Source organism: Oncorhynchus kisutch, linkage group LG17 (assembly GCF_002021735.2).
Source record: "Oncorhynchus kisutch isolate 150728-3 linkage group LG17, Okis_V2, whole genome shotgun sequence".
Lineage (NCBI taxonomy): Eukaryota > Metazoa > Chordata > Actinopteri > Salmoniformes > Salmonidae > Oncorhynchus > Oncorhynchus kisutch.
This window is the reverse complement of record NC_034190.2, coordinates 42323080-42467258: the sequence shown is the minus strand read 5'-3', so window position 1 is coordinate 42467258 and position 144179 is coordinate 42323080. Positions and strand designations below refer to the sequence as shown.

Sequence of the window (144179 nt, the reverse complement as noted above, 5' to 3'; positions counted from 1 at the left end):
AGTTCACACAGTGTTTCTACGGCTACTATCCCATTAGCAATGAACTAGATGACATAGCAGCATCAGGAGCATTGCTAGAGAGAGCCCTGTATGGTTAAGTGTCCAGAGACTCTAAAGACCAGTGAGGTATCTCAATGTATATTTCAACATCCAGCCCTGATAAATGCAGGAGAGAGAGAGAGTATTACATGGGTGAATTTCAGGTCGAGGAAAAGAGAAAAAGTGGGAAAAGTGGGAGAAGAGGGAGGAAGAGAGGGGCGACAGATGGAGAGAGGTGATGAGGGAGGGAGGGACAGAGAGAAAGAGGACTTGTGTTTAATTAGTGGCCCTGGAGAGCTCCTTGGTAGAGCCAGGGAAGAAACTGGGATGTTCTTTAATTGGCCCCGCTCTGAGGAGAGAGGGGGAGGGGAGAGGAGAGGGGGCCGGACAGGTCTGTGTGTGTGCTTGTGTTTGTCCGTGAGCAAGAGAGAATGTGTTTGTTGGGGGTGTGCGTGTGCGTACCTGTACATTGTGTGTGTGCTTGGTGAGTGCACACACGTGTGAGTGTGTGTTTGGCGAGTAAGTGCGCGCGTGTGTACGTGTATTGGCTTCAGAAATAGAGAGAAGGGGAGAGAGTTGGTTGTCATGACACAGTTCGGAGTGGAGAGAAAACTCTAAGGATATGAATGGGCAAATGGGAGAGATGGATGAGGGAGAAGGTAGAGGGAGGCGAGAGACCGAGATGGATGGAGTCAAAACTGTGGATATAGAGAGACAGAACTGTGGGGAGAAAGAGAATTCACAGACCTGAGAGAGGCTTTGGAAAAATGTTAAGTCAAGAATGGGGAAGAAAGGAGGGATAATGAGAAAAGAAAGGAAAGTGTGTGTGTACGTGTGTGTGTGTGTACGTGTGTGTGTGCATGCGGGTGTGTGTATGTGTTTGTGTAAGGTCCAGGGAAATCAAAACAGCTCAAAACAGCTCAGCAACTTTGGCCCTCTCCTCTTCTACAGTTTGAAGAACAACAGCATTATTCTAACCATCGTCCCGGTCGATACATGTGACAGAATATTGGTGATCAATCAAAGTGCCAGGACAGGATTGATCATGCTCAGTCAAATGTGACATAAACAAGGCAGTCCGATCAATGCGATGTTAGTGCATTCAGTCCAAGACAAACGCACTGTACCTCAATTAACTCCTCATTGTGCTGCTGTACACTTTGATAAAGATACTCATTTATGCACATCAAAGTGATGCAAAGACTGGATGATGTCCCTATAGCAACAAAGACACATCCAACCTGTTACTGTGACCCAATAGAATGGAATGGTGCACGGTGCAGGGCTAGCCATTTTACATTAATCGGCACAACCATGCAGATGTGTTGTATTGTGTTGTCATGCATCAGAAAGACATTTCAACTTGAACACATTTGAAAATCTTGTGTTGCAAAAATAGTTGCCGTATGTGTTGTTTACAAAAACCTCTCACTCGCTCTGTGTCCAACCTCACCAAAACCACAGTGGTTGTTGGCAAATATACTCTGGTGCAACAGTATGTGCACAGCTTACTGAGAGGCAGAAACGAGGTAAGGACTCGAAGAGAGACAGAGAGGTAGGGTGATTACTCAAGGTCGCCTTTTGAAACGCGAATCGTACACACATTAGCAAAACAATCCGGCAGCGCCACCATGGATACAATTAGAAGTCACTTAATTATAGGTAGATGCTAATTGCACTAGATTAGAGTTATTCTGATTGAGCATACAGAGATGTCACCATATAATGAGGTACAGTAAGGGTCAAGCAACATGCCCACAACTATACACTTACATCACAATGGAGGGACCCAGCGGAAGACAGCGGAATGATATTAAAATCGCAATTAGGCCAGAATGATTAGAATGTAAATGGGGTGCAGGGATCAATAACATTATGTATGGCTTTACTAATGGTGTGGACAGTAACGATGATACAGAGTTAAAGCTGCACGTAACTCCACATCAGGGATATCACCTTGCTCACCTTTAGTACCTGCTACACCTGCAATGTAATGATAATGCTGAGAAGAGGAGGGAGAGGAGGTCCGTGACTCCACAACAGAGCCGCTTCTATCACATCTGAGTGACACTTCTCCTGACCTCAGGTGCTGATCGGTATGGAGCCTGTGGGAGCATTGGAGCCGTAATGCACTATTATGATATTGAGCGCCTAGCTCCCAAAACCGCTGGATTCTGAGCCGCTGACAACTGCAAGGGCCTCTTACGTTTTTCCAGCAGTGAAAACTCTGAGGAAAAGGCGAATTGCTAAATTGACTACATTACCGAGACAAATTGTTCCAATACGCAGAAATGGCTCATTAAGATGAGAGAGAAGATAATGAAGCATGTTGGAAACGGGTGGTGTCCCAAATGGCACCTTATTCCTTATTTAGTGCAGTATGGGCTCTGGTAACAGCAGTGCACTATATAGGGAATAGGATGACATTTTGGAATGCAGGATTGGTGAATGACAGTTGAGGCCTTCTCCAGTGTGTTTTAGTTAAGGATAAGCTGGTTGTTATATAATAATACAAATATTTGAATAGGTACTTATTGTCTGTAAGTTACTTATCATTGTTAATGGCGTGTTCATTAACTTCTTATGGCTGCAGGGGCAGTATTGAGTAGCTTGGATGAAAGGTGCCCAGAGGTGCCCAGAGTAAACAAACTGCTCCCCAGTCCCAGTTGCTAATATATGCCTATTATTATTAGTATTGGATAGAAAACACTCTGAAGTTTCTAAAACTGTTTGAATGATGTATGTGAGTATAACAGAACTCATATGTCAGGAACAAACCTGAGAAGAAATCCAAACAGGAAGTGGGAAATTTGAGGTTGGTCGATTTTAAACCCAGCCCCTACTGAATACGCAGTGGGATATTGGTTATGGTGCACTTCCTAAGGCTTCCACTAGAAGTCAACCGTCTTTAGAAACTTGAATGAGGCTTCTACTGTGATGTGGGGCCAGATGAGAGCTCTTTGAGTCAGTGGTCTGGCATAGATCCAGGTCCTGGTCACGCGCATTTCACATGATATAGCGACCTGCGTTCCATGGCTTTTCTACAGGCAATGGAATTCTCCGGTTGGAATGTTATTGAAGATTTAGGATAAAAAACATCCTAAAGATAGATTCTACACTTAGTTTGAAATGTTTCTACGACCTGTACTACAACTGAAGTTTTCGTCCAACGTTTGGCTGGACCTGCATGAGCGTTTGGACTTGGGTACTAAACGCCCTAACAAAAGTAGTTACTTGGACATAAATAATGGACATTATCGAACAAATCAAACATTTATTGTGGAACTAGGATTCCTGGGAGTGCATTCTGATGAAGATCATCAGTAAGGAAATATTTATAATGTTATTTCTGATTTCTGATGAGTCCAACATGGCGGACAATTTTATTTTATTTCTGGCGCCGGTCTCAGATTATTGCATGGTTTGCTTTTTCCGTAAAGTAAAAAAAAATCTAACACAGCGGTTGCATTAAGGAGAGGTATATCTATATTTCCAGTATTTCTGTAAAATTATGTGGCTCTCTGCAATATCACCGGATGTTTTTGGAACTAGTGAACGTAACGCGCCAATGTATACTGAGATTTTGTTATATAAATATGTACTTTATCGAACAAAACATACATGTATTGTGTAACATGAAGTCCTATGAGTGTCATCTGATGAAGATCATCAAAGGTTAGTGAGTCATTCTATCTCTATTTGTGCTTTTTGTGACTCCTCTCTTTGGCTGGAAAAATGGCTGTGTTTTTCTGTGAGTTGGTGGTGACCTAACATAATCGTTTGTGGTGCTTTCGCGTGGTGGGTGGTATTAACAACAAGATTACCTTTAAAATGGTATAAGATACATGTTTGTTTGATGAATTTTAAGTATGAGATTTCTGTTGTTTTGAATTTGGCGCCCTGCACTTTCACTGGCTGTTGTCATATCGATCCCGTTAACAGGATTCCAGCCCTAAGAAGTTTTAATGTACAGAACGATTTCTGTCTTACTGTAGTAGACAAAGATAGTATGGATGGATGGATTGGTTTCGAGAAAGAGTGATGGACAGGGAGAAGAAGTTGCCATCCAGTAAAGTAGAAGGCAGGTGGCAGAGGGGAAGTAGGAGTACGTAAATATCTCCATCCCTCCTTCTACCGAGGGCCTCCATCGCTTCATTGCCCTCTCACTCCACAGGCCATCTCTCCATCACAGAGTGAGAGAGGGGAACGGACAGCATCGCCTCGAGCCAACGGAGCGATAGAGCAAGGGAGCGAGAGAGACAGGGTAGGAGGTATGAGGAGGCAGATAAAATGACAGAGAGTTGAGAAATAGAGACATGAATGCTATGCCAGGGTAGAGCAACACCCCCCCCCCCATCTGCCATCCCTCATCCAACCCTGTCACTCACCCCTCAGCCCACATGCATCTCACACGGGAAGGTAGTACAGCGTCTCACGCAAACACACACAGATGTAAGTGTAACAAAGTGCAGACTTTGTGACTGGAAGTGACAGTTGAATATCTGACCTTTGATCCCCAGACCCAGACGATACACACTAACATACCAACCTCTAAGTGAGAGATAACAGCTGGTGCCTTGTCAAAGCAGAGTGTAATGTACATAATCTATGGAATGACATATAAAACACTGTGTATACCCATTAATAACCGTGTCTGTAATTGGACGTGCATCAATGCAGACATGCATAAGTTCATACAGTATCAAACACACACACCACGTGATCAGTAGTATGCACATACTCATACTAATTGCAAACATAAAATGGTGTAGTATCAAATCAAACTTTTTATTTGCCACATGTGCGGAATACAACAAGTGTAGACTTTACCGTTAAATGTTTACTTACAAGCCCTAAACCAACAATGCAGTTAAAAAAAAGAAAATATTTACCAAGTAGGCTAAAATAAAAAGTAACAATTAAAAGTAACACAAGAATAACAATAACGAGGCTATATACAGGGGGCACCGGTACCGAGTCAGTGTGCAGGGGTATAGGCTAGTTGAGGTAATCATTACATGTAGGTGGGGGCGAAGTGACATAACAAAAAAACAGCGAGTAGCAGCAGTTTACAAGGGGGGGGGGGGGGGGGGGGGGGGGTCAATGTAAATTGTCTGGTGGTGATTTTTATGAATTGTTCAGCAGTCTAATGGCTTGGGGGTAGAAGCTGTTGAGGGGCCTTTTGGTCCTAGACTTGGTGCTCTGGTACCGCTTGCCATGTGGTAGCAGAGAAAAGAGTCTATAACTTCGTCTCTGACAATTTTATGGGCTTTCCTCTGACACCGCCTATTATTTAGGTCCTGGATAGCTGGAAGCTTGGCCCCATTGATGTACTGGGCCGTTCGCACTACCCTCTGTAGCGCCTTACGGTCAGATGCCGAGCAGTTGCCATACCAGGCTGTGATGCAACCGGTCAGGATGCTCTCGGTGGTGCAGCTATAGAACCTTTTGAGGATCTGGGGGCCCATGTCAAATATTGTCTCCTGAGGGGGAAAAGGTTTTGTCATGCCCTCTTCACGATTGTCTTGGTATGTTTGGACTATGATAGTTCGTTGGTGATACCAAGTAACTTAAAACTCTCGACCCGCGCCACTACAGCCCCGTCGATGTTAATGTGGGGCCTGTTTGGCTTGCCTTTTCCTGTAGTCCATGATCAGCTCCTTTGTCTTGCTCACATTGAGGGAGAGGTTGTTGTTTTGGCACCACACTGCCAGTTCTCTGACCTCCCCCCTGTAGTATGTTGAGCACATAGAGATACAGTACAAAGGACCTCTATCTTAATTGCCCAATCTCACACCTTTTTGTCTCTCCCTAACAACATTATTAGTCAAGATTTGCTGTAAGTGTGATTTTAACAGACACTCTTATCCAGAGAAATTTAGGATTAATTGCCTTGCTCAAGGGCACTTAGACCAATTATTCACCTAGTCAGCTCAGGGATTCAAACCAGCAAGCTTTAGGTTAGAGGCCCAACGCTCTTAACGGCTAGGCTACCTGCCGCCCATAGAAAGCTGGCTATCCTGTAGTCTGCACTGTCTGAAGACCAGCATAATAAAGCTATGTTTCGTCAGGTGCCTCTGCACTTTAGTATTCTGCACAATAGTAGGTAAAGCCATACAAATTAAACAAAATCTTTAAATGAAAACATATCGAATCTTTTTCCTTAGTTCAACACCTATCCTCAATCTGGGTAGTCAGACTCCGGATTGTGATAAAGCTGTCTCTCTTGTGGTTTGTGAGGTGTCTTTGTTAGCAGGCTTAGTCCATTTACAGTATGGAAACATGGCCGACCTAGGCTCTATGCAGTTCTCAGGGCACAGGGCTAAAGTACAGTATAATGCATGAATCACTTGTTCTGTTGCGCTCTCTTTCTCCCTTTCTCTCCAATCTCCCTCCAAGTGGCCTTCTCTTTCTTACTCTCTCTATGTGGCTCTCCCTTTCTCCTTCCTTCTGAGTGGCCTCTCTCCCAAGCTTTCTCCCCTCCCCGCAAGAATGACCTGCTCTATCTGCCTCCCTCCCTTTCTCGCTCCCTCCCTCTTTGGCTTTCACTCTCTCCCTCCTACTGAGTGGCCTTTCTCCCTAACTTTCTCCCCTCCCCGTAAGGATGACATGCTCTCTCTTTTTCTCTCTCACTCTTTGCTCTCTTTCTGCCTCTGAGTGGCCCACTCTCTCTCGCCCTCCCTCCGGCTCCTACTCTCTTGCAGTGTTTATTTAAGCACTTTCACGGTCACTGCACTCTGCTCTTATAAGGCAAAACTGTACTCTCTCTCGCTGTCTCCCTCCCTCTTTCCTTCACCCACCCCTTCTCCTAAACACACCATCTCTCACTCCATTTCTTTATCATTTCTTCTTATTACACACTCACTCCTTCCCTTTTCTCCTTCTTCCCACACTCCTTTAAAAGTTCTAACATTCACAGTTGCTTGACAGACTTCTCAGGCCTCCTCTCCCTCTCGTCGGAGCCTTTTTAGATCTGAGGAGAAAAGACGAAGAAACCTGGCCAAATATAACTCACTCTAAAGCCTGCGTCCCAAATGGCCCACTATTCCCTACACAGTTCCCTACACACTACTTAGGCAATAGGGTGCCATTTGGAATGCTACTAAAGAATATGTCACTTAAAGTCTCAGAGGCAGATAATTGTTAAATGAAAGGAGGGCCTTCCTAGGCAGCATGCAATTATCAAAAAGATGATGCCTTGAAAGCTAAATATGACTAATTTGAAAAGTGAAAGTGGACAGTAATCTGATTCATCCTAAGCATTATAGTCACTATGTCAATGATATGGGTTCTGGGACTTGTTTTACTATACATATTGAACCAATAATTTATAATGAAAATAGGATCTATGCATTTATTTTCTCACCTCTGCATAATCTGTTTATTAAACAATACAAATGGATTAATCTATTAAAATAGAATGTACATTGCTCAGTCAGTTTGAAAACATGTGAAAAGTACATGAAAAACATGGTATGAGTGATATCGCCTGAAGGCTACAGGATGTTAGGTATTGTAATGAATTGTTGTTGTAATACATTAATTCACTGTTCATTCACTGTTGAATGCAGTACATCCAACTTTTGCCCCTGTGTTAGCCTTGACATGATCTGAGTGGTTCCTGTATGTCTAAGATACTGTACATAAGCCTGGTTTGTATACAGTATATTGTTGATGTTCCAGTATATCTCAAAATCAGTCTTACACTACTACTCCCATTATCAGTCTTACTACAATACCATTGTCAGGTACAGCACTTTGTAAAATATGCCTCGTTATTTAGCTACTTACTAATTTGCTATGTTCTTTTAGCACAAGTCTCCAACCTTTGAGTTTCAGAATATGTGTCCTGGAATTACAGTAATGTCTTCTATCCCTCCCAATGGTCTTGATGGCTTCCCTCATCTCTCTTTTACCTCAGGGACCAGCTTGTTGTTGTGGGAGTTGAGATTGTGTCCCAAATGGCACCCTCTTCCCTATATGGTGTTTTGATTTTTTTTTTAACCAGGGCCCTGGTCAAAAAAAGTGCACTATATAGGGAATAGGGTGTGCCATTTGGGACACAGACAAGGTCTGTTGACTGCCCCCTCCCATTCCTTTATAATGTGTTTTCTCCCCTGTTGGTCCCATCTCCTTCACTTTATTATGGGAGTAATGTCTTTTCTCCTAAACGCAATGAACAGTATCGGAGAGAGGTATGTAAAGAATAGAGTCTCATTGAATAAATGTCTGCAACGGTGGGAGTCTGGGAGAGACATAAAACGAGTCATGGTGGTATTTTTCTCTCCCTATGTTTTCTCCAAACCTCTCTGCGTGCCCTCTTGCTGTCTGCTGTGCCCCTGTGTTTGTACTCCAAATTGAATTATCACATTGACAAAAAGGTAAGACACACACACACACACACACACACACACACACACACACACACACACACACACACACACACACACACACACACACACACACACACACACACACACACACACACACACACACACACACACACAGAGAGAGAGAAAGAGAGAGAGAGAGAGAGAGAGAGAGGGAGACTAATTATTAACTAACTTTTAAAACTCCACTGGCTCCAAAAACAGTTGGTCTGAGACTGCTTGAGGCTTTCGGTATCCAGGGGATGTGTCAGTTATTGTCACGCCCTGGCCTTAGTATTTTGTGTTTTCTTTATTATTTTGGTCAGGCCAGGGTGTGACATGGGTATTTATGTTGTGTGTTTTGTCTAGGGGTTTTTTGTAGGTTATGGGATTGTGGTTAGTGGGGTTGTCTAGGAAAGTCTATGGTTGCCTAGAGTGGTTCTCAATCAGAGACAACGATAAACACCTGCCTCTGATTGAGGACCACTCTAGGCAACCATAGACTTTCCTAGACAACTCCACTAACCACAATCCCATTACCATATTTAGGCAGCTATATTCTTTGAGTATTTTGTGGATGATTGTTCCTGTCTCTGTGTTTGTTTGCACCAGATAGGGCTGTTTCGGTTTTTCACTTTACGTTTATTGTTTTTGTAATTGTTCATTATCATCTTTATTAAAGATGTATAAAGATAACCACGCTGCATTTTGGTCCTCCTCTCTTTCGATGGAAGAAAACCGTAACAGTTATATGGCAAACTAGGTAATTCTTCCACAACGAACACCGTCCATGGCTAAACTAATGAGTGCAGAATGAAGAGATGAAAAAGAGAAATCTTTCTCATCCCTTTATGAAAAAAAGAAAGATCTCTTTCTGATCCCTTCATTGGGGCGGCAGGGTAGCCACTAGTGGTTAGAGCGTTGGACTAGTAACCGGAAGGTTGCAAGTTCAAACCCCCGAGCGGACAAGGTACAGATCTGTCGTTCTGCCCCTGAACAGGCAGTTAACCCACTGTTTCTAGGCCGTCATTGAAAATAAGAATTTGTTCTTAACTGACTTGCCTAGTAAAAAAATTCTGTCTCTCCTCTTGGACATTCCCCTCTTACCTGCACAGATTGTTTCAGAGGCTCCTCAGAGTCTTAATTATGCCTGCAATTACTGTGGGAAAATGTGCAATTAAAGTGGATAGCTATTCTGTTGCCGTACGACTCAATATTTATTAGGGTTGCACCTGATTTCTGGGACCCAGGTGCCTCTTTCTGCCATACCATCTTTTCTTTCTGTCCCGGGTATCTGTCACGGAGCTCCGAGGGAAGTTAACTCACATTACTAAGTCCCATAATGTCTGCTATATTGCAATCACTACTAATGTGTGTAGCATTAATGTGAGTATATAGCGTATATAATTACTATTGAGTAACACAGTGTGGATACCAAACACAGAACTCCTTCGAAAGTCTACATATTTTGTTTTTAATTTAGCTATATCTGTTGACTAGATGTAGGCCTAGCTCATGTTCAGCTTAAGAAGCTTGTTTAGAATAGAGCGAGTCCTACCGAGCTCTTCCCTATAGGAATAACATACACAGAACTCTTCGGAAACATCAACATATTTATTTTTTACTTGTTTCTGATGCTCCCGTAGATGTAGATGTCAGGCTTAAGAAGCTTGTTTGGTTTTGGAGTACAACAAGTCTTACCGAGAGCTTCCTTATTGGAATCCGATTCTTAAACACAGTATTATGGCACAACCAAACACTTACATGCTGCGTTAATCCGTCCCAGCACTGTCCGATCACAACCTCCGGGCCGAGACACTCACCATGCTTTTCATTATGAGGGCCTAATCCTGATAAAGACACTCCTCACACGGGACACCATGAAGCTGGGCGAAGGAGCAGGAGACGTGCTTTGCTTACCCACAGAAAGCCCTGAGCAAACACAGCATCTGGAGAGGGTGACACTGACAGGGGCCGTAGGGGTGCAGTCTGAGAGACGGGAAGGACTAGAGGAAAGGAGAGGAGAGGAGAAAGAAGAGGCATAGAGAGAGGAGGAGAGGAGAAAGAAGAGGGAGAGAGAGAGGAGGAAAGGAGAAAGAAGAAGCTGGAGACAAAAAAATAAGAGGGAGGAAAGTGTGAATATGGACATGAAGGAGAATAAAGGAGGGGAGAAAGAGGGAGAGAAGGGCCCGTGGCAATTCACTGAGCACCGGCAGCCAAGGGGACATGAAACTCTGAGAGGGCCTATTCACAGAGGCAGCTGGCAGCACATTATACTGTACACCCCTCTGCCTCACAGGGCCATGACTTTATGCAGTGTGAAACTGTACCCAAAAAATGGGTGGCTTGTGAAACTGGGAGTACCTCATCATCTAAAAGGTGTGAAGTTTTTGGGAAAAATATGAAAGCATAATTCATGAATGGCACGAGCCAATTTGAACTTTTTTATTTTATTCACCATATGGACACGTAAAGGCTTCTAATATGAGACACATACATAACTAACTATGGTGTCAATTGAAAGGGAACACTTAGGGGATTATGGTGGAATACACATAATGACATTTTCAGCAATTGTCAGTGTTCTGTTCTTTGTTTTTGTACCCATATATGGGCACCGTGTGGAACTGGGAATATTGATTTACATACTGTATATTGTAGCCAATATCGAATCTCTGTTCTTTTTATGAATATTCTTAAGAGATGACTTTACTGTCATCATTGCAGTTGAATACTTGCTGGGAAGAGCTAGATAGGGAATGATCAAATCCAACCCCTTTTAAGTAGTTTCCTTGATGTTTTGACAGCGAGGTACAAAGGAAAATGAAGTGCCGTTAGATCATTTGGAGTGGACAGAAAATGAGAAGCAATGGTAGCACTTATCAGGCACGTGATGTAATGTTTACAGGATTTTTTAAATTAATCATGAAAATGAGTCTAAAGCAGGAGGCAAACTGAGAAGGGAAATGAGATCTTGATGCTTATCGCAGCCTCACAGCATTCACAGTGTGTTCCTTGATTGACATCTATACACACACACGCGCACGCACACACACACATACACAGACACACACACACACACACACGCTAATATACACACACTGATATACAAATAGGCCTACGCATGCACTTTTACACAAAAACACACAATTCTATTTGAATAAATAGGCTAAATATACAGTACAATGTAGAAGGTTAACCACATTTTTATTTGCCCAATGATTTGAATGATGGTAAACATTTCCTCTTAAATCCTGTTGTCAAAATGGGCTGAAAATGCTAAGCCTGATCACATTTGTAAACACTGATCTGCCAGAACGCTGGGCAACAAAATATGGTGAATATCTGTCTTACAAACCCAGCCAATTATGACATTTTGAGTCATTTTGAGTATTTCAGTGGAGTTGGTTTATTTACAAAATGTGTGGAGGCAGAGTTTTGGCAATAGCATAACATACAATATGCTCTGTATTCTTTCAGTCTTTAAGGACTGTCCGTACTCTTTAAATGGAGGAAAAACAGACATTGTCTTAAGGAACAGCAGTTTTTCAAAGAAGAAGCTTTAAGCTTCTGTAACCCTAATTCAACTGGTATTGTTTCTTGTTGATTGTATGGAATTCCATCAGCCAAGAAGGCTGTCCCTAAGATTTCCAGTAAAATTCCACTCTGTTTAGACTTGATTACTCATCACACCAAAGCTCTATGGGAGTGAAATGGGCATAGAGCAGAATCCAATATACCACCTTGGAAAACAACCTGCGTCGTTCCCTTCCTCCCTTCCTATCTGCTCCATGAGGATTAGAGAGGAGGATATTTTCGGTGGAGACCGGCGGAGAGAGAGGCGAATACTGCCAAGCTCCTCTTTTCCCTTCGGACCCACGTGTCGAGAATAACCGGCAGAAGTGGGAAGAGCCCCTGTAGCCGTGGACAAGATGGGCAGCTTTTTACTGCAGCCTCGGATCAAATGAGGGTAGCCAAGAGCCTCGAGGCATCCACTGGGAGGGCTGGGATTAGCGGGATTAGCCCAATCGCACCAGTGATAGGACTCTGTCCTTCTAGACAGATAGGCAAACACTGGCAGCCCTGGCTCTGTAAGGGCCACTGTAAGGAGGCCAAATGAACAGGACTCAACATTGTCTCTGTAATGCAGCATTTAGGGCCAGGGGTAAGTCCCAAATGGCATCCTGTTTCCTATTTAGTGCACTACTTTTGACCAGGGTCCATAGGGTCAAAGTAGTGCAGTATGTAGGGAATAGGGTGCCATTTTGGACTCACCCTGCAGCTCAGAGAGGGGACTGGGACTGCAGTACCTTCTAGCTGCATGGATTCTTCCTGCTTTTGTTTATCACATGCAAAATGGATGGTCTTTGCTTTATATCCTCCATGTTTTGAGCCCAACATGTTCTCCTCCCAGGGTGATTTTCTTTCTCTGCACATTAAGATTTGGAGTCTCACTGATAAAGTATCCTGAATTTGCATATCGTAATCTGATTCTCAAACAGTGCCCCAGATATTGGAGAGAAGACGTAATTGTTTATCACTGAATTGTTAGATAATAAAATGTAAATAATACGGGCCCTAGTTTTGTCGCACTTGGACTACTGTTCAGTCGTGTGGTCAGCTGCCACAAAGAGGGACTTTTTGTGAAAAAATTACAATTGGCTCGGGACAGGGCAGTACGGCTGGACCTTAAATGTACACGGAGAGCTAACATTGATGATATGCATGTCAATCTCTCATGGTTCAAAGTGGAGGAGAGATTGACTTCATCACTACTTGTTTTTGTAAGCTAAATGCACCGAGCTGTCTGTTTAAACTATTAGTACACAGCACAGACACCCACGCATACCCCACAAGACATGCTACCAATGGTCTCTTAACAATCCCTAAGTCCAGAACAGACTATGGGAGGCGCACAGTACTACACAGAGCCATGACTACATGGAACTCTATTCCACATCAGGTAACTGATGCAAGTGTGACAGGTTAAAGGAAATACAGTGGGGCAAAAAAGCATTTAGTCAGTATTTAGTGCAAGTTCTCCCACTTAAAAATATGAGAGAGGCCTGTAATTTTTCATCATAGGTACACTTCAACTATGACAGACAAAATGAGGGGGAAAAATCCAGAAAATCCCATTGTAGGATTTTTTATGAATTTATTTGCAAATTACGGTGTAAAATATGTATTTGGTCAATAACAAAAGTTTATCTCAATACTTTGTTATATACCCTTTGTTGGCAATGACAGAGGTCAAACATTTTCTGTAAGTCTTCACAAGCTTTTCACACACTGTTGCTGGTAATTTAAATGTAATAACTCGCTAACATGTCAAGAGTGTTTAAGGTGTGTCTTAGTAACATCTTGAGGAAGTTAGAGTTAAGTTTGCAGAGAGTAATATGAGCCCTGCTCGGTTGCAGGGAATAATTGCTTCGTACTCAGAGTAGCTGCCATTTTATGTCGATTGTGAATGAACATGTGCGTTGTTAATAAGATATTTTGCGGTGTTATTTGTATGATGGTTTTTCAAACACTTTATTGCCTGTTGATAAATTGAGTTATGGTTTACTGAGTTAAAGCTTTGTGCTTGACAGTTATATTGAAATTAGCATCTGTATCAGTGAATTACAGTGTATACTGTTGTGACTTGAATAAGCCTTGTACCCTAAAAACTATCTATTTCCTGTAGATCTGTTGTTCTGTAAAATGTGTTACTTTTGTAAAATGATTACACTAAAAGTTCTCATTGAGGAAACAATACCGTATCACTCTCATGATTATTTCTCCCCTTTTTCAGGGGCGTAACACAAGCAGTAGAATCAGATTTTAAAAAACAGATTAAAATGCACCTTATGGATGGAACAGCGGGGACTGTAAAGAGACACACACACACACACAGGTACAGACACACACATACACACACCGGCGCACACGGGCACTCTACACACATGTACATTGTAATATTGTCGTATGGTGGTATCGTACATTTTGTGTTGTGTGGTAGTAATGGTATAACAATGCTATATGATGTACTGCTTAAGCAGCAGGTAATGGGCATCCCTAATAAATACAAATACAATTACATCAGGTATTAAATACAGATACCATTCATATATATTTGTTAATGGATCACATTAGTTTAAGGTGCCAAGGAATTAACTAAATGCACTGGCATATGGATATTTAATCTATATTTCTCTTCTTGTACATACTTATCTTATGCGTGTTGGCATTTGTGTGTTTCTGTGACTTGTGCCACTGTGTTAATACTTCCTGTTTGTATCGGTATGTAATGTACACACATAAACTATGTTTGTGTGTGTGTGTGTGTGTGTGCGTGCGTGCGTGCGTGTGTGCATGTGTGTGTGTGTGTGTGTGTGTGTGTGCATGCAGCAATGCACTATAGTGCACTATATAGGGAATAGGGTGCCATGTGGGAAGTACCCTGAGACTAATGCTACTGTAGTCACCACTGCATACAGCAGAGGCTGTGGCAGCGGGACCCAGCTACATAGTGTTTTGTGATTCATTCTCAAGTCTTGTGTTGTGTCTTAGAAGTCAACTGTGCACTGTTATTTTTCACTGCCTTTGTTAGTCTCTGTGAGGGATTCCTTGGTCTCTGGTGACACTGTAAGCTGGTGAGTCTGGGCCTCTCCTTGTTTACTGGTGTCTTATCATGGATTCTTATCGACGGAGAGAGGAGAAGAGAGTAGGGTAGAGATTAACAGGATACTCCCGCTCCAGCTTTCAGAGGGAGATGAGTTAAACACTTGCCTATTTAGACATTTTTTATTTTTTATAGTTATTTGATTAAATATGCTTGGAATGTTTTTCCGAACGTTCACAAAAATGTTGTGCACAACATCTGTAACAACCACCACAGAACATTCCCCAAACGTTCTCATTAGGTTTCCAGGTAATGCAATACAATGCTTTTAGAACATACTGCCACAACAAAATGTGAGTGCAATATAAATGGTTCTGAGAAAACCTTATGGGAATGTTCTGCTGACGTTGATGGAGATGTTATTAAAAACATCCATAGCAATAAGCAGGGAATATTCCCACAATGCTCTCATAAAATTATACTGTGTCTTTATGACGTGATTGTTCCAATAACGTTCCCTAAACATTCTTCAGCAATCATGCATTCAATTAACCCTTTACACTCATGGAAATTGACCTACTGTATATGGAAAGGGCCAAATGTACAGTAAATACTTCTAACAGTAGAAATATAAAAAGAATATGCATGACCATGGTAGCAATTGAAAGAGAACACTTCAGATATTATGGGGAAATTATCAGACCAAACAGTTCACCTGACACAAGACTGAATCTGAAAATACTCTGGATACATTCAGTAACATAATAAGAATATTCATGGTAATTTTGCGGTAGGTGCAACATAAGACAAAACTGTGAGAGTGAGAGAGGAGAGGTCTAACTGGTGTCTTCAAGTGGCCGCAAACCTCTCTAAACTGGGCACAGTTCCTTCAATGCACTTTTATGACTCTATAAGGTGTTTTATTCTTCTTCAGACAAACAGATTGTAATCTTGCCTGCATATAGCTGATATAGGGTGTGATCATTAGTCCAACAGTTGCAAACAAGAGTTCCTATTGGACAAATTCAGCTATGTTTATCCCCGTTTTGTTCCATTTCAGAATTTTTTTCAACAGAATCGGTTTAATGAATACACCCCTGATCACGCATAAACACAGTTCACTTTCATAGCAGACATAAAGTATTCCTTCTCACATCGATGCTCTCTCCTCCTCTCACCTCTTCCCTTTGCTTGTGGACTTCAATGCACAACATATCAGCTGTATGTGACCAGGCGAAATAACCTTTCCAAACCAAACCGCTACACACAGCCTACATCGTTGTCAACACATTAGCTAAAGTAACGTCATAGTCAACATAGCTAATAGAACTAACGCGTTAGTAAACCTGCTACATTCATGCAGTAATGTTAGTGTACAATCAGTAAGCAGTTACACCTGCAGGCTGCGGTGGCAATAAATGAGTAATACCAAAAGCTTACCATGACTTGGAAGAGTTCCAGTGTTGTGTTGGAAAGTCATAGCCAGCTAGCTAACATAGCATCCCTTTGTTTGAGCACGGTGTTTCAGTAGGCTAAACTAGCTAAGTAAGTGAAACTGAAAGTGAAAAAATGAGGAAATCTCTCTCTCTCTCTTTCTCTCTTGCTTCTCCTTAATTTTTGAATAAATTGATTTGTTGAGGAGCCTCCACTGAGTATCTTTTTGTTGCGCTTGGTGCATATGTTTTTATATATTGTAACAAATTAATTAAAACTGAAAGCTGTATTCATCCCTTTGTTACGGCAAGCCTAAATAAGTTAATGAGTAAAAATGTGCTTAACAAGTCACATAAATAGGTTGCATGGATTCACTCTGTGTGCAATACTAGTGTTTAACATGATTTTTTTATGACTACCTCATCTCGGTATGGTCCTTCTGTCAAGCAGTGGATGTCAAACAGATATTCAACCACAAAAACCAGGGAGGTTTTCCAATGCCTCGCAAAGAAGGGCACCTATTGATTGAAAAAAAATATCAAATATCCTTTTGAGCATGGTAAAGTTATTTAATTACACTTTGGATAGCTTGTCAGTACACCTTGTCACTAAAAGATACAGGTGTCCTTCAGTTGCTGGAGAGGAAAGAAACTGCTCAGGGATTTTACCATGGTGACTTTAAAACTGTTATAGAGTTTAATGGCTGTGAAAGGAGAAAACATTTCACAATACTAGCCTACTTGACCGAGTGAAAAGAAGGAGGCATGTACAGAATAAAAATGTTCCAAAACAAGCATCCTGTTTGCAAACAAGGCGTTGAAGTTATACTGCAAAACTTATGGCAAGGCAATTATTTTTGTCCTGAATACAAAGTTTTATGTTTGGGTCAAATCCAATACAACACGTTACTGAGTATCACACTACATATTTTCAAACATAGTGGTGGCTGCATTATGTTATGGGTACGCTTGTAATCGTACAGGACTGGGAGTTTTTCCAGGATAAAAAATAAATGGAATTGAGCTCAGCACAGGCAAACCTGGTTCGGTCTGCTTTCCACCAGACACTGGGAGATAAATTCACATTTCAGCAGGACAATAACCTAAAACACAAGGACAAGTTAATTCCCAAGAAGACAGTGAATTTCCCTGAGGGGCCGAGTTACAGTTTTTACTTAAATCTACTTGAAATTCTATGGCAAGACTTGAAAACGGTTGTCTAGCAATGATCAACAAACAATTTGACAGAGCTTGAAGAATTTTGAAAAGAATAATGGGCAAATGTTGTACAATCTAGCTGTGCAAAGCTCTTAGAGACTTAACCAGAAAGACTCACAGCTGTAGTTGCTGACAAAGATGATTATAGCATGTATTGACTCAGTGTGAATACTTATGTAAATTGTATATTTCTGTATTTCGTTCTCAATAAATTTGCTAAACAATGTAAAAATATGTTTTTAATTTGTTGTTTTGGGGTATTGTGTGTAGATGGGTGAGAAACAATTATAATATTTAATCAATTTTGAATTCAAGCTGTAACCCAACAAAATGTGGAATACGTCAAGGGGTATTATATACTTTCTGAAGGTACTGTATACACTACATGACTGATGGGGGGCGCTGTGTTGAAGCCACTGTGGCACTCCCTCACCATTGTAAAACCTATTTTTATAGAAATGCATTTATTAATGTCTACATTCTGTTTTGCCATGTTATTCTATTAAAGATACCTTGATGCATACTTTTAAATTATATTGTGTGAGCTAAACATAAAATGTAACCGGAGACAAAAAGGAGGGAAAGTTTGCGGGACTCCACCAGGAGGGGCAGATCCCAGATGATAGGCGGGGAGGTCTGGTGGCGGTCTAGTGGCGGTCCGCCTGTTGCAGATACCTGGAGGTGGTCTTGAGGAGGGTGGACCGGGCTCTCTGTGGTATACAACAGTGGTATACGAACATCTGGGCCGAGGCTGTGCTGACCTCTTCTTCTTGCTCTGGGGCGACAGGTAGCCTAGCGGTTAGAGCGTTGGGCCAGTAACCGAAGGGTTGCTAGATCGAATCCCTGAGCTAAAAACAGTGAAATGAAGGTTCAAATAAACAAGAGCGTAGGCTGATAATCCATGGAACACTCAAACGGCGAGAGACCAGTGGTTGAGCAGGGAAGGGTGTTGTGGATGTATTCCACCCACACGAGTTGCTGGCTCCAGGTGGTGGTATTGGTGGAGACGAGGCAACGAAGAGTTGTCTCCAGGTCCGGATTGGCTTCGACTGGCCGTTTATTTATTTTAATTTGGTTTACTTAACTAGGCAAGTCAGTACGGAGAATTAAGTACCTTTACTTAACTAGGCAAGTCAGTTAAGAACAAATTCTTATGTACAATGACAAATTGCGGGTGAAAACCGGAGAAGAGGCTGGCTGATGCCCCAATGAGGGTGCAGAACGCCATCCAGAACCGGGACGAGAACTGAGGACTGCAGTAGGAGGCCATGTCCACCCATGGATCCAGAAAACGTGCTGCACTATGAACTGGGCCATTTCCTTGGCTGGGTAACTTGGGAAGGGGAATGAAATGGGCGGTTTTGGAAAACCTATCCACCACCATGAGGACAGTGGTGTTGCCATCTGATGGAGGGAGACCCGAGACGAAGTCAAGGGATGTATGGTACCAGGGGCAGTGAGGAATGGGAAGAGGTTGTAGGAGGCCAGCCAGAGCTTGCCACAGAGTCTGGGCACACACTGGGCACACACTGTGAAGGCGACGATGAACGCAGAGATATCAGTAACCAAGGTGGGCCACCAAAAACATTGTTGTACAAAGGCCAGGGTCCGATGGAAGCCAGGATGGCAGGCCAGTCGGGAGGAATGAGCCCATTCCAGAACTGGGGAACGGGCAGAGTCCGGGACAAACATACACCCCTCCAGGTTCTTGTGATCTGTCCATACTATGAATGGGGACGCAGCTTTTGTTCTTGGGCCGAACGCTGGGACAGGACAGACCCCGCTCCAATGTCTGAGGTATTGACCTCCACCACAAACTGTCGGGACGGATCCGGATGGATTAGGATGGGGGCAGTAGTGAATTGGTGCTTGAGGTCCAAGAATGCCCGGTCTGCAGCTAGAGACCACGTGAATGGGACCTTGGAATTGGTGAATCCCAGGAAGCATTACAGCTGCACTCTGGACGTGGTTGAGGCCAATCCACCACCACACTCACCTTTCCAGGATCCATCTGTATGTTGCCTGCAGCTACGATGTATCCAAGGAAGGAGATGATGGAGCGATGGAATTCACATTTCTCCGCTGGCTCGTCTTTCACCTCCTCCGATAACCTGTGAAGGTTTCTGGGTTCCAGGCACTCTCGGCAGCCAACATGTGGCAATCGACCACATAGTCTGCCACACTACGGGAATCTTGGCGTAGCCGGAGTAGCTTCTGAGCAGCCTCTGTCTCTGACAACGGAGAATTAAACACAAGAGCCCTCACGGACATCAGTGTTATAAGGTACACTACCTTTGAGAGGTACGGGGGAAAAGAAGAAGGCTGTAGCTCGAAGATGAGGGAGCGCTGTGAGAGAAACCCCCAACAGGTCCCTGAATCACCAGCGACGCGTTCCGGATGAGGTAATCCAGGTTCTCGGGAAGCTGGGGTGGGCTGGGGGGATGCAATGCTGACAGCGGGGTTACTGAGAGGCTGGGGGTTATGGTAGTGGCCGGCTGTCTAATAGCCAATCCAGGGACTTGCTCCAGCATGGTATGGAAAGCACGGTTGTGGCGTTCTGCCAAGGTCTGGAATCTTTCCACAAGGTTGTGAAGTAACTCGTTGTGTCTTTCAATGGTGGCTCAGTGGGAGGAGATGGCGTCGTGGAGCTGGTCCGAGTCTGCTGGGTCAGTCATGGCCAGTTCGTACTATCAGGATGAACTGGCCATAACTGAGGACATGGATACCATTTTACGGGCTCCTAACCAATTATGCTATTGTGTGGTTTTTTTCACATTATTTGTAACTTATTTTGTACATAATGTTTCTGCCACCATCTTAAGACTGAAAAGAGCTTCTGGATATCAAGACAGCAATTACTCACCTCGTACTGAACAAAGATTTTTACTTTAACGTGTCGGATGCGAAGGATTTACATCACACACCCGACAAGGCCCAAATCTTTGTCAAATCATTCACATTAAGAAGAGACAGCGATATTGGGGATGTAGGTCGGGGTGCCTTGTAAGGATCTAACAGCAAGTGAATAATCCGCCTTTACCATCAGTCCTATTAGCCAAAGTGTAATTATTGGATAATAAAATGGATGAGCTCCGACCAAGACTATTCTACCAACAGGACATTTAAAACTGTAATATCTTATGTTTCACCAAGTCGTGGCTGAACAACAACATGGATAACATACAGCTAGCTGTGTTTTCGGTCCATCGGCAAGATACAGCAGCTGCATCAGGGAGTCAAGGGGTGGCGGTCTGTGTCTATTTGTAAATAACAGCTGGTGCACGAATTGTAATATTAAGGAAGTCTCGAGGTTTTGCTCGCCTGAGGCAGAGTATCTCATGATAAGCTATACTAGACCAAACTAAGCTAGAGTTTGACTAAGCTAGACCAGACTAAGCTAGACCACACTATTTTAAAAAGAGAGTTTATCTATATTTTTCGTAGCTGTCTATTTACCACCACAAACCGATGCATATATGATGGCACTCAACAAGCTGTATAAGGCCATAAGCAAACAAGAAAATGCTCATCCAGAGGCAGAGCTCCTAGTGGCCGGGGACTTTATTGCAGGGAAACTTAAATCCACTTGACCTCATTTCTACCAGCATATTAAATGTGCAACCAGAGGGAAACATTTTTTTAGACCACCATTACTCCACACACAAAAACATGTACAAAGCTCCTCACTCGCCCTCCATTTGGCAAATCTGACCATAACTCTATCCTCTTGATTCCTGCTTAAAAGCAAAAACTAAAGCAGGAAGTGCCAGTGACTCTCTCAATAATGAAGTGGTCAAATGACGCAGATGCTAAGCTACAGGACTGTTTTGCTAGCACTGTGGCAGGGCTTTCAAACTATCACAGACTACAAAGGGAAGCACAGCCGCGAGCTGTCCAGTGACACAAGCCTACCAGACGGGCTTATTAACTTCTATGCTAGCTTCGAGCAAGCAACACTGTAACATGCATGAGAGCATCAGCTGTTCCGGACGACTGTGTGATCATGATCTCCGTAGCCAATGTGAGTAAGACCTTTAAACAGGTCAACAGTCACAAGGACGCAGGGCCAGACGCATTACCAGGATGTGTACTCCAAGCATGCACTGACCAGTAAAGCGTCTTCACTGACATTTTCAATCTGTCCAATCTGAGTCTGTAATACCAATATGTTTCAAGCAGACCAACACAGTCCCTGTGTCCAAGAACATCAAGGTAACCTGCCTAAATGACTACTGACCGTAGTGCTCATGTCTGTAACCATGAAGTACTTTGAATAGCTGGTCATGACTCACATCAACACCATTATCCAGGAATCCGTAGACCCACTCCAATTTGCATACCGCCCCAACAGATCCACAGATGATGCAATCTCTATTGCACTCTACACTGCCCTTTCCCACATAGACAAAAGGAACACCTACGTGAGAATGCTATTCATTGACTACAGCTCAGCGTTCAACAGCATATGCCCTCAAAACTCATCACTAAGCTAAGGACCTAAACACCTCCCTCTGCAACTAGATCCTGACTTCCTGACGGGCTGCCCCCAGGTGGTCCTCAACATGGGGGCCCCTCAGTGGTGCGTACTCAGTCCCCTCCTGTACTCCCTGTTCACCCATGACTGCATGGCCAAGCATGACTCCAACACTATCATTAAGTTTGCCGACAACACAACAGTGGTAGGCCTGATCACCGACAACGATGAGATAGCCTATAGGGAGGAGGTCAGCAACATGGCAGTGTGGTGTCAGGATAACAACCTCTCCCTCAATGTGATTAAGACAAAGGACATGATTGAGGACTACAGGAAAAGTAGGACCGAGCACGCCCCCATTCTCATCGACAGGGCTGTAGTGGCGCAAGTTGAGAGCTTCGAGTTCCTTGGTGTCCACATCACCAACGAACTATCATGCTCCAAACACACCAAGACAGTCGTGAAGAGTGCACGACAATGCCTATTCCACCTCAAGAGACTGAAAAGATTTGGCATGGGTCTTCAGATCCTCAAAAAGTTCTACAGCTGCACCATCGAGAGCGTGGTTGCATCACTGCCTGGTATGTCAACTGCTCTGCCTCTGTCTGCAAGGCCCCAGAGGGTAGTGCGAATGGCCCAGTCCATCGCTCTGGCCACGCTTCCTGCCATCCAGGACCTCTATACCTCACCTTCCCTCATAGGGAAGGCCCTAAAAATAGTCAAAGATCCAGCCACTCTAGTCATAGACTGTTCTTTCTGCTACTGCAAGGGAAGCGGTATCGGAGCACCAAGTCTAGGTCCAAAAGACTTAACCTCCTCCGAGATGCCGTGCAGGAACATGTCGAACAGTATTTTGTGGTTCCACGTGGTTTCACTCCCCAACATGCAAAAAATCCACTGCATAGTCAGCCACTCTGCGGGCGTCCTGCCGGAGCTGGATTAGCTTCCAGGCTGCTTCTCTCCCAGAGAACAGGGCATAAAAAACTATTTATTTGGGAGGAGATGGCGTTGCACAGCTAGCCCGGGTCTACTGGGTCAGTCATGGCCAGATCGTACTATCAGGTGTGAAGGTAAGACCCAGATGCAGACAACGCGGGCACAGAGTCAGGCGGGCTCAGAGTCAGGACAGGCAAGGGTCAAAACCAGGAGGGCGGGAAAAAGAGAGACTGCGAAAAGAAGGAGCTGAGACACAAAAATGCTGGTTGACTTGACAAACAAGACAAACTGGCAACAGACAAGCAGGGAACTGTAACGGTTTTCATGTGGTGAAGGAGAGTCGGACCAAAATGCAGCGTGTAGATTGCGATCCATGTGTAATGAACAAACGTAACACGAATCTAAATACAAACACTACAAAACCCCCCCCCTAAGGTGCGGACTCCCCAACGCACCTCAAAACAACAGGGAGGGTCCGGGTGGGCGTCTGTCCATGGTGGCGGCTACGGCGCGGGACGTGGACCCCACTCAGTCAATGTCTTTGTCCCCTCTCCTTGCGTCCCTGGATAGTCCACCCTCGCCGCCGACCATGACCCAGTAGTCCTCACCCAGAACCCCACTGGACTGAGGAGCAGATCGGGACTTTTTTTATTTTTTATTTTTATTTCACCTTTATTTAACCAGGTAGGCTAGTTGAGAACAAGTTCTCATTTGCAACTGCGACCTGGCCAAGATAAAGCATAGCAGTGTGAGCAGACAACAAAGAGTTACACATGGAGTAAACAATTAACAAGTCAATAACACAGTAGAAAACAAAAGGGGAGTCTATATACAATGTGTGCAAAAGGCATGAGGAGGTAGGCAAATAATTACAATTTTGCAGATTAACACTGGAGTGATGAATGATCAGATGGTCATGTACAGGTAGAGATATTGGTGTGCAAAAGAGCAGAAAAGTAAATAAATAAAAACAGTATGGGGATGAGGTAGGTGAAAAAGGGTGGGCTATTTACCAATAGAAGGGCAGCTCGGGACTGAGGCAGCTCGGCAGCTCGGGACTGAGGGGAAGCTCGGGAGTGAGAGAAAGCTCGGAAGTGAGAGAAAGCTCAGGAGTGAGAGGAAGCTCAGGAGTGAGAGGAAGCTCTGGAGTGAGAAGAAGCTCAGGAGTGAGAGGAAGCTCCGGAGTGAGAAGAAGCTCAGGAGTGAGAGGAAGCCCAGGCAGGTAGATAGATCTACCAGATCCTGGCTGGCTGGTGGTTTCAGCAGATCCTGGCTGACTGGCAGATTCTGGCTGACTGGCAGATCCTGGCTGACTGGCGGATCTGGCGGATCCTGGCTGACTGGCGGATCCTGGCCGACTGGCAGATCCTGGCCGACTGGCAGATCCTGGCCGACTGGCTGTTCTGGCAGAACAGGCTGGCGGATCTGGAAGAGTCTGGTTGACTGGCAGATCTGGAAGAGTCTGGTTGACTGACAGATCTGGAAGAGTCTGGTTGACTGGCAGATCTGGAAGAGTCTGGTTGACTGGCAGATCTGGAAGAGTCTGGTTGACTGGCAGATCTGGAAGAGTCTGGTTGACTGGCGGATCTGGAAGAGTCTTGTTGACTGGCGGGTCTGGAAGAGTCTGGTTGACTGGCAGATCCGGAAGAGTCTGGTTGACTGGCAGATCCGGAAGAGTCTGGCTGACTGGCGGATCTAGAAGAGTCTGGTTGACTGGCAGATCTGGAAGAGTCTGGCGGATCTGGAAGAGTCTGGTTGACTGGCAGATCTGGAAGAGTCTGGCTGACTGGCGGATCTGGAAGAGTCTGGCTGACTGGCAGATCTGGAAGAGTCTGGCTGACTGGCGGATCCTGGCAGACTGAGAGATCTGGCTGCTCCATGCTGACTGGTGGCTCTGGCTGCTCCATGCTGACTGGTGGTTCTGGCTGCTTCACGCTGACTGGCGGCTCTGGCTGCTCCATGTAGGCTGACAGCTCTGGCGGCTTCTTACAGACTGGCAGCTCTGGCGGCTCCGTGCAGACTGGCAGCTCCTTGCAGACTGGCAGCTCCTTACAGACTGGCAGCTACTTGCAGACTGACAGCTCCTTGCAGACTGGCAGCTCCTTGCAGACTGGCAGCTCCTTGCAGACTGGCAGCTCCTTGCAGACTGGCATCTCTGGCTGCTTCATGCAGACTGACAGCTCTGGCAGCTCCATGCAGACTGACAGCTCTGGCTGCTCCATGCAGACTGACATCTCTGGCTGCTCCATGCAGACTGACGGCTCTGGCTGCTCCATGCAGACTGACAGCTCTGGCAGCTCCATGCAGACTGACAGCTCTGGCAGCTCCATGCAGACTGACAGCTCTGGCTGCTCCATGCAGACTGACAGCTCTGGCTGCTCCATGCAGACTGACGGCTCTGGCTGCTCCATGCAGACCGACAGCTCTGGCTGCTCCATGCAGACCGACAGCTCTGACAGCTCCATGCAGGCTGGCAGCTCTGGCTGCTTCATGCAGACTGACAGCTCTGGCTGCTCCATGCAGGCTGACAACTCTGGCTGGTCCATGCAGGCTGACAACTCTGGCTGCGCTGAACAGGCGGGAGACTCCAGCAGCGCTGTAGAGGAGGAAGGCTCTGGCTGCGCTGAACAGGCGGGAGACTCCGGCAGCGCAGGAGAGGAGAAAGGCTCCGGCAGCGCTGGAGAGGCGAGGCGCACTGTAGGCCTGATGCGTGGTGCTGGCACTGGTGGTACTGAACCGAGGACACGCACAGGAAGCCTGGTGCGGGGAGCTGCTACCGGAGGGCTGGGGTGTGGAGGTGGTACTGGATAGACCGGACCGTGCAGGCGCACTGGAGCTCTTGAGCACCGAGCCTGCCCAACCTTACCTGGTTGAATGCTCTCGATCGCCCTGCCAGTGCGGCGAGGTGGAATAGCCCGCACTGGGCTATGCAGGCGAGCGCAAGGCTGGTGCCATGTAAGCCGGCCCAAGGAGACGCACTGGGGACCAGATGCGTAGAGCCGGCTTCATGGCATTTGGCTCGATGCTCATATACCGGGCTATGCACCCGCACTGGGGACACCGTGCGCACCACTGCATAACACGGTGCCTGCCCGGTCTCTCTAGCCCCCCGGTAAGCACAGGGAGTTTGCGCAGGTCTCCTACCTGGCATAGCCATACTCCCTGTGAGCCCCCCCCCAATAAATTTTTGGGGCTGACTCTGGCTTCTGTCCGCGCCGCCGAGCTTGCTTCGCCAACTCCATTCTCCGATAACCTTCCGCGCACTGCTCCATCGAATCCCAGGCGGGCTCCGGCACTCTCCCTGGGTCGACCGCCCACCTGTCTATCTCCTCCCAAGAAGTATAGTCCATACTGTCCTCCTCTTTGGGCTGCTCCTGTTGCCTCTTCTCCTGCTGCACCTTTGGGCGGCTACACTCCCCTGGTTTGGCCCAGGGTCCTCTCCCGTCGAGGATTTCCTCCCATGTCTAGAAATCCTTATTGCGCATCTCCTCTTTGGGCTGCTCCTGCCTGTTGACACGCTGCTTGGTCCGTTTGTGGTGGGTGATTCTGTAACGGTTTTCATGTGGTGAAGGAGCAGCGTGTAGATTGCGATCCATGTTTAATGAACAAACGTAACACGAATCTAAATACAAACACTACAAAACAATAAACGTAACGAAAACCGAAACAACCTATACTAGTGTAAACTAACACAGAGACAGGAACAAGGACACTAAGGACAATCACTCACAAAACACTCAAAGAATATGGCTGCCTAAATATGGTTCCCAATCAGAGACAACGATAAACACCTGCCTCTGATTGAGAACCACTCCAGACAGCCATAGACTTTGCTAGATCACCCCACTAGCTAGAATCCCAATACATACCAAAACCCCAAGACAAAACACACCACAATACAAAAACCCCATGCCACACCCTGGCCTGACCCAATACATGAAGATAAACACAAAATACTTCGACCAGGGCGTGACAGGAACACAGGTATAAATACACAGGGGATAATGGGGAAGATTGGCGACACCTGGAGGGTGGTGTAGACAATCACAAAAACAGGAGAAGCAGACAGTACTAATACTTGGCATGGTGATCCAGAATTGTTCTAAAAACATACATCAACTACAATGGAAATAGTTCTGAAACATTGCTGCAATGTTCTGCTTTGTTCTGCTAGACCAAAATGAAGAACACCATCGTGTTCGTGAGAGTCTCAGCTTTCTCAGTTTGTTGGTCAAACCATTCGGACGCTATAGATGTTTTCTTGAGAAGACCGATTTTCGGGATGTCTCATGGTCTGAAAAAAAACACTGTAGCTCTGCGACCTTTCTCCACAGATTCGGAAGGGTGATATCGGCGGATGTGGTGGATTGAGATGCAGCCCATGCAAAAAAAGCATATCGCTAGCTTAAACAGACAGATTTAGATGGGGAATATTTGATTGTGTTAATTATTTTGTAGGCCAAGGGTTAGATCTTCTTGGATGCCTAAATGAAGGGGCAGAGACAAGTTAAAGAAGGATTTTTAAGCCTTGAGACAATTGAGACATGTCTTGTGTATGCGTGCCATTCAGAGAATGAATTGTCAAGACAAAATATTTAAGTGCCTTTGAACGGGGTATGGTAGTAGGTGCCAGGAGTACCGGTTTGTGTGTCGCCCTGCAACACTGGTGGGTTTTTCAAGTTCAACACTTTCCCTTGTGTATCAAGAATGGTCCACCACCCAAAGGGGCAGCTAACTACTGGGCACACACTGGTTGAATCAGACTTTGATACAACGCCATTTCAATGAAATTACATTGAACCAAGGTGGAATAGACGTTGAATTGACATCTGTGCCCAGTGGGTATTGACTGCCTGGTGCACAGGTGACATGTATATTGTGTCGTCCTCACAAAGGTCTGAGAGCTGACAGTCCACCACAGTGTCTGAGAGAAAGAGAGAGAGAGAGAAAGAGTAAAAAAGAAAAAGCTTGCCTGAGAGGCAGCAGCATCACGTGGTGGTTCTAACTTCCTCCGGATAATTGATTTAGTTATCTTCTCTTTTTCAAAGACAAAGATCACAACCTGGAATTCAGAGTAAAGGTGTAAACAGCTTTATATTTGTGTTAGTCCCATCTCAGTGGTGAAATTGATTAGTTCCAGGGATCATTTTGTACAGTATATGTCTAATAACTTGTCATGTGATTCCAAATATTTGCCATATGTGTTTTTACATGGATTGTTGTACAAATAACTTCCTCGACACTAAGATAACAGTAAAACATGAAAGAAACCTCTATTGACTGTTCAAAATCACATTTTATCATTCTGGGAACATGTGAACATTGAGGGAAGGTTTGTGCACCCTGACACATTGTAAGAATGTCAACACAACTGATTTTGTGTTTTGGGAATATATCTCTTGTCATATCCTCACAATGTTCCCACAACCTAAATAAATGTTTAAGGAACTTTTAAAGAACCCAACAAACTTGTTCTGGGAACATTCTTGCAACATCAGGTTAATGTGTTTTCAACCTAATAGAAACATTATAAACATCAGCACCACTGGACAATTTTTGTGTTTTGGATATCTCTTGCCATGTCCCCACAATGTTACCACAACCTACAGAAAAGTGTTAGGAACTTTTAAATAAGTTGAAACAAGTGGTTCTTGAAACTTAAGGTAAATGTTTTAGGCACCTTAAAAAAACATTGTATAATCATCCGCACAACTGGACAGCTTTTGTCTTAGGATAACTTTTGCCGATAACTCTCTTTCTTAGCATAAATGGTGACGGTAGTGTCTTTGGTAATGGAAACCATTGTAATAAATTAAGTTATTTTTTTCTTTTAACATCTAAGAGATTCAGAGATTCTTAGTTGACCATTTTTTGTTCATGTCAATGCTTCTCTACCCTGCTGAGATATTGAGATATACTGTATAGATTTGACTGTATATGACCAGATTAAAAGGCATTACCAGGCAGCTAGTGCTGAGTGCATAGAGCCCAATACTGCCATCCCCTCCATTTTTCTGTGCTCTTTGTCTCCTAGTGTGTGAGTGTGTGAGTGTGTGTATGTGTGTCTCTGAGTGTGTGTTTCTTAGCGTGCGTGAAGGAGAAGCGAGAAGTGTGTGCTTCTCATGCAGCATGTCACATCAAAAAAAGCATTGCACCCCCCTGAGAGAAAGAAGCTCAGCTGTGACAACAGCCATAGCAACAGGAACAACACACACACACACACACACACACACACACACACACACACACACACACACACACACACACACACACACACACACACACACACACACACACACACACACACACACACACACACACACACACACACACCACGTGACCAATACATGTACGGACATACTCAAAGGGTAATTGCACACACAAAAGGGAAAATTGTGTAGTATGTTGAGCACATAGAGATACAGTACAAATGCCCAATCTCACCTCTTTTTGTCTCTCCCTAACAACATTATTGCCTCCTTGTAAAGATTGGCTGTAAGTGCTTGTGATTTTACACAGCCAGGGTAAAGCCCTCTGAGAACGTTGCAGTAAAGAGAGTGTGCGTCCCAAATAGCACCCTATTCCCTACATAGTGCACTACTTCTTACTAGGGCCCGCATAGCGCTATGGTCAAAAGTAGTGCCATTTCGGATGCAGCCAGTGATATGGAATCACACCCACAGCAGGGCCAAACTACAGCACTATCACCAGAATTATGGAACCCAAGGGAAGGAGTTCCGGGAAAGGAGGACGATCATCCCTTGTTTTTCTGCAAATCTGCATTTTTTTTATCCCCTCTATATCTTTTTCATTCACCCCTGCTTCTGCTTTTTTGTCTGTATCTTGCTGTCTCACTATCAATCTTTTCTTTATTTTTCTTTCCCCCTCTACCCCCTCCTTCTCCCTCTCTCTCTCTCTCTCTCTCTCTTGTCCCTCTCTTACTATAATAACCGGTCTGATTCTGGTGGCGGTGGTAAATGCTGCTCCTGTATGCCTCCATCCCTCCATCTCCCCCTCTTTCTCTCCCACCTCTTTCTCTCCCGACAGCCAAATTACCAGCTGGTTACTATAGAGACGTGTTTATAAATGCACTTTCCTGTTTTTATGATTCCCAATCTGCCCTTTTTCTCACTGCTTCTCCTCCCTTTGTTTTCTCTGCCTAGCCTTACTAATGGACTAGACTTTTCTCCCTTTCTGTTGTTCATTCTCTTTCTCTCATATCTTCTCAGTCTCTTTCTTTAGCTATTTCATTGTCCCTCTAATTTCTTTGCCTCCAATGCATTTCTTGAACTGCATTGTTGGGTAAGGGCTTGTAAGTAAGCATTTCACTGTAAGGGCTACATCTATTGTATTCAGCGTATGTGACAAATACAATTTGATTTGATTTGATCAACCCAGTGAATTGTCATGCAAGTCTCATTCCAGATAATGAATGCCTAATTTTCACCCAATACTCAAATGAGCTAGTTCAGTAAAGCTGTTTCCCAATATACGTAGGTGTTTACAATACCACAGGGCTTCCTGCTTTGTCTGGCTTGGGGCTGAAAAATGCTTTTATCTTATGATCTAACCATTGTGTTGCTGTTTATGATAATGCATCTGTGTGGGTATGTGCCATACATCATTGTTTGCCAAACACTTCCCTATACCTTGTGACCGGGGAGCTAATGTAAAGGAGATAAAAGCAGTGAGTTGTCTTTCTGGACCCTCATGAAAGTCTAATGAAATTCATGTTTGTATGCTCCCAAGTAGACAATGAAAATATTAGGCATTATTTATAACACTCAAAGTAAAGTACTGCGGGCCTACATGTTACACATACAGGACTCAGGCATAGAGGGAGCTAATGCAGGACAAAGGGTTATCGGAACAATTAAGCAATGAATTAGACCTGACACCAACTCCAAAGCTACACTTAGAGGTAATTCTCAAATTCCCTGCTTAACAAAATATGAATATGAATCTCTGTTTTCAGTGAGCAAAATCAAATAAAATAAAATTGTATTTGTCACATGCGCCGAATACAACAGGTGTAGCCTTTACAGTGAAATGCTTACTTACAAGCCCTTAACCAAAAATGCAGTTTTAAGAAAAATACCTAAAGGGAAATAAGAAATAAAACGAACAAATAATTCAAGAGAAGCAGTAAAATAACAATAGCAAGGCTATATACAGGGTGTTCAGGTACAGAGTCAATGTGCCGGTTAGTTGAGATAATTGAGGTAATATATACATGTAGGTAGAGTTATTAAAGTGAATTATGCATATATAATAACAGAGAGTAGCAGCAGCGTAAAATAGGGGGGGGGGGAGCAATGCAAATAGTCTGGGTAGCCATTTGATTAGATGTTCAGGAGTCTTATGGCTTGGGGGTAAAATATGTTTAGAAGCCTTTTGGACCTAAACTTGGTGCTCCGGTATCGCTTTCCGTGCGGAAGCAGAGAGAACAGTCTATGACAAGGGTGGCTGGAGTCTCTGACAATCTCAGGGCCTTCCTCTGACACTGCCTGGTATAGAGGTCCTGGATGGCAGGAAGCTTGGCCCCGGTGATCTACTGGGCCGTACACACTACCCTCTGTAGTGACTTGCGGTTGGAGGCCGAGCAGTTGCCATATCAGGCAGTGATGCAACCATGCAACGATGGTGCAGCTGTAGAACCTTTTGAGGATCTGAGGACCCATGCTAAATCTTTTCAGTCTCCTGAGGGGGAATAGGTTTGTCGTGCCCTCTTCACAACTGTCTTGGTGTGCTTGGACCATGATAGTTTGTTGGTGATGTGGACACCAAGGAACTCGAAGCTCTCAACCTGTGTAGTGGACATTTCCCGTATTTACCAAATCATGAGAGCAAACCACACACAAGTCAGAGTTATCATAAAGTCCATCTTTAATTATATGAGCTCCATCACAACCCTGTGACTCTCAGATCAATTCAGTGTCTATAAATGAATTCTCTGAGAGTCCTTACAAAACAGTTCTTAGTATCATTTATAGCCAAGACACACCCATCTCAACTCACATGACGAATAACAGATCTTAGGAACATTACAAAGGAAGACTTTACTTTAGAGAGGAGTATTCCATAGCCAGACAGCATTAGCTATAAATTATCGTTCAGTTTGATCTCCTAAAACGAGGTTCTACTTATCGTTCTTGGTACAACATAGTACCAAGAAATTAGGATGTATATCAATTGTCATTTTAGACACTCCCATTCTGGACAAGCTCACGGAGACACAGTGACTGGCACACAGACATTGTGGAGCCAAGAGATAATTGGTTCCCCCTCAATCATCCATTCACATGGTTTAAAAGACAAGCTTGACCTCTCCCCTCTCTGCGGCCCAAGTAACTGAACCCTGACAGAGAACAGATAACTGCAACCGGCCAACAGTATTACCCAAAAATATACATTCTAATGACATATCTCACATAAGCATGCAATAAAAATAAAACATCTTATCTATGTTACCCAACTATTCTGATTACTCCACAACACCTGCTCCACTACTGCCCAGTCCATGAGAATTCTGACATGCGCGACCCTCCTTTTCCTGTAATCCACAATCATCTCCTCCTCTTGATTACCTTGAGGGAGAGTTTGTTGTCCTGGCACCACACGGTCAGGTCTCTGACCTCCTCCCTATATGCTGTCTCGTCATTGTTGGTGATCAGGACTACCACTGTTGTGTCATCTGCAAACTTAATGACAGTGTTGGAGTCATGCCTGGCCGTGCAGTCATGAGTGAACAGGTAATACAGGAGGGGACTGAGCATGCACCCCTGAGGGGCCCCCATGTTGAGGATCAGCATGGAGGATGTGTTGTTACCTACCCTTATGACCTGGGGGCGGCCCGTCAGGAAGTCCAGGATCCAGTTGCAGAGGGAGGAGTTTAGTCCCAGTGTCCTTAGGATAGTGATGAGCTTTGAGGACATTATGGTGTTGAACGCTGAGCTGTAGTCAATGAATAGTATTCTCACATATGTGTTCCTTTTGTCCAGGTGTGAAAGTGCAGTGTTGAGTGCAATAGAGCTTGTGTCATCGATGGATCTGTTGGGGCGGTATGCAAATTGGAGTGAGTCTAGGGTTTGTCAGTGAAGACACTTGCCAGTTGGTCAGCGCATGCGCGGAGTACACGTCCTGGTAATCTGTCTTGCCATAAATGTTGACCTGTTTAAAGTTCTTACTCACATCGGCTGTGGAGAGAATTATCACACAGTCATCCGGAACAGCTGATGCTCTCATACATGTTTCAGTGTTACTTGCCTCGAAGCAAGCATTGAAGTAAGTTTGCTCGTCTGGTAGGCTTGTGTCACTGGGCAGCTATTGGCTGTTTCCCTTTGTAGTCTGTAATAGCTTGCAAGCCCTGCCACATCCGACGAGCATCGGAGCCAGTATAGTACATTTCGATCCTGTATTGATGCTTTGCCTGTTTGATGGTTCGTCGGAGGGCATAGCGGGATTTCTTATAAGCTTCCGGGTTAGAGTCCCACTACTTGAAAGCGGCAGTTCAACCCTTTAGCTCAGTGTGGATTGCCTGTAATTTTAGCTCAGTGTGGATTGCCTGTAATCCATGGCTTCTGGTTGGGGAATGTACAGTATTTACAGTCACTGTGGGGACAACGTCGTTGATGCACTTATTGATGAAGCCAGTGACTGATTTGGTGTACTCCTCAATGTCACCGGAAGAATCCCGGTTACATATTCCAGTCTGTGCTAGAAAAACCGTCCTGTAGTTTAGCATTTGCATCATCTGACCAGTTTTTCATTGAACAAGTCACTGTTGCTTCCTGCCTAAATTTTAGCTTGATACCAGGAATCAGAAGGATAGAATTATGGTCAGATTGGAGGGCGAGGGAGGGCTTTGTACACATCTCTGTGTGTGGAGTAAAGGTTGTCGAGAGTTTTTTCCCTCTGGTTGCACATTTAACATGCTGGTAGAAATGAGGTAAAATTGATATAAGTTGCCCCGGCCACTAGGAGCGCCACCTCTGGATGAACATTTTCCTGTTTGGTTATGGAGGTATACAGCTCATTGAGTACGGTCTTAGCGCCAGCATCGGTCTGTGGTGGTATGTAGACAGCTATGAAAAATACAGATGAAAACTCTCTAGCTAGATAGTGATGTCTTCACCTTATCATGAGATGATCTACCTCAGGCGAGCAAAACCTCAAGACTTCCTACGATATTGTGCACCAGCTGTTGTTTACAAATATAAACTCAGCAAAACAAGAAATGTCCTCTCACTGTCAACTGCATTTATTTTCAGCAAACTTGTCACGGTCTTCCTCCTCTTCATCTGAAGAGGAGAGGCGAGAAGGATCAGAGGACCAATTTGCGGCGTGATATGTGTTCATAGTGAATTTTAATTAAAGAAAGAACTGAACACTATACAAAAGAGTAACAAAAAACAATAAACCAAATACGACCGTGAAGCTACAAATGAGACCTGTGCTGACACAAGCCACTAACATAGACAATCACCCACAAACAAACAGTGCAACCCAGGCTACCTAAGTATGATTCTCAATCAGAGACAACTAATGACACCTGCCTCTGATTGAGAACCATACTAGGCCGAAACATAGAAATCCCAAATCATAGAAAATCAAACATAGACTGCCCACCCAACTCACGCCCTGACCATACTAACTAAATACAAAACAAAGGAAATAAAGGTCAGAACGTGACAAAACTTAACATGTGTAAATATTTGTATGAACATAACAATATTCAACAACTGAGACATAATCTGAACAAGTTCCACAGATATGTGACTAACAGAAATGGAATAATGTATCCCTGAACAAAAGGGGGGGTCAAAATCAAAAGTAACAGTCAGTATCTGGTGTGGCCACCAGCTGCACTAACCTTTCGGGTGCAGGCGTTCCCCTAGCGACCCACCTCGACAACATCCAGTGAAATTGCAGAGCGCAAAATTAAAATGACAGAAATAGAAATATTTAACATTCATGAAAATACAAGTGTCATACATCAGAATAAAGCTTAACTTCTTGTTAATCCAGCCGCTGTGTCAGATTTCAAAAGGTTTTACGGCGAAAGCACACCATGCGATTAGCGATATAATAAATGCCTTACCTTTGAAGATCTTCTTCTGTTGGCACTCCAAAGGTCCCAGCTACATCCCAAAAAGTCTTTATTCTTTTCCCCAAAAACTCAGTTTCACTGGCGCGCTTCATTCAATAATCCACCGGTTTCCCTCCTTCAAAATGCATACAAAATGAATCCCAAACGTTACCAATAAACTTCTCCAAACAAGTCAAACAACATTTATAATCAAACCTCAGGTACCCTAATACGTAAATAAATGATAATTTATTGTATGTTAGCCAATAGAACTGGGGGATCCTCACAAGGCAACCCGATCTCCTTCCGCTATACCTTTCACGTCTGCGAATGATGGGGATGAGGGCCTGTCTGGGTGTCTGGAGTAAATCCCTCTTGTCGGACTCATTCATCCAATTCTAGGTGAGTAATTGCTATTCTGATGTCCAGAAGCTCTTTTTGGTCATAAGAGACAGTAGCAGCAACATTATGTACAAAATAAGTTACAAACAATGCGAAATAAAAGAGCAAAATAGCAAGGTTGGTTAAGGGCCCATAAAACGGCAGCCATCCCTTCTGACGCCATCTCAACATCTTTCCCGCTCATAGGGTTGCGATATTGCCATAGGAGGGGAGTCAGACCACAATTAAACAGAATTCTAAGTTTCATGGCTGTATCTCATGCTATAGACACATTTGCTTTTGCAATAGAGATAGAGAGGCTCTCTTTTGACTTCAAACCTCAAGTAAAATGTCACTGTGATTTGCTACCTAGTGGCCAGTACAGCAGGACAGATTTTGGGCAACATACTAAACACTCCTTCTGTTGCTTAGTCTCTCTCTCTCTCGCTCTCTTTCTGTCGGTCTCTCACTCCAAGCCATATTGGCATGGCAGAAAAGGCTCGGCTGAAGCCAAAGCTAGTTAGATGATACAGAACAAGACAGTGGGATGCGTTGCCGTGACATCGATGACACGATGTGTGTCATTCCTCTGCTGTCTTACTGCCATTTAGCGGCATGTCTCTCGCTCGCTGTGTGGGGCCTAGCTCCGTTCCTTCTGGGGACTTAACTTCACGGAGACGCAGCAATATATAAGAATTCACTTGGTGGCAACCCTAATATGATTTGTGTGCCGACTCATAAAACCATGCCAAGCGTAACTTTTAAGAATGAAATGGAAATCTATGGTGTTGATACCCTTGTCGCATTGCAGGGCTTGATAATGTATTCAGCATGGTTATGATGACAGTGACTACAATTTTGATATGGATGGATATGTGGCAATGGTACAATTTCTTCATAGTATTGGTTGCTGTGGTAGTGAGTATATATATTTTTTGCAATGCTAAATTCTAATCTGGTTCATTTCTCCAGTCGGAGTCTGTGTGCCATGTCATTAGAGACCAGCATGGAGTTTCATTATCCCTAATTCCCCTCCCTATATCTACAAATAATAAATAATAAACACATTTAATTAAAACGAAAATGCTCCACATTTCTGTGTTAATCCTAATTTTTGCGCCTTAATTGTGCCTCTATTTGCTTTGCCAAAGGCTGGCTGGCAGAAGTGTTAATAAATAAACCATTGTGTAGACGCCATGAACCATTTAACTGAACCTAACTGAACCTAACGTACTACTTCACCTGCCTCATCAAACTCTACAATGTCATGCAATAACTTCTGCCTGCTCTTCACACACGTCCACACAGAGACACTCTCCACACACACTGTATCACTGCATAATTAGATCCTTTTCATAACAAAGCACTCACTATTACATTCTTCGTAAACAGTATAATGTAATCATATGAAACTGTGCTAGTGTACAGCATAATGTGTTTTGATAATATTTCTTAACTACTCATTTATCTTTTTTAAACACCAAACAGGCTGTTGGTCCATCTATTTTTCTCGGTGTTCCTCCGTTCTCTAGCTTTGCTCATTAGTGTCATTTGATAAAAGGATATCTCTCTGATGATTCGCTTTCTTCCCCCCTCTCCCTCCCCTTCATTCTCTTATGCTAAATGAGAAAAATATATATTTCTCTAATGGGCTCTTTGAATAATCTGGCTGTATGTTAGGGAATTTAATTGCACATTAACATTTTCCCACTGTTTTCCATCCTCAACCATTCCCCTGCAAACAACTGTGGATCCATAAATGTTACATTTGAGTCATTTAGCAGACGTTCTTATGGAGAGCAACTTACAGGAGAAATTAAGTTGAGTATCTTGCTCAAGGGCACATTGACAGATTTTTCACCAAGTCAGCGACTCAAACTAGCGACCTTGCATTTACTGGCCTAACGCTGTTATCTGATAGGTTACCTGCCTCTCAGAACTGAGATCTAATGTTAACCCTATTTGGTATTTTCTCTCTCTCCCCATTACTCTGTCAGTTTCTGTTTTTCCCTCTCCCCTGCAATGATACCTTTTATATTTTCTGTATGTATACAGTACTGCAGATATGGCTGAGCATACATTATAGTGTGCCTCTGTGTGCACTTTACTTTCTTTTGCTGTCTCTCTCTCTCCCCCTGTCTTGCTCCCTCCCTCCAAAGTCCTGTTGGGAAATGAGGAATCCGTTTGGGAGAGTGGGGGATTCAGAGAGCGTGAAAGGGAGGTGGAACAAGGGCAACACTCCCCCCCCCCCCCCCCCCCCCCCCAAGTATAGTGCACAAACATATGAAAACCTAATGGAGTATCTGGTTGCTGTCGAAGTCTTGATGGCCGAAATGTGTCCATTGTGACTACTGATGAAACATCTAATTGTGAGTGCACTGCTGGACGTTTTTTTTCTTCTTTCATGCAAGTACCATGTCTTTCTGGTGGTGTAGTCAATATATAGTGGTGTATAATGTCTCTGGCGTCATGGGCCTTCTCCATTTGGCCTGAGGCGAAGCATCTGTACACATCTGCAATGGTGGAGTATCCCCCATCGCCTCATTATCTGAGCTGGAGCAGCTTAGTGATTTATTTACCTGCTCGTCGTTTGACGCTCAGGCAAAAGGACAAAGAGACGGAGAAAACTGAGGGAGAGAGCGACAGAGAGGGGGGGGGGGACTGGGAGAGCGAGGTCAGTAGAGGGCGATGGAGGGAGAGAGAAAGGGACTTTGAGAGTGAGGTGAGAAGAGGGTTATGAGAGAGAAGAGAGGTGTCCAAGCGACGATAACGTGCTGATAATGAGTGTAATAGATGGAAACATTATGTTCAGATTTACAGATCGAAACAGAAGCAAAGAGGGAGGGGAAATGAATGTCAACCAAGAGTGAATGTGCTCATTCACATTTGTGTGTTGAGCCTAGTTAGAACCGAGACAAGATTTAATCATACAGTGTAAGGAAAATCACTCTCGAGACAAAAGAATTACAGTCCACATTATTCTGACTCACTCCATCCATACACAACAAAGCTTACAGCAAAACACTTCTTAGCAACCAGATATGAGAAAATGTGACTATTCCATATCTATAACATCTTTAAAACAAGTTGACAGGGTGACAGCCAGCAGGAGTTTGTCAAGGTCAACCCAGGGGTACTTAGAGATATCAGAGCCTCGGAGCCATCGCTTTTATCCTCAGCCAGTGCAATGCGGGTCCCAGGGGCGGTCCCTCATTCCCAAAACCACCCCGTATGTCCCCTCTGGATCTCTAGGCTTAGCTAACTCATCCGTGTAAGCACATCTCTCCCGACTGTTGGAACCTGCCTCCGTGGGGTCCCCGAGTTGGCTTTGCCACACAGCGCACAACGAGCGAGGAGGCATGCACCACCGATTTCACTGGAAGGGAGACAAGCGCTTAGAGAGACATCCCCCCCAGCATCACAACCACTACTACCCTCCATGCGCCTCTCTCTCTACCCTCGCAGTTCGGTGCCAGTCAGCTGGGTCACAGCCAAGTCCTGCTGCAGTCTGGAGGCATATGATGGTTGCATCCCAAATGGCACCTTCTAGTTGCTTCCCATATGGCACCCTATTCCCTACATAGTGCACGACTTTTGTTTGACCAGATCCCTATGGGCCCTGGTGAGCCCTGTTGGCCCTGGTCAAAAGTTGTGCACTATATAGGGAATAGGGGGACATTTGGGACGCAGATTCTCTCTCTAACACATTTCCACTGTTGGCTGTGTATGAATCCATGAGGTTTCAGTGTAAAGGCCCTTGTTCAGAGCGATCAGTGTTTTCCAGTTGAAGTGCTAAATGACCCTTTTAATGTCACCAGCGAGAAGAACGAGCCATCTCTCAATTTGGCGGGAGCCCTTCCGTGGCAGCCGGGCAGAGTTTGATAGAGTCTGGAGGTTCTAACCAGCAGGAAACCTGGTGACCTTTCCCTTTTTTTGACGCGCTGACTCGCTTGCCCTTTCGAAAATGCTAATATCGAATAGTTTGCCATAAAACGGGCCCTCCTAGAGGCCCTCGGCAACTAAAAAAAAGGGCTCTAGAGTATCATTTTCCAGAAGTCAAGTTTGGGGTCATGGCTCTAACTGATACTGAACAAAGTGTGTTCAATGTCCTAAACAGTGTTGCATATAGCATCCTATTCCCTATATAGTATACTACTTTTGACCAGGGCCCATATGGCACCATAGGGTGATACTCAGATTAGTTTCTGAGTTTAAAATATGTAACCTTTATTTAGCTACGCAAGTCAGTTAAGAACAAATTCTTATTTACAATGACGTCCTACCCCGGCCAAACACAGATTACGCTAGAGCAATTGTGTGCCGCCCTATGGGACTCCCAATCACAGCCGAATGTGATGCAGCCTGGATTCAAACCAGGGACTGCAGTGATGCCTCTTGCTCTGAGATGCAATGCCTTAGACCGCTGTGCCACTCAGGAGCCCTAATTTTTGGGGGCAAGTTACAAAATCTATCTATTACAATCTAGTAAACCCTGAGCTAGGCACATAGTTGCTTAACTTCATGAGCTGTCTCAGCAACAACAACAAAAACAACCTAATTATCTGTAATTTTATTCATTCAAACGACCACAAAGGTGTGCAGAATGTGATAGAGAGTGTAATTGTCTTAATGAAAGACTGCGATGTGGCCTAGTTAACACAAGCACCTCTTCACAGCCAAATCAATAGAAGACAGCTGATCTGCCCAGGGCTCAGAAGTAGATCACCTTCAACTCAACTATCATCAAGGGCTGATGATGGTAATAAGCTGCTTCAGTGCGATTTACAACACCTTGAATAATGAGAAACCTTCAATCAGAGAAAAAGACAAACGACAACCTTTATCTTTCAGAAACGTTTGACGCTAAACAAGTATATCTCCTAGAATATCTTTCCATCCTACATCTTACCCTCTTTATTAATCTATCTCTTTTCCCATCCTCCTCCCTCTTTCACCTTCCCCTCTTTCAAAACCTTAATTAGCATTAGCAAACTCATCACATTATTCGCGACTCAATTTGGCACAACGATAAAGTGAAAAAGAACAATGAATTCTGAAGGGCTTTACGGTAATGAAGTGGTGCTCTTGCAGATATTAGTTATTTAGAGGAGGAGAAGCCATGCTCACCCAAGATGTCTGTCATTGTTTTAAGTCTCCGCGTCCCAAATGGCACCCTAATTCCCTTTATAATGCTCTGGTCAAAAGTAGTGCACTACATAGCAAAAAGGGTGCCATTTGGGATGTATCCTATTTTTCTATCTATCCCTGCAGATGTTTACATACTACTGAAGTCATTGGCAATGGTGTGCCTGATAGGGCATACCAGCTGTGTCACTGGTGAACACATAACCCCTCTGTTAGCCTCATTGCAATACACCACTGGGCTACTTACTGCCTAATAATGCTCCTCCGAGGCATTGGACTTGGCCCTTTTACAAGTGCTTACAATTGAGAGGTCCCTGTCCCCTGCCTAAAATAGCTCTCCGGGCATCGGCTCGGCTATCCTCCCTGCCGTTCACCCTGACCGGCACAATAGAACAGGATGGGGAAGTGGTTCTGGAAGTGGTAGATGAAAGGAGTTTAAATAGAGGCAGATATTGCACTGTGGCTTTCAGCCGTCTGGCCCACAGACAGTCAATAGGGTCAATATCCCTGTCGGAGAGGAGAGGATAGGAGAGGCTGAGAGGCCATCTATCCATCAGACAGGGACCATACAGACCAGGCAGCACAAAAAGCACGAGACATCATTACAGTGGACCAGTGTCCGTCCGCCTTCGCCGCTCATCGACCAGTCGGCTGAGCAATGAGCAAAACTGATAGGGGAGGGCTGCAAACTCCTCATATCAGTCAGGCCATCGACCACCCATCCTTGGCTGACACACCACCCGCACCCCGCCCCCACCCCGTTCGACCGACCTCACGCCAGCCTGTCTGCAATTATTCAGACAGTTAATTAGGTCAGTCAGCTCCTCCAGCAACACAGGAGGAATGATGTGCAAGATGTCCGAGACTGACCTACTGACTCTCTGGTGGAGTGTCTGAACATCGCAGGCTATGATCGGTCCAACTCTAAGGGATGGTAAGACCTAACTGTCAGTAGAACCCATGATTAAACTGCTGAGCCTCCACTGTACTGTAGACCTGCCAGCCCCCGCCAGCCCACCCTGTGATGTTCCCAGGAATATGATGTGGTATGATCATGGGTCATGTGAAGGATTGGATTGTGTTTCATTTTTCTCAGATAGCATGCAGACATCTGATTGAGGGGAATGGATTGATCTAGATAAGGGTTTTAAAGGCCATGGATTCCACAGGCTTTTGTGATAGATATTCACAGCAACCTTACCTAACCACCAATATGTAGATAGTAACTTACTATAAGCTACATATTTTACATACTGAGTATAACTGTATTATACCTTGCATATCAAACCTGATTAGCAGCTCTGACAAGGTTAATGCATTAAGCCGTGATGGAGATGAAAGTGAACTGCTGCCCTACAAGACATGTCTCTTCAAATCATGATTTAGTGGTTGGATCTAAAAACCTGCTGTGTCATGTTCTTGTATAATCAGGCCCTCTTTCTCTCTTACTGAAGCCCAATGAGCTGTTACTTTTCCTAATGTGAGGACATAATTCCGGCAGCATTCTCCTTCCAAAAGCACACAGGGAAAGGTTGATGTCCATGCCAAGCCCCCAGTCTGATAGTGATTGTGACATTTCCTCTCCTCCCTGAGGGCCTCACTTTGCCTCACCCCCTCCGACATCCAAAATGCTCCAATTCCTAAGGAGCAATATCTCTTCCTCACAGAGAAAAAGGTCACATGCTCCATTATGTCAAACTGAACTTTTGACCTAACATTTACAGAGAGGAGGCGAAAAATAGCCCTCGATGTGACACTGGAGTTCGGTCAGCATGTTGTTGTTAGAATGGATGCTACAGGAATATCATTATTTGATATTAGGGGTAGAAACGGGTAGAAACTGTTTAAGTTCCATGTAGAACACAGAGGGTTCTACATGAAACCCAAAAGAGTTCTACCTGGAACAAAAGTTGTTTTTACCTGGAACCAAAAAGGGTTCTCCTATGGGGACAGCCATAGAACCCTTTTGGATCCCTTTTCTCTAAGAGTGCAGGTTGCGAATGGATGACAAAAATATCTCAAATTATTACCAGACAGTAATCTACATTTAGGAAACGACTTCTATTCTGTTTCTATTCTTGTTTGATGCTGATGTCCTATCTTTATACATCAGCGTGCAAGGGAGTAGACAAGGTTGCAGTCGGGCCCTAAGGCTGTGATGCCGAAGACTAACATTGCCTTTGACTCTGATTCACTCTGCGAGTGAGTTCACTCTGCCAGCTTAGTTTTCTGCTCATAGATTCTCATTAGTGTTGGGTGGTAAAACAATGTGAGAGGACGTAGAGTGCAACTCAGCCAATGCAAAATGTACTGTATCAACCATCAACCCCTCAGGACAATGAGAAGCACACCAAATTCAGTGACGATTCTCACTATCAGGCTATTAGAGTACATTTATACACAACAGTTATCGATTGACGTAAAGCGAGAATTTAAAAGAGAAAGAGTGAGAGAAAGAGAGAGAGAAATGGGGAAGATACAGCAATAGGAAGAAAGAGTGAGATAGGAGGTGAAAAAGAAAGAGAAATATCTATGGATTCATTGAGAACCTTACTTAATTGCTTCCGCAATCGATTGTCGTCCCGTGGCATGGGCTGAATCCCAAATGGCACTCTTACACTTTATAGTGCACTACTTTTGAACAGGGCCCTTAGGGCTCAGTAGTGCACTATGAAGGGAATAGGGTGCCATTTGCTACGCAGACTTGGTCATTTGAGACTGCTGATTTGGGAGGAGCTGGATATCGACCCTGTTGTTGATTGTGCATTTTGCTTTGTCTTACAAAACCAATCCTTGGAGGCTTAATAAAAGAAATACATGCTCGGCTCCACCAAATACTTGATGTAAGGTGCCGTCAACTATCATCTCTTAAGTTGTTTTGATTACCCTACAGTTTTGCCAAGTAAAAATGATGGCTTCCAGGCTACAGCCTGTCATCATGCTTGTCAACATTTGTTCCTGTACCTGTCCAGTGTTGTTATACATACCTTATGTAAGCATCGTCACATTTTGAAGGTAGTGCTCCATTACGTTTCCATGTAAGCATCGTCACATTTTGAAGGTAGTGCTCCATTACGTTTCCATGTTGCAATGAGATGTTATATTACTTTGATTGATTTATAGTCAATGGGGAGACAGCCCAAAGACTTTCCCCAACACCCTCAAACATCCCCCTCTTATCTCCCTCCTTTCTCTTCCCTCCTTTCTCCTTTAATACTCAATGCGTCACTCATGCTAATAACCACACTCCTCATTTTGTCTTCTCATCAGACACATGCTGCTCTCCCATCTCTTGTTTTCTCTTCTCCTCTCTTCAATATTTCATGCCAATGAAAGTGCATCTATTCTCAGCGTTTCCCCATGTCCTACCACCTCCTGACTGTCAAAACATAATTTTCTATCATTCGACATCCCTCTCCCTGACTCTTTCTACCCCCTTGCTTCTCAATCATCTCCGTTGGGACCATCATGTATTGGTGATGATGACCCTCGGTGCAGTGATTGCATTCCTTTATTTAATTTCTCCTCATGTTTGTATGCCATTGTTCCATTATTGTCGCTACCCCAATATTGCAAACACACTACACCCATTTTGCACACACACACACACACACACACACACACACACACACACACACACACACACACACACACACACACACACACACACACACACACACACACACACACACACACACACACACACACAAAAGTCAATCACCTATTGTCAGGGTTGGGTAGGTTACTTTCTAAAAGTAATCCATTACAGAAACAAATTACATATCCAAAATTGTTATCAATAACTTAACTTTTAGATTACCTAAACTCAGTAACATAATCTGATTACCTTCAGTTACTTTTAGATTACTTTCCCCTTAAGAGGCATTAGAAAAATTGAACGACATCTATTGCAGGATAAATCAATGTTAAGGTTTACATAGCTGGCCGTATATGGCTGTTAAATTTAACTTTGTGGGTTGGTTATGTAGTCTTCATCTAGCCCATCACTTTCTACTACATATAATAATACGATTAAAATATATCTTTACATTAAAAACCAAAGTCTATCAGAATTCCAGTCATTCCAATAAATGTTATACACCTTGATCTTCAAGAATAGGACTTGGAAATATGGAAGTATAGATTAGCCAAATTGTTTTACCTGAGCATAACCCCAAAACTAAGGACTTATTAGCCAGTCCTACTCTGTTGTTTATGATTTTGTTGTCATGGAGGACAGATTTGTCTCATTGATTCGAGTTGAAAAATAAATGCTGCCCTCATGGAATGGCATGCTTTGAGAGATACTGAGAAGTGCTATTTACATGTGAAAACTTAATTTCATATCCTTTGTTTGCTATAGGCCTATTGTTTACCTTTTTGTTGGTGACACTTTGATATCTTGATAATATGCAGCTGTATAAAGAGTAAATCCACATTTGAAACAATAACAAAACAAAAAAAAGCTGAGGGATGGGAGTATTGTAACTACTCTCAGATGAATAGACAGAGCTATGGATACAAGGACTGACCAGTCATGATATCAAAAGTAATGTTTTAACCATGTTATGAGGCTATACGGTGTTTGTTTACATATACAATGTTTACAAACATTTGAAAATGTTGGGTTCTCATGGAGTGAGACAGTTGAACTACGCTCATGAGGCATTTATAAGTTATATTCTTCAAAAATCAATGGGTATACACTACTGGTCATTTTTTTTTGAAAACCTACTCATTCAACCAAACAAAGTGTTAAACAAATCAAAACATATTTTATATTTAAGATTCTTCAAATAGCCATCCTTTGCCTTGATGACAGCTTTGCACACTCTTGGAATTCTCTCAACCAGCTTCATGAGGTAGTCACCTGGAATTAATTTCAATTAACAGGTGTGCCTTCTTAAAAGTTTATTTGTGGAATTTCTTTCCATCTTAATGCGTTTGAGCCAATCAGTTGTGTTGTGTTGTGACAAGATAGGAGGGTATACAGAAGAAAGCCCTATTTAGTAAAAGACCAAGTCCATATTATGGCAAGAACACATCAAATAATCGAAGAGAAATGACAGTCCATCATTACTTTACGACATGAAGGTCAGTTAATATGGAACGTTTCAAGAACTTTCTTCAAGTTCAGTCGCAAAAATCATCAAGTGCTATGATGAAACTGGCTTTCATGAGGACCGCCACAGAGGCTAAATTCATTAGAGTTTCCAGCCTCAGAAATTTCAGACCAAATAAATGCTTCACAGAGTTCAAGTAACAGACAAAACTCAACAATAAATGTTCAGCAGAGACTACGTGAATCAGGCCTTTATGGTCGAATTGCTGCAAAGAAACCACTACTAAAGGACACCAATAATAAGAAGACACTTGCGTGGGCCAACAAACATGAGAAATGGACATTAGACCAGTGTAAATTTGTCCTTTGGTCTGGAGTGCAAATTCAAGATTTTTGGTTCCAACCGCCGTGTCTTTGTGTTACATGGTGTGGGTGGACGGATGATATCTGCATCTGTATATCCCACCGTAAAGCATAGAGGAAGAAGTGTGATGGAGTGGGGGTGCTTTGCTGGTGACACTGTCAGTGATTTATTTAGAATTCAAAGCACACTTAACCAGCATGGCTACCACAGCATTCTGCAGCGATACGCCATCCCATCTGGTTTGGGCTTAGTGGGACTATAATTTGTTTTTCAACAGGACAATGACCCAACACACCTCCAGGCTGTGTAAGACCTGGCCTCTGCAATCCCCCAACCTCATCCAAATTGAGATGGTTTGGGATGAGTCAGACTGCAGAGTGAAGGAAAAGCAGCAAACAAGTGCTCAGCATATGTGGGAACTCCTCCAAGACTGTTAGAACAACATTCCAGGTGAAGCTGGTTGAGAGAATGCCAAGACTGTGCAAAGCTGTCATCAAGGCAAAGGGCGGCTATTTGAAGAATCTCCAGTATAAAGTATATTTTGATTTGTTTAACACTTTTTTGGTTACTACATGATTCCTTATGTGTTATTTTATAGTTTCAATGTCTTCACTATTGTTCCCAGATGTAGAAAATAGTAAAAATAAAGAAGAACCCTTGAATGAGTAGGTGTTCTCAAACTTTTGACTGTTACTGTATATATATATATTTACAAATCCAAAAACGATGTAGCAACTACAGATTGCTCCTTTAGGTTTATCAAAAGTGTACGAGTTTGATCATGTCTCCATTATGCCTATGGATTTTTTTTTATCAGCATGAATTAGATTGAGCAGTAAAAGTCTCACTTTTATTCCATAGGCTGGAATCCATGCTATGCAGCTGTTGCAAGAGTACATTTTTCACTGGCTGTCCACTGGTTTAAAAAACAATGATTGATAGGCACCTTAAACTTCTTGAATTGAACCTTTATTGGTTTTAAATACATATTTATATTTGTGAACAGCCATCCACAACAACCACAATCCATAAGGTGAAAATAGCAAAATGAGAGAGCAGCAGTGTGATTCACATCAATGACCTATGTACTGTAGATATCAATAATAAGTGATATCCGTATTGCCGTAGACCACACCACTGCTGTCATCCTCCAAGCGTTTGTTCAAGTTGGATAATCTTTGGAATGCCGACAGCAGTCACACCATTGGAAGACATACAGTGAGCACCATAATTCATTGGACAGTGACCATTTTTTGTTATTTTGGTTCTGTACAATAGCACTTTGAGTTTGAAAGGATACAATGACAATGAGGGTGAAGTGCAGACTGTCAGCTTTAATTTGAGTGTATTTTCATACATATCTGATGAACTGTTTAGAAATGACAGCACCTTTTGTACATGGGTCCCCCCATTTTAAGGTACTAGAAGTATTGGTTGAATTGGCTTCACAGATGTGTGTCGTTAGGCAGGTGTATTCATTTGTATTTTTAGTGAATGCAGGAGAGCTGTTGATGAATAAAATTGATTCTAGACTTTGCTATTGCCTCTTTGGAGGTTGTTGTTTGGGTGTGACAACATGAGGAAGACAGCAGTGTCAGTGCAAATGAAGCTGGCCTTCATAAGGCTCAGAAATGAAAATCAATCAATCAGGAACATTGCAAAAACCCTGGGCATGCCCAAGTCAACAGTTTGGTTCATCATTAACAAGAAAAAAACCTGACAACAGCCCAACAGATCGAAAACACTCTCCTGGATGCAGATGTAGATGTGTCAAAGTCTACCATTCGTAGAAGACTACACCGGCAGGACTAAAGAGGAAACACTACAAGATGCAAACCACTGATAAGCCTGAGAAACAGAAAGGCCAGATTACAGTTTGCTAAAAAGCACCTAAAAGAGCCCCAAGAGTTCTGGGAAAAAAGTATTGTGGACAAACGAGACAAAGATGAACATGTACCAGAGTGATGGAAATAGGAAAGTGTGGAGAGAAAAAAAGACATGCCCATGATCCAAAGCATACCACCTCATCCGTGAAACATGGTGGAGGGGGTGTTATGGCTTGGGCCTGTATGGCTGCCAGTGGAACAGGCTCACTTGTCTTCATCGATGATGTGACTGCAGACAGAAGTAGAACAATTAAATATTTTATCTGCTCAGATAAAACCAAATGCCTCCAAACTCATTGGACGGCACTTCATCATGCAACAAGACAATGATCCTCAACATACTGCTAGAGCAACGAATGGGTTTTTGATGGCCAAAAAGTGTAAAATCCTTGACTGGCCGAGTCAATCACCGGATCTGAATCCAATTGAACATGCATTTTACATGCTGAAGAGGAGACTGAAGGCAATAAATCCCTGAAACAAGCAGGAACTGAAGATGGCTGCAGTACAGGCCTGGCAGAGCATCACCAGGGAAGATATCCAGTGTCTGGTGATGTCCATGCATCGCAGACTTCAAGCAGTCATTGCATGCAAAGGATATGCGACCAAATATTAACAATGATTACTTTATTCTACATTATGTTAAACTGTCCAATGTTTTTTGATGCCCAAAAATGGAGAGGACTATGTACAAAAGCTTCTATAATTTCTAAACGGTTTATCCGATATGTATGAAAATACCTTCAAATTAAAGCTGACAGCCTGCAATTCACCCTTATTGTCATTGTATCCTTTCAAACTCAAAGTGCTTAGAGAACAGGACCAAAAATAACAAAAAATGGTCACTGTCCAATGAATTATGGTGCTCACTATAGCTTGGACTGTAGCCTACAAAAGCCTATTCCTGCTATTTTCCCGCGATCCATCAAACACATTTGGTGTGTCTTCATAGTGGTCTCTGACTTATGGTCAGACTCACCCACGTTGAACAAATTTAAACTTGTGCCTGTTTTCAATGCTGATTGGAATGTCATTGAGAAAACAGAGAAGTGTTACATGCAATCTGTTACACCCCAACCCTGCCTACTGTACATGTGTCTCACACCTGTTATGATGTCTGTCATCACTCTTCATACATATAGCACGCCCCCATCTCCCTTCTCCCCTCTTTTTCATTCGCCACGATCATTTACCAGTACCCAGCTCATTCCCCGAAGTTTCACCTCATATCCACTCGTTAACTTTCTCTCTCTCACTTTTCATCATGTCCTGACATTGCAGAACATTGTTCTTGATTGCTTGGCAGATGCCATTATCCCGGGCCTATATCTTCCCAATCTCATTAGCCATTTGTACAGCTGGGTACTTGCTGGAGCGAATCAGGTTAAGTACCACGCTCAAGGGTACACACATCAGTAAGGCCCACCTGGAGTTCATACCTGCCATCCTCCTGATCGCCAATAACCATAACAGACACGCTATGGTGTCCTTCGTCTTTTTCTCTCCCCCTCCCTAAACTTTCTCTCTTTTCAATTTCCCTCTCTCTCTTTCTTTCTCACCATAGTCTCCTAGGCTCTCACTTGGTCTCTCTCGCCATCTCACTTGTTTTTGGCACAGTGGGGTTAGGTAAACAGAGGAATTGAAAATTCATGTCGGGCAGTAGGGGTGAGAAAGGGAGAGGACAGGGAAGACTTGGGAGGTGGGTGTGATGGTCATGCCATTGTGGTTTACTAACACAACGCTGAACATGGGGAGAGGGACGGGGACATAGATGGCAAGATTTGAAACTGTACACATCATTGTTAGGTGTTTCTTCGTGACCAAATATTGTTGTTTTTCTTATAAATAATGGTTGGTTACACTCACTAAATGTTTTTATTTGGGATCATTCTCATACCCAGAATTCTCTGAACACTTCATTCAAAGTAGGTCTTTGGTGTTTGAATTTAAAATCTGATTATTTTTAAGTGAGAAAAGAAGAGTGATAAAAAGAAACAGGAGAAAATGTATGATGCAGAAGAGAAACAGAGCAGAACATTTATCAAAAATATTTCTCTGTTAATGAATTCTGTTAGTAAATCATTATCAGGAAAACAAGGATATATGAAGACAAGGAGGTAGATTGATGATAATATATGATCTAAATAATCAATATGTCCATACCGGTAACAATCATGGATGAATCACTGTGCATGTAGAGTAAACAAGGTAACTTCTCTATAGTGTAAGGCTACACATGTTTACCATGCAGTGCCCAGCAACGGCAAAAGAACAACATGCACATCCGCAACACGTCCCAAAACATCAAATTAAAACACATTTGATTATTGATGACATGAAGCAATCCACTAAACCATGCTTCCCTCTCACATACAATGTTTGTACAAAGCCCATATTGAGACACTCACAGTCTAACACTCATACATAGGCCAACCATTCCCATACACATGCTTAAGGCCTACTACATGGTTCATGTTACTCAAATAGGAATATGTGAATATTAAACATGTCAATCTCAATATTTTCTGATCTTCGTTGACAGTATTTTCCGTGTGAGTTGTAGGTTATAAAAAAGAGAGGGTTTGTAAAGAGATGGCTGGGATATGCCATGTAGACGCAATGCATTCCTCTTGAGTGAGAGGTGACAAAGGGATGACAAATGCTAGTAGCAAGTGATCTGGCATAGTAAGAACAGGCAGAGGAAAGGGAGAGTTGGGGGGAAAGTGTTGGTAGGCTACTCTCTCTTTCTCTTTCATCCCCCTTTCCCTGTCACCACGGCAACATGCCTGGAAGGCATTCAAAAGAGGGGTCATCACTGACAAAAACAACAGAGAGGGAGAGAGTGAGTGAAGGGAATCGAGATCAAAATAGACAGTGTGTGTGTGTGTGTGTGTGTGTGTGTGTGTGTGTGTGTGTGTGTGTGTGTGTGTGTGTGTGTGTGTGTGTGTGTGTGTGTGTGTGTGTGTGTGTGTGTGTGTGTGTGTGTTAGAGTGTGTGTGAGAGTGTGTGTGCATGAGAGAAGGCGTGCGAGGAGGAGAGAGTAGGGCTGTAGACCTACTGTGGTTTAGGAAGAATATATATAGCATTTTCTCCAATGAATTTGAACTTTACTGAGAACTAATCACAAGATGCAACGCATTTAGTATTCCCAATGACAGATTATAGAAACTCACATTAGGGAGACTTAAATCCCCACTCACATCACCAAAACCACTTATGAAAATTACACCCAAGATATGATAATAACCGTTATAATAGGCCTATAGAATTTGCATAGTTAATCAAACACAGTAATGCCTAAAACAGTGAAATTAATGGTGTTTAAACCCACCATCGAAATTAAACAGGTTAATTAAAATCTCTCTGAATATTGGAAATTAAACACACGCCCGCATCACACACACACACACACACACACACACACACACACACACACACACACACACACACACACACACCAGCCCAGAAAACTGCCCCTCTCTTCCTATTCTTCACACACACACACAGTGGTGGCGGGGTTGGGCAGAGTGAGCGCATCTTGTCCATCAGAGGGCGGGATTGTAGGAAACTGGCGCGCAGTGCGTGGGTGGTTTGGAAGAGGCGGCGGATAGAAACTAGCCACTAAATTCTTCCGCTGCTCTGTCGTTCGCTGCATACTTTACGTATATACTTTCATTGCGGAGATTAAACTAACGTCCGTGGGCGTGGCGTTTGGCTGGAGCAAGGAGTCTGGGTAGCAAGGCAAGGTAGACACCTCAAAGTCTCAACTGACAGTCTGAGCTGAGGCTCATTTAAAATGACAAAGTAGATGATCGTCAAAACGAATCGGGAACACAATACCAACAGAAGGATAATTTGAACACATTTTGAGAAACTTCAATGCCAGCTGTGCTTGACCAACCAAGACGAAAAGATAGTATTGAGATATGTTGAGGAGAATTGCAGCATCTTCTCGGCTCAATATGGGACTACAGTTGTCAGTTGTGGCAGCCTAATTTGCCTTATCACTTATTCTTATTACACTGCTGTTTTCGGTCAGTGGAGAGGAATAGGCAACATAAAAGTAATAGCCTACTCAAAGCACGGTGACTTCAACGTGCGCAGCAGGCAAAGTAAGTACAAATAGGTTTGGGGAGAATGCCCAAAAGGGATTCTTCGCGCAATGGAATTAGAGTTGAAAAACACGTAAACCAAGCCAAGTACGCATATTTGTCCTTCCCAAAGGTTGCTGGAAACTATTCAACTGCGTTGTTTTTGACCGCCGGGATGTTGTGAGAGACCCACTGTTTGGGACGGCGGAAACTGAGAGCGAAGAAGGTAGCCTAAAAAGAACGAGGAACAGTGGGATTATGGCTCTCGCAACGGTTTCTCTCTGTTTTATAGCGCTCGCCTTTACAAACTTGCACCTGACGCGAGCCAACGACCGACATGCCGTCTATTGGAACAGCTCAAATTTACAGTAAGTAGGCTACAAGTATAATACAGTACACTATTATCTTTGTTTTCTTTGTTGCTATGGACCTAAACCGAAGACAGGTGTCAGTATGAGGAATTGATCATCCCCTAACTAAATGTTACTATTTTAGAGAATACAGGTGAATGTATGTATAAATCATTGTTAAGTGTGTGATGAATGCTGTATTCCCCCATCCCGAAAATGTGCAGAATTTCCAATATACACGCGCACACACGCACGCACACACACGCACATGCACACACACACTATAGCAAATACCAGGCAATTGTGTTGCCTTAATGTTCCTTTCCACCATGTAAGCAGGTACCTGGTGTTCTATATGAATATTTAATTAATGTGGACAACTCAGTTGTCACTGTCCATCTCTTACTCCACAATGACTCATATCTGTCATCTATGACCCCCTTCCCTCTCTCACAAACACTCAATCCTCTCCATCTGACTGCAATCCATTCTGATGTTGTCTGCTTTCTTTGTCCCCCCCCCATAGGTGGTGCATCCGTAAGGCTAGGGAAAGCTATTTCAAATTGAATTAAGTTGCCAAAATTCTGTAGCCTAATTATCCTAATGTCTATACATAAATAAATCAAATCATTCAAAATAGGCTACTACACCAGAAAGCATGATTTGGTCACAGAGGATCATTCATTTTTGAAGAAAAAACGCTGTGGGTTGTTTTAAATCACAGCCTACAGTCGAAAGGGCCCGCAATTTGGGCAGCGGGCTCTGCAATGACCAAATAGATGATACTTGAGTTGAAACTGTCAATGAAAAGCAGAGAGACCCAGCCAAGCATTTTGCGATATTTCTAAATACAATCGCAGAATAACATAGTTGGGAAAGTAAATGACTATTACTGTAAATTGAAGACAGTGGAAAGACTCTAATCTGTCTTTAGTTATCAAAATGCTCAACTTAATTGAGCGAACACCTGCCTATCTTATTGGCACCAGTGGAGAGTATCAGCCATTTCCCCGGTAGTGCTGAGCGATTAGTGCTTTTTGAGGTGGGTTCGTTTTCGGTTAGATTATGAAAAAAATGTCGGTTTCCCAATTTTTTTAGACATTAAATGCACTATGATTTATGTTGGTTGAATGCTGTAACAATTCATACAATGAATAGAAGTCCCATGATGGTAGTGACTGCTCATTACTGCATATCACTTATTTAACTATCATTTATTCACATTATTTTAATAAAATATTTGTTTTATTTGATTGCTTCATTATTTAATTCAAAGTCAGACTGGACTAAGGTAAGTGGGTTGGATTATGGTCATTGTAGTTAATTACCATGTTTTCAGTGCTAAAATATGTAGAATATTGGCCTGCACATCGAGATCACAGAAAAAAAAATCTTGTCAAATGGTTGTTTAAAAAATAAAAAATAACCGACTTTTCCGTTAATCGCTCAGCACTAATTCCAGGTGAGTGTGTGTATTCACTGTCTTTATTATTGGGTCAGGGACACTTGAAAGTTTGTTTTTTTAACAATAATTTACTCCTCCAGGTTAGATGTACATCATATTGTATTTGCGTCTCTCTTTTTGTTAGGCCTATTAAATGGTTGAACAAAACGTTGTTTTTATTGATCTGTTTGTCAGTGTCAGCAGAGTAGGCTACCCTGCCATTTTTGTCATATTAAAAAAAGATTCTGCTAAAGTCTCCAGTAATATGAAGTGTAGTAGAATTACATGTAATGTGTTTATTAAAGGCCACATTTTGCCCCTGCAAAGAAACAAAAGGCTATCTGATATAGCCTATAGTCTATCCTACTCTACGCCACTACGCGCTGCATTTTTTTTGCAAACAGTGATTGAGTTATATTATTAGCCTAAATTCTGACTACCCAATCTAATCATCACAAATAGGAATAGTAAGGCTATCTGACATAAGACCGCAAATGTGAGGATGCATGGAATTCTTTGTGGTGCATTTCTATGGTGAAAATTTGCTTCCCCAAACTTGAAACCTTGAAACAAAACACACACGCACACACACACACACACACACACACACACACACACACACACACACACACACACACACACACACACACACACACACACACACACACACACACACACACACACACACACACACACACACACACACACACACACACACACACACACCAGCCCAGAAACCTGCCCCTCTCTTCCTATTCTTCTTCTATCTCTCCTTGGTCATAACAATCCTACTACAGTAGGTAACTATACTGTAGGTAAACATCTCCAGACCTCTAACTCAATACCTCTGCAGCAGAGATCGATGGGGTATCTGGTGCCTTTGTCCTCTCATTAGTTATCCATCTTTCTCACATTCTTTTATCTTCTCCCCTCACCCCTCACTTTCTCTCTCTCTCTCTCTCTCTCTCTCTCTCTCTCTCTCTCTCTCTCTCTCTCTCTCTCCCTCCCACTCTCTCTCTCCCTCCCACTCTGTCCTTGTCTCTGTCTCTCTCTCTCTATTTTTCTCTTTCTATCTGTTTTCCACCTTTTCATTTTGTCCATTTATATTCACCTCAGACACTGGCCTATCTCCTGTATCTCCTCTCTCTAGCTCATACTTGGTTATTTACCTCCCTCTTTCCCTTATTTTTCTACTCTCTCATGGCCAGCCTGTCCCCATCAATTTCTTTTTTGTTGTTGTGTGCATCTCATTACCCCCCCCCATCTGCTCTTGTTTCCTCATTCACCTCCAAAACCCAGGTTGAGTCCCAAATTGCACCCTATTACCTAGTGCATTACCTAGTGCACTACAGGGCTCTGGTGAAATGTACACTATATATAGGGAATAGGGTGCCATTTGGGACGTATAATGGAAAGATAATATCAAAGATAATTACATATATACAATAGAGTTGTTTGAATGCATCTGAATGATAATTCTGAAATATTTAATATAACTCAGTCTGGGTATGTGAGGCTTGAGTTCTGGGCATGTGAGGCTTGAGATACTCAAGGTATCTCAATCACCTCTGGTGTACCGAACCAACAGTGCAAACGAACACCTAGTCAAATTCCTACTAGCCCTGGTTGTGATAGCAATTATGTATGCCAGTTTGAATCTCAATAGAGGAGGCATATTTAAAGAGAATCATTAGCAGTACCAGCACATGTTCAAAGTGTTGTGAGGGTTTTGCAGGTTTGTGCGTGTCACATTCTGTATTAGGATTATCTATCATTGTTAATTATTCATTTGGTGTGTGTTCTATGACTTGCACAGCGTGAGGAGTACGCCTAGGCATTGTACGGGATAATCATTCATCAAGTCTTGGCACATCAGCACCTTAATATAACACTTATATGAATATATTTTCATTTTAATATATTCTAATGATAATACGTGTATCTGTGTGGGGCGATGTGTGTGTTTGTAAAAAAAAAAAAATCCCCTCCTCCACATTGAGATAAGAATCTGTAAAATAATGCAAAAATTGACCCAGTTTGCAGGTAGCAGACAAATCCACAGAGGCTATGGCAGGAATACTGATAAGCGATCAAGCCTTATAGGCCGTAGGCTTTAGGCCACTTCAGCATCATTGGTTCATCTCAAATGGCACCCTATTCCTTATATAGTACACTACTTGTAAACAAAGCACTATGGACCCTGGTCAAAAGTTGTGCACTATATAGGGAATAAGGTGCTATTTGGGATTCAACCGCTGTCCACATCCTGCTGCAGGCCTCACTTACCCACGTCAGAATTAGATACTACCTCAGGGGGAACAGGGAGGAGCCGAGGCCAGGGCAGAGGGCAAGGGACTAGGGGCTTTCAGGGCTGAACTCTGGGTGATGAGGCCTCGTTGTTGGTTGTACCCTTGAGTGAAGCATTCAGCCCAGATGGCTACAGAAAAAAATCCAGCTGTGAAAAATGGGATCACATGAAAACCAAGCTGTTTGTGCTAAGGCCATGAAAACAGCTTGCTATGGGTTTTATTCGGATGAAAAATTCACATTTACCTCTTATTTGACCAGGTAAGCTGACTGAAAATACATTCTCATTTACAGCGAAGACCTGGGGAATAGTTACAGGGGAGAGGAGGGAGGATGAATATGAAACTATGATCTACATTGAAGAATAATAGTGAAGACATCAGAACTATGAAATAACACATATGGAATCATGTAGTAACCAAAAAAGTGTTAAACAAATCAAAGTATATCTTATATTTGAGATTCTTCAAAGTAGCCACCCTTTACCTTGAAGACTGCTTTGCACATTCTTGGCATTCTCTCAACCAGCTCATCCCAAACTATCGCAATTGGGTTGAGATTGGGTGATTGTGGAGGCCAGGTCATCTAGTGCAGCACTCTATCACTCTCCTTGGTCAAATAGCCCTCATCAGGTGTGTTTTGGGTCATTGTCCTGTTGAAAAACAAATGATAATCCCACTAAGTGTAAACCAGATGGGATGGCGTATTGCTGCAGAATGCTATGGTTGCCATGCTGGCGAAGTGTGCCATGAATTCTAAATAAATCACTGACAGTGTCACCAGCAAAGCACCCCCACGCAATCACACATCCTCCTCCATGCTTCACGGTGGGAAGAGATAATGCAGAGATAATCCGTTCATCCACTCTGTGTCTCACAAAGACAAGGCGGGTGGAACCATAAATCTCAAATTTGGACTCATCATCTAATGTCCAAACTTCCTGAATACTTACAAGGCCCTCCTCCACCCTCCTTTCAGAAAATCTGACCATGACTCCATCTAGCTCCTCCCATACTATAGGCAGAAACTCAAACAGAAGGTACTCGTGCTTCAAAGTATTCAACGCTGGTCTGACCAATCGGAATCCACACTTCAGGATTGTTTTGATCACGTGGACTGGGACCTGTTCCGGGTAGCTTGCGAAAATAATCTAGATGCATACACGGATACGGTGACTGAGTTTATAAGGAAGTGTATAGTAGATGTAGTACCCACTGTGACTATTAAAATCTACCCTGTTAGCAGTTGATGTTACTCTTCAATAACACAGACCCCAAAGCAAATCAGGGGGAGAAAAATTGTTTTATTCAAAGAGGAGCTATTATGCTGAGAGTCAGATGTTCATTCTCCCCTGTCCTAAGTGATTCTCTCCTGTGATTCTTTCCACAGAACAAAGGGACAGGATGTACTTTAAAACCCAGCCCTAGCCTGTGGTTGACCAATTCATTTCCCTTGCAATAAAACTGGGCCAATGGCCAAATAAGAAGTATCCGATTTCAGGTTCAATGTATAAACAATTTGGACCAATGAGAACTTGCCATGTAGCTATTGAGTCCCGGAATGAAATTCCTCCCATGTCTCTGACCCATTGATCATTAATCCCTTATTACAGAAAAAACACTATTTCCATTGATCATTCCCTATTGACCGTTATGTAACGGTATTCCTCCTCCTCGCCACACTATGAAATACAAAACAATAAACGTGAACATGAACGAAAAACGAAACAGTACCGTGTGGCAACAAACACTCACACGGAAACAAACACCCCCAAACCAACCATGAAACCCAGGCTACCTAAGTATGATTCTCAATCAGGGACAACTAACGACACCTGCCTCTGATTGAGAACCATACTAGGCCGAAACAGAAACCAAACATAGAAAAACAAACATAGACTGCCCACCCCAACTCACGCCCTGAACATACTAAATAAAGACAAAACAAAGGAAATAAAGATCAGAACGTGAGACGTTAGTACACTATTGACTTCTTGTCCTCTGCGTTGTGTTCTTATCTTCAAAATATTCTTACACTCCCCTCTAGACCATTTAAAAAATAAATATACTTAAAATGTATTTTTAGAAAACAATAAAAAGCATGAAAAAATATAAAATATAAAAAACATTAGCAGTAAGCATAAAATGATTCACATGAAACACCTTGCATTTCTATAAAACACAAAGGGCATATTTTAATTGCTGTTGCAATAAGAAATAGATTTCAAACAAAGTTATAGAAAATAAGTATTAACAGGTGTAATTATGATTTCTACCACATCCTGTATTAGGAGGAAACTCACAAAAAAAAGAATTGTCTACAAGACAACAATATTCAATCGTCCTCTTGGCAAGTTAATCATTCACCAAGTCATTTGAAAGTGACCAGCTCTTCCACACTGGTATCAGTCCCACATAGATAACTATTTCAAACTATGTTCTGACAGTCTGCCAGTAGTAAGGAATTCTTCTTCCGTTGATAAGGACTTCTCTAATGACACTTCACTGGTGATCTTATATAATTTCAAGTACAGTCCTTGGGTCAAGAAGCTTCTGCTTCAGATGGTAGATTCTCATAACCTGTAACGAAGGAATAAAAAAAGTGAAAGTAACATGTCCTGGTTTCAAGAGAAATGAATATTTCACATAGATTTTTGTTGTGATTTTCAGGAAAACGTTGGACATTTCACCTAGATATCCCTGCTGTGTACAACATAGAAGTTTATCAGGTTCTGATCATCTTACCATGCTTCTTCACCTGAGATTGACCCCCTATTGCTAACCATCAGTTCTTTATTCTCCAGGCTCCGCTTTGCCATCAAAATGGACAACCTTGCAATGAGTGACATGTATCCATCGTGATTTTCACTGGACTTTCACTGCTGACCTCATTATGAGCAAAACTTGATAAGGACCTTCCCACTTTGGCCTTAATGTGTCTGTTACATTATTTTTCACCCACTGTCCTGGTACTACGTCATGTCCCCCCTCGGGAGTTATTCCCCATGCCTCTTTTACTTGTCTGTCTGCTTCCCCTACTATTGTAGTATTGTAGTAACTGTCCAGCGTGTCTTCCTCACACCCCCCTCCGCAATGCTTGAACCGTCTGTGTATAGGATAAACTCAGGGTTTTCCAACAGATGACTCTTAGTAAACCCATCAGAGAGCTGATCCAAAACCAACTCAAAACAGTCATGTTGAAGTAATGTGGTATCTGGAGGAAGCATCAGAGTAGCTGGATTACATGGTATGATGATGTTAGGAGCCTCCAACACAGCTGACCATTTGTTCCAATGAGCAGCTGTGACCTGTGCAGCTCCATTCATTGTCAAAAGCGTATGAGCAGCATGTCGGCAGAATCTTTAATCACTACTGTAGTAGCATCCATAGCTTCCTTGCTAATGTGATATTGTTTTGTAAAGACCACTATTTCCATTGATCATTCCCTACTGACCGTTAATACTCTATTGACTTCTCGTCCTCTGCGTTGTGTATTTCTCTTCAAAATATTCATACATCCCTAATCAGAAACCGTAGATAGACGGTAGCATTTGCACGAAACTGAAAGCGCGAACCACAGCATTTAACCATGGCAAGGTGACTGGGAACATGGAAGAATGCAAACAGTGTAGTTACTCACTCTGCAAGGCAATCAAACAAGCTAAACAGCTCAGACACAAGACGTATGTGGCAGGGACTACAGATAATCACAGACAACAAAAGGAAAACCAGCCACGTCACCGAGACCAACGTCTTGCTTCCGGACAGGCAAAATATATTCTTTGCACGCTTTGAGGATAACACAGTGCCACCAACGCGGCCCGCTACCAAGGACTGTGGGCTCTCCTTCTCTGTGGCGGACATGAGTAAAACATTTAAACGTCTTAACCCTCTCAAGGCTGCCGGCCCAGACAGCCTCCCTAGCCACAATCCTCAGAGCATGCACAGACCAGCTGGCTGGTGTGTTTCCCAGTCTGCTGTCCCCACATGCTTCAAGATGGCCACCATTGTTCCTGTACCCAAGAAGATAAAGGTAACTGAACTTAATGACTATCACCCATAGCACTCGCCTCTGTCATCATGAAGTGCTTTGAGAGACTAGTTAAGGCTCCTATCACATCTACCTTACCTGCCACCCTAGACCCACTTCAATTTACTTACCACCCCAATAGATCCACAGACGATGCAATCGTCATCACCCTGCATACTGCCCTATCCCATCTAGACAAGAAGAATACCTATGTAAGAATGTTGTTTATTGACTATAGCTCAGCATTCAACACCATAGTACCCTCCAAGCTCATAATTAAGCTTGAAGCCCTGGGTCTGAACCCCACCCTGTGCAACTGGGTCCTGGACTTCCTGACGGACTGACCCCAGTTGGTGAAGGTAGGAAGCGTGTCCACTCCGCTGATCCCCAACACTGGGGCCCCATAAGGGTGCATGCACAGCCCCCTCCTGTACTTCCTGTTCACCCATGACTGCGTGGCTAAGCACGCCTCCAACTCAATCATCAAGTTTGCAGACCACACAACAGTAGTAGGCTTGATTACCAACGATGATGAGACAGCCTGTAGGGAGGAGGTGAGGGCTCTGGGAATGTGGTGCCTGGAAAACAACCTCTCACTCAACGTCAACCGAACAAAGAGATGATTGTGGACTTCAGGAACATTAGAGGGTGCACCCCCCTATCTACAACGATGGGACCGCAGTGGAGAAGGTGGAAAGCTTCAAGTTCCTTGGCATACACATCACTGACAAACTGAAATGGACCACCCACACAGACAGTGTAGCGAAGAAGGCACAACAGAGCCTCTTCAACCTGAGGAGGCTAAAGAAATTTGGCTTGTCACCTAAAACCCTCACAAACTTGCATAGCACGCAACCGCAAGGCTCTGTAGAAGGTGGTGCGCTCTGCCCAACGCAATACTGGGAGCATACTACCTGCCCTCCAGGACACCTACAGCACCCTATGTCACAGGAAGGCCAATAAGATAGTCAAGGACATCAACCACCCGAGCCACTGCCTGTTCACCCCGCTATCATCAAGAAGGCGAGGCCTGTACAGGTGCATCAAAGCTGGGACTAAGAGACTGAAAAACAGCTTCTATCTTAAGACCATCTTACTGTTAAACAGCCATCACTAGCACATTAGAGGCTGCTACCTATAGGCATAGACTAGAAAAAATGTGCCACTTTAAGGAATGGAAGATAAGTCACTTTAATAATGTTTACATATCTTGCAGTACTCAGCTCATATGTATAGTATATACTGTATTCTATACTATTCTACGGTATCTTAGTCACTTAATGTTTACAAAACTGGCATTACTCATCTCATATGTACATACTGTTTTCTATACTAATCTACAGTATCTCATTCACTTAATAATGTTTACATATCTTGCATTACTCATCTCATATACATATACTGTGTAACTCATCTCATATGTATATACTGTATTCTATACTATTCTACTGTACCTTAGTCCACTCCGCTCTGACATTGCTCGTCCATATGTATATAGTTTAATTTAATTCCTACTTAGATTCATGTGTAGTGGGTACATTTTATTTAAGTACTTTACATCACTGCGTCTCACAAAGACACAGCAGTTGGAACCAAAAATCAAACATTTTGACTCGTCAGAACAAAGGACAGATTTTCACCATTCTAATGTCCATTGTTCGTGTTTCTAGGCCCAAGCAAGTATCTCCTTCTTATTGGTGTCCTTTAGTAGTGGTTTCTTTACAGCAATTTGACCATGAAGGCCTGATTCACACAGTCTCCTCTGAACAGTTGATGTTGAAATGTGTCTGTTACTTGAACTCTGTGAAGTATTTATTTCGGCTGCAATCTGAGGTGCAGATTAATTTATCCTCTGCAGCAGAGGTAACTCTGGGTCTGCCTTTCCTGTGTCGGTCCTCATGAGAGACAGTTTCATCATAGCGCTTGATGGTTTTTGTGACTGCACTTGAAGGAACTTTCAAAGTTCTTGGAATTTTCCGAATTGACTGACCTTCATGTCTTAAAGTAATGATGGACTGTCGTTTCTCTTTGCTTATTTAAGCTGTTCTTTCCATAATATGGAGTTGGTATTTTACCAAATATGGCTATTTTCAGTATACTACCTTTACCTTGTCACAACACAACTGGTTCAAATGCATTAAGAAGGAAAGAAATTCCACAAATTAACTTTTAACAAGGCAGAGGTAACTCTGTGTCTTCCTTTCCTATGCCGGTCCTCATGAGAGCCAGTTTCATCATGGCGCTTGATGGTTTTTGCAACTGCTCTTGAAGAAACTTGAAAGTTCTAGAAATTAGGGCTATTTTCAGTATACCACCCCAACCTTGTCACAACACAACTGATTGGCTCAAACGCATTAAGAAGGCACACCTGTTAATTGAAATGCATTCCAGGTGACTACCTCATGAAGCTGGTTAAGAGAATGCCAAGAGTGTGCAAAGCTGTCATCAAGGCAAAGGGTGGCTACTTTGAAGATTCTCAAATATATAATATGTTTTGATTTGTATAACACTTTTCTGGTTACTACATGATTCCATATGTGTTATTTCATATTTTTGTACCTCGAAGAAGAAGTACCATGATTGCAACCGTCGGAGTTGCAGCACCGTTAGCTACCTGCTTCCATCTCCATTAGAAAGAGTTGCTCTAAGCTTTCACTCGCAGCGGCGTACCCAAGCCAACATGCAACAGATGTCCCTGCTAATGGCTGACTGAGGCAGAAAAAATCACACGCAGGCCATTAAATCATCTTGCATCTGAGGCCACCTGCCAATTAGAGAGGGGAGATGTGGAACATCTTGAGGAGTGCATGGGACCAGTGGAGGAAATGCCGCGAAGAAGTCGCTTCTCCTCTGGCGGCCCGCACTCCTGTCTTCTCCTATCAGGTATTGGCCTTCCCACTGACACAGATGAAGTCCTAAATGGCAGCCTATTCCCTGTGGACTTTTGACAAAAGTAGTCCACTATGTAGGGGATAGGGTGCCATTTGGGAAGCTGCCACAGACCGTAGCCTCTTAATTGGATGTTCTGTGTCAACATGATCAAAACAATAGTGTGGCTTTCACTCACTCCCAGTGTAGCTGCTAAGGATCTTAACTTAGCAGGAGATCAGGGAACAAAAGCTGCCAGTCCTTTGTACAGGCGTAGGAGGGAATAGCAAGGAACCTGTGGTGAAAATGTGGCAACCTTACTGTAAAATCGGCCCCCTTAAAAAGTTTAAAGGTTTTCTTCACCGGTGGAACCTCAGTGAGTTATTGCTCTATGTGTGTTCATAGTACCAGATGTTGTGACCCCGATTTAAGACCTGAAATTGAGTCTGTTAGGACCTGAACCAAATTAAGACAAAAAAACACTTTCAGCGCATCCCTTCCTGCCTGGTTGGCTCACCATAAATGGTGTTACAAAATAAATTATCACCTTGACAAATAGCTTCCCTGAGAGTAAGAGGCGGGGGGCTCCTCATGATCAATGTGGAACGGAGCTGCTGTCTTACTCAACCGGCTCATTAACCACTGAGGTTGTGTGGGTGGAGGACCAGCAATTTAGAGGTGGCGCTGTGTGGTGGTGGAGAGGGGAGCCCCAACACCCCTGCTGTTGAGGTTTCTGATATTTTCAGTGAGATATATACGGGAAAACGACTGGGGGAGATGGGGAGAGGGAGAGAGAGAGAGAAACACACAGAGGGAGACAAATAGAGATGGAAGAAGATGGAGGAGAGGCAAAGTGCGGAAACAGTATTGAGAGAAAGGGGTGGTGAGTAGTGATGGAGAACAGGGGGTGCCAGTGGAATGATGGAAAGTGTGCCAAGAAGGTAGAGAGAGGGAGATTGTTTTTTTTTTAGATGGAGAGAATGATTGAGAGACCTAGTAGGGAGAAAGAGGTGGTGAGCTTTTGCGGAAGTGAAAGTTATTTGCCGAATATGCTTCGGCTGCTGTTTCTTCAGAGATGATACTTATGGGAGGTGACCCGTGCTAATGTGGACACATGCAGGGTTATTCATGTGGACCAGTGCTCAGAGACAATAGCAGCGGCCTGGCCCTACGCATCATTGTGCAGTGCAGTGCGTGAGACACAAGCGGATTTGCTAGATGATTACATGCATGGCTGTCTGCCTGGCTCGCTCTCTGAACAGTCTCGCCAATTTTACATACAAATGCATCTTACTCACTGGCATTCAATTTGTTCTTTTCCACACTTGTCATGCCACTGTGCAACGCAACCGTCTCAAACAGCATAAGATATTTGTCATGTATTTCTTTCTTTCCAGACTTGTAGTTGATGCTTGTAGTGCTGAATGGGAATCTGTGAGCAACGCTGACTCAAAAGTATACTGAATGACCTTCAATACTGAATGAAATTCTATGGAAATATTTCTGAATTAATGTAGCATGATTATGCTAATTCAAAACAGTTATCATCTTGTATTCACATTCTATTGACTTTCCAAAGCCGTTAAAGACCCACAGAACTGTTAGCTTAGTGATTCGTATTTGTCTCATTTTCTCTTGCAATAGGTTGGCACAGGTGTCAAAAATACACATATAAACGAAGGTCTTCGGATTGGAAAGCTGTTTTCTTCAGTATTGTTGGCTGGTATGAGTCCTGCAAAATGCGTGGAGAAAAGCAACCTGAAAGGATATTTAAAGTCCCAAACTACACTCTATTCCTTATAAAGCACTTTTTATTTATTTTAATTTATTTCACCTTTACTTAACCAGGTAGGCTAAGTTGAGAACAAGTACTCATTTACAACTGCGACCTGGCCAAGATAAAGCATAGCAGTGTGAACAGACAACACAGAGTTACACATGGAGTAAACAATTAACAAGTCAATAACACAGTAGAAAAAAAAGAGAGTCTATATACATTGTGTGCAAAAGGCATGAGGAGGTAGGCGAATAATTACAATTTTGCAGATTAACACTGGAGTGATAAATTATCAGATGGTCATGTACAGGTAGAGATACTGGTGTGCAAAAGAGCAGAAAAGTAAATAAATATAAACAGTATGGGGATGAGGTAGGTAAATTGGGTGGGCTATTTACCGATAGACTATGTACAGCTGCAGCGATCGGTTAGCTGCTCAGATAGCAGATGTTTGAAGTTGGTGAGGGAGATAAAAGTCTCCAACTTCAGCGATTTTTTGCAATTCGTTCCAGTCACAGGCAGCAGAGAACTGGAACGAAAGGCGGCCAAATGAGGTGTTGGCTTTAGGGATGATCAGTGAGATACACCTGCTGGAGCGCGTGTTACGGGTGGGTGTTGCCATCGTGACCAGTTATAAAGCACCACAATGGAAACAAGTCTTCTGACTTTTTTGTGTTTGCATTTTATCAATGGCAATTTGAACGCACAGAGATACTGTGAAAAGATCCTGAGGCCCATTGGTGTGCAATTCATCCATCCCATGTAGCAAGGGTCTGTACACAATTCTTAGAAGCTGAAAATGTCCCAGTTCTTCCTGCATACTCACCAGACATGTCCCCCATTGAGCATGTTTGGGATGCTCTGGATCGACATGAACAACAGCGTGTCCCAGTTCCTGCCAATATCCAGCATCTTCGCACAGCCATTGAAGAGCAGTGGGACAAAATATCACAGGCCACAATCAACAGCCTGATCAACTCTATGCGAAGGAGATGTGTCGCGTTGCATGAGGAAAATGGTGGTCACACCAGATACTGACTGGTTTTCTGATCCACACCCCTACCTTTTTTTAAGGTATCTGAGATCAACAGATGCATATCTGTATTCCCAGTCATGTGAAATCCACCGATTAGGGCCTAATGAAATTATTTCAATTGACTGATTTAAAATTTCATATCAAATTTATTTATAAATCCCTTCTTACATCATCTCAAAGTGCTGTACAGAAACCCAGCCTAAAACCGATACCCCCGGACAGGGCCAAACAGGCAGGATATAACCCCACCCACTTTGCCAAAGCACAGCCCCCACACCACTAGAGGGATATCTTCAACCACCAACTTACCGTCCTGAGACAAGGCCAAGTATAGCCCACAAAGATCTCCGCCACGGCACAACCCAAGGGGTGGCTCAACCCACTCAAGTGACGCACCCCTCCTAGGGACAGCATGGAAGAGCACCAGTAAGTCAGTGACTCAGCCCCAGTAATAGGGTTAGAGGCAGAGAATCCGAGTGGAGAGAGGGGAACCGGCCAGGCAGAGACAGTTAGGGAGGTTCGTTGCTCCATTGCCTTTCCGATCACCTTCACACTCCTGGGCCAGACTACACTCAGTTATAGGACCTACTGGAGAGATGAGTCTTCAATAAAGATTTAAAGGTTGAGACCAAGTCTGCGTCTCTCACATGGGTAGGTAGACCATTCCATGAAAATGGAGCTCTATAGGAGAAAGCCCTGCCTCCAGCTGTTTGCTTAGAAATTCTAGGGACAGTAAGGAGGCCTGCCTGCGTCTTGTGACCGTAGCGTACTTATAGGTATGGACGTTAGGACCGAATCGGAAAGATAGGTAGGAGCAAGCCCATGTAATGCTTTGTAGTTTAGCAGTAAAACCTTGAAATCAGCCCTTGCCTTAAAACCTGTTGACGGGGTAGGGTTCCCTTTTGGGAACGACCCCTCCCACGTTCAGCTGGAACGGTGGCGCACGGAATGCAAAAATATTGACAGGAAGCCAGTGTAGAGAGGCTAGCACTGGAGTAATATGATCAAATCTTTTGGTTCTAGTCAAGATTCTAGCAGCCATGTTTAGCACTAACTGAAGTTTATTTTGTGCTTTATCCGGGTAGCCGGAAAGTAGAGCATTACAGTAGTCTAACCTAGAAGTGACAAAAGCATGGATACATTTTTCTGCATCATTTTTGGACAAAAAGTTTCTGTGTTTTTGCAATGTTACATTGATGGAAAAAAGCTGTCCTTGAAAGAGTCTTGATATCTTTATCAAAAAAGAGATCAAGGTCCAGAGTAATGCCAAGAGGCTTCACAGTTATATTTGAGGCGACTGTACATTCATCAAGATTCATTGTCAGATTCAACAGAAGATCTCTTTGTTTCTTGGGACCTAGAACAAGAATCTCTGTTTTTTCCGAGTTTAAAAGTAGAACATTTGCAGCCATCCACTTCCTTATGTCTGAAACACAGGCTTCCAGCGAGGGCAATTTTGGGGCTTCACCGTGTTTCATCAAAATGTACAGCTGTGTGTCATCCGCATAGCATTGAATGTTAACATTATGTTTCTAAATGACATCCCCAAGAGGTAAAATATATAGTGAAAACAATAGTGGACCTAAAACAAAACCTTAAGGAACACTGCATTTTACAGTTGATTTGTCAGTGGACAAACCATCTGTAACAGTATAACTTTAGACCGTCCCCTCGCCCATACCGGGCGCGAACCAGGGACCCTCTGCACACATCAACAACAGTCACCCACGAAGCATCGTTACCCATCGCTCCACAAAAGCCGCGGCCCTTGCAGAGCAAGGGGAACTACTACTTCAAGGTCTCAGAGCAAGTGACGTCACCGATTGAAACGCTATTTAGCGCGCACCGCTAACTAAGCTAGCCATTTCACATCCGTTACACTCACCCCTCTTTTGACCTCCTCCTTTTTCCGCAGCAACCAGTGATCCGGGTCAACAGCATCAATGTAACAGTATAACTTTAGACCGTCCCCTCGCCCATACCCGGGCACGAACCAAGGACCCTCTGCACACATCAACAACAGCCACCCACGAAGCATCATTACCCATCGCTCCACAAAAGCCACGGCCCTTGCAGAGCAAGGGGAACTACTACTTCAAGGTCTCAGAGCAAGTGACGTCACCGATTGAAACGCTATTTAGCGTGCACCGCTAACTAAGCTAGCCATTTCACATCCGTTACACTCACCCCCCTTTTGACCTCCTCCTTTTTCCGCAGCAACCAGTGATCCGGGTCAACAGCATCAATGTAACAGTAACACTTTAGACCGTCCCCTCGCCCATACCCGGGCACGAACCAGGGACCCTCTGCACACATCAACAACAGCCACCCACGAAGCATCGTTACCCATCGCTCCACAAAAGCCACGGCCCTTGCAGAGCAAGGGGAACTACTACTTCAAGGTCTCAGAGCAAGTGACGTCACCGATTGAAACGCTATTTAGCGCGCACTGCTAACTAAGCTAGCCGTTTCACATCCGTTACACATCCACAGAGACAAACTGATATCTTTCCGACAGGTGAGATCTAAACCAGGCCAGAACTTATCCATGTAGACCAATTTGGGTTTCCAATCTCTCCAAAAGAATGTGGTGATCGACGGTATCAAAAGCAGCACTAAGGTCTAGGAGCACGAGGACAGATGCAGAGCCTCGGTCTGATGCCATTAAAACCACCTTCACAAGTGCAGTCTCAGCGCACTTGAGACTGGGTCATGGTTTGGCTTTTTCAAGAGAGACTATTGCTGCCACTTTTAGTGCGTTTGGTACACATCCGGTGGATAGAGAGCCGTTTACTATGTTCAACATAGGAGGGCCAAGCACAGGAAGCAGCTCTTTCAGTAGTTTAGTTGGAATAGGGTCCAGTATCCAGCTTGAAGGTTTAGAGGCCATGATTATTTTCATCATTGTGTCAAGAGATATAGTACTAAAACACTTAAGTGTCTCCCTTGATCCTAGGTCCTGGCAGAGTTGTGCAGACTCAGGATAACTGAGCTTTGGAGGAATACTCAGATTTAAAGAGGAGTCCAGAATTTGCATTTCGCTACACTCGCATTAACATCTGCTAACCATGTGTATGTGACAAATAAAATTTGATTTGATTTGATTTATTATCATGATCTTTTCCTCAAAGAAGTTCATGAATTTATCACTGCTGAAGTGAAAGCCATTCCTCTCTTGGGGAATGATGCTTTTTAGTTAGCTTTGTGACAGTATTAAAAATAAATATTGGATTGTTCTTATAATACTCATTTAAGTTGGAAAAATAGAATGATCGAGCAGCAGTGAGTGTTCTTTGATACTGCAAGGTACTGTCTTTCCAAGCTAGTCAGTGGACTTCCAGTTTGGTGTAGTGCCATTTCCGTTCTAATTTTCTGGAACTTGCTTCAGAGCTCGGGTATTTTCTGTATACCAGGGAGCTAGTTTCTTATGACAAATGTTTTTTGTTTTTAGGGGTGTGAATGCATCTAGGGTATTGCGCAAGGTTAAATTGAGTTCCTCAGTTAGGTGGTTAACTGATTTTTGTACTCTGACGTCCTTGGGTAGACGGAGGGAGTCTGGAAGGGCATCTAGGAGTCTTTGGGTTGTCCGAGAATTTATAGCACGACTTTTGATGATCCTTGGTTGGGATCTGAGCAGATTATTGGTTGCGATTGCAAACATAATAAAATGGTGGTCCGATCGTCCAGGATTATGAGGAAAAACATTAAGATCCACAACATTTATTCCACAGGACAAAACTAGGTCCAGATTATGACAGTGGCAGTGAGTAGGTCCAGAGACATGTTGGACAAAACACACTGAGTCAATGATGGCTCCGAAAGCCTTTGGAGTGGGTCTGTGGACTTTTCCATGTGAATATTAAAGTCACCAAAAATGTGGTGACTACAAGGTCTGATTGGAATTCAGGGAACTCAGTGAGGAACGCTGTATATGGCCCAGGAGGCTTGTAAACAGTAGCTAAAAAAGTGATTGAGTAGGCTGCATAGATTTCATGACTAGAAGCTCAAAAGACAAACAGGTTTTTTTTGTTTATTGAAATTTGCAATCATAAATGTTAGCAACACCTCCACCTTTGCGGGATGCGCGGGGGATATGGTCACTAGTGTAACCAGGAGGTGAGGCCTCGTTTAACACAGTAAATTCATCAGGCTTAAGCCATGTTTCAGTCAGACCAATCACATCAAGATTATGATCAGTGATTAGTTAATTGACTATAACTGCCTTGGAAGTGAGGGATCTAACATTAAGTAGCCCTATTTCGAGGTGTGAGGTATCACAATCTCTTTCAATAATGGCAGGAATGGAGGAGCTCTTTATTCCAGTGAGATTGCTAAGGCGAACACCGCCATGTTTTGTTTTGCCCAACCTAGGTCGAGACACAGACACAATCTCAATGGGGATTGCTGAGCTGACTACAGTGACTGTGCTAGTGGCAGACTAACTAACAGCCTGCTGCCTGGCCTGCACCCTATCTCATTGTGGAGATAGGGGAGTTAGATCCCTGTCTATGTTGGTAGATAAGATGAAAGCACCCCTCCAGCTAGGATGGAGTCCGTCACTCCTCAACAGGCCAGGCTTGGTCCTGTTTATGGGTGATTCCCAGAAAGAGGGCCAATTATCTACAAATTATATACTTTGGGAGGGGCAGAAAACAGTTTTCAACCAGTGATTGAGTTGTGAGACTCTGCTGTAGAGCTCATCACTCCCTCTAACTGGGAGGGGGCCAGAGACGTGGTGCTGACGTGGATAACAATATCCCTATACTCTCTACACTCGCCAGTTTTAGCTTTAGCCAGCACCATCTTCAGATTAGCCTTAACGTCGGTAGCGCCTGTTAAACAGTGTATGATCGCTGGATGATTCATTTGAAGTTTAATACTGTGGGTAATGGAGTCTCCAATGAGTTTCCAATTTGTCAGAGCTAATGGTGGGAGGCTTCGGCGTCTCAGACCCCGTAACGGGAGGAGTAGAGCCCAGAGAAGGCTCGGCCTCTGACTCCGACTCGCTGCTTAATGGGGAGAACCGGTTGAAAGTTTCTGTCGGCTAAATGAGCGACACCGGTTGAGCATTCCTACAGCATTTCCCTCCAGAAGCCATGAGAAAGTTGTCCGGCTGCGGGGACTGTGTGAGGGGATTTATTCTTCTATCTGTACTTACTGGTTGCACAGACACTGTTTCATCCTTTCCTACACTTAAATTACCCTTGCCTAACGCTTGCGTCTGAAGCTAGGCTTGCAGCACTTCTATCCTCGCCGCAAGGCGATCGTTTTCCTGTATATTACAGGAAAGTACAGCGACTGCAATTAGAAGGCATAGTGTTAATGTTACTACTTAGCTGCGGCTGGTGGAGGTCCTGACGAACCAGAGTGAAAAAGTTGAATGAAAAAATGTAAAGCAAGGGAAAAACTAAAAATATAAGGCACAGCAGCACGTAAACAAGTCTACAAGTTGTGACCTGAAATTTCCTTATATATGAACTGTAACTCAGTAAAATCGTTGAAATTGTTGCATGTTGCGTTTATATTTTTCTTCAGTATATTTAACCATAAACCAATTGTTTTAAAGCATGTCTTTGAAGCATGTCTTACCTTGTTTCAAAGAAGCCTAGCCTAGCCAAAATGCAACTATAGAAAGGTTGATTATGTTATATAAACTTAATATTCCATTTACATGTGCAACACCCCCGATGCCTCCTCATCAATTTGCTATGCCCCCACAAGAGAGGTAAACCATCCAAGCTAAAGTTAGGACTAACTAAACCTGGGGAGAAAAACTCCTTTCTGAAAAGGAGATGGAGAGACGACACTGCTAAATAGTAATGACCAACTTAGGGATTTAATTAGAATAGGAGCAACTTGAAACATTTCGAGCCTTTGTATGATGTATTAGCGGTCTTGCCAACGGGATTTTGGGAAAAGCAAGGAAGGGTGCCTTGTCTTCAGACGTCTGGAGAGCTGGTTGGGGAAGACAGGGAGTAATGTGTTGGCCTCTGTCCTATACAGCTCCAAAATCATCTGAATCGTTGTGGATGAAGTTCATATGACCTACATATTGTATGTACACAGACCTAGAACTATAGCTCAACGGTATAGAATGGCAACTGCGATGGATAATGTTGGAATGGAAGTTATAGTGAGGAATGATTGTTGGAAAGTGTTGGTATTTCTACAACCGTAATGAGTAAGAAGTGTGTGTTTGCATGAAATGTTTGCATGATAGGCCTTTAAGACAGTAACCTAAACAAAGTGATAGTACTGCATCATAAATAACTGGGTTACAGGCAACATAAGTGCTAAAAGAGGCACTACAGAAAGTACTTTTACTGGATTAAACTATGGGAACCCTACACATTTTCTGATGCAAGAACTACTAGCATAGTAATCAAATGTGCTTCAAAATCTGCATATTGTTACCAATGATGCATTACTCTGAATGAGAATGGGAATTAAGAATCTATAGCCAATTTTTTTTATTTTATCACAGTCAGCAGTCTAACATATCTTTCTGTAGGGGTCAGGGCTCAAAATGAAAACTTGCCATTTAGAAGTTTCAGTAAGCTTGTAGAACTGCTTTCTTTGGTGAAAGAAAATGTGATTCCTATATACTGTATGAGAACATCATGTTCAAATGCAACATTATTTGAGTGACAGAGAGAATAAACATGAGGAGCCATGTTGAGAAGGCATCACGTACTATAGATTATTGCCCAAAGTCGACTGTCTATTTTTACCAGGGGCCATCGCCACTCATAGATAGTGTCTTCAAAGTGAAACACTACGTAAAACAAAAAGCTCTAGGTCTTTTAATGAGGTGTCCATTTTGTGTCAGTTCCCAATGCCAACAAATTGTACTGTTGATAAAGGATGTCTTCATAGTGCCAGCATGACCTATTGACATACAGTTGAAGGCGGAAGTTTACATACACCTTAGCCAAATACATTTCAACTCAGTTTTTCACAAATCCTGACATTTAATCCTAGTAACAATTCCCTGTCAGTTAGGATCACCACTTTATTTTAAGAATGTGAAACGTCAGAATAATAGTAGAGAGAATCATTTAGTTCAGCTTTTATTTCTTTCATCACATTCCCAATCGGTCAGAAGTTTACATACACTCAATTAGTATTTGGTAGCATTGCCTTTAAATTGTTTAACTTTGGTCAAACATTTCTGGGAGCCTTCCACAAGTTTCCCACAATAAGTTGGGTGAATTTTGGCCCATTCCTCCCGACAGAGCTGGTGCAACTGAGTCAGGTTTGTAGGCCTCCTTGCTCGCACATGCTTTTTCAGTTCTGCCCACAAATCTTCTATAGGATTGAGGTCAGGGCTTTGTGATGACCACTCTAATACCTTGACTTTGTTGTCCTTAAGCCATTTTGCCACAACTCTGGAAGTATGCTTGGGGTCATTGTCAATTTGGAAGACCCATTTCCAACCAAGCTTTAACTTCCTGAAAGATGTCTTGAGATGTTGCTTCAACATATCCACATAATGTTCCTATCTCATGATGCCATCTATTTTGTTAAGGACATAGATAGGCTGGTGTTAGCAAGGATCTCTTTAGAGCTCCCCCTTCTTAATTTCTAACAGATATTTTCATCTCTGTCACATTAAACCATGCACATGTGCAGTGTGTGTTTAAGAAAAGTGTTTTCCTGCTAATTGCATTTTGGAACATTCAAGCCCTGTGGAAGGAATTGTTTGGTTGTAGTTATAATTGTAATGTTGCAATATTTTATAGGCTACCATCGTGATAATATCGTATCGTGAGGTCTTTGGCAATTCCCAGCCCTACCATTTGGGACCTAGCCTTAATGGTCCATATGGAACCTGATGGTGGGTATGTGAATCAATATAGTTCTATGGGACAGAAAGGCGGTGCTCCCGGCCGTGGTCTGAAAACATACAAAGGTTGCACTCTGTGTATCGCTCTATCCCCAGGCCATAAGATGATCAATGTTCAAAAGCATTTTTAATTAGATTTCACGGTGTCAGTAAATTTCCATTAAGCATTCTGAGGTGGATGTGGAATGCTTCAGATCAGGGTATTGACTTATAAAAGCATGCTTGAGAATATATATACGTCCTAAATGGAACCCTATCCTCTATCCCCAAAAGTTGTGCACTAAATAGGGAATAGGGTGCCATTTGGTATGCGAGCTATGTTCATGGAGGCTTGTGCTACATGGTCTGTCCACAAGGCTTTGACATATTGTTGTGGCTGAAGGTAAGAGAAAAGCAAAAATGTTGCTGGAACCGATGAGAAGGATAGCAAGAATTCAGAGGCAATGCACAAGGTTGAGATTTTCTATGCTTATTATCGAACGCCCTCCTCTCAAGGTCTGCAAAACACGTCAGCTATTTGTCAGCAAGACAATACAGTTCAAAATAGCTAAATTATATTTCCAATGACTGTATTATGCAATTATGGGACTTCTTGAGATGTGATCCATCTTTAGATTAATGAGAAGACTGGTCATGTTGTAGACTGTGTAAAAGGGCTATATCTCTTGTATGGAAAGCTCTTTCTCTCAGTGAGGTGCATAAGACCGCAACAGCTTCCCAGCAAAATAACAAGGCACTCAAGAGCTCTCTCTCTCATTGTTGACTGGAATTTTCATGGTAAGCATTGCGTTCCAAATGGCACCCTAATCTCTATATAGTGCACTACTTTTGACCAGTGCCCATTACATTTTTGCTATTTTCTACATTGTAGAATAATAGTGAAGACATCCAAACTACGAAATTACACATATGGAATAATGTAGTAACAAAAAGGTGTTAAACAAATCAAAATATATTTTATATTTGAGTTTCTTCAAAGTAATCACCCTTTGCCGCCTTGATGACAGCTTTGCACATTCTCGGCATTCTTTCAACCAGCTTCATGAGGTAGTCACCTGGAATGCATTTCAATTATGCATTTTAATTAACAGGTGTGCCTTGTTAACAGTTAAGTTGTGGAATTTCTTTATTTTTTTATGCATTTGAGCCAATCAGTTGTGTTGTGACAAGGTATGGGTGGTATACAGAAGATAGCCCTATTTGGTAAAATACCAAGTCAATATTTTGGCAAGAACAACTCAAATAAAAAGGAGAAACAACAGTCCATCATTACTTTAAGACATGAACTTCTTTTTGCAAAAACCATGAAGCGCTATGATGAAACTGGCTCTCATCAGGACAGGAAAAGAAGACCCAGTTAGCTCTGCTGCAGAGGATAAGTTCATTAGAGTTACCAGCCTCAGAAATTTCAGCCCAAATAAATGCTTCACAGAGTTAAAGTAATAGACAACTGAAACTGCATGAATCAGGCCTTCATGGCTGAATTGCTGCAAAGAAACGACTACTAAAGGACACCAATAAGAAGAAGAGACTTGATTGAGCCAAGAAACACGAGCAATGGACATTAGACCGGTGTAAATCTGTCCTTTGATCTGATGAGTCCAAATTTGAGATTTTTGAGAAGAAAAAAAAATCTCAAATTTGGACTCCACGTAAAATGTTGCTCTACACGTGCAACACAGCACTCCTAACCTAGCCCACAATGTCTGCTGTGTGGCTCGAGCAGTCAACAAGTTGAGCAGTAATTTGAAAGAGTAAGAACCTTTCATCGAAACAACTCAAAGGTGAAAATAATGCCAAGATAATGGAATTCATTGCCAATCAATCAATCGTTCTCTGTCGTGGGTGATGTTGGTTTTCGCGACTGGTTGAGCACCGGTACACACTACCAAGTGCGCTATTTTTCAGATGTTGCTCTACCGGAGTTACACAGTAATAGCGTCACTGCTATTAGCTTTACGACATACTATGGAACACCGTTTGGGTCTTTGTGTTTAAAAAAAATACACGTCAAATAACACTATTTGACAATAACACTATTTGACGCTTTAAAAAAGCTTTTAATTTGACACGTCAAATAGCACAGTTCTGTTATAGAATGTTGTTGTTCTGAATTTGCATGTGCAAGCCAAGTGCCACCACTACTATCTACAAGTGCCACCACTGCAGACTACAAAAAGTCTGCAAACAAGCAAACACCGAACACGAACGATGTGTTTACAATACCTTGTTGGTAATAAAGCATTATTTGTTCGACCGCAACTTCTGGGGTAGCTAACTACCTTTAGCTTGGTACCTAGCTAGCACCAATACAACCAGCCTGAAAACAATGACCAGTAGAAAATGCAGTCATTTTCATTATTCTTAGCAATGATGTAGGATTCCTTGTGAGTAAGTATTAGCTAGGTAGCCTTCAGTTCATTAAATAAATTGCTACTTAACCCTGTTGCCCAAAGCTAACATTATAAGCAGTCAGCTAACTTCATCTGGCTATTGAAGCTCGACCGGACCGTGCTTCTACACCTGCATTGCTTGCTGTTTGGGGTTTTAGGCTGGGTTTCTGTACAGCACTTTGAGATATCAGCTGATGTACGAAGGGCTATATAAATAAATTTGATTTGATTTGATTTGGTTATGTGTTGTGAAGCTAGCCATAATAAGGATGTCACGTATACTCCCTCTCTGGCCTCTAGGTCATCAGGCTGCTGATTATCCCGCAAACCTGTCACCATCGTCAAGTGCACCAGCGCCTCATGACAATCCATCATCTCCTTGATTATCTTCCCTATATCTGTCACTCCCCTTGGCTCTTGCCTCAGGTGTTATCAAATCAAATCAAATTGTATTTGTCACATACACATGGTTAGCAGATGTTAATGCGAGTGTAGCGAAATGCTTGTGCTTCTAGTTCCAACAATGCAGTAATATCCAATGAGTAATATGACCTAACAATTTCACAACAATTACCTTATACACACAAGTGTAAAGGAATGAATAAGAATATTTACATAAAAAAATAAATGAATGAGTGATGGTATAGAACGGCATAGGCAAGATGCAGTGGATGGTATAGAGTACAGTATATGCATATGAGATGAGTAATGTAGGATATGTAAACATATTAAAGTGGCATTGTTTAAAGTGGCTAGTGATACATTACATCAAGATGGCAAAATGCAGTATATACATATGAGATGAGGAATGTAGGATATGTAAACATATAAAAGTGGCACTGTTTAAAGTGGCTAGTGATACATTACATCAAGATGGCAAGATGCAGTAGATGGTATAGAGTACTGTATATACATATGAGATGAGTAATGTAAGGTATGTAAACATTATATGAAGTGGCATTGTTTAAAGTGGCTAGTGATACATTTATTACATCAAATCTTCCATTATTAAAGTGGCTGGAGTTGAGTCAGTATGTTGGCAGCAGCCACGCAATGTTAGTGATGACTGTTTAACAGTCTGATGGCCTTGAGATAGAAGCTGTTTTTCAGTCTCTTGGTCCCTGCTTTGATGCACATGTACTGACCTCGCCTTCTGGATGACAGCGGGGTGAACAGGCAGTGGCTCGGGTGGTTGTTGTCCTTGATGATCTTTTTGGCCTTCCTGTGACATCGGGTGGTGTAGGTGTCCTGGAGGGCAGGTAGTTTGCCCCCCGGTGATGCGTTGTGCCGACCTCACTACCCTCGTGCAGACCTCACTACCCTCAAATGAAGTTAGTTCAGGGCCATTGATGTGTCTGCTTGGGGGGGGGGATATATGCGGCTGTGATTATAATCGAAGAGAATTCTCTAGTTAGATAATGCGGTCGGCATTTGATTTTGAGGAATTCTAAGTCAGGTGAACAGAAGGACTTGAGTTCCTGTATGTTGTTATGATCACACCACGTCTCGTTAATCATAAGGTATACACCCCCGATGCTTGTTTCTGTCGGCGCGATGCGTGAAGAAACCAGCTGGCTGTACCGACTCCGATAGCTTGCCTCGAGTGAGCCATATTTCCGTGAAACAAAGAACGTTGCACGGATTTCGTCTACCTTGTTGTCAAAAGACTGGACACTGGCGAGTAGTATGCTCGGGAGCGGTGCGTGATGTGCCCGTCTACGGAGCCTGACCAGAAGACCGCTCCGTCTGCCCCTTCTACGGCGTCATTGTTTTGGGTGTCATGTTATTGACTCTGTTTCACGTCGGTGCGTTTTTTTATGTTTCGTGTTTATGTTTTGTTTATTTATTAAAACACTCACTCCCTGTACTTGCTTCCCGACTCTCAGCGCACTCGTTACAGAATAACACCCTTGATGAGGGAGGTGAGAGTGGCGGCGACGGCACTGAAGTTCCTGTTGAAGCGGAAGTAAAAGTTCTTAGTATCACGTGTACTCCCTCTCTGGCCTCTAGGTCATCAGGCTGCTGATTATCCCGCACACCTGTCACCATCGTCAAGCGCACCAGTGCCTCATTACAATCACCTGGACTCCATCATCTCCTTGATTATCTTCCCTATATCTGTCACTCCCCTTGGTTCTTTCCTCAGGTGTTATTGACTCTGTTCTTGTGTGTCAGTGTTCTGCCTCATGTTAGTGTCGTGTTCTTGGTTTTGTTGTTTTATTTAAAAAAAATGTTTTTAAATGACTCACCGCCCCATCGTACAAAGGTTTAGGCACAATAGTGGAATTTGCGGTTTGCCTTCAAAATAAAAGTACCTATTTGAAAGTGATGCAGAAGGCTACAATTGGTGGAATCATGCCATATTTAGACCAAATCATGTTAAACAAGGTTGGAATGTGAAGCAATGAAATGGGGTATCATGACACCCACAGAACACAACTGTGAAGAGTTTACGCAAACATTAGCGTTGTAGCTCTTATCGCGGGACTGTGATTGTGTGATATCACCTCCCCATTCAGCCTATTGTGTGCATTCATATTCATATTGCACTGTACAGCTTTACCTAAGGATTGGGGATCAATGAAATGGGGTATCAGTCTAGTCAATACCCAAGATATTTTTTCCCAACTTCCTCCTCAGAGTTATCAGACTCCAAAGCATCCACGCAGTATGGTCTTTCCTCGGGAATAGTGTTCAATACACATAGACTGACAATAAATGTGGCTTAATTCACAGATATTTCCGAGTCCCGCAACAAGAGCTAAGACGTTAAAGTTCTCTGGGTGTCACTGAGTAGACTGATACCCCATGTCATTGATCCACAATCCATAGGTAGGGCTGTACAGTTAAATAAGTACCCCCCCCAATGCAATTCAAAAGTATAATCCATCCAGTGTGATTTCAACAGATTTTTGTCAAATTTTTAACAAAATGATTGTCTTTTGTTGATTTTATATAACAACCTTCCAACCTTGTTCAGCATGATCTATTCAATTATGGCATAATTCTACTATTTGTATTCATTTGCATCACTGTCAATGACATAGTTTTATTTTGAAAGCTAATCACGAAGTCCACTATTGTGGCTAATCCTTATTGTGGCTAGCTTCACATAGATGGGTCCGACCATCAAACCGTCTTATAAATTAAGGTTATTTTAGATGATGACACCTAGCTATATAGTTAGCTAGCTAACTAGAGCTACTGAAACAGATGTCGTTTGCTATGTTTTTGGGGAAGAACATTATTTGCATCCATGAGCTAGCTAGCTTTTTTAAATGAGCAGCACTGAAGTTGAACGAGACAAATTTGACAGCATACGTATCGATGAAACGTTGTGACATCTGAAATATGAGTGATCGTGTAATCAATGGAATAATTCCGTCATATTCAGGTCCTGATTGGTCAACAAGCTTATTTGACACGTCAAATAGTGTTATTTCACATGTCAAATAGTTCGTTATAAGGATCGGACCAAGGTGCAGCGTGGTTTGCGTACATTCTTATTTATTTAAAGAATGAACACTGAACAAACTAACAAAATAACAAAACGAACTGTGAAGCTATACAAACGAGTGCTGATGGGCAACTACACATAGACAAGATACCACAAACACCAAAGGGAAATGGCTACCTAAATATGATCCCCCCCAATCAGAGACAACGATAAACAGCTGCCTCTGATTGGGAACCATATCAGGCCACCATAGTCACCTTGACCAGAAAACCCTAGACATACAAAAAACCCTAGAATATACAAAAACTAGCGTACCCACCCTAGTCACACCCTGACCTAACCAAAATATAAAGAAAACAGAGATATCTAAGGTCAGGGCTTGACACCGTCAAATAGTGTTATTTCACACGTCAAATAGTGTTTTTTGACATGTATCTTTTTTGAAACACAAAGACCCAAACGGAGCTCCATAGAAATCCTGGTTGAGAATGACACGACTGAACAAATGAACAACAAAACAGCACAGCAAGTAAGTGAAAGAAATAGGTTTTGATTATGTTTTACTGGTAATGGGGACATACGTAAATGCCAACAAAATAACTTTTTGATCAGTGTGGTGTGTGTGCGTGCAACCTTTATTTAACTAGGCAAGTCAGTTGAGAACAAATTCTTATTTACAATGACGGCCTACCCCGGCCAAACCCGGACGACGCTGGGCCAATTGTGTGCCGCCTTATGGGACTCCCAATCACGGCCGGATGTGATACAGCCTGGATTCGAATCAGGGACTGTAGTGACTCCTATTGCACGGAGATACAGTGCCTTAGACCGCTGTGTCCATGTGTGTATCGGTTATCAGTATCGTTTTTTTTGGCAAGGAAAATATTGGATATTTTATCGGTGCATCATTACCCAACACACCTCCAGGCTGTTTAAGGGTTATTTAACCAAGAAGAAGAGTGACAGGGTGCTGCATCAGATGACCTGTCCTCCACAATCACCCAACCTCAACCCAATTAAGATGGTTTGGGATGAGTTGGACCACAGAATTAAGGAAAAGCAGCCCACATGCGCTCAGCATATGTGGGAACTCATTATGTGGGAACTCCTTCAAGACTGTTGGAAAAGCAAGGCAGATTTTGGGTTCTTTGAATAATCTCAAATATTACATCAGTGTTGATTTGTTTAACACTTTTTTAATTACTACATGATTCTATGTGTTATTTCATAGTTGTGATATCTTCACTATTATTCTACAATGTAGAAAATTGTCAAAATGAAGAAAAACTCTTGAATGAGGTAATCGGGTAAATTTTGGGACGCATCCATTGTGTAGTTTTTCTCTCTTCATATCGAGAACACTACTGGGGAGGTGTCATGGGACTAATGTGAGAGTAGGGCATGCCTTCTTCAGATGAACGCAGAGAGAAAACACAAGGCCCCTTCACATGCTATCAAAAGCCATTAGTATTCCAGGCGCTCCAAGGTTATGGAGACTACACTTAGTCAGCTCTGCAAACCCACAGGAGATAGCCCTGATCCAGACAGGTAGAACCAATTTCAGACTTAATGATTTGAATGTAAATGCTCCTACAGAGGAGGCCTTCCAACTCTCAGCCTGAGCCTCCTCCTCTAAGTTCTACTACATTATGCTAGCAGTGTTGTGAGCGGGGACGGACAGAGACGAGAAATCTTCCCATGCATTTCTAACACACCAGCAAATTTTTTTCCTTGAAGCTCCCAAACCAGACCATTATTTTCTTCGAGGCCCCCACATCTGCCCATTCTTTCCCCTCAAGGCCCCCATTAATAACCAAATAATGATAATAATGATAATCACCAATTTAGACACACCCAAATGGGCTAAAGATGGACCAGCCCTTCTGGCGTTTGCCAGAACTGCCCTATGACCAGTCCGCCACTACAATGCATTATGCTACCAGTGTTGTGATGTTTCTGCCAGGAAATGCATTTATTTTGTGAAGGAAATTGTTAACCCTTGTAGAAAAATATCAAAGCCATTGATATATGGATGGTCATTGGACATAGTGCCTTGTAATGGACCTTGCTGCATGGCCTGGAAAAGTCGTTATCGTTTCTCAATAAGAAAAGCTCTCAGGTGTGAGGCTTAAGTTTGTAGTTCTTGTTAGCCAGTACCTCTTCAATAGATAACTATACTTTGTCATTAAACATTTTTGGTAGAAAAAAAGCACTTACTCACAGTGCTCAGTCATATCTTGTCGTCTTAACAACCCCCTACAGGTCTTAAGTCGGCTGTAATACTCCTGAGTATTTTACAACAATGCATGAACAGGCAGTGGAATGGAAGCTTCATCGGTGTTCAGTGGATGGGAGTGCTTTTTAGTCTATCTATCAAGAGGGTCAATTCTGAATATGGATGTAATAATTAGGTATTCTGTTATAATTGAGAATTTTCCTATTGAAGCTGTAATTATAGGAAGGTGTGAGACCCTTTGGCAGCCATCGTCTCTCTAATGAGAACATACAAAGAAAATTGAAATCTCTCTCCAAGTGCTTTGCACATTGAAAATGACTAAATGTAATCTGACCTCCTTCAACGGCAGCAGGCAGCCACTGCTGCCTCCAGAAGTTGAATGTGTCCGGTTATAATGTTGAGGGGGACTAAATCAGGACAACTTCAAGCGAAACACTTCTATTAGAGCTTGAAAGTCAGAAATAAGTGGAATGGACAGGAGGCCACTACCTGAAGGCAAGGAGGGAAGAAGAATTCTTGTTAGGAAGCCATATAGGCCTGGGAGCCCTGATGGAAGAAGTCAAAAGACTAGCCTAAAAGCAGTCTGTTTAACAGAAAAGCTAATAGCATTATTTGACATACAAGACATGGCTTCTGTGACTAAATCAGTGTTTTGCATAGATTGCAACTCCCAAACTGCTGGACTAATTCCCCTCTACATTTAGACTCAAAGCCAAAATACAAATCGGTATGAAAATACAACATTGACACAAGCATATTCCTGCTGTCAGTGTTTCCATCTCTTCAAGCTCATCATTTAATCCAGTCTCGTGTTGGCCTGCATCCAAAAATCTATTTGGAATTCATTTGGCGCCTTGATGTGTAAATTTGATTATGGTTAATACATGAGCTACGGCACATGCATAATCATGTATTTCTCTTCACACACATGCACATGTTTTAATCTCTGTGTTATTCTCATTGATGTGTACAGAGATATTCGTGACTTATCTCTCACCTATAGTCTCCTCTATCAATGGACGTGCTGTCAATGGTTCATTAGTGTGTGTGTGTGTGTGCAATGTTTCTGTATTCGATAACGAGTGCGAGTATGTCGGAAAGCGATGCAGTGAGGATGTGTGTAAAGGTATGTGTATGTTATTTTTCACTGTGTACCTACAGTTGAAGACAGAAGTTTCCATACACCTTAGCCAAATGCATTTAAACTCAATTTATCACAATTCATGACATTTAACTCTGGTAAAAAATATTCTAAAAACTCAGTTAGTCAGTTAGGATCACCACTTTATTTTAAGTATGTGAAATGTCAGAATAAAAGTAGAGAGTATTATTTATTTCAGCTTTTATTTCTTTCATCACATTCCCAGTGGGTCAGAAGTTTACATACACTCAATTAGTATTTGGTAGCATTGCCTTTAAATTGTTTAACTTGGGTCAAACATTTTGGGTATCCTTCCACAAGCTTCCCACAATAAGTTGGGTGAATTTTGTCCCATTCCTCCTGACAGAGCTGGTGTAACTGAGTCAGGTTTGTAGGCCTCCTTGCTAGCACACGCTTTTTCAGTTCTGCCCACAACTTTTCTGTAGGATTGAGGTCAGGGCTTTGTGATGACCACTCCAATACCTTGACTTTGTTGTCATTACGCCATTTTGCCACAACTCTGGAAGTATGCTTGAGGTCATTGTCCATTTGGAAGACCCATTTGTGACCAAGCTTTAAATTCCTGACTGATGTCTTGAGATGTTGCTTCATGATGCCATCTATTTTGTGAAGTGCACCAGTCCCTCCTGCAGCAAAGCACCCCCACTACATGATGCTGCCACCCCCGTGCTTCATGGTTGGGATGGTGTTCTTCGGCTTGCAAGCCTCCCCCTTTTTCCTCCAAACATAACGATGGTATTTATGGCCAAACAGTTCTATTTTTGTTTCATCAGACCAGAGGGCATTTCTCCAAAAAGTACAATCTTTGTCCCCATGTGCAGTTGCAAACCGTAGTCGCACCAAAGTACCATCTCTAGGAGACAGAACGCATCTCCTTCCTGAGAGGTATGATGGCTGCATGGTCCTATGGTGTTTATACTTGCGTACAATTTTTTTGTACAGATGAACGTGGTAACTTCAGGCGTTTGGAAATTGCTCCCAAGGATGAACCAGTCTTGTGGAGGTCTACAATTTTTTTCTGAGGTCTTTGCTGATTTCTTTTGATTTTCCCATGATGTCAAGCAAAGAGGCACTGAGTTTGAAGGTAGGCCTTGAAATACATCCACAGGTACACCTCCAATTGACTCAAATTATGTCAATTAGCCTATCAGAAGCTTCTAAAGCCATGACATCATTTTCTGGAATGTTCAAAGTAGTTTAAAGGCACCGCTGTGAACTTGTACACTTCTGACCCACTGGCATTGTGATACAATTAATTATAAGTTAAATAATCCGTATGTAAACAATTGTTGGAAAAATCAGATGTAGATGTCTTAACCGACTTGCCAAAACTATAGTTTGTTAACCAGAAATTTGTGGAGTGGTTGAAAAACAAGTTTTAATGACTCCAACCTTAGTGTATGTGAACTTCCGACTTCAACTGTATGTCCTTATGTCTGTAATGGCTACTGTAATTATTACTGTAGTGTATTTTTCAGATGTTGTGCTTAAGGTATAGGTGTGTTATTTATTTTTTTACTCTTATTTTACCAGGGAAGTTGACTGAGAACACTTTCTCATTTACAGAAACGACCTGAGGAATAGTTACAGGGAGAGGAGAATGAATGAGCCAATTGGTAGCTGGAGATGATTAGGTGGCCATGATGGTACAGTATGAAGGCCAGATTGGGAATTTAGCCAGGACACCGGGGTTAACACCCCTACTCTTACAATAAGTGCCATGGTATCTTTAGTGACCACAGAGAGTTAGGACACCCATTTAACGTTCCATCTGAATTACGGCACCCTACACAGGGCAACGTCCCCAATCATTGCCCTTTGGCACTGGGATTTTGTATTATTTTTTGGGGACCAGAGAAAAGAATGCCTCCTACTGGCCCTCCAACACCACTTCCAGCAGCATCTGGTCTTTACTTTACTGACTTTATTGTCCCCATGGGGAAATTATGTTGCAGTGTCATGTACACATTTAGAGTGGCGTTTAAATAATTTAAAATATTTGACAATAGACATTTCATAACAGTTACATACCAATAAAAATATACTTGCCTAATGGTCTTACTGGGTCAATAGGAACATCAGCCCAAGCAATTTAGGAGGCATATCACATTTGGCACAAATTATTGTCTACAGTAGTTCTGTTTTTCCTGCTGAGGGGTGCCCTATACCTGCACCCAGAGGGGAGTAGTTCAAATCTGGGTACAGGGAGTGGCTTGGTTCTAAAACTATTTTGTGAGCCTTGTGGAGGAACCTGACCTTAAAGATCTCATCCAGGCATGTCTGTTTGACTCCAAGTACCTTGCTTGCTGTGGTGATAATCCTTCTCAGCATATTTCTCTGTCTGACAGTGGCATTGACAAACCAACAAACATTACAAAAAGTTAAAATACTCTCAATGAAACAGAGTCAGTATAGTACAGTCAACATTAAAAGATCCCAGCTTTTTGAGAAAGTACAGTCTCTGTTTATAGATCAGGTCATTTACTACATTTACTCCACTGAAGTGTGTTGTCCAAGAGGAATCTCTATGTTCTGACCTCTGATAGATGTTGCAGAGGTAGGTGGTAGGTCTCCCATCCAGGGACTGACCAGGACCAACCCTGCTTAGTTTCAGAACCAAGCCAGCAATGGGATGCAGGGTGGCATGTGTTTGTGTAGATGACAGTGTGTAATGTGTAGTGCAATTGTGTTGCTTTGTGTGTGTGTGTGTGTGTATGTGTGTGTGTGTGTGTGTGTGTGTGTGTGTGTGTGTGTGTGTGTGTGTGTGTGTGTGTGTGTGTGTGTGTGTGTGTGTGTGTGTGTGTGTGTGTGTGTGTGCACCCGTATGTGTTAGTGTGTGTCAATTGATGGTGCAGAACAGATCAGTGCAGTATGTAAACTGGGGGACTCACAGAAAGATGAGCCCAGATCCTAGATTCCAGATCCTCACCACGTTGTGTGTGGGTGTGCTGAATAACAATGTCCTGCTGCGCTCTCTCTCTCTCAATGTATTATTGTGTGTGTGTGTGTGTGTGTGTGTGTGTGTGTGTGTGTGGGGGGGGGGGGGGGGTCTAGGTTTGTGTGTGTCCAGTATGTAAGTGTGGGTGGATATCTAACCTATCTGTGGGTTTGTCTGAGAGTGACTGTCTGGAAGTGCAGAATACTGATTCAACCTGATTTTCTCTCTCTCTCTCTCTCTCTCTCTCTCTCTCTCTCTCTCTCCCCCCCCGATAATGTGTGTGTTTCTCTCTGAGTACACAGCAGACCATGGCTGCTGCTATGTGGGGATGTTCCTGCGTGGAAAGTAGCCCTTCTTTTCGCTGTCTTCACTCTTTGTGGTGTATTTGAAGTGGTTCTGCCTTGCCTTCTGTTCCCTCTCTCTTCTCACCTTGTGTAGAGTCAATGGGAAGTCCCAGAAGACCACGCTCAACCGCATTGCTGTGCGTGGGAGGAGAGCTGACGCTGCCGCACATTACCTCCCTTTCATTTACCGTGCTACTGTGTGTGTGTGTGTGTGTGTGTGTGTGTGTGTGTGTGTGTGTGTGTGTGTGTGTGTGTGTGTGTGTGTGTGTGTGTGTGTGTGTGTGTTGCGTGGTTGAGGCTATGAACCCATAGGCTTGGCTCTCTCATCATAGAATCTATTTGTGCTAGCTGCAGGCTGTGTGTATGTGTGTTTTGTGCAGTTCTGTTAGTAAAAGAAGGAGATAGATGGTTATGATAAATAGATTTGATTTTACAGCAGTTAAAGGATTCTGTGCCACTTCCCTCGAGAGGGAGAGTAACAGAAAGAGGTAGAAAAAGACAAGGCAGAAATAACCAAAAACTAGCTAAAGAAAGATAGGAGGAAAGTGAGATTGGGAGAGAGGTAGAGGAACTAGATACAGTATTACCCAAGGCAGAGATGTAAAAGGAGATAGAAGACGGATGGAGAGGGGAGGTAGAGCTGGCATAGAAAATATTAATGTTGTGTCAGGGAGTGGAGTTTCTTCACAGACCAGCATCTCTATCTATCTATCTATCTATCTATCTATCTATCTATCTATCTATCTATCTATCTATCTATCTATCTATCTATCTATCTATCTATCTATCTATCTATCTATCTATCTATCTATCTATCTATCTATCTATCTATCTATCTATCTATCTATCTATCTATCTATCTATCTATCTATCTATCTATCTATCTATCTATCTATCTATCTATCTATCTATCTATCTATCTATCTATCTATCTATCTATCTATCTATCTATCTATCTATCTATCTATCTATCTATCTATCTATCTATCTATCTATCTATCTCTCTCTCTCTCTCTCTCTCTCTTTCTTTCTCACACACAGAGCACATTACTCGGTTAATCGGATCAGACTAATTCATCAGACACTAACAATTCACATTGACAAGTCTTCCAGAAACACAATGATCATCCACAGGTAGCAAAATGTTTAAAACACAAAGCTTGTCGGAGTAATTTTCACATACTGTAGCCCTCCAGACAAAACTAACATGCGAACACCTAATTATTCAACTCATTATGTATTCTTATCTAATTGAGATGTGACCATCTTCTATCTGTCTATCTGGGCTAAAGCTTTGGCCTTGAACACCTGCTCAGTTGGCCGACTTCAAGACAGCAAACATTGACTCCTTCCCACACACACAACACTCTTTGAGTTACCGCTATGTCAGGACTTGGAAATCCCTGCCAGCACCTGTCACTGGATGGATCTACAATAAGTCCCTGGAAGATAGGGAGCTGCAAGTGAGAGAGTGAGAGTGAGAGAGTGAGAGAGAGTGAGAGAGAGAGAGTGTGAGAGAGAGAGAGAGAGAGAGAGAGAGAGAGTTAGTTAGTTAGTTAAAGTGTGAGAGGGAGAGGGATGATGCTCATTCATGATGTGAACAGGGGAGGTGATGTGAGGGAGAGACACCCTATCATTCACGGCAGACGGTGTCATGGGTGACAGCCAAATGACAGGGCCAAGCACACTGCAGTCTAGAAAGGGATAGAGGGAGATGGAGAAGGAGAAGGTGAAAATAGAATGAATGGTGGGAGAGAGTATGTACTGTATACTGTCGATGGGGAGAATATTCTGTTAAATGATGCCTGGAAAAAATAACATGGTGGTTAGGGTGGTTGTTCAGGATGGAGAAGCAACTAAAGCATACTAAAGCAATGGTTTTCCTGAAAAATGGTTAAGCCTGATATATAGGCACCAAGCTCTTTCTAACTAGAAGCACAGAGTAGGCTAGAATTAGCAACAATGAGGTCCATGCCTGAGCAAAAAGAGGAAATTGCACAAAACGTATGTACATGATTGTCTTTGTTTGATGTAAAATTTTGTGGATTGGAACACAAGTCCCACTTCACAGTCAAGTCTTTATCAAAATATAGCTGAAAACCCCTGGCAACATTGTGAAAAGCTGCTAATATCCATAAATCGCTCTTGAAGCTGTATCTGCAAATATAGGACACTCCTGATGCAGGGTATCATAAAAATGCTAAAATACTGTTAAATTTTGCAATCTTCTATGTTTATCCCAATAACACAGATGCATTTCCAGTCAACATGAATTAGAATCAGTAGTTACATTACGGTTGAATTCCAACAGTCGTTTCTGTGCTTGTGATGTGCCATATGATGCTTAAATACTGGTTCAAATTGCTATTTCGCTCTACTTTCCGATGTTGTGTCTTTTGTTTGGTCTTTATCTAACTAAACCTACACATTTTCATTCAACATGAATTAGTTATTTAGTTACATATTTCTAACTGTTTTGTAATTCTAGCAGTTGTTTCTATGCACGTTTAATAGGTTAGAGCCGGGACGAAAGTAACACAGAATCTAGAACTATGCAGTGAAGTCAGCATGTTCCTAATGTGCAGGATGACTGATTGTTTGAAAATGATATATGACATCATTACAATTATGCTTTAATCAATTGACTTGATGGTATCAGCTTTCACATAAGATTTATCAACAGGTCAGTAGTTTTTTTTATTTATTTTTTTTTTATTTTACCTTTATTTAACCAGGTAGGCAAGTTGAGAACAAGTTCTCATTTACAATTGCGACCTGGCCAAGATAAAGCAAAGCAGTTCGACAGATAAAACGACACAGAGTTACACATGGAGTAAAAACAAACATACAGTCAATAATGCAGTATAAACAAGTCTATATACAATGATGGGGGTCACTTAGTGGGGGTGAATTACCTTGTGTCAAGCCAATTGTGATAAGCATGATGAGTTTGCCATTTGTGAAGAGAATAAAGAAGTTTATTCTATCAAGACACGAGGAGAGAGCATGACAAGGACAGTTGGAGCACACCTGATTGGTAGGGCTAGGCATGAGAAGTCATTGAAAATGGTGATAAACATCTCCTACTACATTCCCATTGAAGTGAGATGAGAAAATGATGGTTAATATAGGTTTTATATCATCTATTTTAGTTTGATTACTATTGTAAGGCAACATACAGTATTGTTGTTGCTCAACATTGGTTCATTTTCATAAATGTCGAAACCTATAGCACAAATTATTCAAATCGACACAAACATGAAATTATGGCGGATAGTACATTTGTTGAAAGTAACGAGTATTACAAACCAGAAACATGGAGATATTGTGCACTTCTCGCCAATGTTGTTGCCGCCCCCGCCAGCAGGTACAAAAGTAATGTTGCAGTAGTTCTGTTTTCTGTGTATTTCATTTCAACTCATTTACCCTCGATTAAATTAGAGTTGCTAATGGTAGAGGACACATATAACTTGTTTGTCAAAAAATATGGTGTATCTAGCTCTATCGATCTAAAAAAACTAAAAGTGGTTACTTTCGTCCCAGTTCTCCCCTACCATGTTATGCCATTAGGGATGTTAACGGTTAACGGTTCGCCGCTGAGATATTTGACAGGTCATACTTATTGGTCTATAGGTTCATTTCCATAATTTTGTGGAATTAAATGGCTGTGTGTGTTTTTTGGGGGATATATCTTATTTATCATACGTGCACAACATACAAGGCCTAGTTTGAGGAGCGGAATGGCCTATCACCTGTCAGACTCTTCAAAAAGCCGCCACTGGAGTGCGCAACAAATAATCATTCTAAATGCAATACTATTTTTATTTCTCAATCTCAACTTGTAACTAAAGCCTCCTTATTCGCCATTCGAGGGCATAGGCTATAGTCAACGGTAGGCAGGTCATCAGCGCGTCACCCTCTCTCCTATAAACTTCATTTCATTGTCCAGAAGCCCAAGTCACAATCCCAGTCATGTTAGCAACCCATCCTAGTTGTTGCATCTTTAGTTTCCCCTCTTCCTACATTTTTAACTGAGATTTTCATCACATATGGAACCGCTCGATTTAGGCGCGCTGTTTAGAACAGTGTTTTCCCCGCGAACTGTATTTTGGCAACTATAACGTTTTATTAGCTGCTTAATTACAGCAGTTGTATGTTCAACAATAGCCTATATAGCCTTTTGACTGTAAGACGATAGGCTAGCTATTGTTTCATTTTTTAATTAAGCTCTTAATGAACAATGTCCATTCCTTGTATGCATGCATAGTATTTTCTGATGATCACATCATTTTACTGTTTGAAAATGTTTTAACCATTTGTTCACCGGTTAATGAGGGTCGGTTAGTCGGCAGCAAAATTGACCAAAATTTGCATCCCTATATGCCATTATGTGCAGTGCAGCTAGTTCTCAGTAGAAAAAAATACATTTCTGATACATGACACAGGGAAGATGAGTCTCATTATAAAATGCCAACACCATTAGCATTTCTGCTTTGTGCTGTGCGTGCAAGGTTTCAGGTTTTAAATCTATCGAAAAAAATGAAATTGCAGTTTGTCAGCAACAAGCCCCCACCCCTACCTCATTAGACAGCTCATCAGCAATCTTTCAGCATATGTATTATTCATGAGCAGAACCCGGTTCTTTTTAAACACTCCTTATTTAGTTTTCAGTACATTTGAGCCTTAGTGTCAGCCTATTATGTAGGAGTGCTTGGAGCCTAAGGAAATTATTATTTTTTACTTCATAATGAAGGCCTCATTCCCACTACTGCTCAGAGCCGGTTGGTTTGCTGTCAGCCTCTCAATAGCCTCGTATGAACATTTACATTTTTCAATCAGCCTTGTGTTCATTCTCAGGCACTCGTTACTTCAGCCTGCTACTTGATAATTTACCCAGGGTTCCTTTGACCCCCCCAAGGTGACCTCATGGAATCCCACCTTTAATCAATCATCTCAACAGAGGCCCACGTTAGCTAGCCACTACTATTTGGATCATTTTTCCAGTATGTCTAGGTTTTCTTCAGTCAACAACTGGATTTCTAAAAACTGAACACAGTGGACCTGGGCTTATATGTAGACACACAAAACAAAGTAGCTAGCATGGAGCATCACAATTGGACTTCTGTTCTGATTCCTTTTGCTGAAAGCTCAAATCAGATTTGTCAGTCTAACCCCCTGATCTCCATCCAACCGCAACTGGAGCAATTTAGTGGGACTCACACCAAGAAATGTCAAGCTGTTTACCCCATGACTAGCCCACACTCCAAGAAGCCAGCTACCTCTGATTCCATGTAGTGCACTATAAAGGCAATATGGTGTCATTTGGGATACATACGAATATACCAGTTACCTTTGATTCCATGTAGTGCACTATAAAGGCAATAGGGTGTCATTTGGGATACAGAAGAATACACCAGTTACCTCTGATTCCAATAATCCAGTACCTCTGATTCCCAGCACCAACCTGCAGGTGTGGTCCTCACTTTCAGAGCAACTGACTATAAAAGCACCGGCTATCATTGGTATTCATTTCTTGCTCTTAATTCCCCAGTAGTATTTTTTTCTCTTTTTGCTTGACAGAGGACTGTGGATTAAACGCCGGTGGGAGTGCTCCATCACGACTATATTTGATCCAATTAAATACAGATTTAATCAGGCCGACAGTCGGGATGTGAATATGGAATGCAATCCGCCTGGTAACTGGAGGCTCGTTAGCGTGGGCCGGGTTGCTGTGGGTTTCCAGCCCGGTAACAGAGGATTGGCCTTGTGGGTGAGCCAGAGGGAGGCTCTGATTCTATCTGACCTGTCAATTTGGCCGGAGTCCATTATAATATACCTGGACAGTTTTCTTCTTCTTCTATTTCTGTTTTTAATGAGCTATTACCTCTCACTCTTTTTCTGATTTCTTATTTTCTTCTCCCTTTCTGTGTAAAGACGGTAAAGCCCCTTCGAACATCCTCCAACCCGCTGATTTAGTATGTTAAGTTGGCGAGGAGGCTTGAGACACAAGGACATTCCTTTGGGAGAGCGGCGGGATTCGCTGTTGATGTAAACACTTGATTAATTAATGATTTAGTGATTGGATTACAAGTGCAGCAGGGCTGAAATGATCTGGAGGAGTTTCATCTTGAATTTACTGGCAGGCGACACAAGCCTCTCTCTGCTTTAAGACGTAGAATAAACAGAAAACCTTTCTGTGCCAGAGAGAGACCCGTCTGTAATGGTTGTGGCTGATTGTGAAAGCATCATCCAACATGGAGAAGCACGTCTGTGATATGAAATACAGCTCCCCAGTGGCCCATCAAAGTCTGCTGAAAGTGCTGTGTCACCTTCAGAGTTTCTGGGGAGAATTGCTCCAGCTATATGCTGCTAGGCCTATTAATGAGTGGGAGTGGTCATTGGAGATGCTGGATTTCAACATTTAAAAGGATAGCATTGATTACAAATGCTGCAATTTTATATGGCTTAGAAGACTATGTTTATATGTGTGTGATTGTTGTGAAAATGGCATTATGACAGTTTCTCATCTACTGTTGTATACCGTATCACCTTGATTACACACATAAGCTTTGTTTACGTGTGGGTTTGATTGTTTTGAAACTGGGAATATGGCAGTTTCCCGACTTTTGTAGACAGTAAATATCACCTTGACTACCCACAACCCACACAATGTAAACACTCAGCAGTATTAAGTGCACAGTTTAGTCGCTGAATCAAATCCAAGCTGGCAGCCCGCTGCCTGTAATTTTTCAACAAGCTGTTGGTTTGTGTCCCATCCAACACGTCAGTCACTTACAGTATCTTAATGTAAACAAGTTTTGCCTCAACAGTCTCTTTCATGTTGGCTGTGATGGATTCTGTTTTGCTATCAGAACGTGCCCCTGTGACATTTCTCCCTATTTCACTATTGTGATTCAGGGCATAGCTGATCCTTTGAATAAAAGAAACACAAACGAGAGAGTTGCATTTGATGGTGTATCGTTATTCAGTGTGGCTTGTGTGAAAACTCACAAATAGCAAAATACATATTTCGTGTAGAAGTTATAAAAACAACAAAACGCAACAGAGTGTAATTCGTTAATTACTCTCTGAAAAGTTTACTGTAAAAGCAACTCCAATGGGCATTTTTTTTCACTCAACGTTGTTTCCAAGTCATTTCAACACACAAAAAATCAATGTGAAGACTTTGAATCAATGTGGAAAACTAATTGGATTTGCAAAAAGTCATCAACATAAGGGAATTTCATGCGTTTTTCACCACCTCACATTTATTAACCTAAATCCAATAACATGGTGCATTTTTTGTTGATTTCATGTTGAATTCACATTAGTTGACAATTCAACCAAATGTAAATCAAGACTAGACCTTGAACTGACGTCTGTTCCCAGTGGGAGGCCTCCACCTCCTACCCTTGGGATAGCCTCACCCACTGCCTTCCACCTCAAATCGTTAGTCATATAATTGGATTCTGTGTTTGGAGGAAGAGTCACCTCACCTGTTATTTCCAGGTGTAAATGAGTTGAAGAAAGAAAGGTTACTCTGAACCTCACAGGACTCTGTGGTCCTCCAGGAGGACCGCTGCTCACCTCCTGCCCCAGCCTGATATCTCAAACAGGGCTGTTTTTTAAGTGCTCGGTTGGGTGCCTACGTTCTGCACTCGGCGAGAGCTGTGGCATCGGCTGGCAGCCCCCTGTAAGTTTCTTCTTGTTACCATTTGCATATCGAACAAATAGGAAATTGTGTTCATTTGTATGCAAATGTGTTTGTCCCCAAGGCTGGGATTTTGAATTAAAAGTTTTACCGTCCCATTAATTCCAAATTACACACAAGCACTGACATGGCCCTCTCTTCCTGGCAGGGGAGGTCCTTCCTACCACCCGAACGCAGCCCTGTCAGTTTAGGCTGTTTAGTTTGCCATCTGCGAACAGAGTCGAAATTTGGATTGAATCTGGTCTGCTGATTTGCAGATTGATCGTCTGCACCATGTCGCAATCTTCTCTTAATTATCATGCAAAAATATGCAAAGATTTAGGCTGATTGATATTCCGGGATACTACGGGAGACAGACGCGAGAAGGCCTTGGAGTTGTTGACTGACAGGTCGTGAGAAAAATGTTAAATGAGGGAGAGAGTGGTGAAGGCCATCCTCTGTGCAGATGCAGCACCACCTCGTCAGCCTCTCTCATTAAAATACATGTATCACTTATGAAAAACGCATGACCCCTCAATGATGGCTGGCATGTATAGACTGATGCTACCAATCAGCAAATGCATACGTGTGTTGTCCATTATGGTGAATAGAGAGATAGAAAGAGGATGTTTTGGTCTTGTTTCTTCTGTTTCAAATTAAATTTCAGCATACGGTCTACTACCCCCATGTACAGCAAGTCTGAATTTCATATTGGATTTTGTGAAAAGTTTAAAAAAAATAATAGTGTATACTAGTGCATTTCTCAATGATAGGTAAGCCATAATACTAACCTAAGAATAGCCCAGGCTTCAAACCAACCAGCCTGGAATGAATCCAGCATATGGAAAAATACATGAAACGAGAGAATAAAAGAAAAGATTCTTTAATTAACGAGTGAAATGGCCCGATCGATAGATATTTTCAGCTAAATTACAGCCCTGCCATCCTTCCAAGCTGCACAGATGTGAAGTTGGAGAAAAAGTGCTTCATGTCAGAGGAATCGAGGCTGAAACCATCTCCCCTATAGTCCTACATTATCCAGTGATGATGGGACACTGAAAAAGGGCCACCATAATGGAGGACTATTAAAAATCACACTAAGCTGCCATCAGAGTGTGCGTCCAAAATGGCACCCTATTCCCTACATAGTGCACCTCTTTGACCAGAGCCCATAGGGTGCCATTTGGGCCCCGACCCCAATATGGAGGTGGGGCAGATACCGCTGCTGTCACTGTACATTACTGTCCCCTAGGCCAGTCTCTCTCTCTAATAACAGAGGCGATCATCACAGTGAAATATGAAGCATGGCACCGGGCTACAGCCAGGCCTACAGGAGAGTAACCACTGATATCACTCACATGTGACTGTGCTGTAGTCCATCACAACCGAGGAGGATAGAGAGATCTGAAAGGAGAACTGTCTGGGTGGAAGGGGATGAAGTGAATGAGTGATGGATTTAGGGAGGTTTAGGGAGGATGAAAGCGAGTGAAAGAGAAGAAGTGAGATGGGGAGAAAATCTAAAGGATCGAAAAGGTAAGGTAAGACAAACAGGTGTTATCCAAAGAGAACGGTGGAAAGGAGGAAGGGGAAAGAACATAGGGAGCTAACAGGTTGGAAAGAGCAGAAGGAAGAAAAACATGATATTATTGGGTTCATCATACATATGGTGTGGATACAGTTGAAAACCCCTGTCATACATAGTTTCATTGTACAGATTGAGATTCCTTGTTTGAATATTGTGTGATCTAGACAAGTTGGTTTTAGAAAAAGAATAATTAGTTTGACATACCGGCTTTTAAAATGTTTGCGTGTACAGTTAGGCGTATCAGAGATTTACCAGTCAAAGAGGCCAGAGTCAAAGACTAGATTGGGTCACACACAGGAACAGAGCTGAGGAAAGAAAATTAGCTGGCTTTTTGACTGCAAAGAGAGATGGGCACCTTTCTTTCAAATGTTCTAAGAGAGACTTGTGGTTTAAGATTCCACATTAAAAGCACTAGACTTCTGTTGTACTTATTGAGTTGCTTGACTCAGACAAAACCGCATCCTCCCCTTATTACTTAATGAAACCTGTATGATAGCACAGGTGTTCAGTGGCATTTATTAATGGATGCCAAGCGAAGCCACGCTTCCCGAAAAAATGTACCTAGAAAAAAAGTTAAATATATAAAATAATGTATCTTTCATCTCCCTGTGTTTCATAATTTTTCTTCAATTAGCAAGAGGCTGAATGTATCTCACCGGAGAAAGCATCTGAGCAAAGAAACAGCGCCTCTCTGTATGTGTAGGCCGTCTATCCGAGGCTGTATGGTCCAAAAGAGTATGACATTGTTGCCACCCGTAGCATTGAATGCAAGGGAAGCCAGCCAAAATTTGGCCTCCCTTAATAAAACATTTATAAAATAATAGCCAATCACCATTGAGCTAAACCGAGTGAGCTGTGAATGGTCCTGGCGCCCCAAAAAAGAGAAGCCTGTTTGGATTTGGCTTCACTACAATCACATTGCATAAAGAGCTAACTTTATTGACATCTCATTGTGTTGTTGTCCTCTGGTTGCTAGCTAGCTTGCTAAAATTGGTCCTTTTGGCCTGAGTGGATGGAAGTTCAATATGTAGCTAGATGTAGAAGGCTAATGTTAACTAGCTTAACGTTGCCCATGACAGGAAGCTAGGCTAGCAAGCTAGCAGTTTCGTCAGGTAGCCTAGGACAACAAAACCTAAAAGCTTGTAATGAATGACAGAGTGATAGACCATTCAGGCAACATGAATGAAGAGGATGGCATTGGAATTTCTCTACAAGTAGGGTGAGTCAACATGTTTTTTGTTCTTGCAAGAACCCACCACCACACACACGCACAGAAATCAAAACCATGGGCAGCCACATCATATTTAGCTTACGTTGATTGAACTAAATTGTTGACTTCACCAGACAAAGGTTGCGCTCCGGTTTTCTGACGAAACAAGGTTGGGGTTGAATTTATTTATTCTACCACTGTATCTTCTTATTGTCTTGGCCTTAGGCCTATATATATATATATATATATATATATATATATATATATATATATATATATATATATATATATATATATATATATATATATATATATATATATATATATAGGCATATGAACTAACGGGTTACAGAGCAAACAATGCAATTATCACAACACATAGGTTGTAATATGGTTTTTTTTCTGGCTTGGTATCCCCGGTGATTTTACCCACGCACCGGTACTGCAGGTGTTTTAAATTATGCGATGGCATGGCAGAATTGGTAGAGGTTCTTAAAATCTCCTTTCCATCTCCCGTCTGGGTGACGAGGGCCAATTGTGCCTGTTAAGAAAGTCTGTGAGGAAAGGCGATGCGTGGGAGGCCAGAGGACAGAGAGAGAAGGGAAAGAGGACGAAAGGTTAAAGCAGGTGGCAAGAGAAATGTGCCACAGTTTGAGCTAAGGCCATTATCACGTCCCTTAATCCCACACACAAACACACACACACACACACACACATCTCGGAGGTGTTGGAGGTAATTTCGGGGCCCATGGCAAATTCACAATGGCAGGTAGTCTCTATTTACAAGTAATTGCATTTCTCTCCCCCTCTCAGAACTGTCAGAATTCTGTGCCTCAGGAAGTAGAAAGTAGAAGGAACACTAAAGAGTTGCAGACGTCCAGTGAAGTTCCACCACACATGTTGAGCTGGAAACCTTCATATGAATGCAGATTCAGAATGGTAGGTTATTACTGTAAACCTGGGGTGCCTGGCCATTCCCGTCTCTGCCTGGTTGTTGAATGTACGGAGTCAACCAGCTCCCACTGCTTTTTCTTCAAAAGGCATAACTGATTTCGGCCATTCGAGCCCCAGTGAGTCAACTCTGTCAAATCATTGACTTTAAATTGATCAATTAACTCCGAGGGGCAAAACGGAAATTGGTTGCCTACTGTACTCTACTGTGGCCCTGTAGGATTGACTAAAGAGACGCTATAGACAGTCAAAATGAACTAATAACTACCGATTTGTATTAACCCAAATTATGATAAATTGTCATGATAACTGGCAAATTTTTCAAGGATGAGGGAGAAAAAAAGTTGTCCGTAGTACCTCCGAATCCTTAAGGGAGTAGGCCGACCAAAACATTACTCAAAGAGACAATAGAGAGAGAGGAAGGGCGGCAACTGTGAAATACATCCTTTTGAGTGCCTCTCGACTGATCAAAAGGATGCTAGTGAAATCGTTGGAGGGCTGAATGTCTAAATATCTAGATGCACACTCACGCAGGGAATAAGGAAACGAGCCGGAAAGAGAAGGATCAGTAGAGTACTACCATAAAGGAGTGCCTCACTTAATCCACACGGCTAAACTGCAGACACACACAGCGCGATGCCATGTGCACAAAAATCTATTGACCAAAACGATTTATTTAATAAAATACCACATCCAAACTCTACATGACAAATACCAAAACAATTGTCTACAACCCATACTTCTTTTTGCTTGTTTGCTTTTTTCCTTTCCTAAGCCTATATAAAGATCTGTGCCTTGTTAGCAGTAAGTGACTAGCCGACAATGTTGTTATGTAGAAAATAACTGTCTATTACTAGTCTGTGAAACAGCTTGCAATATAGCATATTTCACAAAATGTCCTTCTGCTACGCTCTTTGTGTCTGTGTTTCTTGCTTGTTTCAGCATTATGCTCTAATCGTCTTCCCTTTATGTTACAATTCCAGTTGCCTTATTTCCCCCATAATCACAATATCCACAGAGACTCTGTGTGTCTGTCTTTGTCTGTGGATCTGTGTTTATGCGAGTTGTGTGGAGGTGGTGTGCCATTGCCATATATGTGGCTATAGAGTGGGTGTTATTTATTTGTCCCTATCTATCAGCCGCACAAAGAGGATGATTTGCCCCTCGCCGAGAACACTGGTTGTGCTCAAACTGCGAATAAGTGGAACATGAATTTAGTGATAATTCCTGAGCCCTCTGGAGAGGGGATACAGAGGTGTGCTGGAATGGCAGCTGAGCACGCAGCCACCTGTCACGACCCGAAAAAACAGCAGGTACCGCAAAAACAACCGACCTGTCGGGGCCTTTTTTCAACTCTAATTGTCATATACCTCAGTCATTGGATTACAGCTTTAATTGGGCCTCATAATTACCACTTATTGTTCACACTTATTGTTTTCGAGCTCAATTTGTTTGTTTCTGTTCACGCTTTGGCAACACAAAATGTTCCTTTGTCATGCCAATGAAGCAATCTGTGTTCAATGCAATTGAATGTTATTGAATTTAAGGAGAGCAGAAGAAGAGAAATCAGGAGAGCAAGAAGAAAAATGGGATTGAGCATGAAAAAGGCACCTGCGGACATAGGAAATGAAAACGGGAGGGTTTTGAAATTAAATTACTCAATCTCTGTTTGAAAAAGCTGTTAGTTTCAACTGACAGACAAAACCTGTGAAGAGAATCATGGATTATTAACCAAAAATAATACATATATTATCATCCCTAAACTAAATCAATTTTAATTTAATAATGTATCAGTCCATTTGTAGGAGTCCAAACTAGAGAAGTATACTGTTAACAGAAGTATACTGTCTGTTGGTGGTGAATGTTGAAGGTCTGTAAGCATACAGAATTAATATTCCCCCAGGCGCCAGTGAGTAAAGAGATTATCTTCAGAGCCCTAGGTCACCTCCATATCATCATATTGAGATGAATGTGGTCCGGGATCCAATAATCCTAGATAGGATCTGAGATTCATTACAATTGCCTTAACCTTGGATTATCCAACACTTGATAATCAGAGATTGAGGGAACACACACATTGCTGTGTGTCTCCACACAAACACTTGCTAATGCAAAAAGGTAAACTCAACAGGGATTGATTGAATTCATTGGAAGGCATGGAATGAATTGGTCCCGGTAATCCCCATGACAATGACCTATATCACTAGCCAACGCAATATTGTGATATCACCCACCAAGTGGTAAAAGAAAAACTGCTACCAGTCATTAAATATTACTATTATTATTATTTCACAAATACAGTATTTGCTACATCTATATCACTTACAAAATATATCTTACAAAGCATGTCCAACTCCTATTCGGCCCAGATATCCGTGGTCCCCCTGTATAGGCATTGTCTAACAGGTAGCTACTCAACTGTTGCCCAGGCAGCCGAAGCCTGATCGAACTGGTTTTACACTGGGGGTGTCCGAGGGCTCTAAACTTCCACAGAAATCAATACCGGCCTTAACTGTGTCCAACCGGCTGGAACTGGCTGCAATTTCCCCCTGAATCAGAGCCCTGTTCCCCTTAGTCATCAGCAATGACTGGCCAGTAAACACTACAGTATACATAGCGACCAACAGTACCCACACATCCCTCCATCTCTGGACCAGCCAGGCCTGATTTAGTGAGTTTCCCAAATTACACTCTATTCCTTACACGTGCACAGGATAGACAGGTGTAAAACAGTACAGCAGAATTCTTACCTTGAGACCTCTTTCTCAACAATGCATTGATAATGATAATTATAGAAAATATATATTTTTTATAAACACACACAAGAACCATAGATGTGAGTGAAAGAAACACGAGAATGCAACTGTATACAGGTCAGTGCCAGTACCTTCTTGAATGTGCAGGGGTACTGGAGTGGTTGAAGTGGGTTTATACATGAAAAGTCACTGGTAGTAGGATATTACATGTGAACAGGGCTGGAAAGTGACTGGTAGCAGGAATATATACATGGTATTATACTAATGGTAATATATACATGTAAACAGAAGTAATAGTGACCAATAAAAGGTTAAATAGATACAGTGCCTTTAGAAAGCATGTACAGTATACCCCTTCACTTATTCTCACCCATCTACACACAATACCCCATAATGACAAAGTGAAAACATGTTTTTAACATTTTTGCAAATTAACTGAAAATAAAATACTGAAATATCTCATTTGCATAAGTATTCACACCTCTGAGTCAATACAATACATCACCTTTGGCAGCGATTACAGCTGTGAGTCTTTCTGGGTCTATAAGAGCTTCCCACACCCGGATTGTACAATATTTGCACATTATTCTTTCACAAATTCTTCAAGCTCTGTCAGGTTGGTTGTTGATCACTGCTAGACAGCCATTTTAAAGTCTTGCCATAGATTTGCAAGCCAATTTAAGTCAAAACTGTTACTAGGCCACTCGGGAACAGTCAGTGTCATCTTGGTAAGCAACTCCAGTGTATATTTGGCCATGTGTTTTAGGTTATTGACCTGCTGAAAGGTGAATTTGTCTTCCAGGGTTTGTTGGAAAGCAGACTGAACCAGGTTTTCCTCCAGGATGTTTTATATGCCTAACTAGATTTAGTCAAATACCTCCCTGCATGTTCTCACTGCAAAAAAAGCTTCAGATTAGGAGCAGCGAACAGAGGGGTGTGTGTGTGTATGTACAGTGGTTCCTCAATTAAACGTTTTGAGTTTATGCTATGTTGTGGTAGATGGTGGCAGATTGTGGTAAATTGCGTCATTCTCTCATTGCGACACACTATTGCAAGGGGGAGTTAGAACGCTGATTATGCTTTTGGTTTTGCTTTTGGTTTCTCTCCCTCGAAAATAAATAAATAAATCTAAATAACAAACTGGCTTTATTTACCACAGTGTGGACTCTCTATATAAAGTGAGTTTCTGAAACACGGAATCCTTCTTTGCTGATGTGATGAAGAAACTGAATGAAAGAGTCCAACGAGGATACAGAGGGGGAAAAGTTTGCCATATTTTCAAGACCAGAGTTATTTAATTTACTTGTTTTATTTATGAAATATACTAGTTTACTTAGGCAATTTAAATTAGTTTAGGCTTGGCCTATTTTGGAGCATGAAGCTATATTTCTCAGAATAAAGCTGAGGGATTCACTCAACTTGTGGCTTTGGATGAAAATAAATAAATAAAAACATAATTTCTGATCGTCTTTAATAAAAAATGTTTTGACCAAGTTAATCGGCTCATGTTGTGTGTGTTTGTGTGTGTGTATGTGTTCTATTATTTGTGATATTGTGGTTACAATAAAGAATGTTGTCACACCCTGATCTGTTTCACCTGTCTTTGTGATTATCTCCACCCCCCTCCAGGTGTCGCCCATCTTCCCCATTATCCCATGTGTATTTATACCTGTGTTCTCTGTGTGTCTGTTGCTAGTTCGTCTTGTTTGTTCAAGTTAACCAGCGTTTTGTGTCTCAGCGCCTGCTTTTTCCAGCATTTCTTTTCTCGCCTTCCTGGTTTTGACCCTTGCCTGTCCTAACTCCGAGCCCACCTGCCTGACCACTCTGCCTGACCCTGAGCCTGCCTGCCAACCTGTACCTTTTGCCCTCCTCTGGTTTACTGACCCCTGCTTGCCTTGACCTGCCACACCCTCATCTCCAGCGCCACATCACTCTCCGCCACATGGCATCAAACTGCACCATTTTTTTTCTTTCCATCACCCACTCACATTTTTTTTTAAATAAAGCATTTAAAAGCTGATTGGTTGATTTCCAGTTTTTAAGTATACGTTTTTTTCAAGATGATTGACGAGAAAAGTATCGTCCAACCCACCCTTATATGCCATGTCTTGCAATATGCAAACAGACGGATTACATGGACATTTCCATTTCTAATACTTCTGACAGCAACTTTATAACTCCGTCCATAACTTTTGGACTTCACAACATTCCCAGAAGGCATGGATTATTATAACTTAATGAACAATGAACCTGGTAATCTAATTTAATTTACTGCAGACCGAAGACCTATGGGTTTAACCTTCTGAATGAGTGATTATATTGAAGATAGAAGCCGCCTCTTAATGAGTTCCGAGAGCTGATCCAATCCGTTAGCCAACAAAATAACATCAGTTTATTTTGCCTGGTTGTTTTTATGACTACAGACAGCAGGCTATTCTTCTTCTTTTCCTGCACGAATTCATTTGCCTGCATGTCTATTCAACATTTAGCTAAAAAGAAACCACGCCATGAAATCAGAACAATATTTATTTTTTTCTACAATGCAATGCAGCACATTGACAACTCAAATCACTTTAAAGAGCCTTATAATATTAGGCAACAAATAAATATACTAAAACAATAACTTCAAAAACAGTCTGTTCATCTCTGGATTTCTTCAAATTGCTGTGCAGGAAAAAGATGTCATCCACCGTGCTGTGTCATAGGCTTGCAGCTGGGTTCTCTCTGAAACCACAACTCCATCTGTAGGTGACGCTTCATCCTTTGGAACCACACAATTACCAACCTGGTGAACAGTAGGCTGTTTGCTTTCCTCCAGGGCCAGGAAGCGATAGAGGAAATCAACAAGATCCACAAGTATTCTTTCACAATAGCTGGCCTTATGTTATCTGCAGTTTTGAGCTGCACTGTCCCACTCCGTGGTGAATAACATCCACTCTTCATTCATGTAATGGGCTGTAAGGTACAAGTATCCTATTTTTCGAAAACCGTCAGTCCACATGTCAAGTGTAATTGCACCATTGTATATAGTTCTCTCAATTTCGGGACCACCCGCCTACGGATTCTTTTGCCCGATGCAGGACTCTAGTGCGAGTATGCTTATTTATTTTCCCTTGGGTTCTTTAACCATTTGTGCATTGTTACAACACTGTATATATATATATGTATAATATGACATTTGTAATGTCTTTATTGTTTAGAAATTTCTGTATGTGTAATGTTTACTGTTAATTTTTACTGTTTATTTCATTTTTGTATATTATCTACCTCACTTGCTTTGGCAATGTTAACACACGTTTCCCATGCCAATAAAGTCCCTTGAATTGAATTGAATTGAGACAAACAGACAGAAACATTCACACCTCCATTAATTTACAAAAGGATAGTATAATAGCTTGGTTAGGTGTGAAAAGTCCAGTTTACACTACAGTTTAGACTACTGATAGATGCTGCGGTCAGAGTTGAGTCCTATTGTAAAGTGTAGCCTGATGGTCAAAAAGAGCAAATTTGCAATATATTTGAGGCTTAAGTCCTCTAAAATTTTATATTTTTAACTAACAAAAAATGCATCAACCCCTACAAATATGTCCATTTATTATAATCCACATAATAATTCTAATGAAGTTAGCTGTAGCGAGAGGAGAGAGACTGCGTGTCCTAAAGACGATCATAAAGAATGTGTCTTTAACCCTGCCTTATGTGTGTGTGTCTGCCTGTGTCCTCAACTTGCAGCGGGCCACCAACTTTGCTGTCACTCAGTCAGATGCACTTGTTAGTTATTATGCACATTGATAGCAGACATTCTCGCCATGTGATTGCAACAGCAATCTAAATGATCAGACCGAAAACATGCGAGGAAATGTGATCGGGTGAAATTATGGAGCAAGTAGATGGTGAAATACAGCTTCTCTCCATCCAATCAGAGCAGCAGGATCAACGTACAGCCCACCCTTCTCTTTACAGACAAGCAAACTGGCCAGTTGACTTATTTAGACCACGTAGAACCTTGCATATGACTGACATGAGAAAGATGCGTGCTGACACCCGAAAATTACTTACATGGATATTTACAAAAATACTTTGCATGGTGGTGGCTTCATCATGTTATGCATGTCATCGGCAAGGATTAGGGAGTTTTTTTGGATAAAATTAAAGGGAATAGAGCGAAGCACAAAACAGTTTTTCAGTTTTTTCCAAATCATGAGTATCATCCAATCCAATCCGACTATCAACTGTCAATTTACAGACATGATTACAAGTATGCCATGTTGGTACACCCATAGTACTCAGTGAGGTGTTTAGTTGGATTTGTATGAAACACAACGCTTTGTAAGGACATAAAGTACATTTCTTTGACATATTATTTGCAGTTTGACTTTAGTGCCTTATTGCAAACAGGATGTATGTTTTGGAATATTTGTATTTTGTACAGGCTTCCTTCTTTTCACTCTGTCATTTAGGTTAGTGTGTGGAGTAACTACAATGGTGTTGATACATCCTAATTTTTCTCCTTTCACAGCCGTTAAATTATTATTATGTGACTTGTTAAGCACATTTTTACACCTGATCTTATTTAGGCTTGCCATAACAAGGGGTTGAATACTTATTGACTCAAAACATTTCAGCTTTTCATTTTTATTAATTTGTCAAATGTTCTAAAAACATAATTCCACTTTGAAATTATGGGATATTGTGTGTAGGGCAGTGATGCAAAACCTCAATCGAATCCCTTTTAAATGCAGGCTGTAAAACAACATGATAGGCACTGTAACTAATAATGGTAATGGACATCAATAATCAATGGACAGCAGCGTAATGGAGTAATACATCTAATCTATAATCATTTTAGCTGAAGTGTAGGTTGTGGCTTTGTGAGTAGAAACCAATGGACGGGCATAGAGTCTAAGCATAGAGTGTGACTAGTCTGTGGGAGAGGAAGAGTAGTAGGTGTTAGCCATTTCTCAGTATTCTGGCCAGGGGATAGATGTCACGTTCGGACCTTAGTTCGTTTGTTATGTTTTTGTTTTAGGTTGGTCAGGGCGTGAGTCGGGGTGGGTTGTCTATGTTCATTTTTCTATGTTGTGTTTTGCGTTTGGCCTGGTATGGTTCTCAATCAGAGGCAGGTGTCGTTAGTTGTCTCTGATTGAGAATCATACTTAGGTAGCCTTTTCCCACCTTTGTTTTGTGGGTGATTGTTTTCTGTCTTTGTGTATGTCACCAGACAGTTTAGTTTTGTGTCATTCTCTTTGTTATTTTTGTTTTAAGGTTCTGTGTTTAATAAATTCACCATGAACACGTACCACGCTACACATTGGTCCTCTGATCCTTCATTCTCCTCAGACGAGGACGACGAATGTTACAATAGAAGCTGTTTAGGAGTCTGTTGGTCATAGCCTTGTTGCAACGGTACCGCCTGCCAGACAGGTGCATGGAGAACTAAACTCAGCAAAAAAAGAAACACCTTTTTCAAGGCCCTGTCTTTCAAAGATAATTAGTGAAAATTCAAATAACTTCACAGATCTTCATTGTAAAGGGTTTATACACTGTTTCCCATGCTTGTTCAATGAACCATAAACAATTAATAAACATGCACCTGTGGAACGGTCGTTAAGACACTAACAGCTTACAGACGGTAGGCAATTAAGGTCACAGTTATGAAAACGTAGGACACTAAAAGAGGCCTTTCTACTGACTCTGAAAAACACCAAAAGAAAGATGCCCAGGGTCCCTGCTCATCTGCGTGAACGTGCCTTCGGCACGCTGCACGGATGCATGGGGAATGCAGATGTTGCCAGGGCAATAAATTGCAACATCCTTACTGTGAGACGCCTAAGACAGCACTACAGGGAGACAGGATGAACAGCTGACCGTCCTCGCAGTTGGAGACCACGCGTAACAACAAGTACACAGGATCGGTATATCCGAACATCACATCTGCGGGACAGGTACAGGATGGCAACAACAACTGCCCGAGTTACACCAGGAATGCAAAATCCCTCCATCAGTCCTCAGACTGTCCGCAATAGGTTGAGAGAGGCTGGACTGAGGGCTTGTAGGCTTGTTGTATAAAGCAGGTCCTCACCAGACATCACCTGCAACAACGTCGCCTATGGGCACAAACCCACCGTCGCTGGACCAGACAGGACTGGCAAAAAGTGTTGCTCACTGACGAGTCACGGTTTTGTCTCACCAGGGGTGATGGTCTGATTTGCGTTTATCGTTGAAGGAATGAGCATTACACCAAGGCCTGTAATCTGGAGCTGGATTGATTTGAAGGTGGAGGGTCCGTCATGGTCTGGGGTGGTGTGTCACAGCATCATTGGACTGAGCTTGTTGTCATTTCAGGCAATCTCAACGCAGTGCATTAAGAGAAGACATCCTCCTCCCTCATGTGTTACCCTTCCTGCATGCTTATTCTGACATGACCTTCCAGCATGAATTTTTGTTTCATCAGACCAGAGGACATTTCTCTCAAAAGTACAATATTTGTCCCCATGTGCAGTTGCAAACCGTAGTCTGTTTTTTTATGGCGGTTTTGGAGCAGTGGCTTCTTCCTTGCTGAGCGGCCTTTCAGGTTATGTCGACATAGGACTCGTTTTACTGTGAATATAGATACTTTTGTACCTGTTTCCAGCATCTTCACAAGGTCCATTGCTGTTGTTCTGGGATTGAGTTTCACTTTTCGCACCAAAGTACATTCATCTCTAGGAGACAGAATGCGTCTCCTTCCTGAGCGGTATGAAGGCTGTGTGGTCCCATGGTGTTTATACTTGCGTACCGTTGTTTGTACAGATGAACGTGGTGCATTCAGGCATTTGTAAATTGCTGCCAAGGATGAACCAGACTTGTGGAGGTCTACAATTTTTTCCTGAGGTCTTGGCTGATTTCTTTGATTTTCCCATGATGTCAAGCGAGGCACTGAGTTTGAAGGTAGGCCTTGAAATACATCCACAGGTACACCTCAAATGATGTCAATTAGCCTATCAGAAGCTTCTAAAGCCATGACATAATTTTCTGGAATTTTCCAAGATGGTTAAAGGCACAGTCAATTTAGTGTATGTAAACTTCTGACCCACTGGAATTGTGATACAGTGAATTATAAGTGAAGTAATCCTTCTGTAGACAGTTTTTGGAAAAATTACTTGCGTCATGCACCAAGTAGATGTCCTAACCGACTTTCCAAAACTATAGTTTGCTAACAAGAAATGTGTGGAGTGGTTGAAAAACGAGTTTACATGAGTCCAACCTTAGTGTATGTAAACTTCCGACTTCAACTGTATTCATCCTACTATTTTTTAAATCAGTGCTCTGTGGAACCTGGTCAAAAGTAGTGCACTATATTTTTTTGAAGCAATAACTTAGTAACCAAAATAATATGTCGAATAATAATTGTCAAGGATTTCCTCCTCTTCTTCCGAAGAGGAGAGGCGAAAAGGATCAGAGGACCAATATGCGGCGTGGTAAGTGTCCATGGTTCTTTTAATAAGTAAATGTACACATGAACAACTGACTACAAAAAACAAGAAACGTGTGAAAACCTAAACAGCCCTATCTGGTGCAAACAGAGACAGGAACAATCACCCACAAAAACACAGTGACACCCAGGCTACCTAAGTATGATTCTCAATCAGAGACAACTAATGACACCTGCCTCTGATTGAGAACCATACTAGGCCGAAACATAGAAATACCCAAATCATAGAAAAACAAACATAGACTGCCCACCCAACTCACATCCTGACCATACTAAATAATGACAAAACAAAGGAAGTAAAGGTCAGAACGTGACAGTAACCCCCCCCCCCCCCCCAAAGGTGCGGACTCCGGTCGCAAAACCTTAACCTATAGGGGAGGGTCTGGGTGGGCGTCTGTCCGCGGTGGCGGCTCTGGCGCGGGACGCGGACCCCACTTCACCATTGTCTTAGTCCGCCTTATTGTCCGCCTCCGTGGCTTTCTAACCATGGCCACCCCTCTCAATGACCCCACTGGACAGAGGGGCAGCTCGGGACAGAGGGGTGGAAGCTCTGGACAGAGGGGCAGAAGCTCTGGACAGAGGGGCAGAAGCTCTGGACAGAGGGGCAGAAGCTCTGGACAGAGGGGCAGGGGCTCTGGCGCCTCAGACTCCGGCAGCAGCGCCGGACAGGCGGGAGACTCCGGCAGCAGCGCCGGACAGGCGGGAGACTCCGGCAGCAGCGCCGGACAGGCGGGAGACTCCGGCAGCAGCGCCGGACAGACAGGACCACCTGCAGGGAGGAGACAGAGAGTGCCATGCGAGTGTGGGCATCGAGCCAGGGCGTATGGTGCCTGCTCAGCGGGTCTGGTCACCGGTACGCAATTTTGGTCCAGGGTATCCTGCGCCGGCTCTGCGTGCTGTGTCTCCGGGGCGCTGGGAGGGTGCAGTGCATCCTCTGCCTGCGCTCCGCTCGTGCCGGGCAAATGTGGGAGTGGAGCCTAAGGGAGAGGTGCGTTTAGTCAGCACTAGATCCCTGATGCGTGGAGCCAGTACAGGTGGCACCGGGCTGGGGACAGGAGGAGGCACAGGACGTACTGGACTGTGGAGGCGCACTGGAGGTCTGGAGTGTAAAGCTGGCACAATGTGTCCTGGACAAATGACCACCTTCACATGGCAAGTGCGGGAAGCTGGCACAGGACGCACTGGGCTTTGAAGGCGCACTGGGGATACAGTGCGTAGTGTAGAGCCGGCACAGGATATCCTGGACCGAGGAGGCGCACTGGAGACCAGGCGCGCTGAGCCGGCACAACCCATCCTGGACAGATACCCACTTTAGCACGACAAGTGCGAGGAGCTGGTACAGAACGCACCAGGCTGTGAATGCGCACTGGAGACACAGTGCATATCACCGCAAAACATGGTGCCTGACCGGTCACACGCTCCCCACGGTGAGTACGGTGAGTTGGCTCTGGTTCAAACCCTGGCTCCGCCAACCAGGCCTCCTCTCGGGCTTCCATCACGGCTGCGAACCCCAGTGTCGTCGTTGTTCCTCCCTCGCTGCCTCCGTCTGCTCCCATGGAAGGCAATCCTTTCCAGCCAGGATCTTCTCCCACGTCCAGGATTCCTTACCGTCCAAGATATCCTCCCATGTCCAGGATGTCTGCTCCTCCTGGCCACGCTGCTTGGGCAGTTTTTGGTGGGATCGTCTGTCACGATCATTATAAGGAGTGGACCAAGATGCAGCGTGGTATGTTTAAATCCTCTTTATTAGGAAAAGAAACGCAAAGAAAAAAACAAATAAAGCTTTAAATGAAACATGAAGCTCAAAGAAGTACTCGCAGGCAACTATACCTAGACAAGATCCCACAAAGCACAATGGGGAAATGGCTGCCTAAATATAATCCCCAATCAGAGACAACGATAAACAGCTGCCTCTGATTGGGACCATACCAAGCCAACATAGATCATTAATCACCTAGATAACCCACCCTAGTCACTGTCACGCCCCAACCAACATAGAGAATAAACAGCTCTCTATGGTCAGGGCGTGAACATCCCCCCCCCCACCCCTGATTTTTATAGGTCAATTATTCCAGTCAGTTTGGCCTTTGTATCTGAGAGATCATACTCAAACCTCATGGTGTGTACCCTTATAATGGCATCCAAGAATGAATCTGCAAAGATTGTTGTAAGTGACATCTAATTCGCTTAGTAAGGTCTTGGTTGTGTTTTGATTGATGGTGTCACCATAGTCTAGGATAGGAAGCAGCAGCTGGGTTACTAAGGTCTTTCTAATGAATATCCCTACATAGGGAATAGGGTACCATTTAGGATGGAACCTTAGCAGTCAGACCGAAAAACTCCCTAGCCTGGTCAGGCCTGATTTTAATGCGTCCCAAATGGGAGCAAATTCCCTATATAGTGCATTACTTTTGACCATGGCCCATAGGGTTCTGTTCAAAAGTAGTGCACTATGTAGGGAGCTGGGTGCCATTTGCGACGCACACGATGGATGACTCATGTTGTTTGTGATCATTAAATACATTAATATTGCATTATTACAGGTTGCTTGTTGTAATTAACGCTGATGATGATGTGTTACTAACTCCAATATGCCAGAGTGCAAATTGGCGAGAGGGCGTTTGTGATGACTAGCCTGTCGTCACAAATAATTACATGTAATAATGCAGTCCCTAACGCTTCGCCGAATGGTTGTGCCACGGTAAACTTGAAGTGATTATTTCCGCTGAATACGTTCAAGCATGCATTCAACATGTCAATCAAAATCAAAATGCGTTGCCACATAAAGTAAGTAGCATCAGAGAAATCAGAGAACCAGAGACAGAAAAAAAACAAGTTGGAGGTATGCTAGAGTCCTCCACATCCATTTATTTTCTCCAGTCTAACTTCCAGTCTCCAGCCAGCCTTGTTGTTCTGGTCGGCTGCCCTCTCCCCTCCATCTCCCTGGTTCTTTATTGACTGTGGAGTTTAAGGTGGTGTTAAACCAGCATCGATGTAATAGTGGGCATTAGCCCTTTGAACTGCCCTTAATCTGACTTTAATAAACTCGCCCTTGTACTTCTGATAAGGTGACTGCATTCTCTCGCGGGCATGCACGCACACAAACGCACAAACAAACACTATTGGGTGGAGAGACACTTATTCTGGGGGTGTTTGTGTGTGCCTGCCAGCGTGCATGCGTGTATGTGCGTACATTCATGTGTATATATGAGTGTGTGCAGTAGCCCATTATTAGGGGCGCAGTAGCGTGCCCATACAAAGACCGTCAAAAGCTCTTCTGCCGACGCGGTGTACTAGAGCTGTGCTTGAGACGCTACTTTAATTGGAATGTAATAGGAGAAGCACCATTGATCATAAATCGCATTCAGGTCCCTCTCCTCCCTCAGCGCAGCTAGCACTCTTCTGTTTCCTATGCTTCCCTCCCTCCATCTCTTCTTCCCTCCCTCGTTCCTTCTCACCCTCTCTCCCTCCCTTATGAAGTACGTCAGTCATGTGCAGTGGAGCGACGCAGAGGAACACGGCCCCCTACTGGGTCCACAGCGCTAGGGTCAATCTGCGTCTGGGGCACAAACCACTGTAAACAGGTAGGGGGAGAGAAAGAGGGGAAGAGAGAAAGAGGGGAAGATGGGGATTAGGAGGAAAGACAGGAAAGGAGAGAAAGAAAGAAGGAAATTGTAATTATCCTCTGGTCCTATTGTGCAATTTCTTCCAGCGTTTAGTTAAGTGAGATTTGTTTTGGGTGTTTTGTTGTTTTTGAATGCTTCAGAGAAGTCAATTTATCGCCTCATTTGTCAACTGCCGAAGTGCGTCAGCAGCATCTAAATGGTGTCAAAGAGTCGAGAAATGCTTTCTTATTTAGTCTGAGTCTACCTGTGAATCAGGGTTGAGGAGATTGGCTTTGCACTGTTTTAAATACGGGCTCTACCACAATGAAATCTAAGGGCACCACTGGAGAGCTCGTGTCACAAATTGATTCTGAAGTGGAAGAGGAAGACACAAGAGAAAGAGAAAGAAGGCAGAGAAGCTTGTGGGGAAAGAGACTGCCAGGGTCTTTTATGAGACTGAAAAGTATATAGCAGAATGATCAACCGATAGGAATGTGGAGAAAGAGAATGAGAGGATGGGTATATGTAAAGATGGGAAATGAGGGACAAAGACTACAATTCGGAGTGATTTTGGGGTACAGCACAGCAGTAGAGAGAGACACCATGAAAGGAGATTGAGAAAGCATTGCTAATAAAAAAATAATAATAAGTGGATAAGTGGATAAACGTATGAGACAAAAAGGATAATAAAAGGAAGGATGAATGAAAGGGTGATGGAGACACAGAGAGAGAAAGAGGGTGTAGACATAGAGAAAGTCAGGTGGGAGGGAGGGAGGAGGAGAGGGAGAGAGAGAGAGAGGGACGCTGTTGTTTTAAGATCAGTACGGATGAGTGCGTTTCCCCTCTCTGGGGAGGGGGCCTGTTGGCTCTCTCTGTCTGTCATTCCACTCGTTTATGCCTCGCTCCAAGGGAGAGGTAAAGGGCACTGTGTTTGTTTGAGGGGTTGACAAGAGGGGGAGGAGGGGGGTGCAGTAATGCTCTTTTCAACATTGAATGCACCCTTTTTCCACCCGCTCTCTCATTTTCCCTTCATCTTTGTACTCTCCGTCTCATTTTTCTGCCTCCCTCCTTCCCTCCCTCCTTTCTTCCACTCCTACTGCATTTCTGCTCCATATCCGCTCTGGCATGTGGCTTACAGTGTCTTTGGTTTTCACGTAACCAAGCATGGTTATTGGTCTCCATTACAGGGTACCCCTCAGTTGTTTATCAAAGTGTTGCGGGTAGTAGAGGAAGTCATTTACTATCAACCCCAGGCTTTTGGGTCTCCTGAGTGGCACAGCGGTCTAAGGCACTGCATCTCAGTGCTAGTAGGCATGACTACAGACCCTGGTTCAATTCCAGGCTGTATCACAACTAGCCGTCATTGGGCGCACAATTGGCCCAGCGTCGTTAGGGTTTGGCCGGGGTAGGCCGTCATTGTAAATACGAATTTACTTTTAACTGACTCGCCTAGTTAAATAAAGGTTCAATAAAAAATTATTGATCCCTTGAAGATAAACAGTACAAGATTACATTATCTGATATGGGAATTTTTTGTGTTTTAAACTGTTTAAACAACACATCGTCTATCCACCCAGAGCCACTGAAATGTGACTGAAGTGTAGCTAAAATTGCAGATAATGATGTCCATGTATCAGCTGTAACCACATAAGGGGGATGTTTTCCAGACTGTTTCTTGGTTTTCTTAAACAAATCTACTTTGATATAAAATATACACCTCACACATGGTTATGGTTTAAAAAAAGAAGACATCTGTACCATGTCATATATAGAGTTGAAATGTATTCCATTTTGAGTTTGCATCCCAATATTACACTTTATATACAGTGCCAGTCAAAAGTTTGGGCACACCTACTCATTCAAGGGTTTTTATTTATTTGTACTATTTTCTACATTGTAGAATAATTGTGAAGACATCAAAACTATGAAATTACACATATGGAATCATGTAGTAACAAAACAAGTGTTAAACAAATCAAAATATTTGTTATATTTTATGTTCTTCAAATTAGTCAACCTTTGCCTTGATGAGAGCTTTGCACAATCTTGGCATTCTCTCAACCAGCTTCACGGGGAATGAAAGAATTCCCACATATGTTGAGCACCTGTTGGCTGCTTTACCTTCACTCTACGGTCCAACTCATCCCAAACCATCTCAATTGGGTTGAGGTCGGGTGATTGTGGAGGCCAAGTCATCTGATGTAGCACTCCACCACTCTCCTTCTAGATCAAATAGCCCTTACACAGCCTGGGGGTGTGTTGGGTCATTGTCCTGTTGAAAAACATATGATAGTCCCACTAAGCGCAAACAAGACGGAAAGGCATATTGCTGCAGAATGCTGTGGTAGCCATGCTGGTTTAGTGTGCCTTGAATTCTAAATAAATCACTGACAGTGTCACCAGCAAAGCAGCCCCACACCATCACACCTCCTCTATGCTTCACTATTGGAACCACACATGCGGAGATCATCCATTCACCTACTCTACGTCTCACGAAGACACGGCTGTTAGAATCAAAAATCTCAAATTTGGTCTCATCAGACCAAAGGACAGATTTCCACCGGTCCAATGTCCATTGCTTGTGTTTCTTGGCCCAAGCGAGTCTAAAGGACACTAATGGTGTCCTTTAGCAGTGGTTTCTTTGCAGAATTTTGACCATGAAGGCCTGATTCACACAGTCTCCTCTGAACAGTTGATGTTGAGAGGTGTCTGTTACTTGAACTCTGAAGCATTTATATGGGCTGAAATCTGAGGTGCAGTTAACTCTAATGAACTTATCCTCTGCAAGCAGAGATAACTCTGGGACTTACTTTCCTGTAGTGGTCCTCATGAGAGCCAGTTTTATCATATCAGTTGATGTTTTTTGCGACTGCACTTGAAAGTTCTTGAAATGTTCCGCATTGACTGACCTTCATGTCTTAAAGTAATGTTGGACTGTGGTTTCTATTTGCTTATTTGAGCTGTTCTTGCCATAATATGGACTTGGTCTTTTACCAATTAGGGCTATCTTCTGTGTACCACCTCTACCTTGTCACAACACAACTGATTGACTCAATTAAGAAGGAAAGAAATTCCACAAATTAACCCAAAGCTGAATGCATTGAAATGCATTCCAGGTGACTACCTCATGAAGCTGGTTGAGAAAATGCCAAGAGTGTGCAAAGCTGTCATCAATGAAAAGGGTGGCTACTTTGAAGAATCTCAAATGTAATATATTTTTTGGTTACTATATGATTCCATATGTGTTGTTTCATAGTTTTGATGTCTTCACTAGTATCCTACAATGTAGAAAATATAAAAAATAAAGAAAAATGATTAGGTGTGTCCAAACTATTGACTGGTACTGTACATCACAGAAGACTGAAATATAACATAACATAATTTGCACAGAAACACCGGATTTCCGTCGTAAAAAAAAAAAACATCTTTATGAATTATGAAATTATGAAAAAGATTAATAACATTCCACCGATGATGCCAAATAAGGCACTTTTGGTCATTGTGTAACGAGTGCGTGTCGGAAAGAAAGTTCAGGGAGTAGCGTTTTAATAAATGAAATAAATGTGAAACACAAACAATGCACCAACATGAAAAGAGAGTCAATGACACCTATAAGGAAAGAACCAAGCAAGGGGAGTGACACATATAGGGAAGATAATCAAGGAGGTGATGGAGTCCAGGTGAGTGTCATGAGGGGCAGGTGCTCGAGACGATGGTGACAGGTGTGCGAGATAATCAGCAGTCTGATGACCTAGAGGCCGGAGAGGGAGGAAACGTGACACATTGACTGCAAGCAAAGGCAGACGTCCAGGATTAGGCCTAATCTGTGTCCGCAAAATCACCCTGTGGAGTACTGGTAGTTTAGTTTAGTTTATATCACCAGGTTACTCCCCTACCATCACTGTTTTTGGGGAACCATATACTGTACTGCACATGGAAAGGTTATCAAGGTAGTTAAACTACAATAGATGTGATTGGGAGGCAGGCTCCACGCAGGTTAAGCATGCAATCTAAATAAAGGGCTTATTTTTAAGTGCGCGTGAATCTCTGTCTGTGCAAGTGTGTGTGTGCCTCTCCCACAGCGGGTGCAGCCAAAGTGTGTTACACTAATGTAATTCTGTGGCCGTCCTCCAGCTAAAAACCTGGAGCAGTCTCCTCTACACTTCCCTCAATGTCACCTTTCCCTCTCTCTCTCCCACTCTCCTCTCGCCTCCTCTCCCAGCCCCCTCTCTCAGTTTGTCATTTTTCATCATCTGTCTGTGTTTCCTAATCTCTGTCCTTTCTCCTGTCTGCGTCTCAATTCATCATCTCAACTTGGGTCTTGTGCTGAAGGTTACTGAGTCACTGAGAGAGAGAACAGGAGGAATAGATGATCACAGACACTGACGGAGGGGAGGGAGGGGGGTCTCTCTCTCTCTCTTTCTCTTTCTGCCGTGTTTCTTCTTCCCTGATCTTCGTTCTGGCTCTCCCTTTCACTCCTACCCTGACATCTCCCCCTCTCTCCTTCTCTCCTCCTCCTCCTGGTGCTCTGTCATTTTGACAGCTGTCAATCACACACATACACGTGCACACAGGCACACACACACTGCCAAGGTAGCAAAAGCAGGGAGTTGTTATGACCTGTGTGTACGTGTGTCTGTATGGATCTGCCAGGTGCTACCTCACGTAAGTGCCCTGTGTAAACATTAGCCCACCAGAGCACAAAGGATGTTGGCTAGCAGATCGCACAAATGTGAAATACTTAACCCTCACTAGTGCTGCTTGGCGGCACTAGTGAGGGTGGCCTATAGGGTGGCCTATGTATCATGCTCCAGCTGCACATATGAATGTACGCCCTCCATTCGTATGCTCGCTCAAAGAGAACCACATTAGTTGACGTTGTATGCTATCTGTACGCACATAAGGTCACATTCAGAGGTCCTGCATGCTCCACTAAACAAACTGGCTGCATTAGGGCCTTGCATAATAGCCTGACCAGCCTGAGTACAGGCAGGCTGTCTGAAATTCTAATCACCAAACACAGGCATTACTATTCTAACTATGCTTCCGACTATTCCTGCTAAGCTTTCTACACAGTTTTGGTCAAAACGTGAAGGCCAAAGCCATTTCTTAAATAAAAAAGCCATTTGTATTATATTTGGATAAACACAATCTCTTGCTTACTTTTCAACACTCTTCCACCACCTCTCTCTCTATCTCGTTCTCTTTGGCTGACTTTCTCAGTTTCGCTCGAAGTTAAATGATCCGTTTTTGCTCACCCTCACACATTCCTCTCCCTATCCCTTCCCTTTGTCATGATTTATTTATACATTACCCATCTTTTCTTGATAATCTCTCCCTCTTATCTTTCAATTTTCCCCCTTTGCCTCCCTCCGTCTCGGCCTCCCTTTGTTCTCCTCCTCCTCTTGTAAAGCACATCACCTCTCTATCTCCATTTCTGTGCTGCCGTTCGTTTCTCATTCCCTCCCTCACTGCCGCCTCCCCCTCTCCCCTTATCTCTTCCCCCCTATATCCCTTCATCTCTACTTCTTTTTCTCCCCTCTTCTCTATCTCTCCGCCTGGCTCGCTCTGCATTCCTCACTCGCTCCCGCCCTCCGTGCTGTCCCCCTGCCCCTGACTGAAATTAAAACCTGACTGCGTTGGCTTGGCGTGTCCACCTCTCCCGCCAAGGCCCGGCCATATGGGCCTAAGAAATAGACCTTGAAGAATAAGATAAAGTACATGAAAACTGCCACGGACTCGCAGCTCTGTGGGCACTGTATATTTTTAGATAACCATTTAACATTTTTACAAGCTGTTTCTGTGCCTCTCTTTCTCCACCCTCCTCTCTCGTACTCTCCAATTCTCCCTCTCTCTCTCTCCTTCTCCTCTCACTCTCTCTTTCTCTCTTTCTGTCTCTCCCATCCCCCTCCCTCTCTTTCTCTCCCTCTCCCCTCTCTCCCTCTCCTCACTCTATCTTTCTCTCTTTCTCTTTCTCTTTCTCTCTCTCCCATCCCTCTCCTCCTCTCCCTCTCCCCTATCTCTCACCCCCCCTCTCTCTTCTCTCTCTCTGGTCTCAATCTGACAGTGAAGCAAGAGTCTGCAGTGATTAACACTGATTAAAGTAGTTACAGGGCTCTCTCATTCTCTCTCTGTGTGTGTGTGTGTGTGTGTGTGTGTGTGTGTGTGTGTGTGTGTGTGTGTGTGTGTGTGTGTGTGTGTGTGTGTGTGTGTGTGTGTGTGTGTGTGTGTGTGTGTGTGTGTGTGTGTGTGTGTGTGCGTGTGTGTGTGTGTGTGTGTGTGTGTGTGTTAGACTGAATCTGTCACTCATCTGGCCAGGGTATCAGAGTAGTGAGCGGCACAGCTGTAGGATCCTGGCAGTTCAGATGGTTCAGTGTTTGTGTGTTTGTTGTATGTGCACGTGGGTGTGCACGTGCGTTTTCCCCTTTGTCTCATTCTCACCTTGTCTTGTTTCGACAACGACCACATTCACAGATGAACACAACCACAGTTTTAACCCAGAAGTGTAATATCAACAATCTGCAGTCTGTAAAATGACCTCATCCATCTTTTCTACTAGTCCCTCGAAATACAAATGGTCCCATATTAGGTTACATTGAAGTGTTTGTTATGCCCATTGAAGGTGTTGATGTCTTACTGGCTGTGTCTCAAATGGCACCAAATGGGGCCTGGTCAAAAATATTACACTATATAGTGAATAGGGTGCCCGGGAGGGAGGAGAGGGAAGAGAGAGAGGGGGGTGGGAGAGAGAGAGAGTAAGGGGGGATGAGAGAGAGAGGGAGAAAGAGAGTAAGGGGGATGAGAGAGACAGGGAGAAAGAGAAGGGGAGAGAGAGTAAGGGGGATGAGAGAGAGAGGGAGAAAGAGAAGGGTATAGAGAGAGAGAAAGAGAAGGGGAGAGAGAGAGAAAGAGAAGAGGAGAGAGAGAGAGAAAGAGAAGGGGAGATAGAGAGAGAAAGATAAGGGGAGAGAGAGAGAGAGAGAGAAAGAGAGAGAGAGAGGGAGGAGGAGGAAGAGAGAGAGGAAGGGAGAGGTACAGACATAGAGGGGGGGGTGGAAGGGAGAAAGAGAGAGGAGAGAGAGCGAGGGAGGAAGGAAGAGAGAGAGAGAGATATCTCAGTGCTGTGTCCTCCCAGATTTAGCCATATGGATAGCCTATCTAAAGTGTTAGTGTTGTCTGGGCTACAGTACTACAGCCCAGCCCAGGCCAAATCAGATCAGGCCCCACAGCAAAGAAAGACAACACAGCCGAGGCTTCGTTCCAATCTTCTTCAAAAACTCCCCGATGCGGAGGTGTGACAGCGTGACAGGCAGGGATCCGCTGCCCACGAGAGAGAGAGAGAGAGAGAGAGAGAGAGAGAGAGAGAGAGAGAGAGAGAGAGAGAGAGAGAGAGAGAGAGAGAGAGAGAGAGAGAGAGAGAGAGAGAGAGAGAGAGAGAGAGAGAGAGAGAGAGAGAGATTTTTTTACACCAATTATCTAATGTGTGATCTTGGGGGTTGTCCTCGTAACTGCCTGTCATCTCTGCTGGGCTCTTGTCGTGGTCTATCATTTTTAATCTTCTCTGTTATCTCCTGCTTCTCAGCTGGTGTCACTGCATATGTCTGGAATGGCACCCTGGTCCCTTTATAGTGAATAAAGCCCCATAGGGCTCTAGTCAAAAGTGGTGCACTATATAGGGTATAGGGTGCCATTTGGGATGCAGCCACTGTGCTGTAGTTTGGGGGCCGGGCATTTCCATGATGAGATGGCAAAGCATACGCATTCATTCATTAATATGATCACCATAGCCACCTGCTACACACTACAAAATGGACTTTATAAATTTGATTTTAGGATAATACAAGATTATACATTGTGCCATATGACCAGTTCTGGAGTGGGATGTCAATGATGGGGGGTTTTGTGAATTTGGAAAATATGAGATTATTGTTGGGTATTAGTATGCTTGCAATTGGTTTAGCACATACTTATCCCTCCCTCTGCCATGTAATTCCAGCTAACGCCTGTCTTTGTCTTCTCGATATGGTTGGACGTCCTTGACCAGCCAGCCACTCAACTGTTTATTGATTGATTGATGGATTGGTTTCATTTATTGTCATTGACATTATTGTGTCAAAATACATATACAGAGTGCATTTTTTTTTTTACTTTTCAGGGATGACACAAAGCCAATGACTTACTTCCATTGTGGTCCCTTATATGCATTCATAAGAACCTTGAATCTATATTAAAAAAATACAAAATAAAGTTTCAATCAGCCTACAGCATAACTACACTTCCAGACCGTCTTTACCTGGGTATTGCATAGACACAGAGCCAGAATAAAGAACTTGCCTTGGAGGAAACCTTGACATACTGTAGGTTCACCCACTTTAATGCTTTATCACAGAGAATAACTTTGGAATACATGAACGTATATATTCTCGCCTGTTATGTATGGTCTTTATGTCATGGCCCTGGGAAAGAGAGAGAGAGAGAGAGAGAATGAACGAGGGAGAACGAGAGAGAGCAGAGAGGGAGAACGAGAGAGAGCAAGTACGAGAGAGAGAGAGCGAGAGAGAAAGAGAAAGGGAGAAAGAATATAGAATATAGAGAGAGAAGAGAGAGAGAAAGAGAGAGGGAGAAGGAATATATAATATATATATATATATATATATATAGAGACAGAGATAGAGAGCAAAACCAGGTGTTCTAGTGCCAGTCAATTATTCAGGAAGCGAAATATGGTCTATCTTCCACCGCTCTGGCTGCTCTAAACCTGTATGGCCTGAACTCAACTCATACCAGGATACAGATTTAGTCGCTACCTGAGTAGTTCTCCTCAGCACTGCTGCTGTGTGCTGTAGCATGTGGCGTTTAGCATTATCGGTGCCCTCCTGTGTAACGTGTAAATAAGTACCCTGGGCGTTTTCGCTTGGCTGTGGCTGTAGGTTGTTTGCGCAAACATATATTTTAAAGGGACAGGTTATTTTAAGAAGGGATGAAATATTCATGGAGGCAGAGAGAGGCTTGCCCTGAAGCATACATACTGTGTGTTTTTCTCCTATTTCTGTGTGAATATGTTGGAATCCTTTTCACACAGTGTGCTTTATGGGATATATATGGGTAACTGTATGTGGACAGTGTCTGTAAAAGGATAAGCAACGTATGTGTGTTGATATGCTCACGAGCACAGCTTTGCATACCGTATGTGTCTGTGTGTGTGTGTGTGTGTGTGTGTGTGTGTGTGTGTGTGTGTGTGTGTGTGTGTGTGTGTGTGTGTGTGTGTGTGTGTGTGTGTGTGTGTGTGTGTGTGTGTGTGTGTGTGTGTGTGTGTGTGTGTGTGTGTGTGCGTGCGTGCGTGTGCGTGTGTGTGTGTGTGTATGCACGTTTGCGTAAATCTCTGCGGTTGTTCTGGCTCAGACATAAAAGGCCACGTTACTCTATTGGGTATCCTGAGCACTGTGATGAAGTCCCAGACTAAATATGGGTAGCACTCTTTCTCTCTCTCTCTCTCTCTCTCTCTCTCTCTCTCTCTCTCTCTCTCTCTCTCTCTCTCCCTATCTATCCCTCTCTCTCATGATCAATCTTGTTCCCCTCTCTCCCTCTTCCTATCTATCTATCTCTCTCTCTCTCTCTCTCTCTCTCTCTCTCTCTCTCTCTCTCTCTCTCTCTCTCTCTCTCTCTCTCTCTCTCTCTCTCTCTCTCTCTCTCTCTCTCAATTCAATTCAATTCAATTCAATTCAATTCAAGGGCTTTATTGGCATGGGAAACATGTGTTAACATTGCCAAAGCAAGTGAGGTAGACAACATACAAAGTGAATATATAAATACATATATCTCTCTCTCTCTCTCTCTCGCTCTCTCTCTCTCTCTCTCTCTCTCTCTCTCTCTCTCTGAGGGGCTGGTTTGATGTTGATGATAATGTGTTTTCTTGTACACCAAAAATGACAGATTGTGGTGGGGAGGCCAGAGGGAGGTGTTCATACATATAAGGACATCAGTCAATTGAAATAAATTCATTGATCTATGGATTTCACATGACTGGGAATATACAGATGTATCTGTTGGTCACAGATACCCTAAAAAAATGGGCCTCAGGATCTCGTCACGGTAGTTCTGTGCATTCAAATTGTGCATTCAAATGCAATTGTGTTTGTTGTCCGTAGCTTATTCCTGCCCATACCATCCCCCTACTGCCACCATGGTGGGAAGTAGGGGGATGGGGTGGTTGGGGTGGTTGTTGACAGCAAACCGCTGTCCCAAACAACAACATACACGTGGTCTGCGGTTGAGAGGGAAGATAGACGTACTGCCAAATTCTCTAAAACTACGTTGGAGTGAGGCATCACTACAGTCTCGGGTTCGATCCCAGGCTGTGTCACATCCAGACGTGACTGGGAGACCCATGAGGCAGCGCACAATTTGCACAGCGTCGTCCGGGTTAGGGGAGGGTTTGGCCTGCAGCTCCTTGTCTCAGTGACTCCTTGTGTTGGTCCGGGCGCCTGCAAGCTGACTTCGGTTGTCAGTTGTTTCCTCTGACACATTGGTGCGGCTGGATTCCGGGTTAAACGAGCAATGCGCCAAGAAACTGTGCGGCTTGGCAGAGTCGTGTTTCGGAGGATGCATGGCTCTCGACCTTTGCCTCTCCCGAGTCAATAGCGCAGTTGCACCGATGAGACAAGACTGTATGTACCAATTGGGGAGACAAAGGGGATAAAAGTAAAAAAGATGAATAATTAGACATTGGTGGCATTGTGTTGTGTTGTGCTGTGGCCTTTTATTGTCCACAGCACAAGGCCTGTGTTATGAGCATGCTGTTTAATCAGCTTCTTGATATGCCACACCTGTCAGGTGTGGTTTATCAGAAATGCTCACCAACAGGGATATAAACAAATTTGTGCACAAAATGCGAGCAAAATAAGCTTTTTGTGCGTATGGAAAATTTCGGGGATATTTTATTTCAGCTTTATTTTATTTCAGCATTTTACATGTTGCGTTTATATTCTCGTTCAGTGTACATAGGCTGACAGTGCGTGGCATTCAGATTGTAGATCTGCATTAGACAAATAGCGAGGTACTGCTCCGTGTCAGCGTTCATGGGCAGCCTTGCTATGTGGAGAAGAAGGGGCCATCTGTAATGTCCAGATGTCTGTGTCCTTTGAAATGTTTGAATCCTTCTTGACTGTAATGTGATTTGTGGATTCAAATGAAGTATTTGAAATGTGTGTTCGAATGCGTAAGTCCTGCTGTCGTGCATGCGTCTGTGTGTCCTAGTGTGTGCACATGTCTGTGCGAGTATAAGTGTCCACATACCTCCTCCAAGAGTTCTCTTACCCCTTGGCTCTTCTACACCGTTGTCTCATCAATGTGGCCTGTGGCCTGAGAGGAGACACGTCTACAGGATGAGCACTGTGCTCTCGTACGCCTCTGCCACAACACATGTGCCTGACATTCCCACTGAGGTGGGCACTGTGGAGAATTCACTGTGATGAGAGCCTCCATTCTCTGACACAACCCATTTAGAGTGCGTTCTCAGAAAGCGAGCGGAGCGAACCTTTTGTATTGGTATCAACACAGCTCTTCTGAGAGAACGAGGGAATGGATAAAGAAAGAGAGAGAATGAGATCTGCTTTTCATCAGGAGGCACTTGGAGAATAAATAGAGGTGAGCCAGTGGCCTTTAAAATCCGCTCACAATTAGAGACTCACCTTCAGAGATAAGGGTTGTGTCCCAAATGGCATTCCATTCCTTATATAGTGCACTACTTTTGACCAGAGCCCATATGGCTCTGTGTCCGGTTTCCCAAAGGCATCTTAAGGTTCTAACATTGATGCTTTTGGAAAACCTGGCCCTGGTCAGAGGTAGTGCACAGTATAGGGAATAAGATGTGGTCATACACTCCTCTCATACCTCTGTTGATAGAAAAGGCTAGTAGTCCTGTACTTCTAAAGTACCCTGTGAAGAAATTCAAAGCCTGGTATTTATTTGTTGTGGTGTGACATCACCTAGTGGTCTTTTACTATCAGCTCTCCACCAATCAAAGAGCGGCCTTCGTTTCCATCTGCCCCCTCTATTAGTTGTTTTGCCTGAGAGAGACTCTGCCATATACTGGCATCACTACAGTCATTGCACGGTATTCATAGAGTAGCTCCAATCTGCAGCCAAACCTGGCTCCACTAGCTATGGGGACCTGTTTCCCTAATGTGTGCAGTCAGACAGAAATACACAGACTAGTGCTGTGTGTTTGTGTGTGTGTGTGTGTGTGTGCCTGTGTGTGCCTGTGTGCCTGTGTGTGTGTGTGCGTGTGTGCGTGTGTGTGTGTGTATGTGTGTGTGTGTGTGTGTGTGTGTGTGTGTGTGCGTGCCTGTGTGTGTGTGTAAAGTGTAGAGCAGCATCCACCACCACCACCCTGAGTCATCTCTGAATCATCACTATTACTCCAGTCAGATCTAGGGGTAATCCCAGGCCTGAAAGGCTGCAGCGTCTAGCTCTTTTTTCCCCACGCCTCAGCACTTGTTTTCAGCCTCCATTTTAGATCGAAACACAGTAAAATGCACGCTAATTGCGAGGCTAACCCAATCAGCAGAGGGAGGATTGGCTGGAGACAGTGTGTACTTTTACTTGGAGACGATGAAATGACTTTTGGTGCTGAGGTACGAGGAAAAGCAACAGAGGCTGTCCCTGTCTCGCTAGCAGAGGAAGAAATTGTTTCTGCATCACTATGTAACTGGTGCATTTAGTACACAGGTTTAACCTGTAAATCCATCATGGTGACCTTGAGGGAGATCATTGATGATGTCTTGATGGTTTCCTTGTGATTGAATGAAGGTTGTTTGATGGTCAGACTAAGAAACCAACCTGAATGTGAGCGGCATACAGATACATTACCGACAGTCAATGTTACAGCATTGACATGAATGTAACGATAATGAACCATGTAATATATATATTTTTACTTAACCTTTAACTAGTCAAGTCAGTTAAGAACAAATTATTATTTACAATGACGGCCTACCAGGGATGACTGTGTTAAACTGCCTTGTTCAGGGGCAGAATGACCAATTTTTTTGCTTGTCAGCTCAAGGATTCAATCCAGCAACCTTTCGGTTACTGGCCCAACGCTCTAACCACTAGGCTCTAACCACTAGGCTATTACCACTAGGCTATTACCACTAGGCTATAGTGGCAATGAATCATGTCACGGTGTTGACCATTTTGTGTATGAGTATCAAATATTGAAAGGTTTGGTTGGATATGTTGGTAAGACATTGCCTGGCTACCCAGACTCCTTGCTCCAGCCAAATGCTACGCCACGCCCACGGATGTTAGTTATATCTCCAAAATGAATCTGGATTTGAGTACCTCCCTGACACATTCGGGTCCGTCTGATTGGTCCAGAAAACAATGGGTTGGGCAAGAGCCAGAACACACGTGGGTAAAGCTGCGGTTTGAAAATGAGTTTTGATGCTCTGACGGGAGACTATATAATCACTGATTACTTTGTTTTATGTAATGCCCCTCGTGCCCCTCGTCACCATAAACGACTTCAGCGGAAGAATTTAGTGTGAGTCGTCAGGCTAGTGATCTACTGTTACTAACAGTCAATGCTGTTACTGTGACGGTACTGACAGTGATGTAACAGTAATGGCCATTTTGTTTATGCTCATTCACAATGGAGGTCGGTTTAGTTGTAAATGGGATTTTCATTTAGATCTTCCACTGCGGCTGCAGACCCTTAGTTTCTGTCCACTGTTGTCTGTTTGCAGTTTCTTTGTCATTCATTGAAAGCGGCTGTATTCTCAAAATACGTTTTAGTGGAGACAGTGGTGGAAGGTACAGTAGTGCTCTCTTTGTCTTTGTCTCTCGTCTCTCCCCCTCGCTCCCCTCTCTCTAGGCTGTCTTCACCAGCTTGTGTCGGCTGTACTAACGAGGAGTGCTTTCCCACGCATAGGAAGAGGATGATGATACAGCAGAAACGACACAGAGACAAGGCACAGCGGGGATGGAAAGGGAGAGGAAGAGAAAGAGCGGCACCATCACTCTTTTCCCCCCGTGCACTTTACTACATACTATATGTGTATCCCTGGGGTGCACTACATCTCTGTCTCTCCCTCTGCCTCCCTTTCTCTCCATTTTGTTTTCACTTGTTTGTCTTCTTCACTGTATCTCTTTCTCCTGTTTAGATTCCCCCACTAGCGCTCCCCATCTTCCTTTCTCCCTCTATTTGTTGTTACATCTTCTGCCCTCCTCCCTTCCTTGCCTCACCACCTCACGTGTCACCAAGTGGACTGCTTATATACGTCTATGACTCCACACACCTATTGAACATCCTTGTCCATCTCCCTCCTCCTCCCACTTCCCACCTCTGACTCTGTTGGTGACCTTTGTGATGGAACTGAGATCTAATTCTTATGTTATGTTATGCGTAGAGTGCGCTGCTAAAGCAGGGTTCAACACTCACACACGTACAAATATGCTCACACACACCCACATGTACACATACACACACACATACACACACACACACACACACACACACACACACACACACACACACACACACACACACACACACACACACACACACACACACACACACACACACACACACACACACACACACACACACACACACACACACACACACACACACACACACACACACACACACACACACACACTTGCAAATGCACACCCTATCTCCTTTCTTTCCCCCTACTCTCTCAATGACAGAAGCTCCTTTCCCTATGCATTTCTATCCCATTTGCGTCCATGATTCCCCGTAATCACATTCTCCATCTTTCCTCTTCCTTTCCCTCTTACAGGTCTCTTACTCTATTTTCCTCCCTCTCACCTCTTCCCCTCAATCTCTCTCTCTCTCTCTCTCTCTCTCTCTCTCCATCTCGTCCCCCATCTCTCTCTTCCCCTCTCGTTTTTCTTCCTCTCCCCCTCTCTCATTTTTTCAATCTTCCAATCTCTCTCCCATCTCTCCCTCTCTCTCTAAATATAGTCCCTTTGAAGCATGCCTGTGTTGTTTCTTTTTTGCAACACTGTGAGACAAATATCTGTCATCCAACATCTGAGAGAGGAGTGGGGTACGAGCGAGGAGATATTGTAAGATTTATGGCAGGGAAAGAACAGTGGTTAAGGGATATGATATTGCTCTGTCTTAGCATGTGTGTAATGGCAAACGAGGACAAGGGGAAAGATGAAGAGAGACGGAGCGAGGCTGAAGTAGGAAAAGACACAGAAAAGGAGTTACTCTACTACGCTATAATGAGAGAGAAGGAGAGAGAGGGGTTGTGACATTTCTGATCCTCATTTTTTAATTGAATAATAATCTCTCTTGAGAACTGACCTAGTATTGTGTGTGTGAGTGGGTGTGTATGTGGTAGTGTGTGTGTGTGGTATTGTGTGTGTGAGTGGGTGTGTGTGTGGTAGTGTGTGTGTGTGGTAGTGTGTGTGTGTGTGTGTGAGTGGGTGTGTGCGCTTGTGTGCGCGCGCGTGAGGTTTCGCTCGTGTGCGTGTGCGTCTGCTCACGCACACGAGTGTATTTGAGAGAGGAGAGTGTATTTGAGAGAGGAGAGCGAGATTGTAAAAGAAAAGAGAGAGAGAAAAAAAACTAGGGCTGAATGCAACTCAATACTGCCCCCTACTGTTACATAATAGTCAATGCAGCTCCAGTTGTTTCAGATTTCCCCTGCCATTTATCCTGACACAGATTCCCACCCACAGCTAAGGATTCCACACATCTCATCAATTGTCCTCTCTATCCCTTCAGGATAGGTGTAATGAGTTTGTATAATAATACTTCGTACAATTACGATAATGAATATACATAGTATGATAAACAGCCAGCCCACTGGGCACAGACGGCAGTTCAACGTCTTTGATTTCCATTTGGTTGAGGTGTCAACTAACCTGAATTCAACGTAAAATCAGCAACATGCCATTGGATTTAGGTTAAAAGTTGGGTGAAAAAAATAAAAACATTGATGACTTTTTGCTCATCAAATCTGTTGTCCGCGTTGATTCAACATCGTCACATTGAATTTATTGGTTGAAATTATGTGGAAACAACGTTGATTCAAACCAGTTTTTGCCCAGCGGGATGTCAAGCCATGTCATGGTGGCAGGATGTTACATTATGTCACAATCATCTTCTCCCCTAAGGCTACAGGAACACGAGTATTTCGATACACCCGCAATAACATCTGCTGAACATGTTTAAGAGACTAATAAAATATGATTTACAGTGATGACTGTATACACACATGCATGGATGCACGCACACGCACACTTCACATGTCCCAACCAATGTTGATCTTCTGTACCTGCTAACACACTGGTACAGTGTGTTCGGTCAGCGCAGGCACATGGAACCTAGCCCCTTCACGTCAGTGTATCCCTCCTCCCTGTGGTAGAAGAGCCACTTAGCCAATTACCTGATCTTCTTCCGCTTCACTCCAGAATATGTCATGAGAATGGCAGGGACTCAAAACATGAAAAGTAGCACACCTAAACTGATATCTGGTGTTTGAAAGGTTTTCAATGTTAACCCACTGAAAGTGATGACACACGGAACTTGCTTCAAAACAGAATAGAAGTACCTTATTTGGAGAGATTTGAAACAGGAGGAGACAGAGTAGTGAATGTGGAACAGGCGGATGCGGGAATTGAACCCCCGACTTCTGTGGAATTTCATTGTAATTAAAAAATAATAATCTGGGGTGAATTGAAAAAATAAGAACAATCAACATATTTTATACTTAATCGAAATAAATATAATTTCAATAATTTGATAATTTCATTTTACCCAAAAATGTAATACTAAATCAAAATGTAAGTATCGTTTATGAAGATTATGAACATTTTGTGATTTAACTCATTGGAAGTCTGGTTTTAATCTCCTTGCACTTCCTATCTTGCCACATGACTCTAGACTAGGATTCATATACACAATGTTGTATGTTCGAAGAAAGAAAAGTAACTTCTATATTAGTATTAATCAGCCTGTTGTGCCATGAGGTCCAGCAAAGTTGTTTTCATCTCCCTCGTGTTGGTGGCAGCTCAGTTGCCACTAGTTTTGTTGTTAAAAGCACTTCATTGTAACAGGGTGAGTTTTATAGTATGCTGTTACTCATCCATGTATTTATTCTCTCTCATCTCTCTTTCTCTCCTATTTTTCTGACTTTATTTCCTCTTCCTCTCTCTCCCTCTCTCCGTCACCCCAACCTCCAGTCTACGGAGGGAGGGCTACACAGTGCAGGTGGCAGTGAACGACTACCTGGACATCTACTGCCCGCATTACAACACTACCGCCACTAGCCAGCGGGGGACGCTGGAGCGCACAGTGGCTGAGCAGTACGTCCTCTACATGGTCAGCTACCGCGGCTACCGCACCTGCGACCCCCAGATGGGCTTCAAGCGCTGGGAGTGCAACCGGCCGCACGCGCCCCACGCACCCATCAAGTTCTCTGAGAAGTTCCAGCGCTACAGTGCCTTCTCCCTGGGCTACGAGTTCAACGTGGGTCACGAGTACTACTACATATGTGAGTGGAATATTGCTATACTAAGTCTCTATAAGAGTACAATATTTATGTAATGATGATTGTACTACTACATCTGTAAGTGGTGGAGCTGAGGTACTCTTCTCTATATATAAATATTGTTGTAGTCGATATAGCACTTTCCCAAGTGTACCAAGTGCAGGTACTTTACATTGTAAGTGGGAATTCAGTTCAGCCATTACCAATGTGTAGCACCCACCCACATACCTTAAATAAGAGTTGGACTATTACAGCATATCTTTGTGAGTCATTGAACTACATTAGTTAATTTAACTCTTACACCACAATCCTAAATATACTTCCTTCCTTTTGAATAAACATACCACTAATAGCTGTGTTAAACTGCTGTAATAATAGCAGTTTAACATTTCACTTTGTATTCGTTCCAAATGGCACCCTATTCCCTGTTTAGTGCACTATTTTTGACCAGGGCCTATAGGCTCTGGTCAAAAGTTGTCTACTATGTAGGGAATAGGGTGTCATTTGGAACACACAACCATAGACTCTGAGTGTTAGTTCATAGGCTGGCCTATAGATGGCTCATGGCTGACGTGTATCTGTATTCTGTTGAAGCCACGCCCACCCATCACCACGGCCACAGCTGCCTGAGACTGAGAGTCTACGTCTGCTGCTCCACAGGTGGGTCTCTCTCTCTGTTTCTTTCTTCCTCCCTCTTCCTCGTATACATGCACACACACAGTCACACACACTCTCACGCAGGCACTCACACCCACCCAGCTGTGTTTTCGTGACATTTTCACCATGCAAAATCGTATTTTCCCTAACCCCTAAACCGAACCCTAACCCTTTACCTTAACCCCAAAACCCTAAACCTAACCCTAACCCCAAAACCCTAAACCTAACCCTACCCACAAAACCCTAAACCTAACCCTAACCCCAAAACCCTAAATCTAACCCCCAAAACCCTAAACTTAACCCTAACCCCAAAACCCTAAACCTAACCCTAATCCTTAACCCCAACCCCAAAAACCCTAAACCTAACCCTAACCCCAAAACCCTAAACCTAACACTAACCCCAAAAACCCTAAACCTAACCCTAACCCCAAAAACCCTAAACCTAACCCTAACCCCAAAACCCTAAACCTAACCCTAACCCCAAAAACCTAACCCTAACCCCAAAACCCTAAACCTAACCTCAAAACCCTAACCCCAAAACCCTAAACTTAACCCTAACCACCCTAACCTAACCCTAACCCCAAAACCCTAACCCTTAAGCTTAAAATAGCATTTGAACAAATGCAGGACCTGGAAAAAAATCCTACCTTTTCAGGACATTAAGGTGAAGTGTTACGACATTGGGGTCCTGATAATGTAGGAAAACACACGCACACACACACACACACACAGGAGGCCTGAGGTTACAGCTTCTGACAGTGCTTTCCCAGTGTTCTTATAGTGAGGTTATTTCTACCTCACTCTGTTCCAGGGTTGTATGATGTTCTATGTTATTCTATGTTTCCAGGGCTTTGATAGTGATGTTCAGTGTTATTCTGGGTCTCAGTGCTCTGACAGTGTGTGATAGGAATGCGCTCTCTTCGATCCTGATGTGCTCTCTCTCTATCTGATGCTTTCCCTCTCTCTCCCCTATTCCTCTTCTCTATCTCTCCCCTCTCTCTGTTTCTCTCTCTCTCTCCCCCACTCAACTCTCTCTGTGTTTCTGTGTTTCTGTCTCACACTCTCTCTCTCTCGCTTCTCAACATCTCCCCCTCTCGCTCATCTCTCTGATAGTTAATGCTCTCTCTGATAGTGACGTTCTGTGTTATTTTTACTCCAGTAGCCTCTCTCTCTCCTGCAGGCCTTTGATCAAAGCCCTGTGCTGAAAGCTCCCCCTACTTCTCTAACCTTGTCACCATTAATACATCCCACACTCAGGCCAGTGTCAGCTTCTGTGTACACATCACCTTAACCCCCTCCCTGAGTGTCAGGGCTAATCTACTGAAGTGTCCACTCGGATTGTGTGTGTATGTGTATGTGTATGTGTATGTGTGTGTGTGTGTGTGTGTGTGTGTGTGTGTGTGTGTGTGTGTGTGTGTGTGTGTGTGTGTGCGTGTGCGCGTGTGTCCGTGCGTGCGTGTTTTTGTAGAAAGTGTGTGTGTATGTGTGTGTGCGTGCGTGTGTGTTTTTGTAGAAAGTGTGTGTGTGTGTTTGTATGTGTGCGTCTGTGCGTGCGTGCGTGATTGCATGTGTGTGGTAGTGTTTACTTTATAAACCACAACCTTCACTCTGAACGGTCTGCTTAATAGCCTATCATCTGAACCCAAGCGTTCTCTGCTATTCTCATTCCACTGTATCTCTGCCCTATCCCGTTTGTTTCGAGAGCATTCTTCTCTACAAATGCACACACTTACAATATGCCTCATATCTAACAGATTAACACACCGTACAGTAGCTCCCTATCAATGTGCTACATCCCTCTTTGCAGTGCAATATTATATGGGTAAGCAATGTGCATTCTCATTTAGAAATTCACTGAGCTGATGTTAATGTAATACCAAGTCAAGGCTATCAGTGTGTGTAATACTTTCCCTCTCAGTGAATATGCCTTCATCTTCTGCTCGATCGCTTCACCTCATAGGATATCTTCATGTACTGGACTGGAGTGTCCTGGCATTCACACAATGTGCGTCCAGAATGGCACCATATTCCCTTTATAGTGCACTACTTTTGACCAGGGAGCATAGAGTGCAGTATATAGCACTATTTAAGTAGTGCAATGTATAAGGAATAGGGTGCCATTTGACGGCCAATATAGGGAATATGGTGCCATTTGAGACCTGGCCAAAAGTAGTGCACTATGTAGGGAAAAGGGTACCATTTGGGATGCAGTAACAGTGCAGTAGCCGCCCAGTTAGTGTGTAAAATAAGTAGTGTGGGCATTTTAATGACATTGTGTATTTGTGTTCCTCTCTCTCTAAGTCTCCCACGATGATGATTCCAGTCAGACCCCTCCTGACTACACATTCAGGCCCAATATCAAAATACACAACATCGGTGAGTACTCTCCCTGATGCTCTCTCGATCTCTTTCTGCATCTCACATTCTCTTTCCTTCTCTCTGTCACTCTTTCTCTCTCAAACACACACATACGCACACACACACAGTTGTCCTTCCTCAATTGTATCCTAGGTCTTCTTATGAATGGAAGATTCCTGTTTACCAAAGACTTGGAGGTGGAGGTGAACGAGTCAATGGTGCAATTGAGTGGTTATATAAACACCCTTGTCCTCCCTCTCCCTCTCCCTCTCCCTCTCCCTCTCCCTCTCTCTCTCTCTCTCTCTCTCTCTCTCTCTCTCTCTCTCTCTCCCTCTCCCTCTCCCTCTCCCTCTCTCTCTCTCTCTCTCTCCCTCTCTCTCTCACAAAAGCCTTTCTTGCTGAGAACCATTTAGCTTTGGCTGCTTCTGGGAGCTTGTGGCCAGCCGAGATGGGGCTAAAAGAGTGTGACCCGCATGAGATTGAAACTCAAACCAGACTAGTCTGAGAGAAAGGCTCAATGGTGCCTGCATGGCTCCACAGAGCATCATAACTCATGACCGAGTTTAGGGAGAAAAAAATGAAAGTAAACGCACATAGTCCAAACAATCCAGAATGCCTTGGGGAATCCTAATGCATCCTTCTGTACTTTGTGCATTAGTGACATCAACAGAAAGAGGACACAGTAGCAGTCATGACTCATGACCCATAAACACTTGCGTAACCCTGATGGCCTTGCTAGCCACACAGACCGCCCACTTGCTCACCCACTGGACCTGTCTTGGAATTGGATTAGCTTTACCCCACCCTCTCTCTATTCTGATTGGTGTTTTTACTTCGTCTTCTGTCATATTTACAGTATGTTTCCTATTGGATGGGTCTCCATTTACCTTTATGTGAGTCAAAGGACACCCTAGAGCAGTGCTCCAGTTTACAACCCTGAGAACACCTACTGTAACAGCTCCAGTTTAGTTAGCACTACCTTACACAATCAGGAACACAATCAGGAACACTATTCTATGGTACGAACTCACTCAACGCCCCTCCCGTACTGAGATAACATACTGGCCACTAGATGGCGGTGAAAAAGCTTAAAGCCATTTAGTTACCATAGGCCATCCAATTTGAAGAAGAAGACAATGCTCTGATCATTGGCTGATCGCTCCACACCCATAAGAATCCCCACCCAGTTGACTACTTTAAAATGGTGGAAGCCCTCAATGGCAATGTCCATGCTAAAAGGGGTTATATCCTATCTCTATCTAACTCTATGGGTAAATCTACATTTCAGCTGGAACAGTCTGTTTACCACAGGCACTCAGGCCCTATCACTTTAACCATATGACTTTATTTACCCACGTCACTGGTGTGGATGTCAGGGCTATGTGTCATCGTCGTAGCCGACAGACATGTTTCGATGAATGGCTTTGACGTGGCAGAAGCACAGTCAAACCAGTCGAGTTGGATGCTGTTCCTTCTCTTGAGTCAACGAAAACAAAATTCCAGACATTTCCACAAAAAGTGGAATGAGACAGGTGCCAAGTGTCATTCTTCTGTGTCTATACTCGAATTCTCGCTGTATCAGTGTCACACCTTGTATGTGTTTCTCTAATCATGTTAACTCTTCACTGTCTGTCCCCATAGGGGCCTATAGGGAGGCTCAGGATTCTTCTCAGACATCCCAGGCTTACATTGAGAATGAGATGTATTTTTCCCTGTTCTCTCTCTTTCTCTTACCCTCCAGCTAATGTACGCTTGTGCATAATCACTAGGTTTGTTCTATAGCAATTTCATTTAATTGCAAATCCTGCTAGATGAAGCTAAATCGGTAGAATAAAAAGATCCATACACTTAAAAAATGAACAACAAAGTGTGTTTATTCCTCCTCCCAAGAGGGAATAGGACATCATATGTAGCAGCGCTGATGATAATTGGTGATTTGTATTAAATTGCTCTATGTTTGTTCTCTGTATTATTTGTATGCATTGCACAACATCGGCTGTAGATTGATTGAGTTAATGTGTAATTTGATGGTCTCTCTCTCTCTCTCTCTCTCTCTCTCTCTCTCTCTCTCTCTCTCTCTCTCTCTCTCTCTCTCTCTCTCTCTCTCTCTCTTCTCTCTCTCTCTCTCTCTCTCTCTCTCTCTCTCTCTCTCTCTCTCTCTCTCTCTCTCTCTCTCTCTCTCTCTCTCTCTCTCTCTCTCTCTCTCTCTCTCTCTCTCTCTCTCTCTCTCTCTCTCTCTCTCTCTCTCTCTCTCTCTCTCTCTCTCTCTCTCTCTCTCTCTCTCTCTCTCTCTCTCTCTCTCTTTCCCCCCCCCCCAGATGAATTTAACCCTGAAATTCCCAAACTGGAGAAGAGCGTCAGTGGCAGCAGCCCATCACGCGATCGCCTTCTGCTCACCGTGGCAACATTGCTCATCTCCGCCCTTCTGGTGTCCTAACAACTGTCTCCCTGAGTGACATGGATACCTGGACCGCTTGGCCTGAAGGGATCTTTATTCACTAACCCTGGGTTCAATTAGAAAGTGGGAGTAAACCAAGGAAATGACACATAATTCAACCAAAAAAAAGCCAGAATTACAATCAATTCGACACAACCATAAAAAACAGTACTTACTCTCGGATCGTACTCACTTCAGGAGAGGCCTTTAAAATCTGTCGTTTTGCCCTTGAGCCAGGCAGTTAATCCCCTAAAACAACTGCTCCCCAGGTACCGATGACGTAGATTAAGGCAGCCCCCTGCACCTCTCTGAGTCAGGGTTGGGGTTAAATGCAACTGACTAGGTATCCCCTTTCACTTTCCTTTCCCTTTTTCAAGTCTATCTCAACTCACCTCGAATCACCGTTGGTACACAGTTTGTGCGACATGATGTCTTCGGGTTCATGCGTTGTCAGACATACACTATGTGCATATGTGCCACCGCATTTCATGCATTTGGTATGCCACCACAAGGACCAATAGGAGAAAATGGCATTCAGACTTATAGACATGATACTTCCATCATACCTAGGCTGCCTCTGGCTACACATATGCAGTTAAAGTAGGACATGTGCAGTGGGATTTGTAATGGGATGTACACAACCATACAGGCGTATGGCTGCCTGTCCATCTGCTAAGGAACTCACATGACATTGCCTTCAGCTAGTCCCAATATGGAGAACCTTTGAGCTCTGTGGAGTAGGATGGACTGGGCTCCACTGAGCGTGACCAATAGACTGGGGACTGTAGGCCTCCAATGGGCTTTGAGGACTGGACTCAGCTGGACTTGGCTGTGCTGCAGTACTGTGGACCATGCTGGACTCTGCCTGAGATTCACTGTACTGTGCTGTGCCATATACTTGCAGCCATTTCTCTACACTGCTGCCATTCTACCGGATGTTAACCCATCTTTTACTGTCATTGGTGGTGTTGACTGGAAATATTTTGAGAAAATCTCTATAAGGCTTTCGAGTACCGTTATCCATCTCCTCCAGATATTCTCTGACCTTGGCTTTGTGGTGCATAGAAAGGTCCAAAGGCCAAAATAGACGGTGTCCTCCAATAACTGGTCCTAGATCTGTCCTAGATCTGAGACTCTGGACCTTTGCTTTTAGAGCTTTTCCAGAAGCACACATCTGTGTTTTTGCTATATACATTTACCCAACACTTTGAATGGGTCCCAGGTACCAACAATTTATCAACAATCAACAGTGGTTTCTAATACCACAAATTACAATATGAAACATTTCACAACAACAAATTCCCTATAAATCCAGACCTGATTTATTTAAAAAAATTCCCTTCACTTTTAAAGGTTCCTGAATCAGTGCTGGTCATTATTTCAATCCCAGCCACCGTGGTAACGACCCAATACAGTCGCCAGAGTGCCACAGGTGCCTGACTGTGATTTGTGTCACAGATTACTTTAGCCGCCATTTTGTAAACATGTGTGAATGTGCAAACAGACAGCAGTCCTCTGATGTACTGTTTTATACTATAAAGTTGGACAATATCAGGATTGCATTATCGATGACAATGCTGTATGGTTTATTAACATTTTCATTTTTTAAGCACGTTACTTATTGATTTGCTTGTTTATTTATGTACATTTTCAAGTATTTTTTTCATTAAGCTACTGTGCCAAACTCTAATTTTGTTTTGCTAAAGCATTTGCTTCTGTTAAGTCCAGTACATGGATATGTGCCGGTTAAGACTATTGAGGAGAGATGTAAAACTCTTCTTCTCACTTGTTATAAAGCATCACTTTTAACCGTAAAATGTATGGCAACAGCACGGTACAGGTGATACCGGATAAAAGACGTCACCTCTTAAAGTGCTGAAGTTAAAAATGTTGACACAAGAAATGAGGATAGTGCATTGTAATGTGACTTTATATGCATACAGGTAGGGACAGAATGTATGTGTGTGTGTGTGTGTGTGTGTGTGTGTGTGTGTGTGTGTGTGTGTGTGTGTGTGTGTGTGTGTGTGTGTGTGTGTGTGTGTGTGTGTGTGTGTGTGTGTGTGTGTGTGTGTGTGTGCGTGTGTGTGCGCGTGTGCGTGTGCGTGTGCGTGTGCGTGTGCGTGAGAGAGAAAAGGCATATCCTTGCACATTTGTGTGAGTTATGTATGTATTAGGAGTGTGATTGTCCGCGCTTTTGAGTATGTGTGCATTTTAGACTTTTGGTATTCGTTGAAGGACTTGTTTGTAGGATCTGAATATGCAAGTGTGTATGAGAGAGAGAGAGAGAGAGAGAGAGAGAGAGGGAGTGTGTGCTTCAGTAATGTTAGTTTATGTTAGGATTTTAAAAAAGCATTTACTAACGTTGGAGACAACAAGAATTGTGTTTACCTTTGACAAGAATAAATAAAAAAACATGTCAACTGAACTAAGAATGATGATTGTTAAAATAATGACAATAAAAATCTTACTTTTAGCAAAAGTCTTCATACATGTTTATCCTAAATGAATTTGTTTAGTTGCTGCGTTGTTTCGTCAGGAACATTCTATATAAGAATGTTTTCCACTTATATTTATTATCCTTCTTTGGTCTTCTTCTATCTCACCTGCACCTACCCTTGCCCTTCCCTTTCACTTTCAGTTTGCATTTATATGTTTACCTTCCCTTTCTGTTTGGTCCTTGTCTGTCCCTGTTAAGATCTTGCTCCCCCTGTCCCTCACACTATATTATACTAATTTAAAGTATCCTACATATTAGGGCTGCACAATTATTTATTTATTTTTAATTATTGCGAAATTGACGTGCATCTTCTTCATATACACTGAGCAAAAATGAGCACTTTATATATAATATGTAAAGTGTTGGTCCCATGTTTCATGAGCTGAAATAAAATATCCCAGAAATGTTCCATAAGCACAAAAAGCTTATTCCTCACAAATGATGTGCACAAATCTGTTTACAAACCTGTTAGTGAGCATTTTATCGTTTGCCAAGATAATCCATCCACCTTATAGGTGTGGCATATCAAGAAGCTGATTAAACAGCATGATCATTACATAGGTGCACCTTGTGTTGGTGACCACTCTAAAACGTGCCGTTTTGTAACAACAACACAATGCCACAGATGTCAACATTTTTGAGGGAGCGTGCAATTGGCATGCTGACTGCAGGAATGTTCACCAGAGCTGTTTCCAGAGAAAATAATGTTAATTTCTCTACCATACGTGGCCATGTCGTTTTAGAGAACCGGCCTTACAGGCCACGTGTATGGCGTTGTGTGGACGAGCGGTTTGCTGACATCAATGTGCCCCATGGTTGAAGGTGGAGTTATGGTATGGGCAGGCATAAGCTACATACAACAAACACAATTGCATTTTATCAATGGCATGTTCCAGTTCCAGCCAATAATCAGCAACTTCACACAGCCATTGAAGAGGAATGGGACAACGTTCCACAGGAAACAATCAATAATCAACAGCCTGATCAACTCTATGAGGCAAATGGTGGTCACACCAGATACTGACTGGTTTTCTGATCCACGCCCCTTATTTTTTTTAAAGATATCTGTGACCATATCTGTATTCCCAGTCAGGTGAAATCCATAGATTAGAACCTAATGGATTTATTATTCAATTTTTTCTCAGATCCTGCAGCCGTACTGCATACAGACATGCACCACCATCATCCTTTGTTACTTACCCTTTCAGCTTCAACATGATCACCTTCATCACATATACAGTGATATATCTACTTGAGGGCTCAAACCCAGCACCCATAAATCATAATGACAGCGTGGGGAAAAACAACCTACTGCTCCATCTCTCTATCTCTCTCCCCATTCGCTCGCTCTGCTCTCCACCAAACACCTGCAAGCTATTCATGTCTCCACACATCTATCTTCCTCAGTCTCTCTCTCTCTCTCTCTCTGTCCCTCCACCACTCTGTCCCTCGCTCCATGCGCCCTTATCAGTTTCGCTCTAATCTTTGTACGCAAACCAGAGAGAAGTCGACAAAAGGGATTGACACATCTTTCAGATGCAGTAATATCCATCACGTCAGAGAGTAAAGGGGGCAGATTAGATCTCTCTTTCATGTTTTATGTCAGTGTTTCCCAATCCTGGAACTGGGGAATCAAAATGTAGACATTTCTGTTTTTTGCCCTATCATTACTGTACTGCAATACACCTGATTCAGGCTCAATGATGAGCGTATTAGTTAAATCAGGTGTGTTAGTTAGTGCTAGAGCAACTAAAAAAAATCAGGTCACACTTTATTTGCATAGTCCATCTGTAGATGCTCTACAGACTGACTATCTATAGACTATAACAGTAACATTTCAACCAACTATCTACTAACCCTAACCTTAAGCCTTTACCTTAACCTTAACCCTCTTCGTCTGTTTGTGACAAAAAAAAAGTCTTCACCTCCTTAGTTGGTGATTGGTCAACAGTAGTTATTCTTTAAGGAAGTGTTTGTTGTCATTCAACTAGAGACAAATCATTTTCATGCACATTTTTTCACTTGAGAAATACCGTACCAAACATCTTAGTTAGATTTTGCACGAGTAAAATTGCACGACTAAGATCTCCTCTACAAAAACATAAACACTTATTACAGAGTTATCTTAGATTAATTAACTATTTTGAGGCATCTCAAGATGGACAAACAGTACTATTGAGGCATTTTCTTGTTACTCAATCAAAGGTATTTTAAGGGAGTATGCAAGCAGGTGCCAGCTGACGCCTTTTTCTAAACCTGGTCTCCCGAGTGGCTCGGTGGTCTAAGGCACTGCATCTCAGTGCTAGAGGAGTCACTACAGCCACCCTGGTTCAAATCCTAGCTGTATCAAAACTGGCTGTGATTGGGAGTCCCATAGTGTGGTGCACAATTGGCCCAGTGTTGTCTGGGTTTGGCTGGTGTAGGCAGTCATTGTAAATAAGAATTTGTTCTTAACTGACTTGCCTGGTTCAATAAATAAAACATTTAGATAAATGACCCTAACCCTGAAGCATCTATCCACAGAATGACTTTCCCGACTGTCCAAATCAAGTGTGACCAAATTGCATCCCTTTGGGTCCTAAGCACCAGGACTGGAAAACACTGTTTTAATCATCATACCAAAAATTACAAGCAGGAGAAAAGGGGAGAATTCTGATTTTGGCTTACTCTCTCTCTCTCTCTCTCTCTCTCTCTTTCTCTCCTTCTCACTTTCACTCCCATTAGCTGGAGGTTAAAGAGGTTCAGAGAAGCATACACTGGAGTCTCATTGCAATTAAATATATTAAAATCTGACATGAAGTTCCTGATTTATATCTGACATTCATGGGTTTATTTTATGGGAATCCAGGTGAAAGCTATGATCCTTTATTTATGTCACTTGTTACATCCAGCAATCAGAGTCGATGAAGGGGAGGAGACAGGTTAAAGACTAATATTTAAGTCTTGAAACAATTGCGACATGGATTGTGCATAGTGTGCCGTTCATAGGGTGAATGGGTAAGAAAAAATATGTAAGTGCCTTTGAAAGGGGTATGGTAGTAAGTGCCAGGCTCACCGGTTTGTGTCAAAGACTGCAATGCTGCTGGTTTTTTTTCACATTGAACAGTTTCCCGTGTGTATCAAAAATGGTCCACCCCCCAAAGGCTCTCCAGGCACAACTGTGGGACTGTGGCACAACTGTGGGAAGCATTAGAGTCAAAATGGGCCAGCATCCCTGTGTAACGCTTTTGACACATTGTAGAGTCTACGCCCTGACAAATTTAGGCTGTTCTGAGGACAAGGGGGAGGGGGGGGGGGGTATACTCAGTGTATATAGTTGTCATCTTGGCTCAATGCATGTATTAGGTCCTAGTCAGTCTCCTTCAGACTTGCACATTCATTTAATACTTACATGTTTATGATTTATATCAGTTTTTTGGGGTTCTGAGTAGGATGAAGCTATTTGGACTAAACTAATTATAAGATAAGTCATCACTTTAAGAATAAATGCCTAATTTTTGCAGGTGTGGTATGGCGGGGTGAGTGACATGATTGCTTGTGCTTCTACACCTGCATTGCTTGCTGTTTGGGGTTTTAGGCTGGGTTTCTGTACAGCACTTTGAGATATCAGCTGATGTACGAAGGGCTATATAAATAAATTTGATTTGATTTGATTTGTGTGTGCCACCTTCATTGTCATAAAAGCTCTTGCTTGACATTAGCCTGAAATTTGTATCCCTGGAGAATGTTGGGAAATTATGCTTAATCTTAGTTTGATTTTCAAAAGGAAGACAAAAAACTCCATCAGTAGCCTACGAAGGGAGCTAATAATTTAATACATTGACATCCTCCTGAATCATCCTCCTTTTTTCCAAAAATGATTTAACAAATTGGGTCATTCTAAGAACATGGTGGCTTTCCTGTTCCCTGCCTTAACTACGAGGAAAAACACTTTAAAAGATATATAAGACAGCTATTTTGCTAACTATTTTTATATATATATCATAGAAAATGGTCAGTACCATGAAAATAGCTATTCCCTCGGGTCAGGAGTCGTGGTTAAGTGACATATTTTGAGTTAAACAAAGTTTATTTTGTTCTCCCATACATAGGAAAGTATTATACTGTTGTTATTAAGTGGATTACTTCAATTAAAATTTCAACTAGATAATATAAATCATTTACAGGGATTTCATGTCACTGGTTATAAAAAACACAATTTAAAAAATATGCAACATCCTTGCCAACCTCTTACTGGGTCAAAGGTTCATTGCAGGCCGGGCGGTTTTGAAAAGCATGTGGTGAGTCTGAACTCTGTCTTCATATGTTTAACAATTTTATGATTAATTTGGTCATTTCATGTGAAGCCTTAAGATGTCTCACTGGTGTTATATAGTTTATTGTAAGGGGAGAATTATTTTTGGGAAAAAAAGAATTGATCAAATCACATGATTAAGTGATTTATTTGCCATTTAATCAAATCAAATCACATATTTGCAGATGTTATGCAGGTGCAGCTAAATGCTTGTGGTTCTAGCTCCAACCATGCAGTAATAATACCTAGAAAACAATACAAAACAACATGCACATAATCCGAAATTAAAAATTTTTAAATGACAAAATATCAGAAAGAGCAATGTCTGAGTCCGGAATATGGTGTGTGGTATAGACAGTATTTGATGGTTTTGTCGAGATTGGTGTAGAAGAACTTGACTGGCCTGCACAGAGCACTGACCTCAAGCACATCGAACACCTTCGCGATGAATTGGAACGCCGACTGTGAGCCAAGCTTATTCACCCAACATCAGTGCCCGACCTCACAAATGCTTTTGTGGCTGAATGGAAGCAAGTGCCCGCAGAAATGTTCTAACATCTTGTGGAAAGCCTTCCAAGAAGAGTGACGGCTGTTATAGCGGCAAAGGGGGGACCAACTCCATGTTAATGGCCATGATTTTTGAATGAGATGTGTGTCCACAGACTTTTGTAGTGTATCTCCCTGGACTCACACAATAGCAGGGAGATTTCTGAGGTCCGGATTGGATGCATGTAGAAACTGTCCCATTATGGAGAATATCCTAGCTCCGTATATGAAAGGAAGGACATGCGTATCTGGAGCATGTCTACTCCTTATACCTAATAAAATGTCAGATATCTAGAAATACAGTTGAAGTCGGAAATGTACATACACCTTAGCCAAATACATTTAAATTCAGTTTTTCACAATTCCCTGTCTTAGGTCAGTTAGGATCACCACTTTATTTTAAGAATGTGAAATGTCAGAATAATAGTAGAGAGAATAATTTATTTCAGCTTTTCTTTCTTTCATCACATTCCCAGTGGGTCAGAAGCTTACATACACTCAATTAGTATTTGGTAGCATTGCCTTTAAATTGTTTAACTCATACGTTTCACATAGCCTTCCACAAGCTTCCCACAATAAAGTTGGGTGAATTTTGTCCCATTTCTAATGACAGAGCTGGTGTAACTGAGTCAGGTTTGTAGGCCTCCTTGCTCTCACACGCTTTTTCTGTTCTGCCCACAAATCTTGTATAGAATTGAGGTCAGGGCTTTGTAATGGCAACTCCAATGCCTTGACTTTGTTGTCATTAAGCTATTTTGCCACAACTTTGGAAGTATGCTTGGGGTCATTGTCCATTTGGAAGACCCATTTGCGACCAAGCTTTAACTTCCTGACTGATGTCTTTAGATGTTGCTTCAACATATCCACATAATGTTCCCCTCTCATGATGCCATCTATTTTGTGAAGTGCACCAGTCCCTCCTTCAGAAAATGCTGATTTATTTTGATTTTCCCATGATGTCAAGCAAGAGGCACTGATTTTGAAGGTAGGCCTTGAAATACATCCACAGGTACACCTCCAATTGACTCAAATTATGTCACTTAGCCTAACAGAAGCTTCTAAAGCCATGACATAAAGACAATGTAGATCATATCTGACAGCTTGATGTATTTTGATATTTGTACTTACATTACATTAAAAAATATATATTGCTGCCTATTTGACACTGGGGTTAGCTATATTTTCATGACAACTCAGACTTTCCACAATGTAAATTGACTATTTAATTTGCATATATAATCAAAGACAGAAAAGGTGAATGATAATATTATTAAATATTCTTTATTAGTACACATGTTTTCTATGATAAAACCAGTGACAGTAACACCAGTGTCTAGTGGGACTAACAGCAAGATAAAACATGTAGAACATACGGGGTCTGTAAAATGTATATATGATCAGAACTTTTGTGAAATAGCACAGTTACAAATAGAAATCAAACTGGATGGACATCAGAAATAGAGGAAGGACTAAAAAAACAAAAAATTACTATTGTAAAATAGACTGAATGTAAAATGTGTATAAGATGTATAAATTGAAGGTAAACCCTGAAGTGTTTATTAGTTTACTCCAATTGGGGGATTGGTGGTAAGGTTTGCGGGGAATACTAATAGAGGTATATTCTTTTAAAAAGTATTTACAGTATGTCTATATAGGTATGTGTATGTATATATGTGTATATGTATGCATGTGTGAATGGATATATATATTTACCCAAAAAATATATGGGGGATTGGAAATGATGCAGACAATTACATTGATGGAACCAATATTCTTTCCGCAATATTTAGCTGATCCAACCCTTTAAAAAAAACACCCGTGTCCAGTAACACCAACGACAAATCTTCAGAATATTCAATTAAAACCAGCAGGAACAGTAACACCATTGATGGCAAAACCAGTGACAAATCTGCAGAAAATATAGAATATCTAAGATGGCGACAACATAGTAGGTCTGACCAATCGGAATCTATGCTTCAAGATTGTTTTTGAAACAGACCAGTTATGACCTCTGTAAAGCAATCAAAGAGTCAAAACGATAGTACAAGGACAAAGTGGAGTTGGAATCCAACGGCTCAGACACGAGCCATATGTGGCAGGGATTCTTAAGGGAAAGCCAGCCACATCACATACATACACTTAGGTTGGAGTCATTAAAACTCGTTTTTCAACTACTCTACATATTTCTTGTTAACAAACTATAGTTTTGAGAAGTCGGTTAGGACATCTACTTTGTGCATGACACAGGTAATTTTTGTTTACAGACAGATTATTTCACTTGTAATTCACTGTATCACAATTCCAGTGG

The 144179-nt window shown here is 42.9% G+C and overlaps 1 protein-coding gene across 1 annotated transcript; it reads left to right on the top strand.

Annotated features, from left to right (window-relative positions):
• The first annotated feature begins 51521 nt into the window (after window positions 1-51521).
• On the top strand, window positions 51522-137010 carry LOC109908542 (ephrin-A3). Its single transcript, XM_020507195.2, has 5 exons — window positions 51522-52461; window positions 128775-129085; window positions 129677-129742; window positions 132041-132115; window positions 134416-137010. The coding sequence occupies exons 1-5, from the start codon at window positions 52352-52354 to the stop codon at window positions 134532-134534; spliced, it is 681 nt and encodes a 226-aa protein (XP_020362784.1). The 5' UTR covers window positions 51522-52351; the 3' UTR covers window positions 134535-137010.
• The last annotated feature ends 7169 nt before the right edge of the window (window positions 137011-144179 follow it).

Coding starts and splice junctions, on each gene's coding strand:
- LOC109908542 (XM_020507195.2), top strand. CDS start 52,352: ATGGCTCTCGCAACGGTTTCTCTCTGTTTTATAGCGCTCGCCTTTACA. Junction 129,086..129,676: donor TCACGAGTACTACTACATAT/GTGAGTGGAATA, acceptor ATTCTGTTGAAG/CCACGCCCACCCATCACCAC. Junction 129,743..132,040: donor CTACGTCTGCTGCTCCACAG/GTGGGTCTCTCT, acceptor TCTCTCTCTAAG/TCTCCCACGATGATGATTCC.